This window comes from Lissotriton vulgaris, chromosome 5, assembly GCF_964263255.1.
Source record: "Lissotriton vulgaris chromosome 5, aLisVul1.2, whole genome shotgun sequence".
In the NCBI taxonomy this organism is placed as follows: Eukaryota; Metazoa; Chordata; class Amphibia; order Caudata; family Salamandridae; genus Lissotriton; species Lissotriton vulgaris.
The window spans coordinates 1,353,032,916-1,353,177,094 of NC_141693.1; the positions used below are offsets into that span (position 1 = coordinate 1,353,032,916).

At 46.6% G+C, this 144,179-nt stretch overlaps 1 pseudogene; it reads left to right on the forward strand.

Annotated features, from left to right (window-relative positions):
* Nucleotides 1–17,060: 17,060 nt before the first annotated feature.
* LOC147712588 (uncharacterized) lies at nucleotides 17,061–110,806 on the forward strand (annotated as a pseudogene).
* The last annotated feature ends 33,373 nt before the right edge of the window (nucleotides 110,807–144,179 follow it).

Below are 144,179 nucleotides of genomic sequence, written 5' to 3' on the forward strand. Positions count from 1 at the left end.
CAGAGTCATTTAGCTCCCGAATTCATCGATGATTGATCCCCAATGATTATACAACCCAGGACATAAGACTATGGAGTCAGAGTCCCGACCTCTCAGAGCCACGGACTCATGCTTGCAAATTCCAAACCCTTTTGCTCACTCACTCATGACCAAAAACCACAGAGTCTATGTAAGTTTTAAAGCTTTATTAATAGTAAAAACATTTATAAAATCAACTTCATCATACAACATAAACGGTGGATTGAAAATTGAAAAGTGCTTAGTGATTTCACACATTAATTGTGGGCGAGCCCTCACCTGGTTGGAACTTCAAGTCTTCTTTGCGGTCCTGAATCTTTGCTGACTCCGTCCAAGTGATGATGATCTGATCTTGCTCTTGTTCTTAGAAGGGAAGCTTCTGTCTGTTATGAGAAAAATGGTGCATGTTAAAAAGCAAGCATTCATTAGTTGTGCCAAAAAGTGTAGCAAGACATGTTACGGCTAAGCATAACTAAAAAACACCCTTCCCTGAAAAAAGGGCAATTTGTAGTTTAGACTAGAGAGTCACAAATTAGTAAATTTGTTTGTGTAGTCGTAGTAACATTTTTCATTCCTAGACAAAATACTAGGGAGTAGTGTATATGGAATCTAGAATCTGAAATGTATTTTCTAGGCGGAACATTGGCACAGCCATCCACCGGTGCCGGCGCGGAGGTGGGCACTCCTGGGGCGGGAACTGCTGTGAGGGATGCCACGGGAGTGGCGGGCAGTGGTAAGCTATTATATTCCCTACTTATTGAGATTGCAGACTGCAGAGTGTGCTCTCTGCACGGGTGTATATGTTGTACAGTACAAGTATACTTTACTGTTAAGAAGACTTACAAATTTAGAACTAAGTTTTTATCAACCAGGTAGTAGCCTCCTCTAAATTGACTTCAACTCAGCTGTGAAAGTTTTTTTGAGAAGCCAAGTCAGATCAGAGATGAACTTGATGGATGGGATGAACGAAAAGGGAAAGAAGGGTGTAAGTAAGTGTGGAAGGACAAGAGAGTTAAAAGTAATGATGACTGGCAATGAATGATACGTGTTTTTGAATGCTGCCCGAGGTGGCTGGGAATATGATGCATGGCTGGTTGAAGGATGAAGCATGGATGGGTGGAAGGAGAAAGGGAAGAGGACTGCCTGGGTGGGTGAAACAGAAACTGCATGTGTGCGCAATATATCCTTTGGTTCAAATTCAAATGCAAGTCAAGCACGGATGCATGGCTTGCGGTTTCCAAAATAAAATGAAAATGTTGTTTTTCCGTGAGAAATACTAAGGTTTGTCCAGTTGAGACATTAAGAAGAATGGTTGACATTTACTTTGAATGGATGGATGCCTGGATCATGGTACTATCTGACTCATAGATAGCATATGTGTATGTAGACAGAATAGACGGTCACTGGATGAAGTAAGTGTTACTTTGAAGAGCATGTAACACCGCACCCGCACGTCCGTTCCAGTGTAGCAAAGGCAAGGAAAAGAAGTTGTAATTTTTCCGAATACTACTATGAACAGTGGTGGTTGGTTGTTGAAAAAGTAACCCTAAGCAGGAGAGGGGGCAATTTAATGACCATACTGAACACACGCGAAGCCAAATGGATGTCACTTTTGGATACGATTAAAAATGGCCTTAATGAACTAGATAGTAGCCTGTCCCAACTGGCAGCACTTGGCTAATAATCATTCCTGTAGCATTTTCATTGGACCCTACAATGTATGAACTAAGATACTTTTCCTCGGCTTCACTCTCGTGTCAGAGAAGTGCCTGAGTCTATGTCTGACTTTTTCACCCAACAGGTCATCTACTGTCATCGAATAAGTATTTGATGTATACCCACCCTTTGTCTTTGTAAGATATCTTGTGCTTAAATAATCCATGTTTTGGAAATAATCCGTTTACAATCTCATGCTTTGAGAATTGCACGGTCATTCCAGCAAGTCTGTGTTTTTATTATTTCATTAGATGTGAACTGATATGAAACACATGGATGATTGCAACTGGTGATATTGGATATTGTCAACCATACACACTATGGAACTCTGACCAAAATTTGCACATCACCGTAACCGTCCACAACCCCATGACTGAGTGTTGCACGATTATGGCTTAAATTATGATTCCAAAATGTTTAATTAGGTCAGATACTGCCTTTTTTTCTAATATCATTAATTAAATTAACATATTCGACAACCCAGGGTAGTACTATTGATAATATTTGATGGCCGGGACAGGTTAAGTATTTCTTCACTTTTTACGAGATGTCGGACACATGATCCAACAATCTAAAACTACGCGTAGTGTCAAAGTAACTCCGCCCTCGTTCCCGCCACTCCGCTGGACGGCGTTTTCGAGTCGACTAACCGTGAGCTGCTCTCCCTTCCCCTCCTCTCTTGCTGATTAGTGAAGATGCATCTTGGTTGTTTGTAAGCCGATCCTGAATAACGGATCCGCTTTTTCGATTTTGTCTCCCCGCATAGCGATTGACGTTCGAGACATATCGAGCAGTTTTGCCCTATCTGGTCCTGTTTATAATTATAATTAGGATCAAGTAAGTGTTTTTTCCATTGCAATTGTGGTCTCTTGTTGAACCCCCGAATGAGTCAGCCCAATAAGTGACCTTCTTACCCTGTCTTTGCAGCACCTCACGCAACCCCTCCAAACCAGCACACCTATGGTGTCCATCCTTCCCGACTTAGATTAGTAAGTGCTGTTAACCTTCAGAATATAAGGTTGGTAGGTTACCCCAGTCCACTGACCATTGTTAATATTTTTTGCCCACAGCGGTATTGACAAACTCTGTTGACCGTGTTTGGGATACCCGTTTCTACAACCTGGCTCTGTAGTTATCCCAGGCCATTTGTGTTTTTAACTAAGGTGAGCATCATGGACATTTATGTGTTGGTCCGAATTGTCTAACCACCTTTACCCAGTCTGACCTCTCTACTCGGTAATTATTATGAATCAAATTTCAGAACTACCTTAAGTGTACCTTCTTAATTCCCTTCTCTAGAATGACCAAAGGTTCATAATTTTACCTATCTGATACCAGAGTTATTCATTGAGACGTATACTTTCAAAGTCCATTATTGATCCCTACCAAAGGCTCCCAAGCCTTTAATATTTCTACCTATCTGATACTAGTGGGAGCCCTCGAAGACCTAGCTTCATCGAGATGTTCTCCCTTGAAAGTCCATTAATGATCTTTCTCCTCTGATTTTAATTCCTCTATAGTTTGCGATTTGGGTTTCGCGGTGGATATTCCCCTACGACTGAGTGGTGTACCCGAGTTCCCACAGCAGAGCCCTCTGAGGCCTGTTGCCCATGGTAATTGTGTTAATAATAAACCACTTTGACGCCGTTGTTACGACGTCTTTAGCTTATCTGTAACAATAGTTGTACCCCTTTTTCTGAATGTCTAACTCCTCCCCCCTTCTCTAAATTCCAGATATTGGCGCCCCATCACCTCCTTTCCCGGTTTTGTCCTGATGAAGACCCCGTCTAAGGACCTAAATTGACCTACAATACAGGGGTCGAAACGTCGACGGCTTGTGTTTCCCTGACATCCGGTTCAAGTCCCTGACAATTCCATTGATGTGGTTTATACCGTAGAATGTCTTCTTTAAAATTGCATCAATTTTGGCCTTAAATTCTGGTTGTTGCACCTGAAATGCTCAATTGTTGTATGTCAGTATCTGATTTATCTGATTCAATATGACTAAATCTTCCTGTATTTCACTCCTATGAGCACCCCCTCTTTTCTTTTTCCTCCCTTCCCCCCCTTGGGGCTTCTTAAATTGCTTAATTTATATTCAGTAAATGTCATCATTTGAAGTGTCCAGTGTTGTTAATAAATTACAATACTGTGCAAAAGTTTCATGAATACGTGTAATTGATTTGATTCTTGAATTTTGCAAACCTTGTGTTCTTTTCTCTTGCGGGGACCCCCTGTTTCTTATGTACTGCATAGCGCCCAGGTCCCCGTGACTGCATGGGTAAAACCCCCTTTTTGTGTAATGGGTCATCCAGATAGGCCTGAACCATCGACTCAAGGTTCTCCACGGTTGCTCCACTTTGCGTGCCATCTGAGGCATTTGCAGCACTTGAACGAGCAAACCCTTGATGAGTTAGCCAATCCGCTTCCGACAATATTATGGCTGGGCCTGGTGCATGTGAGGATGATGATATGGTTGCTGCTGGTGTCGTTAACGGCTGTGAGGGAAAGTGACTCCCTTCGGCCACAGATTCAGAAGTGGAACTTGACACCGGATGGCCTGCTGATTCAGTTGGACTTCTGCCAGCTCCTTGAATTTTCGGCCGATCTTTTTCGAACCGAGTGGCTGACACAGCTAGCCCATGTTTGTACTTTGAAACATCTGCTTCATCAAAAGGAATGAATGCTTTGCTGGCCACTGCCTTTTTGTACCGTGGATCCAGAATAGTGGCACAAATGTAATGTTGTTCTGTATGTATGTTTTTAAGCCTTTCATTGTCAACTAGGCAGCTTACTAACCTCTCCGCCAACTGATATGCGTCTTGCTTTTCAGCATCATCTCTGAACGTTGAAGACACCGCCTTCAGTTGGTGCTCTAGCATGATCAACAATGGGATAGCTTTGCCCAAAGAACAGTCCTCCCTGCTGACTTCACGCGTGAAGACCTCAAAAGGATGAAGCATGTCTGTCGGGCTTGCAACTAGCTTCCATTCCTCCAACTCTAGCCTCACGTCTTTCATAGTAGAACCCCGTCGAAAGACATACTCATTGATTACCATGCACTGCTCAGACAGACGCTCAAGCATGTAAAAGGTTGAGTTCCAACGTGTTGCCACCTCCTGGATGAGTCCTTTGACTGGCAGTCTACGTTCATGTTGAATGCTCCTCAGCTGCTTCCGGACCTTAAAAGAATGGCTGAAATGTGTGCAGATTCTTCTGCAGGTGGTCAGTAACTTGCTGACTGTGTTTTCTTTCTTCAAGAAATCTTGCACCACGATGTTAATACTGTGCGCCAAACACGGCACTCTGAAATAGCCACCTTGCTGCATGGCCTTAACCATATTTCTGCCATTATCCGTGGAAACACAACCAACTATGCGATTTCTTGGATGCAGCCATTCAGAGACCTTCCTATCAAACTCCTCCAAAAGGTTAGGTGTAGTATGAGTTTTCTCCATGGCAAGCATGGCTAATGTTGCATGTTTCCGATTAGCTTGAAAAAGTGTGTCCGGGTCAACACCTGCATTTGTCTTGTCTCTAACCCCTGCAGAAGAGACCCAGTGTGCAGTGATGCACATGTAATCAAGGGCTTGGCAACTGGTCCACATGTCTGTTGTCAAGTGGATAGTGTGAACAGCACTCTTCTACAAAGCTGCCCCAATCACCTCCAGCACATCTTTATGTAGTGCTGGAACTGCAACTCTGGCAAAATAGGACCGGCTAGGAACCTTCCATTTAGGGCAGACTGTTGCCACAAATTCTAGAAAACCCACCCCTTCCACGAAAGAAAAAGGGAGAAGGTCCAGCGCTAGCATTTCAGCCATCTTTGCGTTATACAGACGTACCGTTGGGTGGTTGCGTTCAAATGGCGCCTCCGACCACAACATTCTGCTAATGGTGGGCTGGACCATTTTACGTGATGATGATGATGACTTCTTCAAACCAGTTAGGCCCAGTGATGTAGTTTTTCGCATTGGTGTCTCTCCCAGACTCTTAGTGTGCCTCATACATGTTGCAGGGGTAGAGGGTGTAGGCGATACCACTGCAGTGCTGCTGCCAGGGGTACTGGGTGTACCAGAAAAAATTTCAGATGCTTCTTCACTTCCCCCCTGGACGATCAGCGCCTCGTCATCATCAGTTGCAATATCAATGGATATATTTGGATTTGTTTTTCTTTTGGCTTCCTCGATCTTACTTAGGTGCGCCTCCCACTGGATAATGTGGCGTTTTTCGAGATGACCTCTCTGGCCTCCGGTACCATAGTTGGTACCAAGCTTACCCGGACTAACTAAGGTTTTACAAATCGAACAAACAACCATGTTTTCCGCACTTTGGCTAGTAGTAAAGAAGTCCCAAACTAGGGACTGGAAATGTGGAGGTGCTACTTTGACTTTCAATGCCAGATGAAGTGGAGGATGGGCGTGGCTGGATTCATTTCTGTTGTTCAATTACAGCACCATTACTTGAGGTCGAGCTGGTTGGAGGTCCCTGCCGGCCCTTCTGACTAAAAAATATGGAAGCTGTAGGTCGTGTTGGTGTTGTAGTTAACTGCGTTGGTGGTGGTACCAGTGCCACGCCGCCCACATCCCGCTCAGCAGCCATTCGGGATAGGGTGAAAATGTCTGTCTGCTGCATGCCTGCTGGGGCTGAAGTGACGACTGTGATGACTGGGTCATCGTAAGACTGTTCATCAGCATCAGGAGACACCACTTCTTGTTCGTCGTCATCACCCATAACTCGAAGCCTTGCAGGAACCTTCCTTTTAGGTCTAGCTACCTTTGTCGGCTCATGGCGTGACTCACTCTCAGACTGTATTGCTGGGTTCCAATCAAGATCAAGGTCAACAGAATGAAGGGGGCTTGAAGAAGAACTTGTAGTAGTAGCCCTCCTTGACCATTTTCTTGCTGGGGATCTGGAAGACAATGGATCATTATCAGGAGGAGTAGCTTCCTCGGGTGATACCCCCGCTTGAATATCAATTCCCTGATGTGCCCCTACTTCTGGAGGAACAAGTGTTGTAGGCAGTTGTTCCGCTCCATGAACCTCTAATTGCACCTCTCCATGCACCTGTCCATGCGCCTCTCCTTGCGGCTCTACTTGCGCCTCTCCTTGCGCCTCTAATTTGCGCCTCTCCTTGCGCCTTCCCTTGCCCATGTACTTGCGCTTGTACTAGTTGCACCTGTGATTGTTGGTGCGGCTATGGTTGTTGAACAATCGTCAGCTGAGTTACACCCGGCGTTGATTGGCTGGTACTTTCTTGTGATGAGCCAACATCACTGGTCGATGGTGATTGAGAAAGTAAAGTGGCTGCCTCAGCAGCACTCATGGTATTGGACCTAACTTGGCGTGGTGGCACTGAGCCCAATGAAGCGGAGGTGCTGCTTCCAGCTTGGTCCCCTGCGAACACCGCTGCTGCTGCAGGTGTAGGTTTTTTTCCCAAAAAGGTGTCGGTGGGCACACCAGTCTCCTTGGTAGGTGGTGCCACTTGCTTCTTCTGCTCCTTCTTGCTGGCAGTGGCACTGGCAACTTTTTTCGCTGAGGCGCTACGGCCACCTTTCTTTGGGCCCATCTTCAGATGTCAGAACAGCAGGCCGCAGTTGCACGAGTTGCAGAGTTGTCTTGTCTGTGGCCACAAGTGACGTAACGAGACGTTGTGCTGCACACACCGCTGCAGGACTTCTTCCTGGCACTGGAGGTTCTCTTGTGCACCTAAAAGCAATGGAAGCCAGAGGAACATCAGTTAAACACTCCAAAAAGTCGAAAAACACACAAAAATCACCACAATCCAATGCCATCCATGCCCTCAATGATGTTTACATTCCAGACACCCCACAGAAAGACTTGGTCCATGCACCACTGAGTACCCCTGGGCATAATGGATGAAAGCAAGGCAAACTGGGTGCAGGCCTGAGCACACTGCCTGGCTTCAAAATGGCCCCTTGACCCCCACCACATGGCCAAGCCCTGCCTGGTCCAGGCCTCAAAATGGCCCCCACCCACATGGCCAGGCCCCAACAACACTCCAAAAAGTCGAAAAACACATAAAAATCACCACAATCCAATGCCATCCATGACCTCAATGATGTTTAAATTCAAGACACCCCACAGAAAGACTTGGTCCATGCACCACTGAGTGCCCCTGGGCATAATGGATGAAAGCAAGGCAAAATGGGTGCAGGCCTGAGCACACTGCCTGGCTTCAAAATGGCCCCTTGTCTCCCACCACATAACCAGGCCCTGCCTGGACCAGCCCTCAAAATGGTCACCACCCACATGGCCAGTCCTCAACAGCACCCAAAAAGTCAAAAAACACACAAATATCACCTCAATCCAATGCCATCCATGCCCTCAATGATGTTTAAGTTCAAGACACCCCACAGAAAGACTTAGTCCATGCACCACTGAGTACCACTGGGCATAATGGTTGAAAGCAAGGCAAACTGGGTGCAGGCCTGAGCACACTGCCTGGCTTCAAAATGGCCCCTTGTCTCCCACACATGACCAGGCCCTGCCTGTACCAGGCCTCAAAATGGCCCCCACCCACATGGCCAGGCCCCAACAACACCCCAAAAAGTCGAAAAACACGCAAAAATCACCACAATCCAACGCCATCCATGCCCTCAATGATGTTTACATTCAACACACCCCACAGAACGACTTGGTCCATGCACCACTGAGTACCCCTGGGCATAATGGATGAAAACAAGGCAAACTGGGTGCAGGCCTTAGCACACTGCCTGCCTTCAAAATGGCCCCTTGACCCCCACCACATGGCCAGGCCCTGCCTGTACCAGGCCTCAAAATGGCCCCCACCGACATGGCCAGGCCCCAACAACACCCCAAAAAGTCAAAAAACACATACATATCACCACGATCCAATGCCATCCATGCCCTCAATGATGTTTAAATTCAAGACACCCCACGGAAAGACGTGGTCCATGCACCACTGAGTACCCCTGGGCATAATGGTTGAAAGCAAGGCAAACTGGGTGCAGGCCTGAGCACACTGCCTGGCTTCAAAATGGGCCCTTGACTCCCAGCCACATGGCCAGGCCTGCCTGGACCAGCCCTCAAAATGGCCCCCACCCACATGGCCAGGCTTCAACAGCACCCAAAAAGTAAAAAAATACACAAAAATCACCACAATCCAATGCCATGCATGCCCTCAATGATGTTTAAATTCAAGACACCCCACAGAAAGACTTGGTCTATGCACCACTCACTACCCCTGGGCCTACTGGCTAGTGAGGCTTTACAGGCACCCCAAAATTAAAAATAAAAAACAACATATAACAGTGAGCTAAAATTCCATTGCATAAATGAGAATTAAGTTTAAAAAAATCACAGAAACAGTTGTATCATGCACCCTTGACTAACCCTGGGCCTACTGGATACTGTGGCTACCCACAATATATATATTTTTTAAGTTGTGAAAAAAGTTTTAAAACTGTAGATGCAGCAACTGCAATGCCCCAAACAAACAACACCAACTTACTTGTAATATCTCAAGTCCAAAAGTGATCCAAACTCCAAAGTCCCAAAAGTCCTCAAATACAAATATCCAGCAGCAGCCACAAAAAAGTAATCCTTCCAGCTCCAGATCCAAATCAAAAGTGACCAGGACATGAACAAAGCACTGGGAAGAGCCTGCTGGACAGGAACAGGAAGTTGGAAACTCTGGGACACTTCCTTCCTCCCACCTCCCCCCCCCCCCCCAAAATGGACTCCTTGCACCAAAAAGTGCAGCCAAATGTCAATCGGAGGAGATATTCTGATCAAAGTCATCATTTTCAGAAAGTTTATGCTTCCTGCAGTGGCTTTCTTGTGCAGAATTGCAATTTTTGCAATTTCGGGAAAGCGAGCTGTTCAAATCTCCCGCCGGAAGTCAGCTGCGCGCCGCATCTACGTGTTCGGCATTGTTTACTCCCGCAATGAGTAATCGCAGGCCCTTATAACGTACTCGCGTTGTCAAACTCTCGCTGTGCAAAATGGGGAGCCGCGATGACGTAATTGCGTTCGAAAAACTCTCGCACGATGACGCAGCAAGATCGAAAATGGCGTATCAAATGCAAACCGGGAGAAAAACAACTCGCCGGACTCAGAATCACGGTAAGTCAACGCCGCGCGGGCGATATCGTATTTTTCAAGCGCGACCAAGCAAAATAATTCGCAGCTTGCGAATTTGCGGATTTTTGGGCAAATTCGCGCGATTCACGGACCGCGAATTTGCCAAAAATCCGCAAATTCCGCGAACTAAATGGATTTTACACCCACGCTTAGCGGTGACCCTCCCTGGGGCCCCGGGAGTGAAGGGGGCCGAGTGATTGTTGCGGCAGCCCCCGCGGTGAACATAATAGTGGGCCGAGGATGGTGCGCAGGTCTGAGGTAGCCCTGAGGCCTGTGCACAGGTGCAGAAAACACATTGTGGGCAGCCTCCTGATTGGAGGGTGTGCTCCGGGGGCCCCAGGACCATGTGGTGCCTCATATGCATGAGGCGCTGATCTGCAGCGGCCTGTAGAGATCCGGAGTGGCCACCATTTCACTATTGATTGCTGCAGGGGTGTTGCAGCCTGGGAAAAGACTATTGAAGCTACGGCGGCTCCCAGCAGTGAAAATAAGAGTGGACGAGGGATGGCTCGCGGGGGTGGGCTAGAAGCGGCCCCGAAATTGGATTACAGCCTCCAGAGGACACACTACTGGTGGCCTGATGTTCTGAAGAGACAATTTAATGGTCTCAGGACTTGCAGCGCTCCATGGGTACAACGCCCTGTCGGGGAACGAACTGCTGAGACCCGGAGTGGGCGCTTATGAAGGGCCGTTCATTGCTGGACACTTAGACCTGGTGAGAGCTGCTGAAGGGCCCCAGGTGGCCTAGAGCAGCATTGACCCCCGCAAGGTAGGACATTTTATTACCAGAGGGCTGCATACATAGTGGAGGTACTGGTTCATCGTTGCCACTGACACGCCTGGAGGGGGTACTATATCCCCTTGGAGTTGGACGTTGACTTATCGGTTGAGGAAATTCAAAAGGCAATTCAGGACATTCGCGCGGGTAAAGCGATGGGCCCTAATGGGCTCCCAATTGAGCTATTCAAACGTATGGCTTTCAAACTAGCACCCCATTTGCTCAATTTATATAATGTAAGCTATGAAAACGCCTTCCTCCCGGGTGATATTCGAGCGGCCACCATCATGGTCATCCATAAACCTGGTAAACCGGTAGATGGGTGCACCTCGTACAGACCTATTTCCCTGATTACGGTGGAGGCCAAAATTCTAGCCAAACTGTTGGCGACTCGTCTGCTCCCCTATCTCACTGACTTCATTCAACCAGATCAGTCGGGATTTATGCCGGGAGGGAACACAGCGCGCAATCTGCGTCAAGTGCATGGTGCATTGGGCTGTGTAGAGACACTAGAGGAAGAAGGGATATTACTTGTGCTTGACGCAAAAATGGCATTTGACACCATAGCATGGAAGGATTTGTTTGCAGTTGACCTCACTCCGAGAAGTAGCCATCCCGATGCGGCTTCGCCTGGTACAGCTAAAAATTCTCCACCTGGTATATTTTGATGCCACACTGCTACACCGTTGGGTAGGAGACCTGCTGCGTTCTGCCTCCGACACTGTAGTTAGACTGGTGCATTCCTGCATATCCTGTGGGACTGCCCTCACATACAACAGTACTGGACGACATCACCAGACAATTAACTAGGACTTGTGACAAACCTATACATCCAACTCCCGCATTATGTCTCCTCAATATCTGGGAGGCAACGGACCTCACACAAGCTGAACAATCATGGGCCAATATGGGGTGGGGTGTAGCTCAGCAGTGGGGCGTAGATACCATACCACAAGTGAGAGATTGAGCAAAAGATATGGAGCATGCCATGATTGCCAAAAAAACAGTATATAAAGGGAGGAGATGCAAATGGGATCACAAGTGGGGCAACTGAATAAATATAGGGGGTAGATATGTGTTTCTCTGACAGTGGAACTGAGGAGGGGTTAGAAGAGGAGGAAGATGAGATGATGGCGCATAATGAGGGCAATCAAGAATAGATATGGACTGGTGAAGTTTCCTGACCCGGGGACAAGGAAGTAACCCGCCTAAAGATGGTTACGATGTTTCTGGAATGTACTCCACTAGACTCCTGCTGGGTTGACGACTGGAACGGTAATGCTGTAATCTTATGAACATTTTTTCCTAAGATGTCAATGTAATGTCACTATTGCTGCATATTGTTTCTAACCAAAACTGTTAAAAAAAAAGAAAGCAGAGCAAACACACAAGATGCCAGGTGAGGACACCCATGAAAAGACTGCTGGACAGTCCCACCATGGACTGAAAATGTGCAAGCCGAAGGGGCACAGAGACAATGTATGACTGCAAGGATGAGACCTTGCCAGCCAGCCCCAGCACAGCATGGCCACTGTTGACCTGCCATTGAGAATGTAACACAGAGTGACCACCCTGCCAAGCATGCCTGAAATGAGGCAGGAACAAGCACTGCAATGGCGCAGGCTTGAGGTGCAAGCACTACATGCTCAAGCAAAGAAGAAGGAAGAAAGGTGACCGTCCATCCAGGGCGTGGAGCACTAAGATCTCTGGGGCAGAGATATGGCCTGCAAGAGGCTCATGAGGAGGAGAAGAGTCATGTCCTAACAACAAGACAGGAGTCAGGTCCTAGGGCGTTGGCTTGCGCTAGCAAGATGGCGGACACGACTTAATATCGCTCTGCCACACACCCAAATTATCAGCAAATTATCTCCCACACCAATTACCATCCAACTGCCTGCAATGCCTCTGATGTGCCTCGAGGCATGCCGATTGTGCTAGTGCTCCCTGAAAACCTAAATCTGTGGGATTTGATGGAGCGGCTTGTAATGTTCGAGAAACAGCCTGGGCACAGGCGAGTTGTCACGTACGCACTAGTGCGTCTACGCGGCCGTGATACGTCACGGCCGTGCATACTTTAAATGAAGAGAGGCGGGGCCACGGAGTTAGTCCGGACCACGTGGAGATCCAAAGCGTGTCCTGAGTCCTTGATTGCGCGCCAAGCCATGTGCGCTGCGATGCTAGCTTAGGACTTGACAATGGCGATGAAGGTCTGAAGAACTCACACGGTGCCGCGCGCCATACCTCGTCCTTGACGACAGCCCAGCATCCTGCACCCTTCCGGAGTGTGGATCATCGCTTTGCCTACTCCCACCATGACGTCCATTCCGCCCATCAAGCCCTTCTCGGTTGACAGTGCACCCGCGGCCCTCGCCCCGCGGTGGAAGGACTGGGTCGAAAGGCTACACTTCTACTTCGAAGGCGCCGGCACTGCCAGGGAGAGGCGCAGGGCGCTACTCTTGCCCCTCGGTGGGAAGGATATCCACCGTATCTACAAGACTCTGACGGAGGCCACCCCTCACACCTACGTCACCCTCCTCAACGCGCTCAATGCCCACTTTGAGCCGATGCAAAGCAAGGACTATGAGCGGTTCATCTTTGGGCAGGCACGACAGGAAGCGGAAGAATCACTCGATGCCTTCCATGGCCGCCTCAAAGAACTGGCGAGCACGTGCGGATTCAGAGATGAGCAAGAGGAGTTCCGGGGACAGATCATTCAGGGATGCTACTCGTCAGAGTTAAGGGTGAAAATCCTCCAAGAGGATGGCAAACCACTAGTGGATATCCTCAAGCTGGGACGCTCCAAGGAACTCTCACAAGCGAGAGCGTCCCACGTGGAGGCAGCTCTACACAGGCCCGCGAAAACGGAACAGGTGCACGTGGCTGAAAACGTCAACGCAGTGCGGCCCAAACATCGCCCCACAGGGAAAAGTAGGCCTCAAGACCGCCCGAAAGACTGTGGATACTGCGGTGGTGTACCCCATAGGGCACAAGACTGCCCGGCCCGTGGAAGAAAATGCGGATCATGCGGACGCATGAACCATTTTGCATCAGTGTGCAGGTCATCCAAACTCAAATCGGAGACGGCCCACACGGTGCAAGAAAGGCCAGAAGATGAAGACATGGACGAGGACAACTCGAGCTACCCAGTCCACTATGTGCTCGCGTTCAGCCATCCACACAAAAAGAACCGACGGCTACCGAAATGCAGAATAACCATTCTGAATCAAGAGGTGCGAGCGACCATCGATACTGGTGCATCGATCGAACTCATGGCTGCCAATGTCTACGCGCAACTGCGGGACAAACCTGGCCTACAACCCGCGAAAATCAGGGTTTTCGCCTATGGCCAAAAAGACCCCATCCCACTGGTAGGATGTTTCCAGTCAGACATTCATCATAAGGACAGGAAAGCATCGTCCACGATCTATGTCACCAAGGAAGGTAGCGGAATATTGCTGAGTGGCCAAACAGCAGAAGAACTCCGTCTTATTTCCTTCGCCATGGCGGTCCTAGAGGAAGAACTCGAAAACATAATTGAGGAGTTCGACGATGTCTTCAAAGGCATCGGATGCCTCAAGGGGAAGGAGGTGTTGCTACATATCGACAAATCCGTACAGCCAGTAGCACTTCGCCACCGGAGAATTGCTTTTCACCTCCGGAAGAAAGTTGAACAGGAGCTGGAGAGCCTCGAAAAGCAAGGAATCATCGAGAAGGTCAGTGGCCCCACCCCCTGGGTGTCACCGATCGTAATAGCGCGAAAACCCAAGCAACCAGGCCAAGTACGCATCTGCGTAGACATGCGTCTACCCAACGCTGCTGTAAAACGAGAAAGACATCTAACGCCCACAATTGACGATATATTAGGAGAACTGAATGGGGCGAAGTGGTTTTCTACGGTCGACTTGAGATCGGGCTATCATCAACTGCCCCTACACCCCGACTCCAGGTACAGCACGACATTATCCACTCATGTTGGGCTGAGACGATATCGGCGACTCAATTTTGGGATTTCGAGTGCGGCAGAAGTGTTTCAAAACACCATCCGAGAAGTGCTGAGCGGGATAACCGAGGTTCTCAACGTCAGCGATGACCTCCTGATCTACGCTGACACCATCGAGGAGCACCACCGAAGACTCAGGAGTGTTTTACAGAGAATCCGAGACTCAGGGCTCACCCTCCATCGCGAAAAGTGCCAGTTCCTGAGAAACACCATCAGTTTCTTTGGTTACACCTTCTCCGACAGAGGCGTGGCACCAGACCCCGAGAAAGTGAAGGATGTGCAGGCCGCACCGGCCCCCACCAACGTGTCAGAGGTACGAAGCTTCCTGGGGATGGTGAATTTCTGTGGGAGGTTCATCCCCGATCTCTCCAACATCACCAGACCGCTAAGAGAACTCACGAAGACCACCACTCCTTGGCACTGGGGAGAGGAACAAGAGCAGGCGTTTCAAAACACCAAAGTCACTCTGTCCGCGGACACCACTCTGTCCTACTTCGACCCAACGAAGTCAACGAACATTGCCGTAGACGCCAGCCCTCACAGGCTCGGAGCTGTACTGACCCAGAGTCGGAACGGGGAAGACTGGGTGCCGATAGCCTACGCGAGCCACTCCCTCACCGATACTGAACAGAGGTACTCGCAGATCGAGAGAGAGGCCATCGCGATTCATTGGGCGTGCCGACATTTTCATGTGTACGTGTACGGTCATCCCTTTACCGTATTCACGGACCATAAACCCCTACTTCCCCTGTTCAGAGGATCAGTGTCCAAACCTCCCCCGAGGATCGAAAAATGGATCCTGCAGCTCCAGGAATATGACTACAGGTTAGAATTCAAGCCCGGAGTGAACAACCCGGCGGACTACTTGTCCCGGCATCCTAGGGCAGCCACCACCCAAGAAAGAGAAGACGCCGAAGACACGGAAGAATACGTAAGGAACATTCAGGAACGGTCTAGGCCACTGCCCATTAGCCTCGATCAGATAGTGGCCGCGACCCGCAGCGACGAGCCCCTCCAACTGGCCATCGAAGCAACCAGAAGCAATGGCTGGAAGTCACGCGCCAGCTCTCTGAGTCGACGAACTCCGGAGGCACGGGAAACCCTCGAGGCAATCCTCCGAGTGAAGGATGAACTGTCTGTAGATTCCCAGGGGTGTCTCCTCAGGGGACCCAGGATCGTCATGCCAGCAAGCCTATCCCAACAGGCTGTAGAACTCGCCCATCGGGGCCACCAGGGCATCGTGAAAACGAAGAGCAGGCTCCGAGCGAAGGTATGGTTCCCCGGAATGGACGATAAAGTGGAGCAGTGGGTGAGAGCGTGCCACTGGTGCCAGGCAGCCGGTCCAGCGGATACTCCGGCACCAGTCATCACCGAAGACGAACCGACAGAACCCTGGGAGCGAGTGAGGGTTGACTTTGGCCACCTTCCCGACGGTCGCCACATGCTCGCCGTTATTGATGACCTCACGAGATACCCTGAGGTTGAAATCGTATCTTCGCTGACTGCCAAAGAAGTGGCCAAAATAAATAATCGCCACCCACGGAATCTTCAAACAAATAAAGACGGACAACGGGCCCCCTTTCCAGAGCCAGGAATTTGTGGACTACCTCCACGAGTGGGGAATCCACCACCGGAAAATCACCCCTAGATGGCCGCAGGCCAACAGTGAAGTGGAACGATTTATGAGGACCCTAAATAAAGTAATACGGATTGCCCTAGCAGAGGAAACATCAGTCGAGAGGGCCCTGTATACTTTTCTGCGAGAATACAGACTCACGCCTCACCGCACCACCACCGCAGCCCCAGGACCCTCCACAATGGGCCGGATAGTCCGAGATACCATTCCCCACCACCGCACATGGACTCCCACGAGAGCAGACCCACATCTAGCCCAGGCCAACCGGAAGCGCTCAAACGACCATGCCAGCGTCAAGCGCCGGGGCAGAGACTCCCCGATCGAGGAACGAGACCGGGTCTACGTGCGGGACCGATTCACAGAGAGCAAGTTCCGACTCCCCTTTGAGCCTCAACCGTGGACCGTCACTCGTCGGTCAGGCACGATGATTACTGCCCAGAGAGATGGCGAAAGCGTCACCCGGAACATTTCATTCTTCAAGCGAGCGGCCGCCCCCACCAGAGAGCGTCAGGAACCGGACTCCCCAAGGCCTAATCCTTCCAACCCCAGCTCCCCAGCGTCATCGGCGGTGCCAAGAGACTTGATGGAGCGAGCCGAGACAAGCCCTCCGAGTCCAGAGATCGAGAGGACCCCCAGCCATCCATCTCCCGGAGAGGCTTCACCATCAGTCTCGGCTCCCTCGAGTGTACCCCGCCGGGTCCTGTTCAGAGGAGAGGCTGCGGGCTATGGGCTGAGAAGAAACCCCGCGCCCTCCTCGCAACTGGCTGACTTTGCTGTGGGCTGAGATGGCGGTATCTGCAACGCGAACTGGTAACAGGCCTGCCGGCCGTTTTGACTTTTATTTATCCATGCCTGGGGTTATTAAGAACTATGTTTGAACTGCCAAGACTATTGCACTGAGCCGTTGCTCGTGGTGTTTGTTTTGATTGTTGAATTTCAATAAAGGTTGAAAGGGATGTAATGTTCGAGAAACAGCCTGGGCACAGGCGAGTTGTCACGTACGCACTAGTGCGTCTACGCGGCCGTGACATGTCACGGCCGCGCATACTTTAAATAAAGAGAGGCAGGGCCACGGAGTTAGTCCGGACCACGCGGAGATCCAAAGCGTGTCCTGAGTCCTTGATTGCGCGCCAAGCCATGTGCGCTGCGATGCTAGCTTAGGACTCGACACGGCTGGCCCTTTCTGATGATCAAGGCCGAGCCGTGGATAGCGTGAGCCTTAGAATTCGTACTGCTGTAATTGGCTGGGAACTGGCCAGGCTTGCGAAGCAGAGAGCCGAGCCTCCCCATCGGGACATCAGAGAGAAAGATTGCGGCTGCTGTATCTGTGAAATGCCTGTGTAAGCCATGGTGAGATCGGCAAGCAGCTGGCAAAGCAGCAGATTGCTGTGTGAAGGCCAAGGGATCTGAGTGCTGAGTGGGCCGGAGGGACGCCTGTGGCACTATATTAACCAGGGAAAATTCACCCCCGGGACAGAGGGGTGGCAAATGCGGGTGCTGAACAGACAGCGGGGGAGATATATCACTGCAGCGCCTGCATACTGGAGCAGGCTGCAATAACTGCATAGGCGGGAAGCGATGGTAGGGCGGCCCGGGACCTGAAGATGATGGCGGTAATAAATTAAAAAGATAACTATCGAGGAGATGAGCGCACTGGGATAACGACAGTGCTGAGGCAAACGGAGGGGAAGAGATGCGCTCAGTCAAGAGCTGTAGGTGTAAGCCACTTGGGAACAGTTCTGGCTACATGCTGTTGCACCCTATACCGGTATGCAGAGATACCCGTTTGGGCTTCCCCTTCTCCCCCCTCCTCTTTTCATTAGCTATTGAGCCACTAGCCTTGGCCATGCGGGCATCCGCAATTCAATGGGGCATCCATATGGGAGGAGTTACACATGCAATATCTCTATATGGGAAATGGTAGCCACTTCATTCTCTGGTTTGCGTATGCACTTCATCTCCACACGACAGTGGATCTGACCTCACTGCTCACGAAATGGGAATCGAATCTAGGTGTTCATGCACAGATATAGAGTGGATCGTGATACTAGCAAGCCCTAAACATGTTCCCTGTGTTGCTCGGTTCAAATTAATATAATTTTACAAAGTGCACCGTGCGTACGTTACCCCGGAGAAAATCAATCAACATTTTCACAGAAATTACTCACATTGTCCTCAATGAGCCCATTTAGACGCAGACATTTCACACATGTTAAGGACATGCCATAAACTTCCGCATCACTGGGAAGGGGTTACATTACACTTATCTGAATGCACAGGTAGACAACTCTCAAACACTTGGGAATCATGCATACTGGGGTTATTCCCTAGAAATAAAGAGCCACAAGTCGATTCCTGGATGTGGGCCTTGCAGTGGCTAAAATACTTATAACAAGGTATTGAAAATCCTAGGACCCTCCGGCAATATTGGCCTGGATCACTGAATGGAGATAGCTGATATAATGTGCCTTCCTGTTAATCTTGTGTAAAGATGTGTTGTATACATGTGCTAAGCACCTGGAGGAAATTCCTGTCTTAATATGTCTTACTACTAAAATGATAATAAACAGATCAAACAAAAAAACACAGGAGTGAGGTCCTACAGAGAGGACAGGACACCACCAGAGAGGTCACTGTGAAGAGACAGTCACACCGAGAGGCCTGGTCAGGAAACATAGGAGAAAAGATTCAGTCCTCGAAACAGGATGTGAGAAGGTAGGTGTGAGAAAGTGCCCTTTTTTCTGCATGGTTGCCCCCACTTTTTGCTGAATTGCTGATGTGCTTTGACTGAGTGTGCCTGTGCCCTGGGCTCCTGCTCACCTGGTACCAAGGGCCTATGTTCTTTCCCTAAAACTGCATTTAAGCCTAAACCCTATTGGCATCTCTGGCCACAGGTCATCCCCTGGTAAATTGTACCACATGTGCCCAGGGCACTGTGACCAGAGAAGGCTTCTCAATCGCTGCCATCTTACAGCAGAGAGTATACCCACCCCAGGGAAGGGACTCATTGGGTCCAACCTTTTACCTACTTGTAACGCTCCTAAATATAGTATTTAGGGGCACCCCTGAACCTTGCTTCCTCAGACATGAACCTGCAAGAAGAAAAGAAGAAGAAGTACCGAACAGCCGTGCCAAACCTAACAAGAGTAGGATGCCAACTGAGTTGGCCCCAGCCCTACCGGCCTGTCCCCATCTCGAACCTGCTCCAGCACAAATACGGTGTGTACTGCAGACAGCAACCTTGAGAAACCTGGCGGACCTGCCTGCCTTCAATCCCAAAGACTCTGTCTCCTGTGAACACCTGCATTGTTCAAACACCAGACTCCAGCTCCGCAAGGATCCATGAGTTTGCACCACTCTGCACTCAACGCCCACGAACCGAGTTGGAGTGGCCCATCACCAAGAGGAAGTCTCCCCGGTGAGGCTGACCTGAGATCCGGCGACCCCTGACCTGCTTCAAACCTCCAGCCGACACCTGTAGCCTCAAACCAGAAGGTTCCCCCAACTGCGACCTGGAGCTCTTAAGATCTGACCCTAAAAGGCACCCCTGCACCCGATGCCCCATGGCCTTGTGTAGACCAATCCACGGTACCTAACCAACCCCCAAGATCCCAACTTACCTCACCAAGTGGTGGTCGCACCCAGAAGACCTACGTCCCGAGCCTGCAGTGCTTTTGCAAACCGGAGACTCCCCATTTAAAGCTACAGGTCGTCCGATGCAAAACCAGCACTCTGCACCCAGCCGCCCCAGTGCCACGGAGGGTGAAACTTTTGTGCTGGCCTAAACCCCCATTTGCCATGAGCTTAAGTCCAGGAACTTTGCTCCCACAACCCAGTGGCCTGCTCGTCAGCAGCCACCAACCGGAGCCCCCATCCCCCTTTGGATAACATTGGGCCTCAGCACTCTGCACCCGGCTGCTCTAGTGCAGCAGAGGGTGTAACAAGAATGCATCCTTGACCCTGTGGGACCCCTGAGTCTAAGCCCAGAACACCAACTCCCACAACAAAGTAGTTACCTTTAAATCGATAACACTATTTTCCTCCATAGGATAACATTGACTGTTTTTCTATGAAAAGTTTCTCTGTGGAGTTGGAAAACCTAAATAAATTCTTTAAAATTGTGCTAACTAACAAAAACAATTTTCTTACCTGTTTACAGGAACTGTCCCAGTGCAGTATCCAGGTATACTGCACTGTGTAAGAAAAATAATTTCAAAAGTAACTTATCTGTAATTTTACTAAATATCCAATACAAAGTATATGAACTGTATTCTGAAAAGCATTCCATTATCAATAACACTACTGTAATTAAATCAAAGTACATTTACAATTTCAATTCAAACTGTGTTACAAACTGTATATTCACTGCAAAGTACTTATCACTTACCTGTGCCAGGCTTGCTTGGTTCTAGGAAATAAAAATAACAAAAAGAATATTTTTATACAAAAACAATTGGTCTGAAGTTTAGTCTTCGAGCGTGTGAATTAGTTTGATGACTGAGTGTGTACAACAAATGCTTAGCACTGTCCTCTGATAAAGTCTACTGCTCGACCACACTACCATAAATAGAGAGTGAGGTGCTATCTACTTTACCTCTGCCTACCTTTTGGGTTCCACTGGACTCTCTGCCCACTATATCTCACTTTGGTATAGTATATACTGAGCCAGCTTCCTACAGTAGGTCCATGTGAAGTGCATGTCACATCAAGAAGCCTGATAAAAAGGGAAAAGAGCGTGGCGTGATGCCAAGTATGGGAAGAACCCAGTAGAAGAGCGTGGCACGATGCCACATTGTGGAAGTTGAAGTGGAGAAGAGTGTGGCATGATACCACATTGTGGAAGAGTCAAGGTGAAGAGTGTGGCATGATGTTATATTGCCACATTGTGAAGAAGATGAAAAAGGAGAAGAGAGTGGCATGAGGCCACGTAACGGCTCTCAAAGAAGAATATGAAAGATGAAGAGGAGAGAAAGAGTGTGACAGCCCATCACACAGATGATCCCGCCAACCACAGGTGTGCAGGAGGAAGGAAGAAGAGGGACAAGTGTCATCACTCCAAGCAAGACGTCGCCACCTGCAACATGGGTTGTCCAGTCAAAACAAAGTCTTGTCATCACTGCCATGTGCATCACATGAGTCAGCTAAGGAGCACTTAGAGTGGAACTATACGCTTGCAAAACAACCAGAGTTTAGCATGGAGTACCTGGCGCCGTTGGAGGCTGGTCAACCAGAAACCTTCTGTGAGCCCAGTGAACCTGAGGCCTTCTGAAAAGAGCATACTGTACCATTGGACCATCCACCCTTGGGGTTGCACGAGGCTTGGACGTGGCACTGTTGGATATTATGCAGCGACCCCTTTTGTGCAGGCTACTAGAGGCCCGCACAGCCCACACAGTCCTGTGGCAATCTAGGGGCATGGGCCTCAAGGGAATTAGGGTGTAAGTGGAATCCTGACAAGGGAGATGCAGCAGCTCCATGACAGGCACCAGGAAGCAATGAGGTGACGGATGGTGAATAGTCACCCGAAGACTATTAGATGAAGGCCCTTTCACCTGAGGCCTGACAGCCTGACAGCCAGAGCCCATAGACCCTAAGACAAGCACCCTTTTTGGCTACAAGAACGACTTGGGTGTGATCCCTTGGCAAATCCTCAACAACCCCTTTGCACGACCTACAAGAGGCCTACACAGTCCAAACAGTGCCATGGAAGCCTGGCAAAAAGGGCCTCAAGGAGATTCCTGTGAGAGGCGATCCCTAAAACTAGAGAGAAGTCTAAAGCTGCTCCACCAGCAGGCACTGGGAAGCAATCGGTAGCATGTAGGCCTTCAAGGAAGACTCCTATTCATCAATGTCGTCCTTAATCTTTGCAGGTTCGCCATCCCTGGAACCTGAGCACCTTCAAAGAGACCTCTGCAGTGAACACTTCCACCGCTCTTGATTCACCTACATTGAAGTATGTAAATAGTCTCCAATACCGTGAGACCAGGCCAGTCCAGACAACATCTCCAAGGTGGACTAAAGCCTCATGGACTTGCAGTCAAAAGATCCAGTACTGCCCAGCAGATGTCCTGAAGAGACTCAGTGTTCTGTGTTTTGTTGTTTGTTCGTCCCCATACATTGGACCTTGTTTGGTTAATTTTTTAATAAAGATTGGGTGGAAGGTAGTGTTCTGCTGGACACATTCAACTGTTCCAGGAGTGTGCTGTAAATACACTTCACACCCACCATCACAGGCACCATCGGTCAGGTGACTCTGCTAATAACAACAGCCGGGTGCACATGCCCTGGGATAGTTACCAGTACTATACCACTGTGTGTGCGTGTCTTATTTCCAAGTATGTGGGTCTAGAGCCCACTAATTTACAGGTAGTGAGAGACGTGCTTCAGATGGAACAGAGACAGTAAGAGAGAATGGGGAAGTGGAAAGGCAAAGTAGCATACAATTGGTGAGTTAAAGGAAGACATTAGGAACAGAGAGATAGGATAGACACATGAAATAGTAAGAGTAGGTGGTTAAAAGATAAATGAAGTTAAATTGTAAAAAGTGGTGAGGTAGAAATCAGGCAGGGTTGAGGTTTGGAGAGAGAGAGATAAAGTTGAGGGTGAGATGAAGTAAAGAGAGGAGAGAAACCGGGAGGCAATATGGACACAGAATTTCATGGTGCAGGTAAAGTGAGTGAAATCAAGAGAAAGTTGTAGAGAGTTAGAGATGTATAGATAGGAATATAGTGTGGTACAGGCAGAGGGAAAGTCATGAGAGCGAGAGAGGTAGAAAGATGTGAAGGAGAGAGAGGTGGGTTGAGAGAAATGTGAGGTAGAGAAAGTTAAGATTAAAGGAACTGTGAGAGAGGTCAAGAGAGAGGAGTGCCGTAGAAAATATAAGATGAAGAGAGAGAAACAGAGAGAGAGAAAAATAAGACAAAGGCTCTTTTGAATGCCAACTTCTTCAGTTGGGCAAGCTGAGTATGAACACTGAGTTTCATGTCAATTGTGAAATTGAAAAATAATCGTTTTTTATATACTCCAATTTAGGGCAGTACATCTGACTGTACTGATCACTTTATGGGCAATAACCCTCATTGTCTATGCCTTAAATTGGCTCCGCCCCACCCCATCCAACTGTTGGAGAGGTAATGCCTGGAATTTCCTTTAAATGAGCAATGCTCCTGTGCACCAAACAAAGTAATCCTAGTGAGTTAATTTGTTGGGGAAGACCTGACCTTGCTATGAGCTGGTCCACAAGATGCCTCTAATGTCCCCATTTATGAACAGGAAAGTGGTCCCTAGACAGAGCAATATTGTCAAATAAATATAGGCTAAATAGACACTATATTCTTAGTCCAGCCGGGCAGATTTATTTTGTAATAAGCAATTTGTAGATTTTTTTTTTTTAAAGTGTTAACAGCAGGACACCAGCCGATGTCAACTGACACACTAACGAAAGAAACAAACAAAGCAACTCAACAGTCTGTGTAGTTAATTCACAGTCAGACGATAATACAAACACACTATTGCTGGAAACAATATGTACATTTCAACTGCATATAGTGTGGCACAGTCGACGACGTTTCGAACCTATGATTAATACAGGTTCATCCTCAGGACATTACATATATGCCTTTCACTTTTGTAAGAATTGTAACAAGGTTTAAATTAACTTGCTCAACCCCTAGTTGGAACAATAATTGCCAAAACATATATATCAACAAAACATGAGAATTAGATAGGAGAGAGAAAAGGGAAAACAAACAATATCATAGATTAGGGCATTTAAAAAGATTGCAGTTGCCACCGTTAGAAACCAAACAAGTGAGACCAATGATTCACAACCAATACTAATTCATGGCATGACTATCCCATGCAGATCTCTATCTGCGTAAGTATGAGGATACATAAGATTTAATCGCCCATAGCGTGATCCCAAGGTGCACACTCGTGAATATAAATCAGGCGACTAACGATTGTTGTGCACAATAACACACGATGTAAGGGGGTCATAAGGGAGTGGGGCTAAACAATGAGTATAACGAGTGAAGGAATTAGGGACCCGTCACCTCACCTCTTCGGAACCTAAACAGGATTGATTATACCTGTAGGGATGGCGCAGAAGTCACTATCCTGGGGGTATAGTAGGTACCTAAATGGAAGGGTAAGTGAGTTAAAATCATGAACATTACACGAAGACCATTCGTTAGCCGATATTGAGATAATTTAGAATCAGCTTACCAAATAGGGCAACAGTATACGCTCCGTTTTAAGGGGATTAGCTGCAAAGAAAGGACGCTATATTACTACCCCACATCATCTGCTTATTAGACGAGGGGAATTACGTCTAGGGAACTGTTCAAAAGCCCAAAATATGGGCTCTTACCTGGTTAAGGCAGTAACGGGCCGACAATGCGGTCCACGTCCGAGGATAGAATCACCCTACCGGCATAATTCCAAAGCAACCAGGAAGTAACAAACGCGCGATCACATGGTCCGGAATAGACCAACCATAGACCGTCACTGGGCAGCCATCTTAGAACGGTCAGGAAGTATGTACCTCAGTCATGTGGGGCTGTTTAACCAATCATGTGTAAACTTAACCGGGCCATGTTAATTAGATCGCAAGCAATTATCGTCTATATTTTGAAAAAAATTATATTGTTAGCGTGCCATTATTGCGAGGATCAAGCTAACTTATTGTCATTAACGATAACCAACCCACATTCAAGGGTCATTGGATGTAAAGTAACCATGACAACACCACGGAATTTGACCGGAGTGCTTGTCCTGTCACAAGATTATGTTCGCAGGAGAGTTTAGTCACAACATTGTCATTAATTAAGCCCAGATCATTGGTTCTTGTAAATTTGGGGGACAAAGGCAACATCAGGCTATACTTAGCTATTACAAGATAGTGAGAAAACCTAGTGCAATGAAGCAATCAACCAGTAATTCATACAACCAAAGCAAAAGTTATGCATATTGTATACTTGCAAACCACATCAGAATTTAGTTACAGAGTTCATAGCAATGGAGTCCAGTCCTCGGCTCGGTTGAGCTCATTCTGTATGCTCTTGGTTTTAAGTATCCAATGGAGCTCTTCTTTATTTAGAAGCTGTTGTAAATTGGCCCCTCTTGGAGGTATCTTGATTTGAGTAATCACAGTCCATTGGAAATCCAGTTCTGTATGGGCCAGTGTATCGAAGTGGTCAACTAACGGTGCGTTGGGTGTCCTACAGCGAATCCGACTTCTGTGTTGGCACATGTTATGTTATGTTATGTTATGTTATTTTATTTTATATAGCGCACAGATGCCGCAGCCAAGAGGCGTCCCGGCGCTTTTGGAGATGAAACACACAACACAACAGAGAGGACCAGGTAACACTGAAGCTAAGCAGAGGAGAATAAATGAGTTTTTAATAGTTTCCTGAACTGAAACAAATTAGGGATGGAACAAAGTGAGGCAGGCAAAGAGTTCCAAAGTGTAGCCGCCATCACCGAAAAGGAACGTCCACCCATTCTGGACTTTTTAAAGCGAGGAATAATGGCCAAATTAGACCCTGCAGACCGAAGGGCTCTTGAGGGGACATAGTGGAGAATAGTCTGGGTGAGAATAGGAGGGGAGGCCAAATTGAGAATTTTGAAAGTAAGGCACAAAGCCTTGAACTTAATTCTTTGGCCTACTGGGAGCCAGTGGAGGTCGTGGATAGTACTGCGAGCAGAAACAAATTTAGGGAGGCCGACCAGCATCCTGGCCGCCACGTTTTGTACCCGCTGAAGGCGGGCTAGCTCAGCTTGATTAACACCCAGAAACAGGGAGCTGGCATAGTCCAATCTGGTCAACACCAGAGCTTGGACTATGATCTGCCTGGTGTCCGCGTCAAAGAATTTAAAAATAGGCCGTAGGTACTGTAGAGCGCCAAAACAAGTTCCTTATTCCTTAGTCGTACTTTTTGGGTCGTCTGACCTACATAGATTTTCGAGCATGGACATAGAATAGCATAAATAACATTCACGCTGTTACAATTAGTGAGGTATCTACGTTTAAACTTTACATCCTCATAGCTAAATTCCTTGCCCTCAATAGTGGTATCGCACATAGAACAATTCCCACACATGACCAGTTGCCCGAGGGAGACCCCATAGGTCATCCAGGGTGTAAGTGTTTTTGGTGGAAGGTAAAGCAGCCCTCACTAAATGATCTTTAATATTTTTTTATTTTTTGAATGCAAACAAGGGTCTGTCTACAGTAAGTACTCCAGCATTTACAACAGGCCAGTGTTTTTTGACACTTTTAGTGATGAGATTCGATGCCGGGCAAAACGTGGTCACACATACAAGACGATTCTCAGTGGTCTTTGCTTTCGGCTCAAGTAAGATGTCCCTTGGACAATACCATGCTCTTTTCAATGAGCTCCGAATGAGTCTGTGTGAATAGCCCCTCATTTTTAGTTTAGAACTAAGATGTTTTGCCTCACAAAAGTAATCCTCTTTCATATAACAGTTCCTGCGTAACCGCAGGAACTGTGAATATGGAAGGGAGTCACGTAAGGCTCGGGGGTGGTGGCCCTGATAACTTAAACGAGTGTTACGCTCTGTGGGTTTGCGATACAATCCTGTAATAAGGCGACCTTCATGGTACCTAATGTTAAGGTCCAGGAAGGGAATAGATACGTGGCTGGTGGATAGCGTGTATATAAGTCCACTACAATTGCTGTTAAGCCAATGTAAAAATTGTTTAAGCAGAATTTCTGATTTCTGCCAGATTAAGAAAATGTCATCGATGTACCTCTTCCATAGGGCGATGCCACTATGGAAGGGGTTAGTCGAAGTCAAGATGCGGCCACATTCAAGATGGTCCATATACAGAATCGCCAAGTTTGGGACGAAAATTGCGCCCATCGATGTGCCCTTAATCTGGCCATAATATTGATCATCAAAGCAGAAAAAAAATTTTGTTAAACAAATTTCAAGTAACTGTAAAATAAAAAGGGTGGGAACTTGATGCGTCCTAGGTCATTGGTCAAGGACTTGTTGAATGACCAAAATAGAGTCAATCTGAGGAATGTTTGTGTACAATTATTCCACGTCCAGAGTACAAAGTACTCCAGACGCGGGATTATATGGAAGATCTTCAATCATATTTATCATATGCATACTGTCACGAATGTAACATTCAGTGACAGGCACAAAGTCCTTGATAAAAAAATTAACAAATAGACCAAGGGGCTCTAAAACCGAGCCACAACCAGATACGATTGGCCGTCCTGGGGGCCGTGTAGTGTCCTTATGGATTTTCGGTAAGGTGTAGATTACCGGTATTCTAGGATTCTTCTTATTCAGGAACTGATATTCATTGTGACTAAGGAAACCAAGTGCAAGGCCATCATTTGTAACCTCAGTTATGAGTTGTTGAATTTCCTTGGTAGGATTTTTTGGCAATCTGCAGTAGTGTTCCTGATTATTTAATTGGCGGAGAACTTCTCTTTTATATGAGTCAATGTTCTGCACAACAATCCCACCGCCTTTGTCGGCCGGTTTAATCACCAAATTAGAATTGGTTTTTAGACTGGCTATGGCATTCTTCTCATCCATTGTGATATTAAAAGGAACAAAGGGTCTGCGGTCTTCAATTGCCGAAATATCTTTCAACACCAACTTTTCAAAGGTTAAAATTTCTGAGGGAACTATACTAGCTGATGGGGAAAATGTTGATGGAGGTCTGAAGGGCGTATTGGAGGGGACAGAAGGTCTAGGATTCAGTGTTAAATAAGCATGTAATCTTAACTTGCGAAAAAACCTTAACAGTTCAGTTTGAATCTCCAAAAAATTGGGACGAACAGTTGGAACAAAGGAGAGTCCCTTGCTCAATATAGAGATTTCACTACTTGATAAGAGGTGGTCAGTAAGGTTAAAGATTGGTAATGTATTTTCAATCGTCAATGGGTCAGGTACATCAATTATGTTGTCAACCAGAGGGCTGCTTGGAGTTACCACTGATAGTGCTGGCGGCGGGTGTTGCGCTCGCCTGGTGGGTCCCCATGACACCCTGGGCATTATGGGTAAGCTGGTCCACAAGTTGTCTGTTTCGTCCCTATTCTGCCCTGTCCCACCACACCCCAAGTGGAGAAGTGTGGCTCAATGGTTGGAGCGGCAGACCCTGATGCAGAGGTCTAGCCCGGGACCAGGGTTCAATTCCCCGCCACGGCGGGTCTTGGGCTCAAAATTCCACGGACCTGATAATTCTCGCCTCGGTGCCTATTCCAATCATGGAGTCCCACTCTGCAACTCTGGGCAATAGCTTGCTTAATCTCCACAACGGCCCCCACAACGCTAAGGATGCCTGGCCTTCACCCTGGGGGTGCCCAGGAGTGGACGCCTCACAGGGAAAGCCAGGACGGGTTCCACAGCGGTATTCGTACAAGCGCCTTGAGACCCTTGCGGGTGAGTAGTGCGCTATACAAGTATCAATTTACATTACATTACATTACATTACATTTACATTACATTACATGACATTACCCCATTCCACCCTACCCATTTAGGTGGCGGTGAGGCCCTCCTACAGTCATTGAACCTTCCTTCACCAAAGGATTTCCCCTCTCCTGACACTGCCTATCTCCACTCGAATGCAGGATGCACCTGCTCTGGAGGGAGCAGTAGTGACACTCCCCTGAGCATCTACCCGGCCTGAAATCTGAGGTAATCATTAGGAATACCTTGCCTGGTGTCCATGGGCACCCTCATCCACCCAAAAAAAGGGAATCCCAGGGACTCCTTCTCAAGTACCACGCAGTACCAGAGAGGGAATCTCTAGGACCCTCTTTATATGTGGAGTGCTCCAGTCCCATTCTCCAGGCGAAGTAATCCTGGTAAAATTAAAATGAGATGCAGGAGTGCATCTTGAATTGATGCATGTCTGTCCCCGTTCTGTCTCTGGCTAGTGCTGGGCAGTGAAGCCATTTGCAGGAATATGCTCTGTACAAGACATGGACATGGCTGTATTTAAGCCGCTGCTAACATTGTCATTATCAAGATTACTTTGACTGGAGTATGGGGCACCCCTTCAAAAAGGGAACCTGGGTACTTCCCTCTTAAGTACTGCATCATATCACAGTCATATTTGGAGGTTGGTTATACTCAGTTGTATTTCCCACTTGATCATTTACAGAGATGGCCTTCAGAACAACCAAGCAAGACCTCTGACCTCCTGGTCAGGGAAACTGCTCTCCCCTCACGCAGCTCCAACATTGCATCCCTGTTGCCAGCACCTCTCTGGTTCCAGGTAGTTGTTCGAGGCCCTCCTCCAACCGACAGGCTCTTGCCTGCAGATCATCCCTGGTGGTACAGTGGGAGAGCCTTGCTCTTCTGCTGGTCAGCTCTGCTAGCCTTTCTGTAGTATTCTGCCTTGTTTGTGCAGTTTGTTCTTTTTTGTGCCTTTTTATCTCCTTGTGCTTTTTATGTGCCTATTTGTCTCTTTATGCCTTTTGTGTGCCTATTTGACTCTTTGTGCCTTTTTTGTGCATTTATTCTGTTTAACCCTGTTTGCAGTTTTTGCTCCCTTTCCTTTTTGGGGGGGACTATTTCATCACTTTTGGCTCCCCTTGTGGATCATATTGGGGCTTGGGCAGATACCAACCGGTTGGGTCTGACTGCAATCTATCTGCCAGGGAGGGAGAATAGGCAGGCAGATCTGCTGAGTCGCCTTCTCCCTGTCTCATTGTCTTTGTGCTTGTCTCCTTTGATCTTTCTGGAGGTTACTGTGAGGTTCAGGAGACCCTAGCTGGATCTCTTTGCTTCCCTGCAGGATGCTCTTCTGTTGAGGTTTTGCACCATTCTTCCTTGCAGGGAGTCGTGGAGGGTGGATGCTCTGAGTTTCCCATGGTCTCGGGGTCTTCTCTTTGCCTCCCCCCTTTCCCCTTCTTGGCAGGGTTTTGTCAAAATTAAAAGGGGAGAGAGAACGTGATGGGACTGTTGGCAGTCCTGTTTGGCCTTGCCAATCATGGTACCCCCTTCTGCTGAGTTTGGTTATTGTTCCTCATTGGAGGTTTCCGCTGTCCCCTTCTCCACTCTGGTTTTTTCAGTTATCTCACCAGGTGCCTTGGAAGCTGGCGATGGGGGTTTGAACCTTGAAAGGAGACGGCTAGTCACTTTGGGTCGCCCCGCGGATTTGGCTCTTTCCATTCACAATTCTAGGAAGAGCAGTACCCTTTGTATTTATGAAAGCCACTAGAAGAATTTCTCTGGTTGCTAATTTTTGAGAGGGTTTGTCCCTAAGCCTTGGGAGGGGGGTTCTGTTTTGTAGTTTCTCCGGGATGGCTCCTTGATGGGGCTGTCAGTCTCTACTCTCCGTTGCCAGTGGGCTGCCATCAAAGGTATCAGGGGTGCCTCTCTCCTCTATTATGAGTCCTTGGCTTCTCACCTTCTTTCAAGTTTCTACCTTAAGAGAATGGTACTTTCACTTCCTGTGTCACCATGGGATCTTCCTCTGGTCCTTAATGCCTTACAGACATCCCCGTTTGGGCCACTGAATTATGTTTCTCTGGAATTTCTGACCCTTAAAGTGTGTTTTCTGTTGGCTATCACCTCAGGGAAGTCGTTTGGGGGAGTTTGGCACGTTGCTTTGTCACCCTCTCTTCCTGCGTTTTTTTCCGTACACAGTAGTCCTTCACCCTGACAATGCCTTTGTTCCCAAGGTACCCTTTCCTTTCAGGATATAGTTATTCCTGCCTTTTCTACCTTTTATCCTACCCCCTCTATGGTGGGGGAAATTCTTCTTCATTTGTTTGATTTGACAAGGGTTCTTGTTATTTACCTTGAGTGCACCACCTTTTCTACCAGGTGGATTTCATTTTTGTCACTTTTGGGGTTGCCAGGAAGGGTCACTGCCCTATGACAGCAACTCTTTCTCGTTGGGTCAGGTCGGCCATTTACTTTGCCTTTCTTCATTCAGGGGTTTCTCTTTTTCCTGTGATTCAGGGGCGTTCCACCAGGGGTGTTGCTTCCTCCTGGGTATCTTTTAAGGGAACCTTATTGCAGGACGTTCGTGCAGCAGGAACTTGGACCTATCCTCATACCTTCATCTCCTATTATAAATTAAGGATGTGCAACATGTTTACTGGGGATTTTGGTTACGTTGTTCTAGCCTGGGTTCACTGATTATTGCTTATCTGCAAATAAAATGTTATTGGCATCTTTTTGGGTGTTGGTTTTCATTTTTGTTTCATTTGGCGCTTTGGTATACGCTCAAAGGTGACTGTGACGCGGAAGACCATCTTCATTACTCTGAGACAAAGTCTCCCTCATCACAGTCCTGTTCCCTTCCTCTCCCCCTTGGGATTTGGGGGATGAACAAAATCAAAAATGATCTGTTCTGGTTGCTGCGCTAGTGTTTCGGTCTTCTTGGCTTTTCTCTTTTGGTTGGTTTGTTCTTTTCTGTACTTTTGCTGTGTTGAATATTACAGGATGCAGTTTGGGTTTGCCCCACCCTACCCTTATAGGTCAGATGACAGTTACTTCCTGTCAGGTTGCCAAGTTGGCTGGTGATTATTTTCTATGGGCGATTGTTGTGGCCCGAACGCATAGTGATCAGAGTTGACTGACGCGAAAGACTATGACTCGGAGTAATAAAGATTACTGGTAAGTAACTGAGTCATTTCCAATGGCTGCGTTATTTGATGCCACTTTCACTGCTATAGGGGCAGTTTATATACGTGAACAGGGTATTCCCTTTCAGTGATTTAGTAAAATTGGCTTTATTGAACATGTTGATTTCTGTATTTAATATAAAAGAATGGTTTAATATATGTTTCTATTTGTAAACGTAATTAATTAGTATAATATATCTTTTACACATTTGTTTTCATGGTAAATTATATTTTTAGGTTAGTTCCTTTATAATTTGGGTCTTCTGTTTTTTTACTTCTCAATTTTTCGGATATTCTTTTTTTCATATTTGAAGGCCTGCAGGTATGCGACGAAAATATTTAAAATATACCTAGGTTTATGTTATGAATTAATATTTTAGAAGTTTGTGCGTTTTGAGTTAGAGTGTTAAAATTATTTAAATAATTTTACTTATTTTTTGAGTAGACTTCTGAATTGTTTTAGAAACATGCAGGCTTTTGTCTTTTTTTGTCAGGTGGAGGCACAGACAAAATTTGTCATTTATAAAGTACTGTTATTATAGCCTTTTATAGTGCATTGTAAAATTGATGCTTTGTTCTGATTTTTATCATATCTTCTTTTTAATATGATAGGTCATTTACATTTTTAGCCATTTTTATACTATAGAAAATGCTACTTAATGTACATGTATTTTTTAGGTACATTTAATTTTTTATGCTGCATATAGTTATACATGTATTTATTTTGATATCTTTGTTGATAATATATTTCTTGCTATTTTATTTTTTTGATATGTTGGTGTGCTTTCATTACTGAGATAGCATTTTTGATATTTTATATTTGTCTATCGATATTTTGTGAATGTCAACATTTATATAATCAATTTTATTGTAGTCTATATTTTTTTGTTTCCATACACTCAATTCAAAGTTAAAAGTGTAGTTCTCAGAACTTTCAAATCAATATTATTATACCACAGTATTTTGTGGTTGAGATTCAGCTGTGCGATGTACAATCAGAACTAAACTAAACTAAACTTTGGGCATAAACATAACAGCACAAAAGTCAAAAAGTGTAAATTAAAATTAAAATGTAGGTAAGACCCTTGTTTGATTGGCCCTTCCCTTGAAACTAGTTTCAAAATTCATCAAAGCACCCCAGTTGCTGCACTAAAGACTAGTCAAGGCTAAGATGCTAACATAAATCAAAATAAATGGCACTTATGACCTAGAGTTTATAGATAGTTATATAATTTTGGAGAGGCCTGTGTGGACCATCAGCAAAGACATGTAAGCAGGCTCCATGATTTGAACTGTGTGTTACATTGGTGCCTCCGGATGTCACAGTGGCATTCCAATAGAATGTGCAGGTAGATGGAATGCTGGAACAAGGCTGGGAGTTAGAGGACTGTTGCAGAGCTGTCTGACAGCTCCCTCTTGATTTTCTGTACTACTTCAATAAATACATTAAAAATGCCCTGTATAGTTTCCGTTTCACTGGAGACGAGTGCTGAACCCGTCAGGAGGAGAACACCTGCTTCAGGGCCAGCAGCTGTCCAGCAAAAGTAGTTTTCTGCCTGGGTATCATTTCCAGCTTGGAGTGTAAAGAGCAGCGATGTCAACTATGACAAGGACCAGTACACATCCACAGTGGTTGTCGCAGTCCAGCGGTGAGGCCATAATTGCACTCTACCGGCACCATTGTTTTTAGCGTGGAAGGATGCTGCTCGGCACTGGCGCTGAGGTCATCATCACGGCGGTAGCACCATCAGCGAAGGAGTCTGCATGCTAGTCTTTGCATCCTGTTACCTAGTAACTCTGGTTCATCTAGGTTGTGAAGCAGCCAGCATACAGTGCTTGTTTTTCATGCTTCATAACAGCTGTACTGGTAAAGCCAGTATGCTGTATAGCATGAAGTGGTGAGAGAAATTTCCAGAAGTATTCAGATGCGAGTTTTGCTCAAGGGCTTTTCTCACAAGATTGTATTAAAAGAAGGAGTTAATCCAAAATGGGAATAATGCCCGCACTGCGCCTTTGATAATGATGGAGCCTTTGAAGAAGGAAAAGTTGGGTGCTGTTGGAATTATCAAGGAAATGAAGGCCTTTGAGTGGTTGCTCCCTGTGGTTTAACAGAAAATCCAATTGGTAATTGAGGATGTGTGTCGACCTGCACTATTTGAATAAGGCCATCTGGGTAGACAGACATCCTTTGCCAAATATCGGGGAAATAATGAGGACAATGGAAGGTGTGAGAGTGTTCTCTACCCTGGACTCATCATCTGCCTATAACCAGATAGCATTAAATCATGATTCATGACATCTCTTGTCTTTGGTCACTCCTGAAGGGGTTTACAGGTTCAAGTGCCTGCCCCTTGGTCTGTAAGAAGACAGACTGATTTTTGCACAGAATGTGATAAAACATGTAGAAGTCTTGTCTCAGGTGCTGAATATCTTGCAACTAGAAGGATTGACCATAAAGCTGAAATGGGGGTCAGTGCCATTAACATTTTGGTCACTCGTTAGATGAAAAGGGGGTGTTCCTAAGTTGAATGGGAGTTTTGTGAAAGAGTTGTGTAACCCCCAAGTTAATTTTCAACCCACCTTTAATGGGCGGGGTTTAAGTTCTGTCATTGATTATACCCTGGTTACAACATGCCATTACCGTAGTGTCTTGGGGTTTAAAACAGAGGATGTCGTCCTCAGCGATCATTTCCCGATTAGCTCACTTTTTGAATAGGTCCAAGTGATAGACAAATGCCAGGTGTCGTAGAAACTTTATACCGCCATGGGATTTCTCTGACCAGAACAAATGGATACGCATTAAAATGGAACAGGGTTAATCCCATACATTTTTTGCAGAATCTAGTAGCAGGCCATCTTAAACAATTTATGACCTGTCTTGAAGAAAATCCCAATCCATCTGCGGCAATTGCAGCATTTGATAAGATCTCTGCACAAATTAGTGAAAAACCGACAAAGTCAATACGGGAAGGTGAGAGGCTCAAGGTTGAGGGCTGGTTTAACTCCGAGTGTAGTAAAGCGCATTCCCAATTAAAACAAACTTTAAAAATGTTACCCAAAAATAAATTGGACATAAGGTCTGCCAGAGCAGCTTACAAACTTACATTACAAAAGCGGAAAAAGGAGTTGAAGGAAGCCACCTGGGAAGCATTGTTAAAGGCTTGCTCCCTGAAATATAACACTTCTTTTTGTAGGGCGGTAAATGCCCCTTTTTTTGTGGAGAGGAAATCTGATCTGGTAGAGATTGCTATAGAGGAGAATGTTTGGGTAAATTATTTTACTGGGTTACACAAAAGAGACGACTTGGTCAGACTAGAGAGTTTTTCATCCGACCATCTGACAAACGCAGAGTCTGCCTCTTTAAATTTTGGAGGTAGTCTTCTCTATGGCAGAGGTAGAAATGGCAATAGTTGAGAGCTCAAACAGTAAAGCCCCAGGACCAGATTGAATCCCAATAGACATTTATAAGGACAATGTAGCCTTATGGGCACCGCTCCTGACCAACGTGCTTAATAGCTGCAACATCAGAGGTTTTTCTTCTACGTGGCAGGAAGCGATAGTAGTGCCTATATTTAAAAAGGGCGACCAAAATGATCCCAAATGCTATTGGCCCATCTCACTACTAGATTCTTTAATGAAAGTAGCAGGCAGAGTTGTGTTGAACAGACTGCAGACTTGGGCCAAGGAAGAAGGCATCCTCTTCAAATTTCAGTATGGTTTTAAATCAGGCCTCGGCACCGTCGAACAAGATCTCAATTTGGTCTTATTAACAGGTAAATATATGGTGGCAAAAAAGGGTAACATTTTTCTGCTGTTTGTAGACCTGACCTCAGCCTTTGACTGCTTGAGTCACGATGTACTGTGGGATACCCTGAAAGACATAGCTACAGATGTAAACATTCTTAACTTTCTCAAAGAGCTATACAGAGGGGCAGGGGCAATGGTGTGCTATGGAAAGAAAGGCGAATGCACATCCAAATTCCCTATAAAGAAAGGCGTACGTCAAGGTTGTATTTTGGCGCCGTTTCTTTTTAATCTATATATCAATAGGGTGGCAGACCATTTAATTAAAGTAGAAGTGGACTATCCGCAGATTGATGGTATTGCAGTGCCTATTTTACTTTACGCTGACGATGCGGTCATAATGGCGCGAACCCAAGTAGGCCTCCAGAAGGCACTAACTAGTTTTTCAGTGTTTATGAGATCAAGGGGCCTTAAGATTAACATTGGGAAAACTTTCACCATGTGCTGCTCGTCAAAGAATAAGATTTCCTGCAAAACATTTATAGAACAGTCAAAGATAGGACTAACTTGCACCTTCTCATACTTAGGGATTGTTTTTATTAAGAGAGGCTCTTGGACTACGGCTATTTCTACAAGGAACCTAGGGGCATATTACCAACAACTAGCGATAATTTTTGTCTCTAACTTGTTTAGAGACAAAAATTATCGCCGCACATCGGCGATTTTTATCGCAGATAAACCTTGCTATTAGCAAGTTTTATCGCAAATGCGATAAAAAACGGCCACAATGCATGAATATCGCTGAAAAGTCAGCGATATTCATGCATTACCGAGCAAATGCTCTTAGCCATGTTATCCACCTCCCATTGGATAACATGGCTAAGAACTGCTCAGGGCAGGTGTTAGCTTTTGGAGATATTCCCGCTTAGCGCGAATAGCTCCAAAAGTTGGTAGTAGGAGATAGCGATGTTAGAGACTGTTTTCAGTCTCTAACATCTTGGCACACCCACTTTGCATCTCATTAGTGATAAATATCACTGACATGCAAAGTGGGGCCCAAGATGGTCGCTATCTCCTACTAGCTGTCGTTAACTGGTGTTAGCGGCAGCTAGGTAATAGGGAGATAATTTTATCTCCGCTTTCTTGGCTTTTAAAGCCAAAAAAGCGGAGATAAACCCCCTTGATAATATGCCCCCTAGCATTTTCACGCACCATCGGCGCAGTGAAACAGTTCGCGAACAAACTGGGGGACAGGCCGTGCACATTTTGCTTGATATTTATAAAGCAAAATGCGTATCAACCGCTATTTATGGGGCAGGAATCTGAGGTGTTGCAGATTGCCAGGAAATTCAAGCAAAGGAAAATGCCTTCCTGCGTTATCTGTTAGCCGTCCTCAAATCTACCTCCACTTATGTTTGTCATAAGGAACTTGCTGTGGTTTATATAGTCGATTTAATCAAGATGAGCCCTATGCTGTTATGGCACAAGGTATGGACTTCAACTGCAACTGATTTCAATAGGGTGATCATTATGGACTGTATTAAACACGAGGGGTCTAGTAATATTCAATGGCTCTCCTATGTTAAAAAATTTCTAATTAATATAGGTCACTCAAAATTTTATGGTACGCCATCTTTACTATCCTTAATTTCTAGAAAGCCACTGAAAGAATGTTGTTTTGCCTTTCTCGAGGATCAACGTTGGTGTTTAGAGGGGAAGAAGTCGACTGTGATCCAACATCATTTACTGATTCAAGGACCGGGCTTACAGTCTTACTTGTCACCAGAACAGTCAAGTTATACTAGAATGCTATTAGCACGTCTGAGAACTGGTAGTTGTTTCAGGTTGTTAACTTTTCCAACTACTAATGACTGGTCAAAAAGTTTAACCAAATGCCCATGCGATGACTCTTCTACGCAATCCACCATACATTGTATCTTATTTTGTAAATTTTATGAATGGGGAAGAAAGAGATATTCAATACCTCTGTTAAAAATCTGGGGTTTGATGCAATGTAGACCAGCTCTATTCAAGTTGCTCTTGTTACAGGATGAAATGACTATATGTGCTGTTTCCAAGTTCCTAAAATTCGCCATTAGATGCAGATCTACGCTGGCTTAAGTTTCCCTTTCTTGAATTTTAATAATGATATCCCTAGTATGTGGTAGTCTATTCAAGTATATTGATGTACAGAAATTAATATAATTTTATTTATAGACTACATTCCAGCATGTATTAAGATATGTGGTATGTTCTCTGATCTGTTCTTAAATTTTATAGTATGATGTGTTTTTATGTGCTTTTATGGTTTTTTAATCGAATAAAGTTATCTTTGACTTTGACTTTGATATCTTTGTTGATAATATATTTCTTGCTATTTTATTTTTTTGATATGTTGGTGTGCTTTCATTACTGAGATAGCATTTTTGATATTTTATATTTGTCTATCGATATTTTGTGAATGTCAACATTTATATAATGAATTTTATTGCAGTCTTTATTTTTTTGTTTCCATGCACTCAATTCAAAGTTAAAATTGTAGTTCTCAGAACTTTCAAATAAATATTATTATACCACAGTATTTTGTGGTTGAGATTCAGCTGTACGATGCACAATCAGAACTAAACTAAACTAAACTATGGGCATAAACATAACAGCACAAAAGTCAAAAAGTATGAATTTAAATTTAAATGTAGGTAAGACCCTTGTTTGATTGGCCCTTCCCTTGAAACTAGTTTCGAAATTCATCGAAGCACCCCAGTCGCTGCACTAAAGCCTAGTCAAGGCTAAGATGCTAACATAAATCAAAATAAACGGCACTTATGACCTAGAGTTTATCGATAGTTATATCATTTTGGAGAGGCCTGTGTGGACCACCAGCAAAGACATGTAAGCAGGCTCCATGATTTGAACTGTGTGTTACATTGGTGTCTCCGGATGTCACAGTGGCATTCCAATAGAATGTGCAGGTAGATGGAATGCTGGAACAAGGTTGGGAGTTAGAGGACTGTTGCAGAGCTGTCTGACAGCTCTCTCTTGATGTTCTGTACTACTTCAATAAATACATTAAAAATGCCCTGTATGGTTTCCGTTTCACTGGAGACGAGGGCTGAACCCGTCAGGAGGAGAACACCTGCTTCAGGGCGAGCAGTAGTCCAGGAAAAGTAGTTTTCTGCCTGGGTCTCATTTCCAGCTTGGAGTGTAAAGAGCAGCGATGTCATCTATGACAAGGACCAGTACACATCCACGGTGGTTGTCGCAGTCCAGCGGTGAGGCCATGATTGCACTCTACCGGCACCATTATTTTTAGCGTGGAAGGATGCTGCTCGGCACTGGCGCTGAGGTCATCGTCATGGCAGTAGCATCATCAGTGAAGGAGTCTGCATGCTAGTGTCTGCATCCTGTTACCTAGCAACTCTGGTTCATCTAGGTTGTGAAGCAGCCAGCATACATTGCTTGTTTTTCATGCTTCATAACAGCTGTACTGATATAACTAGTATGCTGTATAGCATGAAGTGGCGAGATAAATTTCCAGAAGTATTCAGATGCGAGTTTTGCTCAAGGGCTTTTCTCACAAGATTGTATTAAAAGAAGGAGTTAATCCAAAATGGGAATAATGCCCGCACTGCACCTTTGATAATGATGGAGCCTTTGAAGAAGGAAAAGTTGAGTGATGTTGGAATTATCAAGGAAATTAATGCCTTTGAGTGGTTGCTCTCTGTGGTTTAACAGAAAATCCAATGGGGAATTGAGGATGTGTGTCGACCTGCACTCTTTGAATAAGGCCATCTGGGTAGACAGACATCCTTTGCCAAATATCGGGGAAATAATGAGGACAATACAAGGTGTGAGAGTGTTCTCTACGTGGGACTCATCATCTGCCTATAACCAGATAGCATTACATCATGATTCATGACATCTCTTGTCTTTGGTCACTCCTGAAGGGGTTTACAGGTTCAAGTGCCTGCCCCTTGGTCTGTCAGAAGACAGACTAATTTTTGCCGAGAATGTGATAAAACATGAAGAAGTCTTGTCTCAGGTGCTGAATATCTTGCAACTAGAAGGATTGACCATAAAGCTGAAATGGGGGTCAGTAGATTGGGGTCAGTGCCATTAAATATTTGGGTCACTCGTTAGATGAAAAGGGGGTGTTCCTAAGTTGAAGCTGGTGAAAACCATCGAGGAAGCCCTGTCACCCTTGGATAAGGACCAGTTGGGATCCTTTTTGGGGTTGGCCGAATACTAATCGCTGTTTAGACAAGACTGTGTGCATGCGTGGGTTGATGGTGAAGATGGAGATTGCATCTGCTCCTGCTCTCAACCCCTTTGACACTCATGACAGGAGTTCAGTGTGTACTGATGCTTGTGCTATAGGGTTGGGGGCTGTACATTTACAGCAGAGACAGGGAAGAGAAGTGACTATTGTATATGCATCAAGACTGTTAAGAGATGCCGAATGCATGTATTCCATGAGTGAGTGGGAAACACTGGCATGCTGGTGGGGCTGAAACATTTTAAGAAATTTGTGAGGGGTACAGAGTTCATGATTTACACCGATCACTGCCCTTTGGTTGATGTGTTTACCATTAAAGGAACCAGTCTGGCTTCATATAGAATTCTGAGTTGGGTTCTGAGGATGTTGGTATTCTTGTATACCATGAAGTATTGTGTAGTTCCCACTAATCTGTTGGTCCTGCAAGTTTGCTGGACAACATAAACTTTGGGTGAGGTGCCTAGACTGATTCAGAGCACCGCCGCAGGATATGTTGGCCTAGAGACCAGCTATCACACAATACCACCATAGGCCCCCTATCCTCCTTACCAGGGGAAAACAGTTTCTGGCAACCACTGAACATGACAACCATGACCACTCAGGGATTGTGGTAACAGATCAGAACCTTTCTCTCAGTCAGTCATGCTTACTTGTTCTCAGAGAAATATACATAATACACAGTGAGACATTTTGAATATTATTAATTGACCCATTGTTATTCTTGTATAGAATACTGCTGTGATAATAAGTAGATAGAAGCAGATGAAAGTGATTACAAGCACCAAAAGATTAAATTGTAGATATAGTTCTACCATAGTTCTAAACGGTGTATATATGCAGACATGTAGACAAGGCTATAATCAGATGTACTCCTACTATGTGAACCCTACTCTGCGTGTACCTAGAATGTGTGTAAGTGTGAAGCCAAGAATCCCCCCAAGAGACGATCCAAACCCATTACCTGGTGGAAGAGAATGTAGGACGCCATTTTGGACACAAACTGGACTCCCCTCACAGAGATGTCAGACCGCTGTGTGGTGAAGTCCCAGTATGCAGGGACCCTAGGTATCAGCCGAAGCGCCTATTCTGCTAATCTTTTGGGATGCTCATTATTTATAATAGATATCATCCTTGTGATGTGCTTATATATTAGCAATGCTATGGATATGTAGATAGCCCTGTCGCCCCGTGGATGAAGATAGAACGGCATTTGTAAACCTGGTCATGGTGTTTGAGGCATCGTGATAGTGTTATGCGAAGCTAGCTGTGTAAATAAAGTAGTTTCAGAGAATATGTGCAAAAGGTCACAGAAGAAATGTCATTGTGCAAAATTAGAACAATGAAAGTAATATGCCATTACATGGGCCTAACCCGGGCACATAAAAGGCGTACCTGCCTGGGAGGAAAAATTTAGTAGCCGACTGTTTGTCAAGATTGCCAGTGGAGTGTCCGAGTAATGAAGAGTCTGATGATGGTAGAGAGTTGGTGGCCAGTGTTGTTGCTGCCATGGAAGATTATATTGAGCATAAGGAATAGCTGCAGGCCGTAAAGGAGGATTTTTCAGTAAGTTTTGACACGCACGTCTGTTATGTGACCTGCTAAAGGGAAGGTTTCTGAGGAGGTGGGACCATTCTGGAATGTTAGCGCAGAGTTATCTTTGTAGTGTGGTATTTTGTTAAGAGGAGGATTTGTGGTGGTGCCATTGACACTGAGTTGAGCATTTTGAGTTTGGCCCATGTAGGTCATGGGGGCATGACTGCGTCTAAGCATAAGATCAGAGCAGAATATTGATGGCCAGGATTAGGCAAAGATGTGGAGCAGATGGTGAGAGTGTGTTTAGCCTGTGCATGGAGCGATAAGTCTCAGAGTTAGTCAGAGTAAGTTATCCTCCAGTGGAAGTGGAGAAGATGGATGCCCCTTTGAAAAACAATAGGTCTGAACATCTCTGGGCTGTATAATGTCCTGGGTTTTCATTCATTGTATGCCTAGGTCATTGTTGATTATTATTCAAAGTATTAGTGCACTTTGTGAATCAGGTAAGAACTCAGGATGTGATTACATTTTTGGAAAACTGTGAGAAAGATTAGGGGTTCCAGAAATCATCGTAACCAACAATGGTGTACAATTTAGGCCAAGAGAGAATTTATGTGGTTATATGGTATGGAGCACATCAGGTCATCAGTATATTATCCACAGAGCAATGGACTATAGGGAAGGTGGAATAGGACGTTGAAGGAGGGAATTCAGTTGTCAATAGGTCAGGTAGAACAGGGAAGAGTTGCCTGGCATTAGCTGGTATGGGCTTATTGGACAGCTCTCAACAACGTCATAGGTAAATACCGTTTTAGGTCCTGAGGGGACGGAAAGCTAGAGCGTTGCTGGTCAAAATTGTGCTGAGGGAAAGGAGATGTGATAAGCTACCGAAGGATTCCAGAGTGAGGTCAAGGGACTGCTGGTTGTTGGTGATTGGGTCTGAATAAGGAGCGGGTGAAAGGAATGAAAGAGCTTGTCTAAGTTTTCCAAACCCCTTCAGATCAAGAAAGGGAACCGTTACACTGTCCTGTTGAGTGATGGAATGTGTGGAACAGCAAGAAGGTGGTGAAGGTGCCTGATTATTTGATGTAGGGAGAGGAGTCTGAGAAGATTTTGGGGTTCGAGAGTGATGGTGACAGTATGGGAACCTGGGGTGCGCCTGAACAGGTAAAGGTGAGGCAGGAAAGAACGTGTTGCATGCCAAAGCCATTTGGGGATTTCATCATGGATCATTGAAGGGTTTGGCAACAAGCTTTCCCTCATAGAAATGCCTGTGCCAATGTTGTTCCCTATGCTGCACTAGGATTACTCTGTTTGTGTGTAACTCTATGATATGCTATTATTATTCTGTATGTATATTTGTTACATTTGTGTCTCCCGATGTAGCAGCATCATTCCAATAGAATGCGCAGAGAGATGGAATGGGGAAAGGAGGCTGGGAGTTGGAGGACAGTTGCGGAGCTGGCTGGCAGCTCCCTTTTGAGGTTCTGTGCTACTTTGATAAATACATCAAACATACCTCGTATGGTCTCAGTTTCACAGCGGTTTCTGGTGCATAAGAATATTACAACCCCAAGCCGCCTACAAGTTAATTGCATGCAGATCTGGTAAATGGTAGACAAATAAAATAGCTTAAATATAGGAAGAAATATTTATGGGTTCATATTCAAAGACAAATCTCTTAAGCAATGAAGGATTACTTGCAGAGGGTGCAAAAACATGTTGAAAGTGATTTAATAAGGTCGGTCTCTTGAATTTCTGGACCAAAATAATTTGATAAAAAAGTGTCCTTGCAAAATTATTTGAAAAATGTTAACACTCTAACTCAAAACACACAAACTTCTAAAATATTAATCCATAACATAAATCTAGATATATTTTCAATATTTTCGTTGCATACCTGCAGGCCTTCAATCATGAAAAAAATAATATCCCAAAAATCTGAAGTAAAAAAACAGAAGGCACAAATTATAAAGCAACCAACTTAAAAATATAATTTACCATGAAAACAAATGTGTAATATATATAATATACTAATTAATTACGTTTACAAATAGAAACATGTATTAAACCATTCGTTTACATTGAATACAGATATCAACGTGTCCAATAAAGCCACTTTTACAAAATCACTGAAGGGGAATACCCTGTTCACGTATCTAGACTGCACCTATAGCAATGAAAGGGGCATCAAATAATGCAGCCATTGGAAATGATTCAGTTACTTACCGGTAATCTTCATTACTCCGAGTCATAGTCTTTCTCGTCAGTAAACTCTGAGCACTATGTGTTCTGGCCACCACAATCGCCCATAGAAAATAATCACCAGCCAAAATGGCAACCTGATAGGAAGTACCTGTCACCTGACTTATAGAGGTATGGTGGGGCAAACCCAAACTGCATCCTGTAATAGTCAACAAAGCAAAAGTACAGCAAAGAACAAACCAACCAAAAAAGATAAGCTAAGAAGACCGAACCACTAGCGCAGCAACCAAATGTGAAATAAGTGCTAAGGCAGTATAGGCAATGGGGGACAATCATCAATTCATTTCACTGATATAGTCCCTTTTTGCCTAAATGCCTAATTATTGAGTCACCCAGATATTGCCACCAAACAGAGAATAAGAGAATAGAAATGAGGACTGAAATAACAGTATTCATTGTGACACCTGATGGAGAAAGAGTTAGGGCATTTGCCTGATACACAGGTGGAGGCACTGAACTAGGTTGTCTGTACCATTGAATCATCCAAACCTAGTCAGCATTCTGGTCTAGACTCTATTCACACCACTGCTAGTTGTAATGTTACCTATTTGAGCACTATTGGTATCACTTGTCTGTCTGATATGTTTCTAGTACATAATAGGGCAGTGGGATTAAAACTACCTTTAAGTCCATAGTATATGATAGGGCATGACAGTTTAAAGGACAGCAGCCCATTTTGCGCTTATATTTGTGCACTGCTAAGAGCCTGAGGTCCTTTTGAAAGCAGCCCTATGTTCCAGCACTGCTTTAAATGGTGTCTAAACTTGACGTTGTGGGTAATGGCACTTACAAATTGATAAACTACAATATTTTGACATATTGGGTGTCCCAGGGGTGTGGGGGGGAGGTCGTGTACTTATAAGGAGGACCCTTATACAAGAGGTTTTATATGCCCTGGGGATACTACTTTCCTCATTGTAGTGCTTCCCAAAATCAACGTTTGTGCTTGGAGCACTGTGGAGTGAGGATCCAGATTAGTTTTGCATATTCAGAACTCTAAAGCCTCCACCAGGTGTCCCAGGGGTAGGAGGGGGGGGTCACATAGCTATAAGCAGGATCCTTATAAAAGACGTTTTATATACCCTGGTGTTGGAGAAATTGGACATTTCATTTTCCCTATTTTGGATCCCCAACCACATAGGTTAACATTGCAATAGTTTCTGTACTCATACCTATCGCTGGGGATTACCGAAAAATATCATTCAAGGACTAAGAAGGATGGTATTGATCAATCCAACAATGTGCTATTGTTTAATTTCATTCTAAATTATGCAGAAAAGAAGAGTTTCTTGTCTGTAAGCCAAAATTCTGCCTCCCTGCCCTCTTCTTTGATTGGTCAGAGTTGCCAGGATTAGCGAGGCTGCTTTAAGTTTTGTTTTTGGGGGGTGGGGGGATTTTATATGGGGCAAACATGAACCAAAGGTATCAGGGAGCTTTACATTAGCACCAGTTGCGTTACAGATGGGCACAGCCATTTTGTGAGGCACAGGGAGATTAAGTGATTTGCCTAGAATTACAGGATGATGAGCCTCCCTGCCGAAAATCGAATCCGGTTCCCTAGCTTCGAGGTCAACCACTCTAGCCCTTAGGCCAAATTCTTCCCCAATGAAGTGATAAGTGGCACCCGGGATGGGGATGGGGGAGCTATCTGGTAGGAAAAATTTCTGCTACACAGGAATGCCAGAGCACGGGTGAGGGGAGGGGTTGTAAGTCATGGTGCTTCAAAGTTAGAATGGGACAGGCAGAAAAGGCCAGGTCCTTCTAACCCCATCCCAGATGGCAGGTTTACAGAAGGAATCTGCAGATGTCAGGGGAGGAGAGCTATGAAAATGAGTCATACTGAAGATTGGCTTAGCTAGTTCTTGTTCCTGAACTGAGACGTTCGCCATATTGAACTTTGGCGAAACAATGCTTTCTGGGTAAGCATAATGCCACACTTTGGAGGAAGTGGCCATGCTCTGGGGTGTCGCCCTACACCTCCTTGAACAGGAGTACTCTTCTACTTTACCCCAGAGAACACTGAATAAGTAACTGAGAGGAGCAAATACTCTCAGATCTACTGGTTGAAACAGAGAAGAAGAAGCGTCCATGCTGGAAGTTTGATACGCACCTCCAGGCCCTGCACTCTGACTGATTGCGTCTGCTGCACAATCTGGAACTATAGGCCTGTGGACCTAACTTGCTTTAAGAGGAAGAAGAAGTGGACTCCCTGCAAGCTACAAGTTAACAGAGCTCACCTGAAGCATCACAAACAAGAATCCCCACCCTGGAGTGTGTCCAGTGGATTTGTACCAGTTTTGTCCAAGTGGATAGTGGGAACCAAAGTCCCAAACTTTTCAGGACTATCTTGGGGATTCCAGACCTTTGAGTGTGTTTTGGACACTTTGGGACCCCAAGAGGAACTTCAGGAAGAAGTTCCAGAAGTTTGGAGAACTTTCGAGCTACTTTGGAAATACTCTCCAGAGGGGGACCGACTCAACTGCAAGAGCCAAACCGGCGACCTTCAACCATGAGCCAGCCTGCTCTACTGGCTCATCCATCTGAAAAGCTTCGGAGGTCTGACTTCCAGAGTTTGACTGAGAGTGCCCTGGAAAGAAAACTAGCAAACACTCACCAAACCTGGATTAGAGAAGAGCATCGAGGGACCCCAACAGAAAAAGCTCCAGAAAAGTATCGAAGTCTGAAGGTAAACCTTAGACCGAGGCCTACCACGAGAGTTCCACACATGGCTCCATTCTGGTTGGCCTGAAATGTTGACTTAGCCCTGGTCTAGCATGACCAGATGTCCCATTAGATTTATATGTGCTATGTAGTGCTAAATATTTTTTTAAAATCATGTTTCCGGTTCCCTACATTGAAATTTTATTGTTTTGGTGTCATTTTAAAGATGAAAATATTTCCTATTTTTATAAATTGGTGTTAGATTTTTATTGTGTATTGTGTCTTAGGTATTTACGGAATTGGTGTTTAAAAATGCGTTACATACCTGTCTCTGAATGTACATCTATGGTCCTGGACTATTAAATTGACAAGTAAACACAGTTTTTGTAGGATTTATCCCCCTGACGAAGGAGAGCCACCCGAAATGCATTGGGGCATCTTTGTAAAGTGTTGATTGATCTTACCATTGACATGTATATGAGAAGAATCAAATTAATTGAATTTTGATGAATACATGAAGAAAAATGAACAGTGGAAAACTTGAAATAAAGGAATGTAAGAATTGAAGAATATTTTATGTTCATTGATTGAAGTGGATAAAGATTTGAAAGCGACAAACACATCGCCAAGAGTGCTGACAGAGTCCGCTTTCTCTCTGCTGGAGGGCGTTAAGTTTGCATTTGTTTCCCACACCTCAAGGATCAAGTGGTGATACTCATGAGCACCTAAGAGGATTAAACCAATGTAATTTTTGCAAGAAAATTCCTTAGACACAGGGTGTGCTACCAAGGGTTGAGCATGGGAATAGTTTTTGAGACCTATTCTGATCCCTAGATTATGTTAGTGGCCTTATTGCCAGTAGTATATGCTTATTTACCACTAATAAGAATCCACTTTCCAAAATTTCGCAATTATCAGTCAATCCAAATGATATTGAACGAATGCCAGAATAATTACATAAGTCAGTGCAATGTGGCCCCAGTGTGACGCCCTTTCCAAAAATACTATACATCAAAATACAGCTAAAAACGGGATAGCTTATTGATAGCAAACGATCATTATTCTTTTACTTGTTTGTGTTGTGATGTGTTAACAATGTTTCTACCATGGTTAGGCTGCAAGAGTCTCATCGGGACAATTAAGGCATGGGGACATCTGTGTAAATAAATTGAGAGCAATTGGAATGGGCAGTGATCTGTACTGCACCATCAAGCAGCGTTAAATCCAGGTAAACTACCTGAAAAGTCCTAATGAATAGGAGAATACTTCCACATGAGAACAAAACCAACTCAGTGGGTAAGTGAGGTTATGATATAAGGTATTTAGGGGAGGGGCCCTGGATAGGCACAAATACATAAAATAATTAGACAGGTCTTTTAAAAATGTGTGAGGGTTGATGTCCATGGGAATAACACGGTATATGAGCATCAGTAATTGACTCACCCCTAGAAGTAATCATAGAATAGATAAGGTGTCATGGGGCCACAGGATCAGCATGATTCCAATATTAATACCATCAAGAGAGTTAATGCAAATGCCACTCAGCAGTGGCCTACACTGTCCTCTCATTTTCTGATCGACACCAGACCCCCAGCTCACATTTTTCATCTGTTTACAGCTTTTAATCCTCATGGAACATGAAATAATGTGTGGAAATCTGTCAGTAAAACCAGGTCCACACTTCATGGGGATTATAACCTCAAGAATAGCATGAAGTGCTTACGGCCAGTATTGATAATTCTAGCTAACAGCAATTTTCTCACAAAATTCCAAATTACTCATAATCCGGCCCTATAAAGGAGAAACATTTAGTTATGAAGTTCACCAGACATTGGAGAAATGTAAGGAGTCCAGACAGAGTGTGAAACCCTTAGGGCCTCCACCCGCTCCTTAGATTGAAGCTTCACATCTAAGAGTGTCAGGAGTTATACTTGTTAAGTGTCAGTCAAAGCACATAGACCATTCCTTGGCAGAAGTGTGACTAGACAAAACACTATGATGCAGGCTTTGGCCACAGTGGGGTTTGCAGAGTGAGTAAAGATGATATGAATATATGATGTCTGTGGAGAAGCTGCTTAATGGCATTACTTTTGAAACGGGTAGTGCTGACCTCCGACTGATGGGCTTTTCAGATGGCGAACAAGCACAATAGTCTTTGTAGGAAATGTGATTATTAGTTGTGTGGGCTGCACAAGTAATAGGTACATAATTCTCCTTACTAGTAACAAAGCATCTCATTTTAGCGCTTGACTGTCTCAGGGTGGCGAAGCAGAGCAGTCCAAGGCTTGCTCACGGGGTGGTGGAGTAGGCTTGTAATCACCATTCACTGGAAAGCAATAATAACACTGAATAAATCGATGTCTTGTCGGAGCATTTTCTTTATCAAAAATGAAAAGTCCATTCATTTCACACACTACTAAGTACTACATAGTGATTTACAAATATGTACATTGGTAGATGGAAAATACCATAGATGGCATGCACAATCATCTTTAACTCCCTAAGGGGGTCATACAAACATATCAGGTAAACTATACTGGTTTAGGTAAGGTTCAAGAGAAGCAAACCACATATTACCGACATCATTCGTTATGTTATGTTATGTTATGTTATTTATATTTTTATAGCGCGCAGCTGCCCCAGCAAAGGGGCATCCTGGCGCTTAGACAGGCACTATAACAAAACACACAATAAAAGAAAGGGACAACTATTCAGAAACGGGAAACAAGAAGGTTTTAATCGCCTGCCTAAAGGCGAGCAAGTCATCAAGAGCTCGGATGCGTACCGGGAGCGAGTTCCATAACCCTGCCGCTAGCACCCGAAAGGAACGGCCACCCATTCTGCTCAGTTTGAAACGGGGGCAAACTGCCAGGTGGAGCACCTCAGATCTCAAAGATCTCAGAGGGATATAAGGAGTGAGTAAGTTAGCAAGTGCCGGCGGCGAAGAAGATTTCAAGATTTTAAAGGCCAGACACAGCGCTTTAAACTTAATTTGCTGTCTGACCGGGAGCCAATGTAGAGCCACGATGGTACCAGACACCGAGCAATGTCTGGGGAGGCCCACAATGGCCCGTGCCGTACCTAAAAGCAATCATCAATAATAATGGTCAATGGGTAAATGAACTTATTATTGCGAATAAAGCATATTCACTATGATCAATTCCCACTATTTGTAATGAGCAAAACATGTGTCTGTGTATTTTTTATAAACTTTCCAGCCATGCAAATGCAATTATAAGTACAGCCCTTAGTGGGTAGCACATTCTGATAACATAATTTGCAACCATCGACTTAGCCCTTAAAGGGCGTTCTACACCATTTACCTTTTTCAAACATTGTCAGGCCCCAATAGATGCAAGCATAGAATAAGTCCCCTTGGTGAAATCCCTGGAGGGTCGAAAACCCATGACTCTAGCAGATACAGAGTCATTCTTTGTTAAAGTCTCTTAAAGGGGAGCTGCTTCGCTACTGCAGCCCCCACTTCTTCCCATATTTTGTTGGTGATGTCCCCTGTCCATTTTGGGGGCCACCACAAGCAGAAAAGAAAGCAAAGCTAGCAGAGAGCTGGGGTGCCAAGATAATGGCTTACGCCGACGACACCCAGCTTCTCTTCACCTGGAAAAAGGAGAACCTATGCACCTCTGGAGTTCGCCAATGCCTCTCCTCCGTATTCACCTGGCTAGCCAAATCATCCCTCAAATGCAACGAGGATAAAACAGAAATCCTGCTCTACGGCCAATTCCCCAGTGACTTTAAGGAGTCCATCTGGCCCGGTGAATCAACATGCCCCAAGGGAGAGAACGGGATTGCCAAGAATCTGGGAATTTGGTTCGGAGCCGACTTATGTTTCCGTGACCAGATTTCACGCTTGGCTGGAACATGCTTTGGAACTCTGACCACTCTTCGCAAGTTCTTTCCCCTCCTTCCTCAATCAGCGAAAGAAACGGTTGCCAGGGCTCTGGTACTCTCCCGGCTGGACTATTCAAACGCCCTCTATTTAGGGGCTCCTGACTATATGATCAAGAAGCTACAGGTTGTCCAGAATGCCACGGTGAGACTCATTTTTAACATCCCCAGGAGACTCAGCGTGCGCAAACAGCTGAAGGATCTTCACTGGCTCCCTGTGGCTCAACGAGTGTGCTTTAAAACTTTGGTCATCGTTTACAAAGCCCTCAATGGACCATGCCCCTCTTACCTAGCCAAAAGGTTCACACCCTACCTCCCATCCCGTCAGCTGCGCTCCACCTCCAAAAAGCAGGTGATCATCCCCAGATTTAGAAGAGTCCGCCTGGGCGGACAATCCCTCATGGTAAAGGGAGCTCAAATGTGGAACGCCCTGCCAGACGCTCTTAGACACGCTCCCAATCTGACCAATTTTAAAAAACTGCTCAAAACTCACCTCTTTCAAACTCATGATTAGCATACCTACTTCCCACTCTGTTTCAGTTTCACTCCCGCGCCAGGACAGTCTTGACTATCGGAGCGCGCTACAAAACCACATATAACATAACAAATACAAAAGTCCCACAGGCATTATGGGGCACTCCATCTGAAGGCATACATAATTTATGAGTGCACACAATGCACCCTCTCGTTCTTAAATTTTTTTTGTGGTGGGTCCCGGTCCCACCTGGTTACGCCATGCCTCCAGCTGATGGGGGCAGCTGAGGGAGCCCCCACCCTTGCTTTTCAGCCCGCTACCACACGGTCCATACCTCCGCATGCAGCTGCGGGGTCGGGCAGCTTATCTGTACCTGCCCTCTTGTACAAGCAGGGTGCAGCCTTCTACTGTGGCTGCCCCGCTCCCCCCAGATACTCCCAATCCTCCTTTGTTTCGGGGCCGGGGATGGGGGCCTGTCCCCCTTTCAGTATGAATAGTCCAGGAGATTGGGGTCCCCGGGCCAATAAAGAGTTCGGGGAGGAGGCCCCCCACAGGCCCCTTCCCTGAAGAAATAAACAAAAATATCATGTGCCGACCCCTGGGCCCTAGCCCACACCATGGGTACCTAAAACTTCTAGCAGTGAGCTCTAGCCGCCAGGGGCAGTTGCAGCACACCTCATCACCTCCAAAGCAGTGCAATCCACTGAGATCAGGTTCTCCTGGCTCCTTTTGTTAGCCTTCCTCCTGGTTTCTGTCTCTGGGAGCATAATTCCAGGACTTTCCCCCAATTGGTCATCATGGTGTGTAAGGGGGCCAACCTCAATGACCCTTGATGAGACCTATTGGTCCAGGCATCATTTGGGCTGAGTCCTTAGTCCTTTGTGGGCATCAGGGGCTTTTTCCTTCTAGTTGTCCATGGCATCCTCAGGGTGCAGCAGTGTAGCATAGAGAAATCAGTGAGAGTCTTTCCCTTGTGCCAGAGTTTTTAAAGGGGAGTGGAATGTTCCAGAAGCCAGACACCCCTGGCCAATCCTAAGACGCCACGTCACCTCTCCACCCCAGTCCCAACCTCCCTGCATAGCATGCTGGGTCAGTTCAAAATCGCGCCACCCTGGAGCCATCTCCTCTGGGAGCCTCAGCTCCGCCCCTTGCTGACATAATTGCAAAAGCCTTTCTTACTAAATCTTCAAGTCGGAGCAGCCTCCTGTATTGGCTCCAGCGGTCTGAGGTCTCTCCTTTGCTCAGTGGGCTTAGGCAGGCCAATCTGTGTGACAGTTTGATAGCTGATTGATTGACGCTTCCTTCTCAGGAGCGGAATAAAGCATTGTTAATCGCTCCCTTTGTGCAGGGAGGTCTTTGTTCCTGATGCTGGTAAAAAATGTAATTAACTGGCCCAGAAAGGTGCCAAAAAGGTGACAGAAAGGTGACAAAAGGCCTGGGCTCTGATCCTAAGCTGAGACAGAGAATTATGACAATGTGGATGACCCATAAAATGTAGAGATATCTTCTTGGTTACACCCCATTTTGATACGTCACTGGTCTCTTTAGGTCAAAGGGAGGCAAAACTACACTCCTAAGGCAGTTTTCTCCCTATATGTATAATAAAGTGTCACCACAGACAGAACAGTAAATCACACTGACATTCCCTATTAGTGTACACTAACATTATAATGCCTGCCCAAGGTCAATATCTCATCTTGCAGAGTGCCCCCTTCACCAGACTACCTATGCGCAGTTACTGAGATACGCACAACAGTAGTCCCCCACATGACTCCTGAGCACGTTTGGCCACAAGTATGTACACATGGTCACATGTTACCTGTAAAGTGTCATTTACCCTTGCTGCATCCTAGTGGCCTTATCTTAAAAGGCAGACACTGGCTGTAAACACCTGCAGTCCCTTTGCCATGTGATTTCCATTGGTAAGACACATGTTGTTAGACTCACCCACATTAAAATGTAAAAAACTGGGTGACCCGAAAAGCAAAAGATCTGGGTGTACTGAATGGATGGAACCCACTTGCAGCAGTCTTCTATTTTAGAGTTTCCTTTTCATTTGGTCGCCACTGCCAACCTCAAGAAACAAACTTTAAAGGATGTTTCACTGATGTTCCTAAAGTGAAGCCAGAGAGATTAATGAATTATAGAAATGTTACTCTAGATGCATCCTTATTCCAGAAAGGAAGACATAAAGGTATAAAAGCAATTAGACATCGGCAACAAATCATTAAAAACAACATGGGTAAAAAAACAAGGGAGCAGGATGGTTGTGAGTGCAGGTTTTGGCAGTGTTGAGGGAAAGCAATATGCATATTGCCATATTCCTATTTTTTGTCTGCAAAGTAAGTGCCTATCTATGATGGTGGAAGGCAGGCATTTTCAATTCAGTTATTGGATGGACAACTGGCTCTTGAAGGAAGTCTTCAAGTAAGGAATGTTACTTGTACTACAGCTATGTATGGCACTGCTGCAAAGGTCATTACCATTTTGAAATTAATGCTAACACCAAACAAACCAGGTGTAAACTAGCAGCAGTGGTGCCGGGGGTTTCAGAGTGTGGGGTGCTGCTATAAATGTTACCTCACTGAACTCATAAGAACTGTGAAACACTCAAGCATAACACAAAGAACAAGTTTAAAAAATGAGGTGAGTAGCCATAATATCGAATTTTAAATATCGTAATGACATAATATTGATGTTTTAAAGTCGATAGTAAAAAATATCGAAGTATGCAATATCGATGTAAAAAATATTGTTTAGATATGTGTGACAATTTATCGATTGTAAATATATCGAATGTGTAAATATCGTGTAAAAATATCGATAATTTGTAATATTGTTACATTTTTAGTATATTATGTTAAAAAAATTAAATATTTTTACTATGTTATAGAAAATATATTTCAAATTTGTATTGTATGTTGAAATTTTTTTTAAATATTTTTAAAAATTCATATATAGTTTTAGGAGCGGGATGTTGGGTTTATAGGGGATAAGGATGAGGAGTGTTTTAAAAATATATATTATTAAAAAAAATGTTTTTTAATATTTTTAAAAAATCATATATAGTTTTAGGAGCGAGATGTTGGGTTTATAGGGGATAAGGGTGGCGAGTGTTTTAAAAATGTATAAATAAAAAAAAAATAGATATAATTAACTACATTATCACATTTTAAGTTTTTATTAAATTTTGTAATATTAGTTTACATTTTATGATCTGTATTTTTTGAGAATTTCTGATGACTATTGTGAGTTTTTTATTGAATTATATATTAATATTTTTAAATTAAATATTAAATTTTTAAAACTAAATGTAACATTTTTAATTTAACAATTTTTTTGAATTTGAAATTTAATTTTTAATTTTTAAAACTTTAAAATAGATTTTTAAATTATAATTACAAACAAATATTATATTAAGTTGTTATATTAAAATAATCATTCAATTGTGTCAATAAATTTGGTATAAAAATTACAATTTAAGAATTTTGAAATTTTGAAATTTTTGGGGGGAAAATGTATACCTTGTTGGGAATATTTATTAAAAAAATGTAAATAATTTAAAAAATAATAAATTAAGGAAAATAAAATGTCTTTTTTAAAAAAAATCAAACAAAAAAAGAAAATTATAAACTAAAATATAGAAATTGATAAATTTAATGTATAGCATTAAATTCAATTTCATTTTGATTGGAGTGGGAATAGTAGATTATATTTTTTCAGTGTCCAGCACCTACCCTAATTTAATGTAGATTGGAGCGAGAATAGTAAATTATATTTAATTAGTGTCCAGCATCTACCCTAATTTAATTTAGATTGGAGTGGGAATATTAAATTATATTTAATTAGTGTCCAGCACCTACTTCAACTTAATGTAGACTCGAGTGGGAATAGTAAAATATATTTTATTAGTGTTCAGCACCTACCTCAATTTCATTTATATTGGAGTGGGAATAGTAAATTATATTTAATTAGTATCCAGCACCTACCCCAATTTAATGTAGATTGGAGTGGGAATAGTAAACTATATTTACTTAGTGTCCAGCACCTGCTCCAATTTAATGTAGATTGGAGTGGGAATAGTAAATTATATTTAATTAGTGTCCAGCACCTAACCCAATTTAATGTAGATTGGAGTGGGAATAGTAAATTATATGTAATTAGTGTCCAGCACCAACCCCAATTTAATGTAGACTGAAGTGGAAATAGTAAATTATATTTATTTAGTGTCCAGCACCTACTTGAATTTAATGTAGACTGGAGTGGGAATAGTAAATTATATGTAATTAGTGTCTAGCACTTACCCCAATTTCATTTAGATTGGAGTGGGAATAGTAAATTATATGTAATTAGTGTCCAGCACCTAACCCAATTTAATGTAGATTGGAGTGGGAATAGTAAATTATATGTCATTAGGGTCCAGCACCAACCCCAATTTAATGTAGACTGGAGTGGGAATAGTAAATTATATTTTATTAGTGTCCAGCATCTACCCCAATTAAATTTAGATTTGAGTGGGAATATTAAATTATATTTAATTAGTACCCAGCACCTACCCCAATTGAATGTAGACTGGAGTGGGAATAGTAAATTATATTTAGTTATTGTCCAGCATCTAGTCCCATTTTATGAAGACGGGAGCGGGACTAGTAAATTATATTTAATTAGTGTTCAACATCTATAAATAGGACTTAGGGGCTCATTAGGATGTCGGGCGGTGGCACCACCACGGTGGTGGCGGTGGAAAAACAGCTTTTTCTGCCCGCGAGCAGCGGAACTCACGTCCGCAATATTAGGATAGCAAAACATAGGTAATTTCCCATCCACCACGGAGCGCCGTGCACCACCATCAAAGTGTGCCCGCCACCACGGCGGTGGCAGCCAATCGAGACTCTCCGCCGTGCGGAATGACGTCCGCCCACTCAACAAATTAGGATGGCCCAAACAAGTCGACGCACCGCAGCGGAGACACCGCCGAGTTTAAGCAGGCGGAAACTCGACAGCGGAGTGAGATAGCCGAGACCCGGATCTGAACACCATGAACCCAGCCCTCCATATGTACCCGGTGATGTTCCTCCTACAACACTATCGTCAGATGAGCCGCCGCGGACGCCGCCGCAGGTACACAACTACAGAGATGCAACACACAACACACAGGCCGACACAGTGTCCAATCACCACACAGACACCCTGCTGGGGATCACAACACATCCACAAGGGCACCCACACATCACCCACCTGACAACATGGCACCATTCAGCATCCGGGACACACATTGTCCACCAACCAGCAGCAATGTCCCCCTCTCGGTCACGTCACCACTGCGGTCGACACATGCGCACAATGCAGAAGGCAGGGCCACTCCAAGGAATGGGCAGGGCACAAACACCACAGAGCCACACCACCACAAACCACACTGCAACACACCCCATCAAGTCACAGGCCAGGTGCCCATCCCGTGCACTCCCATGCACACCAACATGCACTGCAACATGCAAGCACAATACACACCCTGCACCACACAACACACAACCAGGGAGACAGCCACTCCAGCAGTGGCTGACAAGGAACACACAACACCAGTGCCACACACACTGAAGGCTCACAATCCTTGCCAGCACATACACACACAAACAAACACACACCCTGGGTGTAGTCACAAACACAACACACACACAGGGATGCCTCAACAAATGCCTGCACAAGAACAACACACAAACACTACAGGAACACATACTGAACTCCAACAGAAACAGACATACCGTGTACTCCCAACTGGGGAAAAGCAATGGGAGCACAGACACAACAGGAGTACACAGCATCATCACTCATGAACAAAACACACACACCATAACAAAAATCACACAAGAAGTGCATCTGGACAAACACACACTGCCACATCAAACCTACCACAGATGCACATCAAACACCAATCAACAAACACGACAAGGCATCAGGGGATGCACATCAGGCAATGCCCACGCCACATACACACAGCATTGCATGCTCAACAAGCAGTGTGTGCAGAATAAGCACAACAGCCACACACACACACATGATCAACACAACCACATCACACACACCACAATTCAGCATTGCACAAATACCACAGCACACCCAGGAACTGAACCAATACCACATCCAACACCAACACATCCAACACAACAACTACACATGCACCACTCCAGGACACAAGAGCCGATCCATCTCCACCAGAGCACTGGGCAGCACACACAGCTGAAGTGCACATGACCACCACAGAATAATTAATAGCACAAGGACAGCACACATACACCATTGTGGCAATGTCCAGAGTGGAACAACACTTATGGCCCAAGAACTGCACCACAAAGCACAAGCTCACAAATGAAGTGATGGGGAGGCACACACACATGGAAAGCAAGGGGATAGCTGACATCAAAGTGAAATACCCTGAATGTCAGTAGCAGACATGTAATGGATGTCCCTCACACAAATAGAGGGAGTGAAGACACACAATGGCAATGCACAAGTGGCATACATAGAGGATGGCGTAACACCACACACACCATGCCATACAGGAGGAGAAAAACCACCATATGCCTGCAATGCATCACAAACACAAACATAATTCCAGTGTGGAGCAGCAGGGCCACACAGTCTACACAAACACACCCAAGACACATTTAGAATCACTCAAACACAACACTGATGTTCAACTCCCACACTTTGCACACTTCAAACTAACAAAAACAACTAGGAGGAGTCACACACAACTACATGGACACACCAACACACACCACAGTGCACTACAAACAGCTCACACAAGTGCATACAATCTTCTACACAGGGCAAGACAAAACAAACAACAGGCATAAAACTCCTGGGTGACACATGTGTGTTTCTCACAATACAGGGGCACACATACATCCACTACAAACGTATACCCTTCACACTGCACACCTCTGCTACACCCAAGACCATGCATTTCATGTAGGCCATGGTACCAGGACTAAGGGCCAACACAAGATGACCATACACATACACGGCTGGGCACACATAAAGGAATCCACACACATACATCATGACATATCCCAAACTGCTCCAAAACCTTAGTACAGCATCACACCCTGTGCTGGCAGTGTCCCACAACCCGACATCTGAACAGTGTATCCAACAATAGCAAATCACTAAGAAGATAACTGCATGGCAGGTGAAATAGCCATTACAGATTACACCATAATCAGGGTCAGAATGGACTGAAGACCCTGTCACCCCTGTCTAAAGATCTGATGCCTGCAAAGAGCCTTGCAATGTGATACATAGAGCATGGGGCACAGCCAATCAAATGCAAACACAAAAAGAACTTTAATCAGCAAGGACACTGACAAAACACGCAACAGAAGTAACTGTATTTACTCACATATTGCACAGATGTAGCAGTAGAAAAATAGTAGACAACAGCAAGGCACAAAATGATGTACACAGTCAAGATAATATGCACAGGTGAAACACAAACAGGAAGGCCAGTGTCCATAGCACAGGTGAGAGGCCAACACAGCAGAGCAACAGGGCCAGTGTCCATGGCAGGTGAGCCAGCAAGTACATAAAAGGCTGCATAGGGGAGAGTACAGCACAGCAGAGCAACAGGGCCAGTATCCATGGCAGGTGAGAGGCCAACACAGCAGAGCAACAGGGTCAGGTCCATGGCAGGTGAGAGGCCAACACAGCAGAGCAACAGGGCCAGTGTCCATGGCAGGTGAGCCAGCAAGTACATGAGAACCTGCATAGGGGAGAGTACAGCACAGCAGAACAACAGGGTCAGTGTCCATGGCAGGTGAGAGGCCAACACAGCAGAGCAACAGGGCCAGTGTCCATGGCAGGTGAGAGGCCAACACAGCAGAGCAACAGGGCCAGTATCCATGGCAGGTGAGAGGCCAACACAGCAGAGCATCAGGACCAGTGTCCATGGCAGGTGAGCCAGCAAGTACATGAGAGGCTGCATAGGGGAGAGTACAGCACAGCAGAGCAACAGGGCCAGTGTCCATGGCATGTGAGAGGCCAACACAGCAGAGCAACAGGGCCAGCAACACACCCATATACAAAACAATGTTCAGGACTAGCACACCTGTATGAGGCACAGGTGTAACAGGGGGATGTCAACTCACTCCTGGCTGTCATGCTGACTTGTACCTGGCTGTGTGTTGGGGACAGCAGGCCCACTTGACTGTGTTGACAGAGCCCCAGGTGATGTGGTGCTAATAGTGGCTTTACAAGCTCGAGGGCTGTGTGGACCAGGTGGCCTATTGGCACATGGAGGTGGAGTCATGCAGACCTCTGACATAGTGTGAGTGGGAGAGGTGGGAGGGGTGCCCTTCCACTTTTTGGGAATATGAAATGGTTTGCCTATCTTGGGGTTGATCGGAAGTGGTGATGACACAACTGGCACACACCCCAACTGTCCCATATCAGGTGCAGATACTGGCACCAACTCTGGAGATGTGCTGGACGCTGCGGAACGCTTGGTCTGGCTACGCCTCTGGACCACCTTCACCTCTTTGCCACGTGTACCCCCTACAGTGCCCACCTTCAACTTCTTGCCAGGGGCCAGGGCTGGTCACTATAGTGCCCTTCTTTGCCTTCTTACTAGGTGTATCCCCTACAGTGCCCTCCTTTGCCTTCTTGCTAGGTGTATCCCCTACAGTGCCCTCCTTTGCCTTCTTGCCAGGTGTGCCCCCTACAGTGCCCTCCTTTGATTTCTTGCCAGGGGTGGTCTCCACAGTGCCCTCCTCCACCTGCTGCAATGGTCATGGAATTGGGGTAGATGTGGTGGGTGGATGTGTCCCTGTGCTCTTCCTAGGTGTACCCCTGATATGCAACACCTCCTCAGTGGGCACAAACACTGCATGGGTAGGTTTGTGTGAAGTTCTAGTGACAGGAGAGTCTATTGCTGGCGATGGCTCTGCAGCATATGAGCCTGATGAAATCTGCATTATGCCACTGCGATCATCGCTACCATTGGCTGTAGGCAATGCTCCATGGCGGAGACGCTCCGCGGGTGCCCAGGGTGCGCTACCGCGATGGTGCATCATTCAAATGTATCCAATGAATGCCTCCGTGGTGGCGGTGCACACCTTCCGTGATTTTCAAATCTGCATCATGCCACCGCGATCATCGCTGCCATTGGCTGTAGGCAATGCTCCATGGCGGAGACGCACCGCGGGTGACCGGGGTGCGCTACTGCGATGGTGCATCTTTCAAATGTATCCAATGACCGCCTCAGCGGTGGAGGTGCACACCTTCCGCGATTTTCAAATCTGCATCATGCCACCGCGATCATCGCTGCTATGGCTGTAGGCAACGCTCCATGGCAAAGATGCACCGCGGGTGCCCGGGGTGGGCAACCGCGATGGTGCATCATTCAAATGTATCCAATGACCGCCTCTGCGGTGGCGGAGCATGCCCACCGCCATCTACACATGTCTCCATGCCAATGGCTACCGCACTTGTGAAGGGGGTGGTGCTGGTGTCACACTGCCGGGGCCAGGCGGTAGCTACCGCCATTTTCGTTACTTTAAATGACTATGTCCATCGTGAACACTGTATCAGTACCCAGCAGCAACATGGTGAAGGGCACATCCTTGTACACACAATGCCATTCTTCCATGTCATCCACAGGTGGACGCACGTTCTGTGTGACACACTTTGGTCTGTGTTCCCTGCCATGTTAGTTATGCATTCGATGGTTGATGATGCTTGACACTCTTGAGCTGGTGTCAATGATGTTGAATAAATCAATGTGTTGTGGGTCAGTGCTGACCTTGACAATGCTTGTGTCACTGTATGGTTTCGTACCAGACTGGTGCTTTCACATCAGCTCATGCTTACAACTGTAAGTTTTCCTGCTACAGCGATGAATGTGTGGATGGATGTGTGCAGACTTTACATGAGGTTTTGAGGTGTGACAGGTACAGCATAGGGGTATGATACAGTCATGGTAGTTTCAGACACATTAACGATGTCACAGCACCTGGCGTGCACAATTGACATGTGTGGTTCAGTATGTGTGCAATCACATTCACCAATGTGTTTGTGGCACTTGTGTATTGTTAGTGGAGAGGTGTGCCCTCTGTGTGTATTAAAAGGCCACCCATGTAACCTGATGTGCTATGCATCTCTCAGGCAGTCTTTGTATTTCCATGACAACGTTGAACTGATCCTGTGTGATCTTTTGGAGCCCCACCTGCAGCCTCGCCGTCACTATCCAACTGCATTCACACCCACATACAAGGTGATGGCAGCCCTCCACTTTTTTGCAACTGGTTCCTTCCAGGAGACCGTGGCCAGTGCTGGAGGGATGTCTCAGCCCATGTTCAGCCAGGTGCTGAGGGATGTTCTTGCAGCCATGATGCTCCATAGGAATCGCTACATTCATTTTCCTAGGGGAGCTGAATTGGCCGGTGTGAAGGGTGACTTCTATCCCCTTGGGCGCATCCCACATGTTGTTGGTGCCATCGATTGCACCCATGTAGGTCTGGTGCCACCACAGGCAACAGAGCACATTTATAGAAATCGTAAACATTATCATTCTATCAATGTGCAGGTGGTGTGCCTTGCGGACATGACCATTTCCCATGTCTGTGCAAGATTTCCTGGCTCTGCACATGATTCATATGTCATGAGGAACAGCATGGTGCCCCGGATGATGGAAAATCTGCATCCCGAGCGTGCTTGAATTGTGGGTGAGTATGTCTACTGATGTTGCGTGCTGTGTGTTACTTGCTTCACTCTGGCTGTGCAACATTGCAATGGGTGTTTGTCATTCACAGGTGACTCTGCATATCCCAGTAGGCCATGGCTGTTGAGCCCACTGAGGAATCCCAGGACCCCGGCTGACATCCGGTACAATGAGGCCCATGGCAGGACCCGACGTGTAATTGAGCGGACTTTTGGCGTGCTGAAGATTCCGCTGCCTTGACAGGACAGGAGGTGCACTGGCATACTTGCCTGGGAAGGTATGCAAGATCGTTGTGGCATGCTGTTTGCTGCACAACCTGGTCATCCAGAAGGGGATCCCCCTGCTCCTGGACGATGATGAGGAACCAAGGCCACCACCTGCTCAAGGACCTGAGTCCAGTGATGAGGACAGTGGAGAGGAGGAAGGAGTTGACCTGCGCCAACAGCTCATCGACCGCTACTTCCCTTGAAGGTGGGTGACGACGTACAACGTGTACATTGTCTGGTGTCATTGCTGTTGTTGTGAATGGCTATGCGCAGATGTAACAGACAGACACACGTGCATTCACCTGTGTGTGGTTAATGTGATATTGACGTTCCATATAGGGACGTATGCTGGCCTCTATTTGTTCACACCTGCAGCCCATTGTCTTGTATGACAGTAGTGTCTTGTGTATGTTTTGTGTGGTGTTCTGTCTGTGATGCCACAATGACACCAGTGACTGTGGTTCTGTTGTGTCTCCCTGCTTCAGGATAATCCTGCCCCACATACAGAACATCATTTGGACACATCATGGACATTGTCAGCACTGAAAATGTTGTACTAAAAAAGATACTGCACAAAATCTGGTGTGTCAGGTATTTTATTGGTAAAGTGGACATGTGATTTGTCCGTGAATATTTACATGAAGGTGGGAATGAGCAGTGAGTTGACAGTCATGGTCGATGAGATGCAAGAGTAGACCCCACATGGATGCCATTGCCAAGGAAATATGAGGAAAGACAGTCCAAACAGTCAATGCAGTGGGGAAGAGGGTTGCCGGGGGTGGAGACTGGCTCTGCTGGTCGATGTTCTGGTCCTCAGCAGTGAGTTCTTCATCACCTGTGGATTAGATGGAGAATGGTCAGTGTTGTGCACTGTGCAAGTATTGTATCATCACTGTTTCACTGACTGTCTGTACACTACACAATTATTGATGGCAACACTGTGTGTAATTTCATAGTGTAGAGGAACATCATTTACTCATACATGTCAGGTGTCGATGCATTGCATGAAATTGTTGCTTTGTGTAGGGTTGCAGGTCTCACACACACACATCAGTTAAGATGGGGGAGGCCTCCATGCTGCTGGAGTGTGGGACAGGGGGCAAGCTGGGAGTAGTGATACAGGTCTCCCACCCCCAAACAGCGCGCCAATACAAGATGGCTACCTACCTGTAAGTCTGTTTGTTGAACAGTGCAATGGCTGACACATGCTTTTGGGTGGTGTTGGGGGGGTTATACATCTTGGTAGGCTGTGGTAGAGGGGGTATGGTGTGAGTTGTTGTACAGACGTCCCTTCCCCATACAGGCCCCCTATGCAAGATGGCTAGCTACCTGTTGTTTGTGGGTGGATAGTGTAATGGGGTTTGGGTTGTACAAGGGAGTAGTTCTAAGTGTGTTGGTTGCCATTTGTTTGTACTTACCAGCCTCTGTTCCCCCGGCTACTCCTGTGAGACTATCAGGATGCAGTATGGCAAGCACCTTCTCCTCCCATGGTGTGAATGTTTTCGGTGGGATGTGAGGGCCACTGCCAGTAACGTTTGCCAGATGCCAGTTTTTGCTCCTCTTCTCTTTGACCACCCTCTTGAGATCATGCCACCGCTTCATGATCTCCTTCTTAGATCTTGGGTTGGTCCCTTCAGCAGTGACCCTTTGGACTATCCATTCCCACATTTGTGTCCTAGTGGCTAATAGTGTCTGTTCGACCAGGCTACCAAACAGTTGTGGCTCTACTCTCACTAACTCATTGACCATGACTGTCAACTCACTCTCTGTGAATTTGGGCATTTTCTGTGATGTCATGGTGTGTGGTGGTTGAAGTGTTTCTGGGTGCAGGTGTGTTGTTGGGGGTTGTGGTGTTGGTGTGTGAGGTGTGTTGTGTGCTGGGGGATTGTTGGTGCTGGTGTGATGGTGGTAGTGATAGTGGTGGTGGATGTGTGTGTGTGCTGTGCTCTTTTGCCTCTCCTGTCAGATGTGGTGAATGGCCTTCTCTTCTGGAATGTTGTAAAGGATTGTGGTCAGTGAAGGTGGTGGTTTTATACTCAGCTGTGTGGGTGTGTCCAAGTAGAATTTGGCTGTCAGGTGAGTTGTGGGACTAGTTCTGTGCTTTTATATTTTAATTTGCAATATTTATTTTTATTTGTATGTGTTTTTTTTGGGGGGGCATGGCTACTTTGATTTGTGCAATGGTTGGCATCACTGTGGTGTTTTGGAATCGTCCGCCATGTTTTTCATGTTCAGTCTGCTGCGGTGGCTATGCTGTGTGCGACCACGGCGGTCGGGAACAGCGGTTCCGACCGCGGGACCCTCGGGGATATCCTAATTTCCCATGCTGTGTCTCCGCTTTCCTTGCGGCGGGTTGTTGCTTTTCCGCTGCTTTTCCGACCGCCGCGGTCGGTATTTTAGACCTCACCGCCCGCGTCGGGCGGTTTTGGTAGGGCCGCTACCGCCGCGGTCGGTCTTTTGTGGCAGTTCATCCTAATTTGGCCGCCGATTTATCTGCGGTTTTGGCGCGAGGTTGTTTTCCGCCTCCATGGCGGTCGGGGTATTTTTCCACCCGCTATCCTAATGAGGCCCTTAGTGTTTTCACAGGAATTTTTTTATAATGTATGTAATAATAAGAATTATATTAGGTATGTATATAGTATTTTATGTAAAGAAGAAAAATAAAAATTGTATACAAATTTTCAATATAGTATTTATTTGTTTTAATTGTTTAAATGAACAAGAAAACATGTTTAACATAATTTTATTTTAAACAAATATAAATGCTTTTTTTAAACATTCTTTTTGTATATTTTTGAACATTGTTTACATTTTTGTATATATTGTAAATTAACAAAAAAAATTGTACAACACATTAATAAACATATGTAATACTGTATTAGGTATTCTATACAGTTTTGAAGACAAAGTATATTTTTATCAAATTAAAAAAACATTTTTACAGTTTGTATACATTTTTATGTATATAGCATTTTTTTATATTAATATTTTAAATATTGATATTAATTTTGTAACAATGTTTACATCTGAAAATACAATTTTAGTACATTTTTATTATATATTTTCTAAACAAAATTTCTGTAATTTGTACATTTTTATATTTTTTTAATTTTAAAAATAAATATTATTTTCATAATATTTATTTTTAAAATTTTTCAAAATAAGTATATAATTTAAAAAAATGTAATAGTAGTACAAAAATTTGAACTTTTTTATTGACATTTTAATAAAAAAAATTCATATACATTCATATTTAGAATAAAAAAAATAATATATTTTATTTGTTAATCTTGTTATTAGTTTTGGGTCTTTTATTTTGTAACCTCTTTAGGTTGTTTTGGGTTATCTGGGTTGAAGACAAGCTTGGGGTTGGGAGACGCTTCACGTCGCTAAAGGTAAGGTTTGTTTTATATGTTTTAATTGTGTTTTATGTTAATTTTGATGTTAGTTTGATACTCTTTAGTGTTGTTATAAGTTAGTTGTCCGATTTTGGGTTTGGCATGTGTTGGAATTACGTGTTGTGTTTTTACGTATCAATAGCGTTCTATGGAATTGATTTTACAGGTACTAATTTAGTGTTTAAAGTGTGAAGTTAGTAACATTGTTAGTAAGTGTTTATGTGTTGTATTTTGTGGGTGGGAATGTATATTATTTTGTTTTTATTTTCAGGAGTTCCTGTTCTTGGAAAGAGTCGTTTTTTTTAGGGAAGAAGTGTGTGTTAGTTTTATTAACTAATATATTTTTAACACTTCTTCCTATTATTCGGTTTTCCTGTAGCGTTTTTTTATATTTTTATTCATTTTCGGCTTTTTTAAGGATTTCCAAGGATTTCTGTTATGTGGATTATTCGTTTTGGATACAGTTGTATTTTTACATTTTTTTTGCATCATTTTTGAACATCAATGGATTATGCTGGCTGATCATGGATTTTGCTGGATGTGGAAAAGATTTGGTAAGTTATTTATGTTATTTTATTGTGGGTGGGTAATGTTTTTATTATTATTAATTATTATTTTATTACAAATATTATTAATGTGTTTCTATATATTTGGAAATTATGAAAAATATTTTGCACACATTAATTATTTTGGTGATAAAATAAATTACTTATTTTTGTATTTCATTGTTGGATGTATTTGGATTGGCTTTTTTGTGATAGTTATTTAAAGGAGAGTTTTGGTTATTAGGTTTAAGTATTCAATGCCTTTTGTACTGGGGTTCAATTTTACCTGTTGTTCTAAATATTTATTCATTTGTTTTGTTTGTTTGGATGTTTTGGGAGTTAATTGAGTTATGGATTGTTCCAGTCTAAGCTCTTGGTAGCTTTGTTCTTTTTGTAGGCATTCTATAAATTTATCAAAACTTGGTTTTGTTCTGCCTGTTGATTGTAGGAAGGCATTATGCCAACCTTCGACTGCATTGTTTGTTTTGGATTCTCCATTTAATGTACTCGCATATACATTCCACCAGGGTATTAAAATTTAGGATTTCTTCTGTGTCCAGATCTGTGGAGTCTCCCCACCCATGTATCCTTAAAGTAGTCCAATAGTGGACTTAGTTTAGCTTTGTTTTGTTTATAAAAGTGACTGTCAATTAGGATGTTGTAGTTTTCTGCAACATCTGTTTCTGGGACATAAGCAAGTGCAGTTAATTTTTTTATTTGATAAGCAAAAGATGCATTTGTTGCATATTCTATGCTTAGGGGCCCATTAGGATAGTGGGCGGAAAACCACCCCGAACGCCATGGAGGCGGAAACCAACCGCTCGCCAGGACTGCCGAAATACCGTCCGCAACATTAGGAACAACCGCCAAAAAGACCGACCACGACAATAGTGGGCCAAGCAAAGCCGTCCGACGCGGGTAGAGACCGGAAAAAAATGACCGCCGCGGTCGGAAAAGCAGCGGAAAAGGCTCAACCCACTGCATGGAAAGCGGACACACCGCACGGTAAATTACGATATCCCCGAGGGTGTCACGGTCCAACCGCCGACACCGACCGCCGGGGTCGCACCCAGGAGTTAATGGGAGAAATGGAGGTCAAGCAGCAGCAAAGCCACCGCAGCAGACAAACATGAAAAATATGGCGGTCGATGTGAAAACACCGCAGTGATGCTGAAATTGCATGGACAAAGTAGCACTGTCCCCAAAATATACAACACACATACACAGAAACATAAATAACTAAAATAAAATACAAAACATCAGAACTACTCCCACAACACACCTGACAACCAAAATCCAATTGGACACACCCACACAGCTGAGTACATAGCCACCCCCTTCACTGACCACAATCCTTTGCATCACTCCAGAAGAGAAGGCCATACACCACACCTGACAGGAGAGACAAAAGAGCACAGCACACACACCCACCCACCACCACCATCAACACCACCATCACACCTTCACAAACAAACCACCATCACACAGCACACCTCACACATCACCACCACACCCCTGCACCCACACACCCCTGCACCCACAAACACCTCAACCCCCACACACCATGACAGCACCAGAAATGCCCAAATTCACCAAGAGTGAGTTGACAGTCATGGTCAATGAGATTGTGAGAGTAGAGCCACAACTATTTGGTAGCCTGGTCCAACAGACACCATTGGCCACCAGGACACACATGTGTGAAAGGATAGTCCAAAGCGTGAATGCAGTAGGGGCCACCCCAAGATCCAAGAAGGAGATCCAGAAGTGATGGAATGATCTCAAGAGGGTTGTCAAGGAGAGGAGGAGCAAGAACTGGACGCTGGCAAACGTGAATGGCAGTGGCCCTCCCATCCCACTGAAGACATTCACACCATGGGAGGAGAAGGTGCTTGCCATACTGCTTCCTGAGAGACTCACAGGGGTAGTCGGGGGAGCGGAGGCTGGTAAGTACAGACAAATGACACCCACCACAATGCCAATCACTACCTTGCAATACCCAAACAACATTACACTGTCCATCCCCACCCAACATGTAGCCAGCCATCCTGCTGAGGAGGCCTGTATGGGGGAGGTAGGTCTGTAAAACAACTCACACCATAGCCCCTGTCGCACAGCTGAGCAGCATGGAGGCCTCCCCCACCCTGGAGCAACTGTCAGCCATTGCACTGTTTAACAAACAGACTTACTGGTTGGTAGCCATCTTCACTGGGAGGGTGTATGTGGGAGGGAGGGAGGGCTGCACCACTACTACCACCATTCCCCCTGGCCCACACCCCAGCAGCATGGAGGCTTCCCCCACCCAGGAGCAACTGTCAGCCATTGCACTGTTTAACAAACAGACTTAAGGGTTGGTAGCCATCTTCACTGGGAGGGTGTGTGTGGGAGGGAGGGAGGGCTGCACCACTACTACCACCATTCCCCCTGGCCCACACCCCAGCAGCATGGAGGCCCGCCCCACCCAGGAGCATGTGTCAGCCATTGCACTGTGTAACAAACAGACTTACAGCTTGGTAGCCATCTTGTATTGGAGCTCTGTTTTGGGTTGGGAGGCCAGTCTCACTGCTCCCACCATAGCCCCTGTCCCACACCCCAGCAGCATGGAGGCCTCCCCCACCCAGGAGCATGTGTCAGCCATTGCACTGTTTAACAAACAGACTTACAGGTTGGTAGCCATCTTCACTGGGAGGGTGTGTGTGGGAGGGAGGGAGGGCTGCACCACTACTACCACCATTCCCTCTGGCCCACATCCCAGCAGCATGGAGGCCTCCCCCACCCAGGAGCAACTGTCAGCCATTGCACTGTTTAACAAACAGACGTACAGGTTGGTAGCCATCTTCACTGGGAGGGTGTGTGTGGGAGGGAGGGAGGCCTGCACCACTACTACCACCATTCCCCCTGGCCCACACCCAAGCAGCATGGAGTCCTCCCCCACCCAGGAGCATGTCTCAGCCATTGCACTGTTTAACAAACAGACTTACAGGTTGGTAGCCATCTTCACTGGAAGGGTGTGTGTGGGAGGGAGGCAGGGAGAGCTGCACCACTACTGCCACCATTCCCCCCGGCCCACACCCCAGCAGCATGGAGGCCTCCCTAAGTATGGGCGAATTTTGCGAATCTGGCGTTCGCAAATTTAGCGGATTTGCGAACTCGCAATCCGCAAAATCAGCGAATTCCCGCGAATTTGCGAATTTTTTTTTGTGTTCGCAAGTGTTTCTGCCAGTTCGCGAGGATTTGGTACTAGTTCGCAATTGCGAACTTACTTGTCGGCTCGCAACGGTCGCGACTATGTTGTTTCTACGTCTGGTTCATCATCTCAGCCTCCCAGCACCCTCTGTTTCACCACTGCCACCCTCTCTTTGACCCATGCCACCCTCTGTTACATCAATGCCACCCTCTGGTTCATCATCACTGTAGAAGATGCGGAGGAAAACCAAGCCCACCTGCCCTGCTTGAACTGACATGAATTAATTTGGGGTTAGTTTATTAACAACACCTGCCCTGCCCCAACTGACAATAATGAATTAGGGGCTAATTAATGTGTCACGAAATTTGAAGTTCCAGCCTGGCACCTGCTTGTCTGCTCCCTTAGCTGTAAATCAGGACCTTTGTGGCATACAGTTAAGGTCAGAGCAGGGTCACACAATAGTTGCAAGCAGGCAACCGAATTCTGGAGGGCCCCCTCAGGAAGCACTACAGGGAATCGTTACAAATCATGAGGTTGACCTTTTGCACCTGCTCATTGCTTTTGCAATAATCGTTTTTCGTTTTTTTTGCGCTATTCGCGAGGCGCGGCGTCGTGCGAAACCGACCGCGGAAGCCGCCAATTCGTGCGAATGAGCTTTATATTTTTTTTGCGGCTTGTTGTTTCGCGAGTTTTTTTGCAGTATTCGCGAGCCGCTTGCAGCGCAACACGCGAATTTAACCCAAGGTCGGGTACGGGCGCAGCCATTTTGTTTGCGTGACGTATTTCCGTTTCCGCCCGCTATGTATAATCTCGCGAAGTAAGCGCATTGCGAGTACAAGTTCGCACGAGATCACGAGGAAAATCTCGTTGGAACTTACTTTCGCGCTCGTGAACGGGCGGCCATCTTGTTTTTCATTCATTTCCTGTGTCTGGGCATGGTGTTTAATCCTCTTGCTATCTTTGCCATCCTTTGCTTGTTGTCAGTTTTTTTTGAACGATTTTGCTTCTTATCTATCCCTCTCTTTTTCTAGCTGTATATTTTTGTCTTTTCTGCTATTTTTCTTTAATTTTAAACTACTTTTTTAAACTCTTTTCTTTTCTACTTCCCTATCCTATTCCTTCTTAATTTTCTACTTCCTACCTTACCTGCCCAGATCATGGTGAAGCCAGGCACCGTGAAGCTGCCCAGGCACTTGAGGGCCGCAGCGGCGGCGGGGAGGAGGAGTCCTGGACCCCGTGCCAGGACAGCATGCGGTCGATTGAGGGGGGAGCAGGAGACGCGACAGGAGATCTTCAGCCCGGAGGAAGTGGGCGCGCTGGTCTACTTCGTCCAGCGCCGCCTGCCCAGGACCATCGCGGGAGGCGGCAGGATTGCGGCCGGCGGCTACAACATCCGGGAGCACCGGAAGCGGTGGGAGAAGGTGTGCTGGGCCATGTCCCACCTCTATGGGGTCCAGCGCACCTACAGCCAAGCCACCCACCGCTGGACGGACCTCCTGGACCGGGAGCGCAACCTGCTGGACCAGCTCGGCTTGGAGATCCCCGGGCTTGGTGAGTAGTAGTAGCTATTTCATCACTCACTACTATGTTATCTCCTGCTCTGTGTTGTTGTATTGCAAATATTTGTTTTTTACATGGAGCAAGCCAATAATGCCGCTGATGACGATTACATTGTAGTTAAATTATATTTCAAAATCTTCTGTGCATTTCAGGTGCACTGCTCTCCTTCTCAGTGGCGTTGCTACTATGCTTATTTATTTTCTATTTTGTGGTCTCATTGGCCTGAGTAACTATTATGTATGAGTGTACTTTACAGAACTGCGTAATGCTAGACACTAGGGGGCAGATTACATTTACAAGCCCCTTGCGCCACGTTTACGTTGCCTTGCGTGACGCAACAGCGGCGTAAACGTGGCGCATCCCTGCAAGTCATTTACAGCGTGACGCATCTAGGGAGATGCATCACGTTATAAAGCCATGGGCCTGCACCACAATGGGTGCGTTCCTAGTACGCAGGGTGGGCGGTCCGGCGGCTGTGCGCCTCGCAAAAGTGCCTGCGTGAAATCTACAAGATTTAACGCAGGCACTTCTGCGACGCTGCTACGTCAATTCAATTCCTTATGCCTGCTTGAAGCAGGCGTAAGGACTGACACAGCATGTATTGGGTGGCCCTGAGCATTACTGGAGTTGCATTGCGTTGGCGACGTGACTCCAGCGATGCGCCGCTCTTACGTGACGAGATGCGTCACGCAAGTGCCTACCCTTGCGCCAGGGCGCGCCGCATTGTAAATGAGGCGCATCTGCCGTGTCGCAAGGGTAGTTTTGCGTGACGCATTTGATCTGGCGCATCTCTGGAGATGTGCCAGAACGCGTAAGTAAGTATGCCCCTAAGGGGCAGAATTGCAATTACCGTCGCATCCCCGCAAAGTAGCAGGGATGCGCCATTAATTGTGCGGCCCGCTACCACCACCAAACATGGTGCGCCGTATTTGCAATGCGGCGCACCATGGGCCCAAAACGTCACCAAAGCTTTACTGCTGGAGTTGCGTCGCAATGATGGTGCAGCTCCAGCAATGCTCTGGGGTACCCTATCTCCCCAATGCTGGGTCAAGCCGTACGTCTGCTTCAAGCAGGTGCAGGGTTTGTGTGACGCATCATTGTCCTAAAGGTGACTGATTGAAATTTTGTAGACTTCCCTCAGCCACTTATAGGATGTGTTCCAGCGCAGGAATGCCCTCCCTTACGCCGGAACGCCCCCTGATGGCGCAGGGCTTTATAACGGGATGCATCTCCCAAATGCGTCACGTTGTTATAATATTATACGCCGCACCATGGCGCCTCTTTTGTTTAGCTGCTGCGTCACAAAAGTCACGCAAGAACGGAGCAAAAGAGCCGCAAGGGGCTTAAATCTGCCCCTTCCTTTGTACCCCTGACAATAAGAAAAATAGTGGCGGTGGATTGATAGTTTGACTATTTAAATGACTGGTTATGTAGCAGGCAACTGTTAGTGTTGTCACTGATCTGACTGAAATCACAATGGAGTTTGTCTGTCACTTTGCGTCTTGCCTGCGGACTGCTGCCTGCCAGTCCTAGGTGAACCTTTCCGTACTTTGTTTAGTGAGTTACGTGACTTTCGAAGTCGCAGGTCCGCAAATCAATGAAAACTAACCCTAATCAATATAATTTCGTGGAAATATTTTGTTATTGTTGTTTTGAAATGTTTGATTTGGTTGACATTGACAAGCAACAATCATCCATGTCTTCTGTTCTTTCTTTCATGTTGTACGTCAGCTCCCCCCAGGGGCGAGGGGAGGACACAGGAGCAGCAGGCGGCGGATGCTGTTGAACAGGGCCAGGATCGGGCAGGCGAGGGCTCCTTTGCTGGCCCCAGTAAGTATTCATTTTAGACTAGTACCTATTTTTCCTAGCGTTCCTCATTTGATTTTTTCAAAATCGTCTTTGATCTTCTTGTAGACTGTATCTAAATTCTTATCCTGCCTCTACTATGACTCCCTGTGGTATTACTAGATTATTCTTATTAGTCTGTCTGTGTAGCTAACTAAGATTGCACGGTTGGCGAAACTCCCATTCTAGTCAGCAATAGCTCTATCAACTTAGTGCAGTGCAGTCCTCTGGGATTGTCCATAATGTCTTTTGAAGTGTTCTATCTGCTTTGAAAATTCCCAACTATAAAATGTGAATGACCACCAAGAAAGAATAAGATACTACCTTTTGGTTTGGATAGGAGGACAATCCATACCACTACTGTTGAGGGGACAATTCTTCTGCAGAAACAACTATGGACAATAAATAGTGCATTGCTTATCAATTATAATAGGCGCTGTTAGAGTTTCCACATACCTCTGTGATAACAGACTTTGAACCCCCAATGTCCTTACTGAGTGACTACATAGTGTGGCACAGTCATTTACCTCCCGAATTCATCCATGATTGATCCCCAATGATGATTATCCAACGTAGCTCAAGAGTACGGAGTCAGAGTCAAGAAGTGTCAGAGGCACGGACTCATGCTTGCAAAAATTGCAAAACCTTTCGCTCAGTCACTCTAGTCTGGACCAAAAAACACAGAGTCTATTTAAGTTTAAAAGCTTTATTAAAAGTAAGCACATTTATTAAAATGAAGTCATAATAAAAAAACTAAACTTTTAACTGAGACTGGAAAAGTGGTTAGTGCTGACGATTAATTGAAGACATTTCTTGTGGTCGAGCCGAGCTCTCACCTTGTTTCAACTTGATCTTGTTGTTAGAAGTCCATCTTCTGTCTGTGTGGAAAAAAATGGTGCGTGTTAAAAAGCCAGCCTTCATCAGTTGTGCCAAAAAGTGCAGCAAGACAACACCCTTCCCTGGAAAAAGGGACATTTTTTTTTACTTTAGAGTACACAGTCACAAATTACATTGTTTTCACATGTCTTCATTCCTAGACCAAATACTAGTGAGTGGTTTATTCTAACATTCTTAAATGTACTTTGTAGGTGGAACATCTGGTGGCGGGGCCAACGCGGAGGTGGTGGTGCTCGACACGGAGGCGGAGGGCAATTCGTCAGGGGAGGATGCGGCGGTTCCAGTGCCGGCTGTGAGAGTTCAGACGGTGGTGGTGGCGGGCAGAGGTAAGCTCTTATATATTCCTTACTTATTGAGATTGAAGACGTGGCTGGGAAGGAAAGAATATGAGATGCATGGCTGGGTGAATGATGAAGCAATGATTGGTGGAAGGACAACAGCCTGGGTGGGTGACACAGAAACTGTATGTGTCCATAATATACCTGGATCATGCTACTATCTGACTCTTAGATAGCATATGTGTATCTAGAGCAGGGGTACTCATAGTATGGCCCGCGGGCCGGTGGCGGCCCGGCAAGCCTTCCTTGGCGGTGCGCAGACCTTGCAGACAATCACTGCTCCCCCGGCCCCCACAGAGCAGAGGCTTTGTTGTATTTCACCTGTTAGCACCCCTGCATCTCCACTCTGACAATCACTGCTCCCCCGGCTCCCACAGAGCAGAGTGGAGATGCAGGGCCACAAAGAGGTGAAATAGAACAAAGCCTCTGCTCTGTGGGGCCGGGCAAGCAGTGATTGTCAGGGTGGAGATGCAGGGGCGCTACAACAAACAAAGCCTCAATAATATGTTAATGGTCTTTTAAAGACCTGTTAAGTACTTTGGTGTGGCTGTCTGTGTGTGCGCGTTGAGGAAGCTGTCCCAGCCCGGGCTGAAGGCTGACACAGACAGACACACACACAGTGAGATGACAGAGGGGGAGGGAGAGGGAGGGCAGGAGGGAGAGAGAGATGGAGAGGGAGGGCAGGAGGGAGTGCAGGAGGGAGAGAGATGTATGTAAATGCTGGGTCTGGTGGCTCAGTGGATGAAGGCATCTGCTGCAGGGACCTGTGTGCAACCTCATGGTCACAAGTTTTTGTTTTGCTTCAGCCCCGCCCCCTCTGACTCCGCCCCCACCAGTGCGTCCCTCGGCCACAAACTACACTGTAAATTTAGCCCCTGAGAGAAAGTTTGTGAGTACCCATGATCTAGAGAGAGTAGATGGTCAGTGGATGAACTAAGTGTAACTTTGAAGAGCATGTAACACTGCACCCGCACGTCCGTTCCAGTGTAGGAAAGGCAAGGAAAAGAAGTTGTAATTGTGTCCAAATACTACCATCAATAGTAGCAGTAGTTTGTATTGCAAGCACAGCATAGATCCGGTTATTACGGTGGCCACTCCCTACCTCTCTTAATAAGTTTAGTAGTACTCAGTCATTCATGTGTGGATGTATCACTGGTCACTCAATAAAAAGCAAAGCACCTAAAGTCATCCCATATATAAGCAAAAACATCCCATGTGAAGTGATAGATAATCAGATTATTTATCTTCTTCAATTTTACATTTCTAGTACTCATTTGCACTGTAGGGTGAAAGTTAAATTAATTAAGCAGTAGCCCTTGTAACAGAGTATTCTCAGTGCCACCCGTAATAGAAAAGTAAGAGCTTCACCACCTGCATGTACTGGACCGGTACAGTAACGCAACGCAAGTCTAGGTCACTCATCATGGCGTGCGTCTCTTTTTCTTGGGTGCAAGTTCACTGCGCTGGCATTATGCCGGCTTGCAGAAGATAACGTACCAATTTTCCTAAACAAGAGACAAGAAGAAGAATAAGACTGGTGTACTTTCATAGTCGACTCCAATGGAAGTCCATAGTGCTCGTAGAATTTGTTCCTTAAACTTCCACTAATGTTAGAGCAAGGATGAAGAAGTGTGAGGTTAGATAGATACTGGCCTCAATAGTTATGTAATGCGCTTGCAAGTTGCTAGTTGTACTGCAACACAAATTTCTGCTGAGTGATTGAGTTAATCTTAAAGAGCATTGGTTACAGACTATGTCTTTCTTTCTTCATATAGATGCTCCTTCCAAACAAACAAGGAGGAACGAGCTGGCTAGAGCGGCCCGGCAACTGAGAATCGATGCCACTGTTGCAGAATATCGGCGGCTGGTGGCCCTGGAGGACGACGAAAGTGTGCAGTCGACCACAACAACAACGTCGTCTGCATCGGCCTCCGTGCCCCCACGGGCTGCCACCCAGCACAGTGCTCCACCCAGACTGAGCCGGGCTGCCAAAGCCAAACGCCACCGCCGAGCAGCAAGGACAACAGTTGCCTCTCACAGCCATTGCACCTGCAAGGCAGTGAAGGCACGCCTGCGCCGCAGTACCCTAAGGGTGTCCCGCCTTCAGCAGGAGCTCCACCACTTTACAAACGTGTTGGAGGGGCTCCGCGTAGAGCACGCCTTGCTCCGCCAGGAGTATGATGCCCTAGCCCAAAAAGTAAACAGCATCCACCCATAGTGTCCCTTGCCCCTTTTTTAGAGACTTTTGGGGGGTGGGAATTGGGAGTTGGGTTTTTGGGGACTTTTGAAGGACAATCGTTGGGGTTAGGGAGGGTCTTGCGGGAGATTATTTTGTTAGGGATATAAATATACTTTTTCAAACTTTATCTGAGCATACCTGTTTTTTACTGCTTGCCTGGTGGGTGGGGGTTTAACAGTGACTTTGTTTTCCTGAAAGTTTAGTTCCATTTTCTTCCTTTAAGTGTAAATGCCCAAATGTTTTCAACACTAAGTGCCTCTCACAGAGTAAGTGAAGTGAATTCAAGAGTCCTAGGACTTTAGTAGTACTACCGTCAGTCTCTCGTCTCTCCTAATACTCCATTATACTCCCAAACCACCAAACGCTTATCTTACCTGTAATTTGTGTTTGAAAGTAGGGCTAGACCCAGGGCTGGCTCCACGGGAAACAGCGAATAAGGTTGGCAATCCTGGGTGGATAAAATTTCCTCATAGCGGTGGTACTAGTGGTGTGACACAGTGGCAGTTGCATGCCTATGAAAAAAAAGAAAATGAAATCTGGTTTGTCCTCCTGAGCAATACAACGGTACAATAGAGAATATAGCAGGTGACAGAAGTACACTAGAACAGTGCCACATTGTAGCCTAACAAATGGTAAAGTATAACTACTAATTCGGTTGAAGTTCTTTGACATTAGCCATGGGTCTTTGTCAATCAGAGTAAGAATATATCCTCGGATTTCTTCACCAGCCTGTTGCTATCACCTTATACTCCCCAGCAAGTGTGTGGATTTATTGCTGTAATTTAGTCACACATCAATCAAAACGACACAGCCCGGGGGAAGAGGGTTTGGGTTTGAAAAATGGATGGGTACGGGGGTTTTTGGGAAAGGTTTTGGGAGACAAGAAAAAATAGCACAGCATGGACAAACAATTGTGAACATAAACAAATCTTTGGGTACAAACCTATCCATCAATCTTTGAAAGTGCATGCACTACTGCATGCATGTCAGTGAAAAGTAAGTAGTACTTTCGACAACTGTGGAAGAAAGAATGCGACAGTACAGGTCGTGTGTGGAAATATTGATAACTATATTCAACATAAGGTCTCTGTTGCCAGATACCTGAGAGCCTTGCTGGTCACTATAAATCCATTCACAACACTCAATGGGGTTGGTATGGAAGGTGTAGTAGATAGAAAAGGAGAAATTGCTCTTTTTTTACATGTCCCCACACTCACCAGGGTTGCCCCTTGCTGACATTCTTCATCATTGGGGCCATCCCAGTCCTCTATGGGCTGGGGCATGCTGCGACTTGCGAATTACGTAGGAGCACTTACAAATGACTATGTGTGGTGCAGATGTGATAGTGGAGTGGACTAAGTGATGTGTTAAAGGATCAATTTAGAAGCAGAGAGAGATCCAAGAAATGCAGTCACAGTCCTAGAAAAACACAATGGATACTGTATCTGTATGTTGTTGTAGTTGTCCTGTTGAATTTGGTAAGTAAGTTGCATGCAGAAAAAAAATCCTCTTATTAGCGGCACTCCTCCATTGCAGCTGACGCGTCGTCCATCGATGTTGGTCACCACCAGAAGACACCCTGTAAAAAAAGCACAGCATGGACAAATAATTGAACATAAACAAATCTTTGGGTACAAACCTATCCATCAATCTTTGAAAGTGCATGCACTACTGCACGCATGTTAGTGAAAAGTAAGTAGTTCTTTTCGACAACTGTGGGAGAAAGAATGCGACTGTACAGGGCGTGTGTGGAAATATTGATAACTATATTCAACATAAGGTCTCTGTTGCCAGATACCTGAGAGCCTTGCTGGTCACTATAAATCCATTCACAACACTCAATGGGGTTGGTATGGAAGGTGTAGTAGATAGAAAAGGAGAAATTGCTCTTTTTCTACGTGTCCCCACACTCACCAGGGTTGCCCCTTGGTGACATGCTTCATCATTGGGGCCATCCCAGTCCTCTACGGGCTGGGGCGTGCTGCGACTTGCGAATTACGTAGGAGCACTTACAAATGACTATGTGTGGTGCAGATGTGATAGTGGAGTGGACTAAGTGATGTGTTAAAGGATCAATTTAGAAGCAGAGAGAGATCCAAGAAATGCAGTCACAGTCCTAGAAAAATATAATGGATAACTGTATCTGTATGTTGTTGTAGTTGTCCTGTTGAATTTGGTAAGTAAGTTGCATGCAGAAAAAAATCCTCTTATTAGCGGCACTCCTCCATTCCATCTGATGCTTCGTCCATCAATGTTGGTGACCAGAAGACACCCTGTCCACTCCCTGCCTGGCGGATGCTGAATTGCGGCTCGCTAATGTGAAGCCTGACTCCATCCTTTTTTCCCCATTGCACAGACTGAAACCCGGCCTGTTATTATTCAACGAAAAACAGGAAGTGATATAATATTACAACACCATTGATAAATAAATATAAGGTATGTAGGCTGTGGAGTGCAAAAACTCACACTTTGATTTTCCTAGTAGACAGTACAATATTTTTGACAGTGCGTACTCTGTCTGAGTCACCTTTTGAAGGATAAATAAGTATGGGCAAATTAATGTAGCGGATCTTTCCCCTCAAGCTAGGTGTACTGTAAACTTTGTTTTAGAACAAAATTAGATCTTCCCAGCATTGCTCCCACCCAGACCCTTACTAAAGTCAGTCGCAAAAATGTAGAAGACCCCCAATCAAATCACAAAAAACGAGGCCTAGCAGAAACTGGTGACAAAACGTACTTTGAAAGTAAAAGTAGGCCCAAATACCCCCTTACCCACCGTGGATTGCATTCAAACCACTTGCAAGCAACCAAGCAAAAGTATCCATAGCCAGCATCGCTCCAAGACTCGAAAACTCCCCCACCCAAACACATGCAATCGAAATACTGCTAACCCTAACGAACCCTAAGTTAAGAATAGTGGCAAAGGCTTTCTTTAAATATGCCAAATCCCCCCTTTCCCACCATGGATTTTCTTCAAATGACTTGCAACCAAAATTACACATTCTCACAAGTGCTCTAAGACCCCAGAACTCAGTTGCAAAAATGTAGAACACCCCGAAACACATGCAATCCTGCTGCTAGGGCTAACGAACCCTAAGTTACAAAAAGTGCCAAAAGGCTTTTCGGCGTGGATTTTGTCGCAACCACTTCCACCCGGTATTAGACCTTCCCAGGAATGGCCCAAGACCCGCCAACCCACCCGCCAAAAAGCAAAACACCCCCAAACAGGCCAAAAGCAACATCTCCTACTTACAATATTTCTCGGCCTTCGGTCCAAACGCGCTGGGTAGCTAGGCCATAAGTCCGGTTTGCCACCATGGATTTCCTGAAAAGCAAATGCAATCAAGATTAGAGTGTCCCAGCAGTGCTCACGGACCCCGAAACTCACCCACAAACAGACGGAACCCCCCTAAGAGCACCTCAAAGGCAAGCAAGTCATCAAAAACACAAAGAAAATTCCGCCTGGGATTTGGTCCAAACCACTTTTATCCGGTATTAGAGCGTCCCAGCAATGGCCCCAGAGCCGTCAACCCAGAAGAAAATGAGTAGAAGACCCCCAAACAGCCAAAGTACAAAAATGGGGACTTAGTCATTTTTTTCCAAATTTCCCAAATCACTCCGCGCGCGCTCTGCAGCTAGGCCCTAACTCCCCTCTGCCACCATGGATTTGCTTCAAACCTCTTGCAAAGTAAAGTATCCATAGCCAGCAGTGCTCCCAGACCCCGAAACCCACCCACAAACACCAGGAAGCCCTCCAAACAGGCCCCCGAAAACGCTACATTGAGCAAAATGTCAGAAATAGCACAAAAAAAATCGGCGTGGATTTTGTCCCAACCACTTCTACCCGGTATTAGACCTTCCCAGGAATGGCCCAAGACCAGCCAACCCACCCACCAAAAAGCATAACACCCCCAAACAGGCCAAAAGCAACATCTACTTACAATATTTCTCGGCCTTCGGTCCAAACGCGCTGCGTAGCTAGGCCATAAGTCCGGTTTGCCACCACGGATTTCCTGAAAAGCAAATGCAATCAAGATTAGAGTATCCCAACAGTGCTCACGGACCCCGAAACTCACCCACAAACAGACAGAACCCCGCCTAAGAGAACCTCAAAGGCAAGCAAGTCATCAAAAACACAAAAAAATTCCGCCTGGGATTTGGTCCAAACCACTTTTATCCGGTATTAGAGCTTCCCAGCAATGGCCCCAGAGCCGTCAACCCAGGAGAAAACGAGTAGAAGACCCCCAAACAGCCAAAGAGCAAAAGTACAAAAATGGGGACTTAGTCATTTTTTCCCAAATTTCCCAAATCACTCCGCGCGCGCTCTGCAGCTAGGCCCTAACTCCCCTCTGCCACCATGGATTTGCTTCAAACCTCTTGCAAAGTAAAGTATCCATAGCCAGCAGTGCTCCCAGACCCCAAAACCCACCCACAAACACCAGGAAGCCCCCCAAACAGGCCCCCGAAAACGCTACATTGAGCAAAATGTCAGAAATAGCAACAAAAAAATCGGCGTGGATTTTGTCCCAACCACTTCTACCCGGTATTAGACCTTCCCAGGAATGGCCCAAGACCCGCCAACCCACCCGCCAAAAAGCATAAAACCCCCAAACAGGCCAAAAGCAACATCTCCTACTTACAATATTTCTCGGCCTTCGGTCCAAACGCGCTGCATAGCTAGGCCATAAGTCCGGTTTGCCACCACGGATTTCCTGAAAAGCAAATGCAATCAAGATTAGAGTGTCCCAGCAGTTCTCACGGACCCCGAAACTCACCCACAAACAGACGGAACCCCCCCTAAGAGCACCTCAAAGGCAAGCAAGTCATCAAAAACACAAAAAAAATTCCGCCTGGGATTTGGTCCAAACCACTTTTATCCGGTATTAGAGCTTCCCAGCAATGGCCCCAGAGCCGTCAACCCAGGAGAAAACGAGTAGAAGACCCCCAAACAGCCAAAGAGCAAAAGTACAAAAATGGGGACTTAGTCATTTTTTTCCAAATTTCCCAAATCACTCCGCGCGCGCTCTGCAGCTAGGCCCTAACTCCCCTCTGCCACCATGGATTTGCTTCAAACCTCTTGCAAAGTAAAGTATCCATAGCCAGCAGTGCTCCCAGACCCCGAAACCCACCCACAAACACCAGGAAGCCCCCCAAACAGCCCCCCGAAAATGCTACATTGAGCAAAATGTCAGAAATAGCAACAAAAAAATCGGCGTGGATTTTGTCCCAACCACTTCTACCCGGTATTAGACCTTCCCAGGAATGGCCCAAGACCCGCCAACCCACCCGCCAAAAAACATAACACACCCAAACAGGCCAAAAGCAACATCTCCTACTTACAATATTTCTCGGCCTTCGGTACAAACGCGCTGCATAGCTAGGCCATAAGTCCGGTTTGCCACCACGGATTTCCTGAAAAGCAAAGGCAATCAAGATTAGAGTGTCCCAGCAGTACTCACGGACCCCGAAACTCACCCACAAACAGACGGAACCCCCCCTAAGAGCACCTCAAAGGCAAGCAAGTCATCAAAAACACAAAAAAAATTCCGCCTGCGATTTGGTCCAAACCACTTTTATCCGGTATTAGAGCTTCCCAGCAATGGCCCCAGAGCCGTCAACCCAGGAGAAAACGAGTAGAAGACCCCCAAACAGCCAAAGAGCAAAAGTACAAAAATGGGGACTTAGTCATTTTTTTCCAAATTTCCCAAATCACTCCGCGCGCGCTCTGCAGCTAGGCCCTAACTCCCCTCTGCCACCATGGATTTGCTTCAAACCTCTTGCAAAGTAAAGTATCCATAGCCAGCAGTGCTCCCAGACCCCGAAACCCACCCACAAACACCAGGAAGCCCTCCAAACAGGCCCCCGAAAATGCTACATTGAGCAAAATGTCAGAAATAGCACAAAAAAAATCGGCGTGGATTTTGTCCCAACCACTTCTACCCGGTATTAGACCTTCCCAGGAATGGCCCAAGACCCGCCAACCCACCCACCAAAAAGCATAACACCCCCAAACAGGCCAAAAGCAACATCTACTTACAATATTTCTCGGCCTTCGGTCCAAACGCGCTGCGTAGCTAGGCCATAAGTCCGGTTTGCCACCACGGATTTCCTGAAAAGCAAATGCAATCAAGATTAGAGTATCCCAACAGTGCTCACGGACCCCGAAACTCACCCAAAAACAGACAGAACCCCGCCTAAGAGAACCTCAAAGGCAAGCAAGTCATCAAAAACACAAAAAAATTCCGCCTGGGATTTGGTCCAAACCACTTTTATCCGGTATTAGAGCTTCCCAGCAATGGCCCCAGAGCCGTCAACCCAGGAGAAAACGAGTAGAAGACCCCCAAACAGCCAAAGAGCAAAAGTACAAAAATGGGGACTTAGTCATTTTTTTCCAAATTTCCCAAATCACTCCGCGCGCGCTCTGCAGCTAGGCCCTAACTCCCCTCTGCCACCATGGATTTGCTTCAAACCTCTTGCAAAGTAAAGTATCCATAGCCAGCAGTGCTCCCAGACCCCAAAACCCACCCACAAACACCAGGAAGCCCCCCAAACAGGCCCCCGAAAACGCTACATTGAGCAAAATGTCAGAAATAGCAACAACAACAAAATCGGCGTGGATTTTGTCCCAACCACTTCTACCCGGTATTAGACCTTCCCAGGAATGGCCCAAGACCCGCCAACCCACCCGCCAAAAAGCATAACACACCCAAACAGGCCAAAAGCAACATCTCCTACTTACAATATTTCTCGGCCTTCGGTACAAATGCGCTGCATAGCTAGGCCATAAGTCCGGTTTGCCACCACGGATTTCCTGAAAAGCAAATGCAATCAAGATTAGAGTGTCCCAGCAGTACTCACGGACCCCGAAACTCACCCACAAACAGACAAAACCCCCCCTAAGAGCACCTCAAAGGCAAGCAAGTCATCAAAAACACAAAAAAAATTCCGCCTGCGATTTGGTCCAAACCACTTTTATCCGGTATTAGAGCTTCCCAGCAATGGCCCCAGAGCCGTCAACCCAGGAGAAAACGAGTAGAAGACCCCCAAACAGCCAAAGAGCAAAAGTACAAAAATGGGGACCTAGTCATTTTTTTCCAAATTTCCCAAATCACTCCGCGCGCGCTCTGCAGCTAGGCCCTAACTCCCCTCTGCCACCATGGATTTGCTTCAAACCTCTTGCAAAGTAAAGTATCCATAGCCAGCAGTGCTCCCATACCCCGAAACCCACCCACAAACACCAGGAAGCCCTCCAAACAGGCCCCCGAAAACGCTACATTGAGCAAAATGTCAGAAATAGCACAAAAAAAATCGGCGTGGATTTTGTCCCAACCACTTCTACCCGGTATTAGACCTTCCCAGGAATGGCCCAAGACCCGCCAACCCACCCACCAAAAAGCATAACACCCCCAAACAGGCCAAAAGCAACATCTACTTACAATATTTCTCGGCCTTCGGTCCAAACGCGCTGCGTAGCTAGGCCATAAGTCCGGTTTGCCACCACGGATTTCCTGAAAAGCAAATGCAATCAAGATTAGAGTATCCCAACAGTGCTCACGGACCCCGAAACTCACCCACAAACAGACAGAACCCCGCCTAAGAGAACCTCAAAGGCAAGCAAGTCATCAAAAACACAAAAAAATTCCGCCTGGGATTTGGTCCAAACCACTTTTATCCGGTATTAGAGCTTCCCAGCAATGGCCCCAGAGCCGTCAACCCAGGAGAAAACGAGTAGAAGACCCCCAAACAGCCAAAGAGCAAAAGTACAAAAATAGGACTTAGTCATTTTTTTCCAAATTTCCCAAATCACTCCGCGCGCGCTCTGCAGCTAGGCCCTAACTCCCCTCTGCCACCATGGATTTGCTTCAAACCTCTTGCAAAGTAAAGTATCCATAGCCAGCAGTGCTCCCAGACCCCAAAACCCACCCACAAACACCAGGAAGCCCCCCAAACAGGCCCCCGAAAACGCTACATTGAGCAAAATGTCAGAAATAGCAACAAAAAAATCGGCGTGGATTTTGTCCCAACCACTTCTACCCGGTATTAGACCTTCCCAGGAATGGCCCAAGACCCGCCAACCCACCCGCCAAAAAGCATAACACCCCCAAACAGGCCAAAAGCAACATCTCCTACTTACAATATTTCTCGGCCTTCGGTCCAAACGCACTGCATAGCTAGGCCATAAGTCCGGTTTGCCACCACGGATTTCCTGAAAAGCAAATGCAATCAAGATTAGAGTGTCCCAGCAGTTCTCACGGACCCCGAAACTCACCCACAAACAGATGGAACCCCCCCTAAGAGCACCTCAAAGGCAAGCAAGTCATCAAAAACACACAAAAAATTCAGCCTGGGATTTGGTCCAAACCACTTTTATCCGGTATTAGAGCTTCCCAGCAATGGCCCCAGAGCCGTCAACCCAGGAGAAAACGAGTAGAAGACCCCCAAACAGCCAAAGAGCAAAAGTACAAAAATGGGGACTTAGTCATTTTTTTCCAAATTTCCCAAATCACTCCGCGCGCGCTCTGCAGCTAGGCCCTAACTCCCCTCTGCCACCATGGATTTGCTTCAAACCTCTTGCAAAGTAAAGTATCCATAGCCAGCAGTGCTCCCAGACCCCGAAACCCACCCACAAACACCAGGAAGCCCCCCAAACAGCCCCCCGAAAATGCTACATTGAGCAAAATGTCAGAAATAGCAACAAAAAAATCGGCGTGGATTTTGTCCCAACCACTTCTACCCGGTATTAGACCTTCCCAGGAATGGCCCAAGACCCGCCAACCCACCCGCCAAAAAGCATAACACCCCCAAACAGGCCAAAAGCAACATCTACTTACAATATTTCTCGGCCTTCGGTCCAAACGCGCTGTGTAGCTAGGCCATAAGTCCGGTTTGCCACCACGGATTTCCTGAAAAGCAAATGCAATCAAGATTAGAGTGTCCCAGCAGTGCTCACGGACCCCGAAACTCACCCACAAACAGCCGGAACCCCCCTAAGAGCACCTCAAAGGCAAGCAAGTCATCAAAAACACAAAAAAAATTCCGCCTGGGATTTGGTCCAAACCACATTTATCCGGTATTAGAGCTTCCCAGCAATGGCCCCAGAGCCGTCAACCCAGGAGAAAACGAGTAGAAGACCCCCAAACAGCCAAAGAGCAAAAGTACAAAAATGGGGACTTAGTCATTTTTTTCCAAATTTCCCAAATCACTCCGCGCGCGCTCTGCAGCTAGGCCCTAACTCCCCTCTGCCACCATGGATTTGCTTCAAACCTCTTGCAAAGTAAAGTATCCATAGCCAGCAGTGCTCCCAGACCCCAAAACCCACCCACAAACACCAGGAAGCCCCCCAAACAGGCCCCCGAAAACGCTACATTGAGCAAAATGTCAGAAATAGCAACAACAACAAAATCGGCGTGGATTTTGTCCCAACCACTTCTACCCGGTATTAGACCTTCCCAGGAATGGCCCAAGACCCGCCAACCCACCCGCCAAAAAGCATAACACACCCAAACAGGCCAAAAGCAACATCTCCTACTTACAATATTTCTCGGCCTTCGGTACAAACGCGCTGCATAGCTAGGCCATAAGTCCGGTTTGCCACCACGGATTTCCTGAAAAGCAAATGCAATCAAGATTAGAGTGTCCCAGCAGTACTCACGGACCCCGAAACTCACCCACAAACAGACGGAACCCCCCCTAAGAGCACCTCAAAGGCAAGCAAGTCATCAAAAACACAAAAAAATTCCGCCTGCGATTTGGTCCAAACCACTTTTATCCGGTATTAGAGCTTCCCAGCAATGGCCCCAGAGCCGTCAACCCAGGAGAAAACGAGTAGAAGACCCCCAAACAGCCAAAGAGCAAAAGTACAAAAATGGGGACTTAGTCATTTTTTTCCAAATTTCCCAAATCACTCCGCGCGCGCTCTGCAGCTAGGCCCTAACTCCCCTCTGCCACCATGGATTTGCTTCAAACCTCTTGCAAAGTAAAGTATCCATAGCCAGCAGTGCTCCCAGACCCCGAAACCCACCCACAAACACCAGGAAGCCCTCCAAACAGGCCCCCGAAAATGCTACATTGAGCAAAATGTCAGAAATAGTACAAAAAAAATCGGCGTGGATTTTGTCCCAACCACTTCTACCCGGTATTAGACCTTCCCAGGAATGGCCCAAGACCCGCCAACCCACCCACCAAAAAGCATAACACCCCCAAACAGGCCAAAAGCAACATCTACTTACAATATTTCTCGGCCTTCGGTCCAAACGCGCTGCGTAGCTAGGCCATAAGTCCGGTTTGCCACCACGGATTTCCTGAAAAGCAAATGCAATCAAGATTAGAGTATCCCAACAGTGCTCACGGACCCCGAAACTCACCCAAAAACAGACAGAACCCCGCCTAAGAGAACCTCAAAGGCAAGCAAGTCATCAAAAACACAAAAAAATTCCGCCTGGGATTTGGTCCAAACCACTTTTATCCGGTATTAGAGCTTCCCAGCAATGGCCCCAGAGCCGTCAACCCAGGAGAAAACGAGTAGAAGACCCCCAAACAGCCAAAGAGCAAAAGTACAAAAATGGGGACTTAGTCATTTTTTTCCAAATTTCCCAAATCACTCCGCGCGCGCTCTGCAGCTAGGCCCTAACTCCCCTCTGCCACCATGGATTTGCTTCAAACCTCTTGCAAAGTAAAGTATCCATAGCCAGCAGTGCTCCCAGACCCCAAAACCCACCCACAAACACCAGGAAGCCCCCCAAACAGGCCCCCGAAAACGCTACATTGAGCAAAATGTCAGAAATAGCAACAACAACAAAATCGGCGTGGATTTTGTCCCAACCACTTCTACCCGGTATTAGACCTTCCCAGGAATGGCCCAAGACCCGCCAACCCACCCGCCAAAAAGCATAACACACCCAAACAGGCCAAAAGCAACATCTCCTACTTACAATATTTCTCGGCCTTCGGTACAAATGCGCTGCATAGCTAGGCCATAAGTCCGGTTTGCCACCACGGATTTCCTGAAAAGCAAATGCAATCAAGATTAGAGTGTCCCAGCAGTACTCACGGACCCCGAAACTCACCCACAAACAGACGAAACCCCCCCTAAGAGCACCTCAAAGGCAAGCAAGTCATCAAAAACACAAAAAAAATTCTGCCTGCGATTTGGTCCAAACCACTTTTATCCGGTATTAGAGCTTCCCAGCAATGGCCCCAGAGCCGTCAACCCAGGAGAAAACGAGTAGAAGACCCCCAAACAGCCAAAGAGCAAAAGTACAAAAATGGGGACTTAGTCATTTTTTTCCAAATTTCCCAAATCACTCCGCGCGCGCTCTGCAGCTAGGCCCTAACTCCCCTCTGCCACCATGGATTTGCTTCAAACCTCTTGCAAAGTAAAGTATCCATAGCCAGCAGTGCTCCCATACCCCGAAACCCACCCACAAACACCAGGAAGCCCTCCAAACAGGCCCCCGAAAACGCTACATTGAGCAAAATGTCAGAAATAGCACACAAAAAAATCGGCGTGGATTTTGTCCCAACCACTTCTACCCGGTATTAGACCTTCCCAGGAATGGCCCAAGACCCGCCAACCCACCCACCAAAAAGCATAACACCCCCAAACAGGCCAAAAGCAACATCTACTTACAATATTTCTCGGCCTTCGGTCCAAACGCGCTGCGTAGCTAGGCCATAAGTCCGGTTTGCCACCACGGATTTCCTGAAAAGCAAATGCAATCAAGATTAGAGTATCCCAACAGTGCTCACGGACCCCGAAACTCACCCACAAACAGACAGAACCCCGCCTAAGAGAACCTCAAAGGCAAGCAAGTCATCAAAAACACAAAAAAATTCCGCCTGGGATTTGGTCCAAACCACTTTTATCCGGTATTAGAGCTTCCCAGCAATGGCCCCAGAGCCGTCAACCCAGGAGAAAACGAGTAGAAGACCCCCAAACAGCCAAAGAGCAAAAGTACAAAAATGAGGACTTAGTCATTTTTTTCCAAATTTCCCAAATCACTCCGCGCGCGCTCTGCAGCTAGGCCCTAACTCCCCTCTGCCACCATGGATTTGCTTCAAACCTCTTGCAAAGTAAAGTATCCATAGCCAGCAGTGCTCCCAGACCCCAAAACCCACCCACAAACACCAGGAAGCCCCCCAAACAGGCCCCCGAAAACGCTACATTGAGCAAAATGTCAGAAATAGCAACAAAAAAATCGGCGTGGATTTTGTCCCAACCACTTCTACCCGGTATTAGACCTTCCCAGGAATGGCCCAAGACCCGCCAACCCACCCGCCAAAAAGCATAACACCCCCAAACAGGCCAAAAGCAACATCTCCTACTTACAATATTTCTCGGCCTTCGGTCCAAACGCACTGCATAGCTAGGCCATAAGTCCGGTTTGCCAACACGGATTTCCTGAAAAGCAAATGCAATCAAGATTAGAGTGTCCCAGCAGTTCTCACGGACCCCGAAACTCACCCACAAACAGATGGAACCCCCCCTAAGAGCACCTCAAAGGCAAGCAAGTCATCAAAAACACAAGAAAAATTCCGCCTGGGATTTGGTCCAAACCACTTTTATCCGGTATTAGAGCTTCCCAGCAATGGCCCCAGAGCCGTCAACCCAGGAGAAAACGAGTAGAAGACCCCCAAACAGCCAAAGAGCAAAAGTACAAAAATGGGGACTTAGTCATTTTTTTCCAAATTTCCCAAATCACTCCGCGCGCGCTCTGCAGCTAGGCCCTAACTCCCCTCTGCCACCATGGATTTGCTTCAAACCTCTTGCAAAGTAAAGTATCCATAGCCAGCAGTGCTCCCAGACCCCGAAACCCACCCACAAACACCAGGAAGCCCCCCAAACAGCCCCCCGAAAATGCTACATTGAGCAAAATGTCAGAAATAGCAACAAAAAAATCGGCGTGGATTTTGTCCCAACCACTTCTACCCGGTATTAGACCTTCCCAGGAATGGCCCAAGACCCGCCAACCCACCCGCCAAAAAGCATAACACCCCCAAACAGGCCAAAAGCAACATCTACTTATAATATTTCTCGGCCTTCGGTCCAAACGCGCTGTGTAGCTAGGCCATAAGTCCGGTTTGCCACCACGGATTTCCTGAAAAGCAAATGCAATCAAGATTAGAGTGTCCCAGCAGTGCTCACGGACCCCGAAACTCACCCACAAACAGCCGGAACCCCCCTAAGAGCACCTCAAAGGCAAGCAAGTCATCAAAAACACAAAAAAAATTCCACCTGGGATTTGGTCCAAACCACTTTTATCCGGTATTAGAGCTTCCCAGCAATGGCCCCAGAGCCGTCAACCCAGGAGAAAACGAGTAGAAGACCCCCAAACAGCCAAAGAGCAAAAGTACAAAAATGGGGACTTAGTCATTTTTTTCCAAATTTCCCAAATCACTCCGCGCGCGCTCTGCAGCTAGGCCCTAACTCCCCTCTGCCACCATGGATTTGCTTCAAACCTCTTGCAAAGTAAAGTATCCATAGCCAGCAGTGCTCCCAGACCCCAAAACCCACCCACAAACACCAGGAAGCCCCCCAAACAGGCCCCCGAAAACGCTACATTGAGCAAAATGTCAGAAATAGCAACAACAACAAAATCGGCGTGGATTTTGTCCCAACCACTTCTACCCGGTATTAGACCTTCCCAGGAATGGCCCAAGACCCGCCAACCCACCCGCCAAAAAGCATAACACCCCCAAACAGGCCAAAAGCAACATCTACTTACAATATTTCTCGGCCTTCGGTCCAAACGCGCTGTGTAGCTAGGCCATAAGTCCGGTTTGCCACCACGGATTTCCTGAAAAGCAAATGCAATCAAGATTAGAGTGTTCCAGCAGTGCTCACGGACCCCGAAACTCACCCACAAACAGACGGAACCCCCCCTAAGAGCACCTCAAAGGCAAGCAAGTCATCAAAAACACAAAAAAAATTCCGCCTGGGATTTGGTCCAAACCACTTTTATCCGGTATTAGAGCTTCCCAGCAATGGCCCCAGAGCCGTCAACCCAGGAGAAAACGAGCAGAAGACCCCCAAACAGCCAAAGAGCTAAAGTACAAAAATGGGGACTTAGTCATTTTTTTCAAAATTTCCCAAATCACTCCGCGCGCGCTCTGCAGCTAGGCCCTAACTCCCCTCTGCCACCATGGATTTGCTTCAAACCTCTTGCAAAGTAAAGTATCCATAGCCAGCAGTGCTCCCAGACCCCGAAACCCACCCACAAACACCAGGAAGCCCCCCAAACAGGCCCCCGAAAACGCTACATTGAGCAAAATGTCAGAAATAGCAACAACAACAAAATCGGCGTGGATTTTGTCCCAACCACTTCTACCCGGTATTAGACCTTCCCAGGAATGGCCCAAGACCCGCCAACCCACCCGCCAAAAAGCATAACACCCCCAAACAGGCCAAAAGCAACATCTCCTACTTACAATATTTCTCGGCCTTCGGTCCAAACGCACTGCATAGCTAGGCCATAAGTCCGGTTTGCCAACACGGATTTCCTGAAAAGCAAATGCAATCAAGATTAGAGTGTCCCAGCAGTTCTCACGGACCCCGAAACTCACCCACAAACAGATGGAACCCCCCCTAAGAGCACCTCAAAGGCAAGCAAGTCATCAAAAACACAAAAAAAATTCCGGCTGGGATTTGGTCCAAACCACTTTTATCCGGTATTAGAGCTTCCCAGCAATGGCCCCAGAGCCGTCAACCCAGGAGAAAACGAGTAGAAGACCCCCAAACAGCCAAAGAGCAAAAGTACAAAAATGGGGACTTAGTCATTTTTTTCCAAATTTCCCAAATCACTCCGCGCGCGCTCTGCAGCTAGGCCCTAACTCCCCTCTGCCACCATGGATTTGCTTCAAACCTCTTGCAAAGTAAAGTATCCATAGCCAGCAGTGCTCCCAGACCCCGAAACCCACCCACAAACACCAGGAAGCCCCCCAAACAGCCCCCCGAAAATGCTACATTGAGCAAAATGTCAGAAATAGCAACAAAAAAATCGGCGTGGATTTTGTCCCAACCACTTCTACCCGGTATTAGACCTTCCCAGGAATGGCCCAAGACCCGCCAACCCACCCGCCAAAAAGCATAACACCCCCAAACAGGCCAAAAGCAACATCTACTTATAATATTTCTCGGCCTTCGGTCCAAACGCGCTGTGTAGCTAGGCCATAAGTCCGGTTTGCCACCACGGATTTCCTGAAAAGCAAATGCAATCAAGATTAGAGTGTCCCAGCAGTGCTCACGGACCCCGAAACTCACCCACAAACAGCCGGAACCCCCCTAAGAGCACCTCAAAGGCAAGCAAGTCATCAAAAACACAAAAAAAATTCCACCTGGGATTTGGTCCAAACCACTTTTATCCGGTATTAGAGCTTCCCAGCAATGGCCCCAGAGCCGTCAACCCAGGAGAAAACGAGTAGAAGACCCCCAAACAGCCAAAGAGCAAAAGTACAAAAATGGGGACTTAGTCATTTTTTTCCAAATTTCCCAAATCACTCCGCGCGCGCTCTGCAGCTAGGCCCTAACTCCCCTCTGCCACCATGGATTTGCTTCAAACCTCTTGCAAAGTAAAGTATCCATAGCCAGCAGTGCTCCCAGACCCCAAAACCCACCCACAAACACCAGGAAGCCCCCCAAACAGGCCCCCGAAAACGCTACATTGAGCAAAATGTCAGAAATAGCAACAACAACAAAATCGGCGTGGATTTTGTCCCAACCACTTCTACCCGGTATTAGACCTTCCCAGGAATGGCCCAAGACCCGCCAACCCACCCGCCAAAAAGCATAACACCCCCAAACAGGCCAAAAGCAACATCTACTTACAATATTTCTCGGCCTTCGGTCCAAACGCGCTGTGTAGCTAGGCCATAAGTCCGGTTTGCCACCACGGATTTCCTGAAAAGCAAATGCAATCAAGATTAGAGTGTTCCAGCAGTGCTCACGGACCCCGAAACTCACCCACAAACAGACGGAACCCCCCCTAAGAGCACCTCAAAGGCAAGCAAGTCATCAAAAACACAAAAAAAATTCCGCCTGGGATTTGGTCCAAACCACTTTTATCCGGTATTAGAGCTTCCCAGCAATGGCCCCAGAGCCGTCAACCCAGGAGAAAACGAGCAGAAGACCCCCAAACAGCCAAAGAGCTAAAGTACAAAAATGGGGACTTAGTCATTTTTTTCAAAATTTCCCAAATCACTCCGCGCGCGCTCTGCAGCTAGGCCCTAACTCCCCTCTGCCACCATGGATTTGCTTCAAACCTCTTGCAAAGTAAAGTATCCATAGCCAGCAGTGCTCCCAGACCCCGAAACCCACCCACAAACACCAGGAAGCCCCCCAAACAGGCCCCCGAAAACGCTACATTGAGCAAAATGTCAGAAATAGCAACAACAACAAAATCGGCGTGGATTTTGTCCCAACCACTTCTACCCGGTATTAGACCTTCCCAGGAATGGCCCAAGACCCGCCAACCCACCCGCCAAAAAGCATAACACCCCCAAACAGGCCAAAAGCAACATCTCCTACTTACAATATTTCTCGGCCTTCGGTCCAAACGCGCTGCGTAGCTAGGCCATAAGTCCGGTTTGCCACCACGGATTTCCTGAAAAGCAAATGCAATCAAGATTAGAGTGTCCCAGCAGTGCTCACGGACCCTGAAACTCACCCACAAACAGACGGAACCCCCCCTAAGAGCACCTCAAAGGCAAGCAAGTCATTAAAAACACAAAAAAAATTCCGCCTGGGATTTGGTCCAAACCACTTTTATCCGGTATTAGAGCTTCCCAGCAATGGCCCCAGAGCCGTCAACCCAGGAGAAAACGGGTAGAAGACCCCCAAACAGCCAAAGAGCAAAAGTACAAAAATGGGGACTTAGTCATTTTTTTCCTTTCCCAAATCACTCCGCGCGCGCTCTGCAGCTAGGCCCTAACTTCCCTCTGCCACCATGGATTTGCTTCAAACCTCTTGCAAAGTAAAGTATCCATAGCCAGCAGTGCTCCCAGACCCCGAAACCCACCCACAAACACCAGGAAGCCCCCCAAACAGGCCCCCGAAAACGCTACATTGAGCAAAATGTCAGAAATAGCAAAAAAAGAATCGGCGTGGATTTTGTCCCAACCACTTCTACCCGGTATTAGACCTTCCCAGGAATGGCCCAAGACCCGCCAACCCACCCGCCAAAAAGCATAACACCCCTAAACAGGCCAAAAGCAACATCTCCTACTTACAATATTTCTCGGCCTTCGGTCCAAACGCGCTGTGTAGCTAGGCCATAAGTCCGGTTTGCCACCACAGATTTCCTGAAAAGCAAATGCCATCAAGATTAGAGTTTCCCAGCAGTGCTCACGGACCCCGAAACTCACCCACAAACAGACGGAACCCCCCCTAAGAGCACCTCAAAGACAAGCAAGTCATCAAAAACACAAAAAAAATTCCACCTGGGATTTGGTCCAAACCACTTTTATCCGGTATTAGAGCTTCCCAGCAATGGCCCCAGAGCTGTCAACCCAGAAGAAAACGAGTAGAAGACCCCCAAACAGCCAAAGAGCAAAAGTACAAAAATGGGGACTTAGTCATTTTTTTCCAAATTTCCCAAATCACTCCGCGCGCGCTCTGCGGCTAGGCCCTAACTCCCCTCTGCCACCATGGATTTGCTTCAAACCTCTTGCAAAGTAAAGTATCCATAGCCAGCAGTGCTCCCAGACCCCGAAACCCACCCACAAACACCAGGAAGCCCTCCAAACAGGCCCCCGAAAACGCTACATTGAGCAAAATGTCAGAAATAGCAACAAAAAAAATCGGCGTGGATTTTGTCCCAACCACTTCTACCCGGTATTAGACCTTCCCCGGAATGGCCCAAGACCCGCCAACCCACCCACCAAAAAGCATAACACCCCCAAACAGGCCAAAAGCAACATCTCCTACTTACAATATTTCTCGGCCTTCGGTCCAAACGCGCTGCGTAGGTAGGCCATAAGTCCGGTTTGCCACCATGGATTTCCTGAAAAGCAAATGCAATCAAGATTAGAGTGTTCCAGCAGTGCTCACGGACCCCGAAACTCACCCACAAACAGACGGAACCCCCCCTAAGAGCACCTCAAAGGCAAGCAAGTCATCAAAAACACAAAAAAAATTCCGCCTGGGATTTGGTCCAAACCACTTTTATCCGGTATTAGAGCTTCCCAGCAATGGCCCCAGAGCCGTCAACCCAGGAGAAAACGAGTAGAAGACCCCCAAACAGCCAAAGAGCTAAAGTACAAAAATGGGGACTTAGTCATTTTTTTCCTTTCCCAAATCACTCCGCGCGCGCTCTGCAGCTAGGCCCTAACTTCCCTCTGCCACCATGGATTTGCTTCAAACCTCTTGCAAAGTAAAGTATCCATAGCCAGCAGTGCTCCCAGACCCCGAAACCCACCCACAAACACCAGGAAGCCCCCCAAACAGGCCCCCGAAAACGCTACATTGAGCAAAATGTCAGAAATAGCAAAAAAAATCGGCGTGGATTTTGTCCCAACCACTTCTACCCGGTATTAGACCTTCCCAGGAATGGCCCAAGACCCGCCAACCCACCCACCAAAAAGCATAACACCCCCAAACAGGCCAAAAGCAACATCTCCTACTTACAATATTTCTCGGCCTTCGGTCCAAACGCGCTGCATAGCTAGGCCATAAGTCCGGTTTGCCACCACGGATTTCCTGAAAAGCAAATGCAATCAAGATTAGAGTGTCCCAGCAGTGCTCACGGACCCCGAAACTCACCCACAAACAGACGGAACCCCCCCTAAGAGCACCTCAAAGGCAAGCAAGTCATCAAAAACACAAAAAGAATTCCGCCTGGGATTTGGTCCAAACCACTTTTATCGGGTATTAGAGCTTCCCAGCAATGGCCCCAGAGCCGTCAACCCAGGAGAAAACGAGTAGAAGACCCCCAAACATCCAAAGAGCAAAAGTACAAAAATGGGGACTTAGTCATTTTTTTCCAAATTTCCCAAATCACTCCGCGCGCGCTCTGCAGCTAGGCCCTAACTTCCCTCTGCCACCATGGATTTGCTTCAAACCCCTTGCAAAGTAAAGTATCCATAGCCAGCAGTGCTCCCAGACCCCGAAACCCACCCACAAACACCAGGAAGCCCCCCAAACAGGCCCCCAAAAACGCCACATTGAGCAAAATGTCAGAAATAGCAAAAAAAAAATCGGCGTGGATTTTGTCCCAACCACTTCTACCCGGTATTAGACCTTCCCAGGAATGGCCCAAGACCCGCCAACCCACCCGCCAAAAAGCATAACACCCCCAAACAGGCCAAAAGCAACATCTCCTACTTACAATATTTCTCGGCCTTCGGTCCAAACGCGCTGCATAGCTAGGCCATAAGTCCGGTTTGCCACCACGGATTTCCTGAAAAGCAAATGCAATCAAGATTAGAGTGTCCCAGCAGTGCTCACGGACCCCGAAACTCACCCACAAACAGACGGAACCCCCCTAAGAGCACCTCAAAGGCAAGCAAGTCATCAAAAACACAAAAAGAATTCCGCCTGGGATTTGGTCCAAACCACTTTTATCGGGTATTAGAGCTTCCCAGCAATGGCCCCAGAGCCGTCAACCCAGGAGAAAACGAGTAGAAGACCCCCAAACATCCAAAGAGCAAAAGTACAAAAATGGGGACTTAGTCATTTTTTTCCAAATTTCCCAAATCACTCCGCGCGCGCTCTGCAGCTAGGCCCTAACTTCCCTCTGCCACCATGGATTTGCTTCAAACCCCTTGCAAAGTAAAGTATCCATAGCCAGCAGTGCTCCCAGACCCCGAAACCCACCCACAAACACCAGGAAGCCCCCCAAACAGGCCCCCGAATACGCCACATTGAGCAAAATGTCAGAAATAGCAAAAAAAAAATCGGCGTGGATTTTGTCCCAACCACTTCTACCCGGTATTAGACCTTCCCAGGAATGGCCCAAGACCCGCCAACCCACCCGCCAAAAAGCATAACACCCCCAAACAGGCCAAAAGCAACATCTCCTACTTACAATATTTCTCAGCCTTCGGTCCAAACGCGCTGTGTAGCTAGGCCATAAGTCCGGTTTGCCACCACAGATTTCCTGAAAAGCAAATGCCATCAAGATTAGAGTTTCCCAGCAGTGCTCACGGACCCCGAAACTCACCCACAAACAGACGGAACCCCCCCTAAGAGCACCTCAAAGACAAGCAAGTCATCAAAAACACAAAACAAATTCCGCCTGGGATTTGGTCCAAACCACTTTTATCTGGTATTAGAGCTTCCCAGCAATGGCCCCAGAGCCGTCAACCCAGGAGAAAATGAGTAGAAGACCCCCAAACAGCCAAAGAGCAAAAGTACAAAAATGGGGACTTAGTCATTTATTTCCAAATTTCCCAAATCACTCCGCGCGCGCTCTGCAGCTAGGCCCTAACTCCCCTCTGCCACCATGGATTTGCTTCAAACCTCTTGCAAAGTAAAGTATCCATAGCCAGCAGTGCTCCCAGACCCCAAAACCCACCCACAAACACCAGGAAGCCCCCCAAACAGGCCCCCGAAAATGCTACATTGAGCAAAATGTCAGAAATAGCAACAAAAAAATCGGCGTGGATTTTGTCCCAACCATTTCTACCCGGTATTAGACCTTCCCAGGAATGGCCCAAGACCCGCCAACCCACCCGCCAAAAAGCATAACACCCCCAAACAGGCCAAAAGCAACATCTCCTACTTACAATATTTCTCGGCCTTCGGTCCAAACGCGCTGCATAGCTAGGCCATAAGTCCGGTTTGCCACCACGGATTTCCTGAAATGCAAATGCAATCAAGATTAGAGTGTCCCAGCAGTTCTCACGGACCCCGAAACTCACCCACAAACAGACGGAACCCCCCCTAAGAGCACCTCAAAGGCAAGCAAGTCATCAAAAACACAAAAAAATTTCCGCCTGGGATTTGGTCCAAACCACTTTTAGCCGGTATTAGAGCTTCCCAGCAATGGCCCCAGAGCCGTCAACCCAGGAGAAAACGAGCAGAAGACCCCCAAACAGCCAAAGAGCAAAAGTACAAAAATGGGGACTTAGTCATTTTTTTCCAAATTTCCCAAATCACTCCGCGCGCGCTCTGCAGCTAGGCCCTAACTCCCCTCTGCCACCATGGATTTGCTTCAAACCTCTTGCAAAGTAAAGTATCCATAGCCAGCAGTGCTCCCAGACCCCGAAACCAACCCACAAACACCAGGAAGCCCCCCAAACAGGCCCCCGAAAATGCTAAATTGAGCAAAATGTCAGAAATAGCAACAACAAAAAAATCGGCGTGGATTTTGTCCCAACCACTTCTACCCGGTGTTAGACCTTCCCAGGAATGGCCCAAGACCCGCCAACCCACCCGCCAAAAAGCATAACACCCCCAAACAGGCCAAAAGCAACATCTCCTACTTACAATATTTCTCGGCCTTCGGTCCAAACGCGCTGCGTAGCTAGGCCATAAGTCCGGTTTGCCACCATGGATTTCCTGAAAAGCAAATGCAATCAAGATTAGAGTGTCCCAGCAGTGCTCACGGACCCTAAAACTCACCCACAAACAGACGGAACACCCCCTAAGAGCACCTCAAAGGCAAGCAAGTCATCAAAAACACAAAAAAAATTCCGCCTGGGATTTGGTCCAAACCACTTTTATCCGGTATTAGAGCTTCCCAGCAATGGCCCCAGAGCCGTCAAACAAGGAGAAAACGAGTAGAAGACCCCCAAACAGCCAAAGAGCAAAAGTACAAAAATGGGGACGTAGTCATTTTTTTCCTTTCCCAAATCACTCCACGCGCGCTCTGCAGCTAGGCCCTAACTCCCCTCTGCCACCATGGATTTGCTTCAAACCTCTTGCAAAGTAAAGTATCCATAGCCAGCAGTGCTTCCAGACCCCGAAACCCACCCACAAACACCACCCGAAACCCACCCACAAACACCAGGAAGCCCCCCAAACAGGCCCCCGAAAATGCTACATTGAGCAAAATGTCTGTAATAGCAACAAAAAAAATCGGCGTGGATTTTGTCCCAACCACTTCTACCCAGTATTAGACCTTCCCCGGAATGGCCCAAGACCCGCCAACCCACCCGCCAAAAAGCATAACACCCCAAACAGGCCAAAAGAAACATCTCCTACTTACAATATTTCTCGGCCTTCGGTCCAAACGCTCTGCGTAGCTAGGCCATAAGTCCAGTTTGCCACCACGGATTTCCTGAAAAGCAAATGCAATCAAGAATAGAGTGTCCCAGCAGTGCTCACGGACCTCGAAACTCACCCACAAACAGACGGAACCCCCCCTAAGAGCACCTCAAAGGCAAGCAAGTCATCAAAAACACAAAATAAATTCCGCCTGGGATTTGGTCCAAACCACTTTTATCCGGTATTAGAGCTTCCCAGCAATGGCCCCAGAGCCGTCAACCCAGGAGAAAACGAGTAGAAGACCCCCAAACAGCCAAAGAGCAAAAGTACAAAAATGGGGACTTAGTCATTTTTTTCCAAATTTCCCAAATCACTCCGCGCGCGCTCTGCAGCTAGGCCCTAACTTCCCTCTGCCACCATGGATTTGTTTCAAACCTCTTGCAAAGTAAAGTATCCATAGCCAGCAGTGCTCCCAGACCCCAAAACCCACCCACAAACACCAGGAAGCCCCCCAAACAGGCCCCCGAAAATGCTACATTGAGCAAAATTTCAGAAATAGCAAAAAAAAATCGGCGTGGATTTTGTCCCAACCACTTCTACCCGGTATTAGACCTTCCCAGGAATGGCCCAAGACCCGCCAACCCACCCGCCAAAAAGCATAACACCCCCAAACAGGCCAAAAGAAACATCTCCTACTTACAATATTTCTCGGCCTTCGGTCCAAACGCGCTGCATAGCTAGGCCATAAGTCCAGTTTGCCACCATGGATTTCCTGAAAAGCAAATGCAATCAAGGATAGAGTGTCCCAGCAGTGCTCACGGACCCCGAAACTCACCCACAAACAGACGGAACCCCCCCTAAGAGCACCTCAAAGGCAAGCAAGTCATCAAAAACACAAAAAAATTCCGCCTGGGATTTGGTCCAAACCCCTTTTATCTGGTATTAGAGCTTCCCAGCAATGGCCCCAGAGCCGTCAACCCAGGAGAAAACGAGCAGAAGACCCCCAAACAGCCAAAGAGCAAAAGTACAAAAATGGGGACTTAGTCATTTTTTTCCAAATTTCCCAAATCACTCCGCGCGCGCTCTGCAGCTAGGCCCTAACTCCCCTCTGCCACCATGGATTTGCTTCAAACCTCTTGCAAAGTAAAGTATCCATAGCCAGCAGTGCTCCCAGACCCCGAAACCCACCCACAATCACCAGGAAGCCCCCCAAACAGGCCCCCGAAAACGCTACATTGAGCAAAATGTCAGAAATAGCAACAACAAAAAAATCGGCGTGGATTTTGTCCCAACCACTTCTACCCGGTATTAGACCTTCCCAGGAATGGCCCAAGACCCGCCAACCCACCCGCCAAAAAGCATAACACCCCCAAACAGGCCAAAAGAAACATCTCCTACTTACAATATTTCTCGGCCTTCGGTCCAAACGCGCTGCGTAGCTAGGCCATAAGTCCGGTTTGCCACCACGGATTTCCTGAAAAGCAAATGCAATCAAGAATAGAGTGTCCCAGCAGTGCTCACGGACCCTGAAACTCACCCACAAACAGACGGAACCCCCCCTAAGAGCACCTCAAAGGCAAGCAAGTCATCAAAAACACAAAAAAAATTCCGCCTGGGATTTGGTCCAAACCACTTTTATCCGGTATTAGAGCTTCCCAGCAATGGCCCCAGAGCCGTCAACTCACCTGCAAAGAGGTAGAACAACACCCCCACAAGTGCTGAGTCTTTCTTCATTGGGCGTAAACCAGCCCTCTGCTTTGATGGAAATAGGAGTCTAGAGGAGGAAGATAGAGGAGCATGTTCTTCTGAACTTGTGAACCTGAGGAATGCAGATTGCGGCACCTTCAAATCAATTAGCAAACAAGTGAAGACAGTTCTGCTGATGGGCTTTTTTTTGTGATTATCTGATTAAAGTTTGAATTATATTAACTGTGCACAACAAAGAAAGACAGACACACAGGAATACAAGTGAATAAGGACGAAAAAGAAAGTTAGTGATTCGTTGTCTCATTTTCAGGGCTCGGTATCACGGTCCGTGAATAAGAATAAGGCTTCGTCATCATACTCTGCGAATTCAGGCAGGGTGAGGTCAGTGTCACCTGACAGAGTAGAAATTCCCTCATCTATGTTGCTGTCCACCTCGTCTTCATCCGGCGCGCTTTCTCGTACTCTGAAATCTGGTGGTATGAGGTGCTGATTCATCTTGATCATTGTTAACCTCTCCACATTTTTGGGCGAGAGGCGGCTCCGTTTGGAAGTTACAATGCCACCAGCAGCACTGAAAACACGTTCAGAAGACACGCTTGCGAGTGGGCAAGACAAGTAGTTTAAAGCCAGGTTGGTGAGCTGTGGCCACAATTCTTTTTTCCCATGCCAATACGCCAATGGGTCAGCATTAACATAGACCTCTGTTGAGTCATTCAGATAGTCCTTGATCATCGAATCAAGGTTCTCCTCCAAGGCTCCTCCACTTTGCTGAGCTGTTGCTGTGACCTTTTGAGAACCAAACCCAAGCCGAGCTAGCCAATCCTCTTCAGCCTCCAATGTTACTGTTGTGTCTGGTGGTGCAGATGATCCGGTTGCCGGTCTCTTTAACGGCTGAGAGGTCACTTGTGCCGCAGCCACAGGTGCAGAAGAGGATTGTTGTGACTGGGGATGGCCTGCTGATGCTGATGTACTGCCTTCTCCTTCAATTTGCTGCCGTTCTCTTTCAAACCTCTTGGCTGAGGAGGCTATCCACTGTTTGTACTTTGTAACATCTTCATCAGCAAAAGGAAAGAATGCTTGGCCTGCCAGCGCCTTTTTGTAGCGTGGATCCAGAATAGTAGCACAAATGTAATGCTGGTTTGAGTGGATCCTTTCAAGACGTTTATCACCTTGTAGGTGCTCTAATAATTTCTCAGCCAGAACAAAAGAGTCTTGGTTTTTTTCATCTTTTTCAAACACAGAACACACCTCCTTCAGTTGGTGCTCCAGTATGTACAACAATGGGATAGCTTTTCCCAAATTACAGTCCTCCTTGCTGACTGCACGCGTGAAGAACTCAAAAGGACGAAGCATGCGTGTCAGGCTTTTAACTATGTTCCATTGCGTCGCACCCATCCTCAGGTCCTCCTTCTGAGCTGTACCCTGTGTTAAGAAATAGTGATCGAGTACCGTATACTGCTCATACAGATGCTCAAGCATGTAGAAGGTTGAGTTCCAACGTGTTACCACCTCCTGGATGAGTGCTTTCACTGGCATTTGACGTTCATATAGCAGGCTCCTCAGCTGCTTCCGGGCCTTAAAAGAATGGCTGAAATGGTTGCACATTTTTCGGCAGGTGTCCACTACTCTGTACGCTGCACTGTCTTTATTACCCAAGAATTTTTGGACAACCAGGTTTATACAGTGCGCCAAACACGGCACTCTGAAATAGTCACCCAGCTTCATGGCCTTAACTATATTGGCGCCATTGTCCGTGGAAACATAACCAACCTGGAGTTTTTTTGGGGACAGCCAGTTAAGGACCTTTGTGTTAAAGACATCCAAAATGTTTTCTGCTGTGTGACGTTTCTCCAAACCAAACATGGCTAGTGTTGCATGTTTCCGAGCAGCTTTAAAAACAATGTCCGGGTCAACACCTGTGTTTAGCTTTGCTTTAGCCCCTTAAAAAGAGACCCAGTGTGCAGTGATGCACATGTAATCAGCGCCTGCGCCACTGGTCCACATGTCTGTTGTCACATGTATAGTGTGAACAGCACTCTTCTGCAAAGCTGCCACAATCACCTTCAGAACATCTTCATGTAGTGCTGGAACCGCAACTCGGGCAAAATAGAACTGGCTAGGAACCTTCCATTTAGGGCAGAGCGCTGCCACTAATTCTAGAAAACCAACCCCTTCTACAAAAGAAAAAGGGAGAAGGTCCAGAGCTAGCATTTTAGCCAGCTTAGTGTTATACAGACGCGTCAGTGGGTGGTTGCGTTCATATTGCGCTTCTGTAAACAACATCTTTTTAATGTTGCCCTGGACCAAGGATTTACGGGATGATCATGATGATATCTTCGACCCAGTTACGCTCGCTGATGAACTTTTTCGCATTGGTGTCTCACTCTCTCCCACACTCTTAGTGTGGCTCACATGGGGTGTGCTGCTGACAGGGGTACTGGGTGTAAGTGAAGTGTTTGAATCGTCTTCTTCCTCCTCGTCATCATCAGATGAAAAATCAACGTTTTCATTACGTGCAATTCGGGCTTCCTTGATCACCTCTAGGTGCGCAAACCATTGGACAGCATGCGTTCTCCTAAGATGACCTCTCTGGCCTCCGGTACCATAGTTGGTACCAAACTTACCACGACTAACTCGAAGCTTACAAAGGCTACAAATGGCTACGTTTTCCTTTTTTGGGCAAACACTAAAGAAGTCCCAAACTGTAGACTTGAAATGTCTTTGGGGGCCGGAGGAGGCGGCGATACTGGTGGTGGTGGTCCTGCTGCTAATGCCAGATGAAGTGGAGGATGTGGATTGCCGAACTTCAGTACGTTTTGCACTTTCACCACCACTAATTGAGGTCGAGGTGGATGGAGATCCCTTCTTGCGAGGAAGAAATATGGAAGCGGTAGGTGTTGGTGTACTAGTTAACTCCAAATCCAATGATTGTTGTCTTTCCATTGCCTCCTCGTCGACATCATCATCACGCTCAGCAGCTTCTCGGGATAGGGTCAAAATGTCTCTTTGCTGCATGCCCGCTGGGGCTGCAGTGACCTTTATGATGACTGCCTCGTCATCGTGAGAGGCTTCATCAGCAGGAGTATCCGTCACTTCTTGTTGAGCCTCATCACACTCCATAGCTATGAGTTTTTCGACGACCTTCCTTTTACGCTTAGGTATCTTTGTCAGATCATGGTGTGCCTCACTCTCAGACTGCCGTGGTGGTTCCCAATCGTCATCCAGATCATCAGTAGGAGGTGGGCTTGAAGAAGATGTAGAGACCCCCCTTGATCTTTTCCTTGCTAGGGATGTGGAAGACAATGAATGATCATCAGGAGGAGTGGCTTCCTCAAATGATACCTCGGTTTGATTGTCAATTTCCTGATGTGCCCCTACTTCGGGAGGAACAACTATTGTGGACACTTGTGACCCTCCATGCACCTCTGCTTGCGCATCTCCTTGCGCTGCCTCTCCTTCCACATGTACTTGGGATTGTACTACTTGCACATGTTGTTGTTGCAGCTGTGGTTGTTCAACACTTGTCAGATGAGTTACAACACCCTGTGTTGATTCAGGGACATTGCTGCTACTTTCTTCCGATGAGCCAACATCACTGGTCGATGGTGATTGAAGAAGTACACTGACTGCCTCTGAAGCACTCAAGGGCTTTGACTTAAGTTGGCGTGGTGGTGGAGGCACTGAGCCCAATGGAGCGGGGGTGCTGCTCCCAGCTTGGTTCCCAGCAGATCCCGCTGCTGCTGCAGGCGTACTTTTTTTTTTACTCCCAAATAACGCGGCGGCCGGCACACCAGCCTCCTTGGTAACTTGCATCTTCTGCTCCTTACTAGCAACTTTATTGCTAGAGGAGCTATGGGGAACTTTTTTTGGGGCCATCTTCTTCAGAGCAGGTCAGAACAGCAGGCCGCAGTAACACGAGTTGCAGAGTTGTCTGAGGCCAGACGTGACGTCGTGTGACGTTATGCTGCACACACACCTCTGCAGGACTTCTTCCTGGCACTGGTGGTTCTATTGAGTCTTGTGCACCTAAAAGCAATGGAAGACAGAGGAACATCAGTTCAGTTATACACCCCCAAAAAAATTGAAAGAAAACAGAAAAATCAGCACAATCCCATGCCCTCCATGATGTTTAAGTTCAAGACACCCCACAGAAAGACTAGGCTCATGCAAGACTCAATACCCCTGGTGAAAAGGCCACAAGTACAGGCCCAAAAAACGAAAATCACAGAAAAATCAGCACAATCCCATTCCATCCATGCCCTCCATGATGTTTCAATTCAAGACACCCCACAGAAAGACTAGGCCCATGCAAGACTCACTACCCCTGGGCATAAAGGTTGAAAAGTAGGCAAAATGGTTGCAGGCCTAACAACACTGCCTGCATTCAAAATGGCCACTTGCCTCCCAGCACATGGCCAGGGCCTGTAGCAGCACTCAAAATGGCCCCCACCCACACGGCCTGTCCCCATGAACACCCCCAAAAATCGAAAAACACAGAAAAATCAGCACAATCCCATTCCATCCATGCCCTCCATGATGTTTAAGTTCAAGACACCCCACAGAAAGACTAGGCCCATGCAAGACTCAATACCCCTGGTGAAAAGGCCACAAGTACAGCCCCAAAAAACGAAAATCACTGAAAAATCAGCACAATCCCATTCCATCCATGCCCTCCATGATGTTTAAGTTCAAGACACCCCACAGAAAGACTAGGCCCATGCAAGACTCAATACCCCTGGTGAAAAGGCCACAAGTACAGCCCCAAAAAACGAAAATCACTGAAAAATCAGCACAATCCCATTCCATCCATGCCCTCCATGATGTTTAAGTTCAAGACACCCCACAGAAAGACTAGGCCCATGCAAGACTCACTACCCCTGGGCATAAAGGTTGAAAAGTAGGCAAAATGGTTGCAGGCCTAACAACACTGCCTGCATTCAAAATGGCCACTTGCCTCCCAGCACATGGCCAGGGCCTGTAGCAGCACTCAAAATGGCCCCCACTCACATGGCCTGTCCCCATGCACACCCCCAAAAATCGAAAAACACAGAAAAATCAGCACAATCCCATTCCATCCATGCCCTCCATGATGCTTAAGTTCAAGACACCCCACAGAAAGACTAGGCCCATGGAAGACTCAATACCCCTAGTGAAAAGGCCACAAGCACAGGCCCAAAAAACGAAAATCACTGAAAAATCAGCACAATCCCATTCTATCCATGCCCTCCATGATGTTTAAGTTCAAGACACCCCACAGAAAGACTAGGCCCATGCAAGACTCAATACCCCTGGTGAAAAGGGCACAAGTACAGCCCCAAAAAACGAAAATCACTGAAAAATCAGCACAATCCCATTCCATCCATGCCCTCCATGATGTTTATGTTCAAGACACCCCACAGAAAGAGTAGGCCCATGCAAGACTCAATACCCCTGGTGAAAAGGCCACAGGTACAGGCCCAAAAAACGAAAATCACTGAAAAATCAGCACAATCCCATTCCATCTATGCCCTCCATGATGTTTCAATTCAGGACACCCCACAGAAAGACTAGGCCCATCCAAGACTCACTACCCCTGGGCATAAAGGTTGAAAAGTAGGCAAAATGGTTGCAGGCCTAACCACACTGCCTGCATTCAAAATGGCCACTTGCCTCCCAGCACATGGCCAGGGCCTGTAGCAGCACTCAAAATGGCCCCCACCCACATGGCCTGTCCCCATGAACACCCCCAAAAATCGAAAAACACTGAAAAATCAGCACAATCCCATTCCATCCATGCCCTCCATGATGTTTAAGTTGAAGACACCCCACAGAAAGACTAGGCCCATGCAAGACTCAATACCCCTGGTGAAAAGGCCACAAGTACAGGCCCAAAAAACGAAAATCACTGAAAAATCAGCACAATCCCATTCCATCCATGCCCTCCATGATGTTTCAATTCAAGACACCCCACAGAAAGACTAGGCCCATGCAAGACTCACTACCCCTGGGCATAAAGGTTGAAAAGTAGGCAAAATGGTTGCAGGCCTAACAACACTGCCTGCATTCAAAATGGCCACTTGCCTCCCAGCACATGGCCAGGGCCTGTAGCAGCACTCAAAATGGCCCCCACCCACACGGCCTGTCCCCATGAACACCCCCAAAAATCGAAAAACACAGAAAAATCAGCACAATCCCATTCCATCCATGCCCTCCATGATGTTTAAGTTCAAGACACCCCACAGAAAGACTAGGCCCATGCAAGACTCAATACCCCTGGTGAAAAGGCCACAAGTACACCCCCAAAAATCGAAAAACACAGAAGAATCAGCACAATCCCATTCCATCCATGCCCTCCATGATGTTTAAGTTCAAGACACCCCACAGAAAGACTAGGCCCATGCAAGACTCACTACCCCTGGGCATAAAGGTTGAAAAGTAGGCAAGATGGTTGCAGGCCTAACAACACTGCCTGCATTCAAAATGGCCACTTGCCTCCCAGCACATGGCCAGGGCCTGTAGCAGCACTCAAAATGGCCCCCACCGACATGGCCTGTCCCCATGAACACCCCCAAAAATCGAAAAACACAGAAAAATCAGCACAATCCCATTCCATCCATGCCCTCCATGATGTTTAAGTTCAAGACACCCCACAGAAAGACTAGGCCCATGCAAGACTCAATACCCCTGGTGAAAAGGCCACAAGTACAGCCCCAAAAAACGAAAATCACTGAAAAATCAGCACAATCCCATTCCATCCATGCCCTCCATGATGTTTAAGTTCAAGACACCCCACAGAAAGACTAGGCCCATGCAAGACTCAATACCCCTGGTGAAAAGGCCACAAGTACAGCCCCAAAAAATGAAAATCACTGAAAAATCAGCACAATCCCATTCCATCCATGCCCTCCATGATGTTTATGTTCAAGACACCCCACAGAAAGAGTAGGCCCATGCAAGACTCAATACCCCTGGTGAAAAGGCCACAAGTACAGGCCCAAAAAACGAAAATCACTGAAAAATCAGCACAATCCCATTCCATCCATGCCCTCTATGATGTTTCAATTCAAGACACCCCACAGAAAGACTAGGCCCATCCAAGACTCACTACCCCTGGGCATAAAGGTTGAAAAGTAGGCAAAATGGTTGCAGGCCTAACAACACTGCCTGCATTCAAAATGGCCACTTGCCTCCCAGCACATGGCCAGGGCCTGTAGCAGCACTCAAAATGGCCCCCACCCACATGGCCTGTCCCCATGAACACCCCCAAAAATCGAAAATCACTGAAAAATCAGCACAATCCCATTCCATCCATGGCCTCCATGATGTTTCAATTCAAGACACCCCACAGAAAGACTAGGCCCATGCAAGACTCACTACCCCTGGGCATAAAGGTTGAAAAGTAGGCAAAATGGTTGCAGGCCTAACAACACTGCCTTCATTCAAAATGGCCACTTGCCTCCCAGCACATGGCCAGGGCCTGTAGCAGCACTCAAAATGGCCCCCACCCACACGGCCTGTCCCCATGAACACCCCCAAAAATCGAAAAACACAGAAAAATCAGCACGATCCCATTCCATCCATGCCCTCCATGATGTTTAAGTTCAAGACACCCCACAGAAAGACTAGGCCCATGCAAGACTCAATACCCCTGGTGAAAAGGCCACAAGTACAGCCCCAAAAAATGAAAATCACTGAAAAATCAGCACAATCCCATTCCATCTATGCCCTCCATGATGTTTAAGTTCAAGACACCCCACAGAAAGACTAGGCCCATGCAAGACTCAATACCCCTGGTGAAAAGGCCACAAGTACAGCCCCAAAAAACGAAAATCACTGAATAATCAGCACAATCCCATTCCATCCATGCCCTCCATGATGTTTAAGTTCAAGACACCCCACAGAAAGACTAGGCCCATGCAAGACTCAATACCCCTGGTGAAAAGGCCACAAGTACAGCCCCAAAAAACGAAAATCACTGAAAAATCAGCACAATCCCATTCCATCCATGCCCTCCATGATGTTTCAATTCAAGACACCCCACAGAAAGACTAGGCCCATGCAAGACTCACTACCCCTGGGCATTAAGGTTGAAAAGTAGACAAAATGGTTGCAGGCCTAACAACACTGCCTGCATTCAAAATGGCCGCTTGCCTCCCAGCACATGGCCAGGGCCTGTAGCAGCACTCCAAAATGGCCCCCACCCACATGGCCTGTCCCCATGAACACCCCCAAAAATCGAAAAACACAGAAAAATCAGCACAATCCCATTCCATCCATGCCCTCCATGATGTTTAAGTTCAAGACACCCCACAGAAAGACTAGGCCCATGCAAGACTCAATACCCCTGGTGAAAAGGCCACAAGTACAGCCCCAAAAAACGAAAATCACTGAAAAATCAGCACAATCCCATTCCATCCATGCCCGCCATGATGTTTAAGTTCAAGACACCCCACAGAAAGACTAGACCCGTGCAAGACTCAATACCCCTGGTGAAAAGGCCACAAGTACAGCCCCAAAAAACGAAAATCACTGAAAAATCAGCACAATCCCATTCCATCCATGCCCTCCATGATGTTTCAATTTAAGACACCCCACAGAAAGACTCAGTCCACCCACCACTGAGTACCCCTGGGCAAAAGGCCCCAAAACAGCCCAAAAATCGAAAATTCCAAAATTGTAGTTGCAGCAACTGTAATGCCCCAAACAAACTTACTTGTGAAATTTCTAATCCAAAAGTGATCCAAAGAAAGTCAAAAAGGCCTCAAATCCAAATATCCAGCAGCATCCACAAAAAGTAATCCTTCCAGCTCCAGATCCAAATGAAAAGTGACCAGGAGATGGACAAAGCACTGGGAGGAGCCTGCTGGACAGGAACAGGAAGTTGGAGACTGTGGGGCACTTCCTTCCTCCCACCCCCCCCCTCCCCAAAATGGACTCCCCGCAAAACAAGTGCAGGCAAATGTCAACCTGAGGAGTTATTCAGAGAAAAATCATCATTTCCAGAAGGTTTATGCTGCTTGCTGGTGGATTTCTTGTGCAGAATTGCAAATTTTATATTTCCGCGAGTGCAAGATTATTCCTGCGCGCCGCATTTACAAAGTCGCAATTGCGAATTCCCGCTATACGTGAACACGGCGTACTCGCGTTGACAAACTCTCGCTGCGCAAGGTGGCAATCCGCGATGACGTAATCGCGCTCGCCAAATTCTCGCGGGATCCCGCAGCAAGATCCAAAATGGCGCAGCACTCGCAAAATATCGAGAAAAACAACTCGGCAAACGCTGAATGACGGTAAGTGAACGCCGCGCGCCGCAAAAATTGTATCACCCAGAAAAAAAATCCGCTGCGTGTGAATTTAGCGGATTTTGCGGGAAATCCGCGAATCTCGCGGATTGCGAATTTCCCGAAAATCCGCAAAATCCGCGAGCGGAGCGGATTTTACGCCCATACTTAGGCCTCCCCCACCCAGGAGCATGTCAGCCATTGCACTGTGTAACAAACAGACTTACAGGTTGGTAGCCATCTTGTATTGGAGCTCTGTTTTGGGTTGGGAGGCCAGTCTCACTGCTCCCACCAGCATGGAGTCCTCCCCCACCCAGGAGCATGTCTCAGCCATTGCACTGTTTAACAAACAGACTTACAGGTTGGTAGCCATCTTCACTGGAAGGGTGTGTGTGGGAGGGAGAGAGGGAGGGAGGGAGGGAGGGAGGGAGGGAGAGCTGCACCACTACTACCACCATTCCCTCTGGCCCACACCCCAGCAGCATGGAGGCCTCCCCAACCAGGAGCATGTCTCAGCCTGTGCACTGTTTAACAAACAGACTTACAGGTTGGTAGACATCTTCACTGGAAGGGTGTGTGTGGGAGGGAGGGAGGGAGAGCTGCACCACTACTACTACCATTCCCCCTGGCCCACACCCGAGCAGCATGGAGGACTACCCCACCCAGGAGCATGTGTTAGCCATTGCACTGTGTAACAAACAGACTTACAGGTTGGTAGCCATCTTGTATTGGAGCTCTATTTTGGGTTGAAAGGCCAGTCCCACTGCTCCCACCATAGCCCCTGGCCCACACCCCAGCAGCATGGAGGCCTCCCCCACCCAGGAGCAACTGTTAGCCATTGCACCCTGCACACTCACCTAACAGGTACGTACCTACCATAATTCTTCCTGAGGTGTGTGTGTGTGACCTGCATCCAGAAAACCGACAACAATAGCACGCAATGCATTGACAATCAACATGTATGACTCCATGATGTCCCTCTGCACTATGAAATGTTACACGGTGTTGCCATGATTTGTACTACTGATGACTGCATATCTGACTAGTGTACAGACAGATGATGATACGCAGATGACACAAACACTGAACACTCCCCATCTACTCCACAGGTGACGAAGAACTCACTGCTGAGGACCACACCAACGACCAGCAGAGCCAGTCTCCACCCCCGGCACATGGACTCTCAGATGTGGACTCCAAGGACAGATTGGATCATGAGCTCCAGCCCGGCCCATCTGGTGTGCCACAGACCCAGAGGTCCCAGGCCCCCATCCTCCCCACCACCACTTCTGCTGCCACTACAACGCATCAGACCCCTGCAGTCACGGCCTCTACCACCACAGCCACCACCGCCACCACCACCAACACCACCAGTACCCCCAGTACCACCTGCTGCACCCTCCCTGTCCCTAGGGATGACCATCCCACAGCAACACCTGTTGAGGGCAGGGATAGAGTGCGTGACCCCCCAGTGGCGAGGGAAGAGGTCCGTGGCAGCAGAGCAGGTGGGAGGGCCAGGGTCACCACCAGACCTCGGGAGGAGTGGACACCATCCCTGGACCACTTCACCAGAGTTGTGGAGGCCTACCAAGAGGTCCAGGGACAAAGTGGCCGGTCTGATGAACTATTGAGGGAGCTCATCCTGCTGATGAGGTCCATCGATAACCGCCTGGGACAGATGGTGGACCTCATGGGCCAGCAAGTGGCGTTGCAGAGGGACAGGCCTGTGTCCTAACCACCACCTCCGTCCCCTTCTGTTGTTCCGCAGGATGACAGTGCTCCATCCTCCCCTGCGCCAACAGAGAGGGGCGAGTACTCTGACGCCGCTGGCCATTCAGCAGGCCCCCCACCGCCCAAAAGATCTAGGGGGCGTCCAAAGAAGAGCCTGGGAGTCTCTGGAGGCAAAGCACCTACCACACACCAGTCACAGAGCCAGCCGTGAAGACAACCCTCTTCCCAACTGCATTCACTGTTTGGACTATCTTTCCCCACATTGCCCTGGCAGTGGCACCTCTCTGTTGGACTGGGTCACCACATCCATGTGGTGTATACTCTTGCATCTCATTGAACAGGACTGTCAACTCACTGCTCATTCCACACCTTCATGTAAATATCACCGCACCAACCACATGTCCACTCACAAAATAAAATACCTGACGCACAATAATTTGTGTAGTGAATTCTTTAGTGCGTTATTTACATTGTTGATAATGTCCATGATGTGTACAAATGATATACAGTATGCAGGGCAGGAACCCTCTGTAGCACCTAGGGAGACACAACAGAACAACAGTCACTGGTCTCATTGTGGCAACACACAGATCACTGCACAAAAAATATCTAAGAAATCACAGGCATACTACACAATGTCTAGCAGATGTGCACAAATACAGTCCAACATACATCTCAGTACGGAACGTCAATTTCACAAATACCACACATGGGTGACAGAACAAGTGCCTCTCGGTTACATCCGCGTATAGCCATTCATAACAAGAGCAACCACACCAGACAATGTACATGTTGTACCTCGTCAGCCACCTTCAAGTGAAGTAGTGTTCAATTAGCTGCTGGCGCAGGTCAACTCCTTCCTCCTCTCCACTATCCTCATCACTGGATTCAGGCCCCTGAGCAGGTGGAGGCCTTGGTTCATCACCATCGTCCAGGAGCAGGGGGACACCCCTGTGGATGGCCAGGTTGTGCACCATACAGCATGCCACAAAGATCTTGCACACCTTCCCAGGCGAGTATGACAGTGCACCTCCGATCCTGTCAAGGCACCGGAACCTTGACTTCAGCAGGCCAAAAGTCTGCTTGATTACCCGGCGGGTCCTGCCATGGGCCTCATTGTAGCGGATGTCTTTTGGTGTCCGGGGATTCCGGAGTGGGCTCAACAGCCATGGGCAACTGGGATATGCTGAGTCACCTGTGAATGACAAACACACATTGCAATGTTGTACAGCCAGAGTGCAGCAAGTGACACACAGCACGCCATAGCAGTAGTGATACTGACCCACAATCCAGGCACGTTCAGGATGCAGATTCGCCATCATCCGTGGCACCATGCTGTTCCTCATGATGTACAAATTTTGTGCCGATACTTTGCACACACATGTGATATGGTCATGTCCGCAAGGCACACCACCTGCATATTCATGGAGTGGTAGTGTTTGCGGTTCCGATAAATGTGCTCCGTCGGCTGCGGTGGCAACAGACCTACATGGGTGCAATCGATGGCACCGACTACATGTGGGATGTGCCCAAGGGGATAGAAGTCACCCTTCACGGCTGCCAATTCACGTCCCCTGGGGAAATGTATGTAGCGATTGCGATATAGCATCATGGCCGCAAGAACATCCCACAGCACCATGCTGAACATGGGCTGCGACACCCCCCCCAGCATTAGCCTCTGTCTCCTGGAAGGAACCAGTCACAAAAAAGTGGAGTGCTGCCATCACCTTGTAGGTGCGTGTCAATTCAGTAGGATAGTGACGGCGAGGCAGCAGGTGGGGCTCCAATAGATCACACACGATCTTCAATGTTGGTCTGTCCAGCCTGAATTTCCTGATGATTGCCTCATTCTCCATGTCCTCCAGCACTGTCAGGTGACGTAGGAGATTCTGCCTCCTCCTAGTTGAAAATGTCAGTGTCAAGCATTATGAGATGGGCATAGCACAAGACATCAATGATGTCATGGGAAAACAACGAGTGCCAGAGAGATGCATGGCACATCAGGTTACATGGCTGGCCAATAGCTACACACAGAGGGCACGCCTCTCCAGTGACAATACACAAGTGTCACAAACACATCTGGGACTGTGAATGCGGATATAATGGATGAACAATTCACATGTGCAGACAAGGTGCAGCAAGACCCGCCAATGTATTGTGACTTACAATGTCTATCATACCCATCTGCTGTACCTGCCACACCTCAAGGCATCATGTAAAGCCAGAACACATTATTCAACACAATGATCACAGTAGCAGGAACACTTCTGGTTGTGTGCATGAGCAGTCGTGAAAGCTCAAGTCTGGTCCGATAAAATGCGGTGACACCAGCCAGGTCAAGGTCTGCATTGACCCACAACACATTAAACGTCATGACATCATTTACAACAGCTGAAGTCTGTCAATCATCATCAGCCATCAAGTGTGTCACTAAAATGGCTGAACCACAGGCCAAAGTGACTCACACTGAACGTGCGACCACCTGTGGATGACATGGCTGTGTGGCATCGTGTGTACAATGATGTCCCGTTCACCATGTTGCTGCAGGGTGCTGATACAGTGTCCTTGATTGACATACACACCAATGGGTACGCAAATGGCAGTACCTACCGCCGGGCCGGGGCGGTGTGACCCCAGCACCACAATCTCTCCAGACAAGGTAGCCATTGGCATATGGACATGTGTATATGGCGGTGGGTATGCTCCGCCGCATGAGTCGCAGTACCTACCGCCGGGCCCCGGCGGTGTGACTGCAGCACCACCATCTCCCCAGACAAGGTAGCCATTGGCATATGGACATGTGTATATGGCGGTGGGTATGCTCTGCCGCATGAGTCGCGGTACCTACCGCCGGGCCCCGGCGGTGCATCACCGCCATGGGGCATTGCATGCAGCCAATGGCAGCGATGATGGTGGTGGCATGATGCAGATTTGAAAATAGTGGAAGGTGTGCTACGCTACCGCGGAGGCGGTCATTGGATGCTTTTGAATAATGTAGAGCCGGGCAACCAATTGTAGCAGCTTTTAAGCTTCCAAACGACCCCAGGGGGCTATAAATCTGTGGGAGTGAGCCTCACATTTCCACTGCTCACAGAGCCTGCTGACTGGGACCCTGTCCTGCTGCTGCCCCAAGAGCCTGCTGACTGGGACCCTGTCCTGCTGCTGCCCCAAGAGCCTGCTGACTGGGACCCTGTCCTGCTGCTGCCCCAAGAGCCTGCTGTCTCGGAACCCTCACAACTCACTTCTGCCACAGGTCTGCCATATCCACAAGGATGTCAAGAACAGATAAGATCTGTGCCAGTCCATTCACGAGTGAGGAGCTGGATGTCCTTGTGGACAAGGTGCTGGCACAGTACCCACGGCTGTTCGGTGGTCCCAATGTTGTGGTAAGTCACCATGAAGGGAGCGGTAGGGCAGGGTGGTGTCAGACGTGTAGTGGTGATGCTGCATTATATGATTGGGGATGTGGGGTGATGACAAACACTGACAGACAAGCTGTCTCCAGCTCGAGGGAGTGTGTGTGTTGCAATTTAACTCTTTCTTAGCCCTGTACTCGTATGTGTGAGTGGGGTGTGTTACATTATCGGCCATACAGAACCAACGGTTGTTATCCTTTTAGATGGCAGGACAGTGAATGCCTGTGAGGACATTTGTGGGTACCCCTGTAGTTAGAGTCAGTGTGACCCACAGAGCAGGTTCAGTGGCTGCACAGCCAAACGTAGAACATCAGCCGACTTACCTGCTACAGTTGCTTCACACTGAATATTAGATATGCCCTATCAGTGCCCTCTACAATTACTGAATTACACACTGCTGTCAGTGCATTTGTGTTGAGGCATCATGCATTTGTGTGCATATCATGGAGACTAGGAACCACAATGTGTGCATGCATTCACTAATGTTCATGCCATGCAGACTGCCCTCGTGAGTGTACCCCCAGTTCGGGAGGGACGGAGGTTACTGTGAGTCCTGAGTCAGTGTCTGGCTGCTGTACTGATAGATGCTGACATCTCACATTTTATAAATGTTCTTTTGCCCTTCTTTACTCTCATACCTGCAGCTCAAGGCACACCAACGTAAGGCCGTGTGGAGGGCCATAGCAGCACAGGTGCGAGCCCTGGGGGTATCAAACAGATGACACACACACTGTCACATGAGGTGGGACGACATCAGCCGGCTGGCTAAGCAAGTGGCAGAGATGGCCTTGCGGGTGCCACCACGCACAGGGCGTTTGGCACGGCACACCATGACTCCGCAGATGGGACGCATACTGGTAGTGACCAATCCAGTTCTGGTTGCACGTCTGAAGGGGCATCAGCTTCAAGACAGAGATGGTGAGTATCTGGGGAGGGATAGTGTGTCTGGGAGTGGATGCATGTGTACAGGGCCTGTGGCAGCGGTGACACATGTGATGTGCGTGTGTTGCCATGCTGTGATGTGTGATGTGAGTGGCGACTGTGATGTGTGCCTGTATGAGGCATTGGCCCACCAGGGCCTTACTGTGCTGCTCCTGCCTGCAGTCCTCAATCCTGCACAGATTTATTGTGGCCACATGGTCACTCTTCATTGGGATGGTGTGGGGAGTCCATATTGTGCCGAACTGCAGTGTCCACTTCATGAGTGTGACACGATGTCTGTCTACTTTGCATGCACCATGATGTTTGAGGACCACGCATCCGATGACAATGTGAACCCAGATTGGCACATGGTGCTTGCTAAGGCCTGGTTGGCATTGTGGCATGTGTAGTCAGAACAGGTGTGTGTGGTCCCCTCTGGTTTCCTGTAGGGCTGTCAGTGGTGAGGAGTGTTGTGGCCACATCATGTCCATGGGGCAGGTCAATGTGGGGTAGGGGCACTCCATCCACGGGCAGGGTGTTGTGCTGTGTGGCATTGACATGCCTCACTCCAGGCCGTTTGTCTGCATGACAGGCACTGTTGTGGACTATATAGTGTGTAGCTGCACAGTGATTGCAGGGTGTGATGGTTACCATGTAGCTCTAGGCCTGTACTGTGCTGCATTGATCTGTAATCGTGTGACCAGATGATGACACTTACACAACCCTGTTTCTCTCACTAATGCAGAATCATCAGAACATGATCCAAAGACAAGTGGTGGCGAGACCAGCAAGACAGCGGCAGAGGAGCCAAGTGAGACTGAGCCAAGTGACAGTGAGCACACCAGCGCATCTGAGGGTGACAGGAGTATGCAGGAGGAATCCGTGGCTGAGAGGCAGAATACCACTTCATCTGATGCCAGCGGTGATGCATCCATGTTAGCAGGCACAGGGGATGGGGAGTCTGCTGCTGCATCTGACACCCAGCGGCCAGTGCCCAACCTCCCATCCACTTCCTCTGGTGCTGGCCGTATCCGTGTTACTAAGAGGGGAAGAGTGAAATTCACCCATGGCACCGCTGCCCCTGCACCTGTCCCCCTGCTGCCCTCAGTGCAGAGTGCGTAAAGCTCCTGCGCTAACTTTGTGTGGGCCAGACCGCCCTGCTCAATGCCTTCAGTGCCCACGAGAACACATTAGGCCAGGTGATTGCATTCATGGAGGGCATACTCTGACGTGGGTGGGCTACACCGTACAGTCCAGGCATTGTCAGCCACAGTCACGTCAGCCCTCCAACAGGCACATGCTCCCATTGCAGCTCATGTGGCTGTGACGACCAGCCATTCAGTGGCCACATCAGATCACAGTGACAACTTGGCACCTACATCACCTAACAGATACAACACTAGGAGCACACGTCAGACCCAAACAAAACAATCCCGTCCACAGACTCCAACCCCAAAGAAGAGCAGGGCCCCCCCAATATGCACAGACAAGGGTAAGTCACAGAAGAGCAATGCCAGAGGATCATTGTGGCAGACATCAGGCACATTTGCTGCAGAGGCTTCTCCAGACATTGACTCTCCAGAGGATGTGTGGCATGTCATGGGTACACCTGGGGGGAGCACAGGGACACAACCACCCACCACATCAACCCCAAAACAAAGTACATCGAGGAAGGTGGAGGAGAGCCCTGTTGTGACCAGCCCAGTCATTGAGGCAGAGGGGAGCCCAGTCGTGACCAGCCCAGTCATTGAGGCAGAGGAGAGCCCTGTTGTGACCAGCCCAGTGATTAAGGCAAAGGAGGGCAGTGTTGTGTCCAGGCCAGTGATTAAGGGAAAGGAGGCCAGTGTTATGTCCAGGCCAGTGATCAAGGGAAAGGAGGCCAGTCTTGTGTCCAGGCCAGTGATCAAGGGAAAGGAGGCCAGTGTTGTGTCCAGGCCAGTGATTAAGGGAAAGGAGGGCAGTGTTGTGTCCAGCCCAGTGATCAAGGGAAAGGAGGGCAGTGTTGTGACCAGCCCTGGCAAGAAGGTACAGGAGGGCACTGTATACACCACACCTGGGGGAAGTGGGAAGGTGGGCACTGTAGGGGGTACACCTTCCAGAGAGGGTAAGGTGGTCTGGAGGCGTAGCCAGCCCAAGCGTTCTGCAGGATCAAGCACATCACCAGAGGGAGTGCCAGTGTCTGCCCCTGATGTGGGACAGTTGGTGTGTGTGCCTATTGTGTCATCACCACTTCCCATCAACCTCAAGACAGGGAAGCCAGTTCATGTACCCACAAAGTAGAAGGGCACCCCTCCAACATCTCCCACCCACACTGTGTCAGGGGTGTGCATGACTCCACCTCCACGTGCCACTGTGCCACCTGGTCCACACAGCCCTCCACCTTGCAGGATCTCTGTTATTACCACATCACATGGGCCTCTTTCACCCCAGTCAAGTGGGCCTGCTGTCCGCAAAAGACAGCCAGGTCCCAGTCCGCATGACAGCCAGGAGTGAGTTGTCAACACACTCATGCGCCTGTGCCCCACACAAGTGTGGTAGTGAAGACCATTGTTTGCGACCTGTGTGTGTTGCTGGCCCTGTTGCTCTGCTGTGCTGTACTCTCCCCTGCCATGGACTCTGGGTCTCTTGCTCTGCTGTGCTGTACTCTCCCCTGTGCAGCCTCTCATGTACTTGCTGGACTCTGGGCCTGTTGCTCTGATGTCCTGTACTCTCCCCTGTGCAGCCTCTCATGTACTTGCTGGACTCTGGGCCTGTTGCTCTGCTGTGCTGTACTCTCCCCTGTGCAGCTTCTCATGTACTTGCTGGACTCTGGGCCTGTTGCTCTGATGTGCTGTACTCTCCCCTGTGCAGCCTCTCATGTACTTGCTGGACTCTGGGCCTGTTGCTCTGATGTGCTGTACTCTCCCCTGTGCAGCCTCTCATGTACCTGCTGTGTCCCCTGCCATGGACTCTGGGCCTGTTGCTCTGCTGTGCTGTACTCTCTCCTGTGCAGCCTCTCATGTACTTGCTGTCTCCCCTGCCATAGACTCTGGGCCTGTTGCTCTGCTGTGCTGTACTCTCCCCTGTGCAGCCTCTCATGTACTTGCTGTCTCCCCTGCCATGGACTCTGGGCCTGTTGCTCTGATGTGCTGTACTCTCCCCTGTGCAGCCTCTCATGTACTTGCTGTCTCCCCTGCCATGGACTCTGGGCCTGTTGCTCTGATGTGCTGTACTCTCCCCTGTGCAGCCTCTCATGTACTTGCTGGACTCTGGGCCTGTTGCTCTGATGTGCTGTACTCTCCCCTGCCATGGACTCTGGGCCTATTGCTCTGATGTGCTGTATTCTCCCCTGCCAGGACTCTGGGCCTGTTGCTCTGCTGTGCTGTACTCTCCCCTGTGCCATGGACTCTGGCCTTCTTGTTTGTGTTTCACCTGTGCATAGTCTCTACCATTGGTACATGATTTGGTGGCTGGCTGTTGTCTACTAATGTTGTATTGCTACATCTGTGCACTATGTGAATAAATACAGTTACTTCTAGTGTGTGTTTTATCAGTCTCCTTGCTGATTATAGTCCTTTTCTTGTTTGCATTTGCTTGACTGTGTACCATGCTATATTATTAAGTTCAACATTGCAAGGCTCTTTGTAGCCATCTGATTTGTAGACAGGGGTGACAGGGTCTTCAGTCCATTCTGGCCCTACTGATGTTGTACTCTGTGATGGCTATTTTACAGGACATTCAGTTCTCTTGTTGGTGATTAGCTATTGTTGCATACACTGTTCACAGGTCATGTTGGGGGACACTGGCAGCACAGGGTGTGCTGCGGTTCAGTGGGTTTGTTGCTGGCTGTGATGTCATGAGGTATGTGTGTGTTTTCCTTTCTGTATGCCCAGGCGTGTATGTGTATGATCATCTTGTGTTGGACCTTAGTCCTGGTGTCATGGCTTACATGTCATGTGTGGTGTTGGGTGTAGCAGAGGTGTGCAGTGTGAAGGGTGTAAGTTTGTAGTGTATGTATGTGTGCCCCAGTATAGTGTGAGACACACATGTGTCAGCCAGGAGTTGTATTCCTGTTGTTTGTTTTGTCTTGCCCTGTGTGGTTGATTGTATGCAATTGTGTGGGCTGCGGGGAGTGCACTGGTGTTGTGTGTTCCTTGTCAGCCAATCCTGCAGTGCCTGTGTCCCTGGTTGTGTGTTGCTGTGTGTGTATTGTTCTTGTTGTTACAGTGCTTGTTGGTGTGCATGCGGGTGCTCCGGATGAGCACCTGGCCTGTGAGTAGCTCGGGTGGGGTGCAGTGTGGTTGTGGGTGGTGTGTCCCTGTGATGTTTGTGCCCTGCCCATGCCTTGGTGTGGCCCTGCCTTCTGCATGGTGCGCATGTGTTGACCGTGGCGGTTACGTGACCGTGACGTTGCTGCTGGTTGGCGGATGTTGTGTGTTCCGGATGCTGTGGGGTGCCTTGTTGTGAGGTGGGTGATGTGTGGGTGCCCATGCGGATGTGTTGTGCCCCCCAGCAGGATGCCTGTGAGGTGCTTGGGCCCTGTGTCGGCTTGTGTGTTGTGTGGTGCATATGTGTAGTGGCATACCTGCGGCGGCGTCAGCGGTGGCCCATCTGGCGATAGTGTTGCAGCAGGTACATGACCGGATCCATGTGGAGGGCTGGGTCCATGAGGTTCATGTCGGGTCTCGGCGTTCGTGCTCCGCTGTCGACTTTCCGCCTGCTTCAGCTGTGCGGTGTCTCCACTGCGGTGTGTCTGCTTGTTTGGGCCATCCTAATTTGTCGGGCGGGGCGGACATCATCGGGCACAGCGGAGGGTCTTGATTGGCTCCCGCCGCTGCGGTGGCGGGCGCACTTTGATGGCGGTGCGCGGCGCTCCGCGGCGGACGGGAAATGACCTGTGTTTACCTATCCTAATGTTGCGGACGTGAGTTCCGCTGCTCGCGGGCGGTAAATGCTGTTTTCCCGCCCCGCCACCACTGCGGTGGTGCCACCGCCCGTCATCCTAATGGACCCCTTAGTGTTGTTTTTTGCAAGTTTCTCCATAGGCACTGGTTGAAGTGATAATAACAGCCCTGGATGCATGTATGGGGATGTATTTTTAGGATTGTGTTTAGCATTGAATGTTCAAACTGTAGTATTATTTTTTCTGGTGAATAGTCATTTGTTTTTTGTTTTATTGTGTTTAATAATTCCTTGTATGTGGAATTATTTTTATTTGGCCCTAGTGCATAAAGCAATGGTATATTGCAATTTTGGTATAGGCTGTGAACAGTATAAAATGTAAATGTAAATGTCATGGTACTTATAGAGCGCACTGTCACCAGACGGTCACCTTGCGGTGTCGCCTATTCGGCTTCCTGGCACTGATACTCATACCACTGTGGAACCCCTCCTGGCTTTCCCTGTGAAGTGTCCACTCTTGGGCACCCCCAGGGTGAAGCCAGGCATCCTTAGCGCTGTTGGGGCCGTTGTGGAGGCTAAGCAAGCTATTGCCCAGAGTTGCAGCGTGGGGCCCGTCATTAGAATCGGCACTGAGGCGAGAATTAACAGGTCCGAGGAAATTGAGCCCGAGACCCCGCCGAGGCGGGAATCGAACCCTGGTCCCTGGCCAGAACTCTGCATCAGGGTCTGCACCTATATAATTGGTAGAAAGGTTTGGGAAAAATATTAAAAGTGCCATCCATCATCCAATGTTGGCTTTGCTGTAGTTTTATAAAATGATTGGAAGTGCCAAATATTATTAGTCTTTATTTTCATTATCAGAAATGACAAATGGTTGTTTATTTAAACTTATACTTAGTTGAGGACTTAGTATTATTTCACTATATGTCCTGGGAATTGGAGTGGTAGTGGTAGTAGTTTTTTTGGTGCGTGCAATAGTTCTTTTAAGTGAATCTATATTTGGCATTTGCGTGGTGGCTGTTTTTGGTATTTGTGGAATCTGTTCTTTTAAAATGACACTTGTTGGCTTTTGGGAATCTGTGCTAGCTTCTTTTATATTTTCTAATGTACATCTTACTTTAATTTCTGTCACGTTTGGTGGGTGATTGTGCTCCCTAGTATAAAGTACAGTTGTTTCCCTAGTTGTCGCTCTCCCGTAACATTTGTTTGAATAATATTTACAACATTTCCAGTTTACTTTTAGGCCAAATTTGTTTTTCTTGTGTATAAGTGTACCCCATATAACACAGTAATATTTTTCCTTTCTGGCTTGTTATGCATTGAGCTTCTTGAGTCATTTTGCTCTCTGTTAATCTATAAAATAAATGTATTATAGTTATTTAAAATATAGTGCTATGAATTGTAAAATAAATATAAAAACCTGCATATATCATATACTTGCATTGTTGGGAGTTCTCTTTTTCTATTTGCTGCTTTTTCTTCTTCAGTTGTTCTCTTGTTGTTTTGTATATTCTTTCTCTGAAAAATAAAAGTATATTTGTTTGCATTAATAGTTCTTATGTATGATATTTTTGACAGCTTTTTGGTGATTACTTTTAAAGTTTCATCACTTTTTATATTAATTTATAATACTTTGCTAAATACTTACTTTGTTGTTTGTATCCTTTTTTGCGATTTCTTGTTGTTGGTTGTTGGTTGTAGATTTTGCAGTAGTGGGAAGAGAAAATAAAAAGGAATTTGTCTTAGTATTTAATTAAATATTGTGCTTTTTGAACCGTTAGTATTATTTACTTGAATTTAATTACTTACTTTTAATGCTGTAATTTTGCTGGTATATGTTCCTTTTCTTCTATGTGTACTTGAAGTCTTTCAAAGTTCTCTCATCTGTAGTTTTCTTTTTGCGGTTGTGGATTGTTTTTCATCTTTAACTGTTTATATAGTGTTTTTGAATTAGCAAGTAGTGTGTTATTGGTGAATTTGAATTTGCAGTATTTTCATTGGTTAGTTTGTATTTTTTTTGGGGGGGGGTTCCAAATAAGGAAAACGCTAATTAGTAGTGTGTTATGTATCTTTTAAATTAATTATAATCTATGTATTTTGTCATATATTATATAAGTTTAAAAATTTTTATTGTGATATAAATGTTAATAATATTTATTGTCATCGAGTTTTTATTGATTTTTTTTAATATTAATGTTATTTAATTTTTTGACCACTGAAATTATGTTTATAAATTTAAAATGGATTCGTGTAATTTATAATATTTAGATAGTTTGTTTCTACATTTACATTTGTATTTTTCTATATTATATGTTGTCAATATTATTTAATTTTCGATAATATTGTTGACGATAATGTTGTTTCTGATATTTTTAACATAGTGTATGTTTTTTAATTCTTGTCGATATTTTAATATTTTGATATTAATGTTAGCGATATTTGTGATTTCTATATTTTTGTATGTTGATAATGTGTACCCGATATTTTTGTTAAATGTTAGTTAAGTATATGTTTTCCATAATATTGATATCAATAATTTTGTATCGATATTTTTGTAGATCGATAATGTGTCTTACGATATCATGTCAGTGATTCAAAAAATGAGCGATGCCCATGTGCCAGGAGATTGGTACAGATGTACTATGTAGCTGGTAGTGCATTTAAGTGCACACTGCCACAAACATATTTCCAAACCCTAATGTGGAAGATTACTCTCATTAACAGACAACACATTCTACCTTGAAATGTCCACTTATTTTGCAGACATACAGTTTTACTGATATGACTATGTAGCGCACAAATAATAAAATAGGAAATCATTGAATAATTGGCATTTGTGCATTACCAAGGAAAGCGTCTTGGTTTATTTTGAGTCTAGCAAAATCTTTTTTTTATCACACTTCAGGATGACTAATAAGTGCTTCATTTGTGCTTTCCTACCCGCTGATATATTTTTAAAGATTTGTGCACTTCACTTATAGGTATTTATTTGTTGTGTGTTACAGTCTGTCCTACCTTACCAGCGAGATTGTTACATAGTTTAACTTTACAAAATCCTCTTCCATTGCAGTCATAGAAAGCATAGTTAACTCCAAACTCCATGTTAAAAAAGCCGCGATTTTTCAGAAGACATAGCCTGACATTTGACCTCGGTCTTTGAATGCACAGTAAATGTGACAAAATAAAAACAAATTTCAAAGGCATCTTTATTGCTCATTCACCTCCAGAATTCACATTGCTATTTTGCAGGTGTTGCAGCACCCCCAGTCTGCTCAGGGTAAGGGGGTACACCCCCAAAATAACCCCTGCTCACCCCCTTGGTAGCTTGGCATGAGAAGACAAGCTTATCTCAGAGGCAGTGTGTAAGCATTTGTGAGCACATACAGTAAACCAATGACAACACAACAGATGGACACCAGACGATTTGTAGTATAAAAATAAGTATTTTTATATAGACTTAACACAAGACCACAAATGACAAAAATCCACAATACTGTACTTTAAAAATTGTAGAAATAGCTTAGTTCTCTTTATATGTAAAATGCGACACTTTGAGTTCAATGTACCTTTGGATGCGTAAAGCTATAGAACGAAAGTGTTGCAGGGAAGGTGATGCATCGATTCCTTACACGCAAGAACGGTGATGTGTTGGGTCCCTACTGCTGCGTAGGGATGCATCAGTTCTTCTCCGTGTGGGGAGGTGATGCATCGGTTTCTTACTGCGCTTCTATGGCGATGCGACCAGCAGTGCCGTGATGCGATGAAGATCCGGTGCAATGAAACCAAATGGCATCTTCTTCTTGTGACAACGATGCGTGCATGCCCGACGGCCGTGCAGTGACTTATCGATTCTTCTGAGCCGCGACAGGCCCTGCAACATGCTTCTCCGATGATGCGATGGCATCTGCTGCGATGGCGACACTCTTCTCCGGTGATGCGAGGCACTTCGGGTGATGCGATAGTGGCAATGGCGACACTCTTCTCCGGTGATGCGACGACAATGGCTGCGGCGGTGACACGCTTCTTCGTAATGAGTCATGCTTCCAGCTACCAGCGACACGCAGTCTCTCAGAAGGCCCAGCTCAACAGCAGGTACTTCAATCCCCAGCAAGGGAAGGCAGAGGAGCCAGTTGGTAAAGTCTGTTGTGCCTAAGACTTCAGCAGGAGACAAGCTCTATCTCAAGCCCTTGGAGATCCTTTACAAGTTGATATGAAAGTAGCGCAAAGTCCTTTCTCCTTTCTTTGGCAGACAGGCAGCCACTGCAGGCCAATCCCCCAAACAGCACTCAGCTTAGGGATAGTCTCCTCCTCAGATTCTCTGGTTCCTCTCCTCAGCAAAGGTTCTTCTTGTTTCCCAAAAGTGATCTAAAATTCTGGGGTCTAGGTCCCCATGTTTATACTAGCAAATCCTTTGTCCTCTGAAGGCAGAGGGTCCTGTACCCAGTCCAAACCAGTTCTGTTTAGTCCTGGAGCACTTTGCTGACAAGACTCCTTCTTTCCTTTGACAGTGTGGGCCAGGGACATCAGACCCACCACAGGAGTGGAGCCAGCATTGTGGAAGGCAGGCGCAGCCCTATTCAGGTCCCAGGTGCACTCCTCAACCCATGTACATTCAGATAGCTCTGTTCAGCCCTGTGCTGACTACCCTGTCTCCTGGAATCCCCCAGCCCCTGTCACTCAAACTCCAGACAAGGAAGTGGGGCACTCATGGACAAACTTCAGAATGCCACAGACAGAGTTGCACCAATCTGTAGGGTGAACCGTACGGATAGGAAACGAGGGGCCCCGTGGTATACCGATTTACTCAGAGCTCAGAAACGTGGGCTACGCAAACTGGAAAGAACCTGGCGGAAAAACTACAGTCCTGACTCTCGTAGTAACTATCTACGGGCTCTCGCTGGTTATAAGCAAGCGATTATAGCCAGGAAGTCCGAGTTCTACCAGGAGAGGATTTCTACGGCCACGAACCCTCAGAAAGAAGTCTTCCGAGTCCTTACGGAGCTCAGGAAGAACAAGGAACAGCCCCCGGACTTTAGTCAGGAGGACTGCCAGAAGTTCCAGGATTTCTTCACCAACAAAGTCATTGATTTGGTCACTGAAATTACTGCAACTTCGCAAATTGACTGTCCACCGGTGGATATCCCAGCCATAATGCCAATTACAATCCCGCTCTCTAATCTACCCTTGATTACAAAGGAGAGTTTAGTCTCCCTCACGGGACGGGTCAAGTCCGGCTCTAGGGCGGATCCATGCCCACCTGAAGTCTTTAAACTCGCACTTCCGGGCATTGAGGATGACGTGCTGAGTCTCCTGAACCTCTCTCTACAAACTGGTCAAGTACCATCTGCCTTCAAGGAAGCCCGTCTGATTCCCTTGCTAAAAAAACCGGGGGCAGACGCAAAATGTCTGAAGAACTTCAGACCAATTTCCCAGTTACCATTCTTGGCGAAGGTCCTGGAGCAGCATGTCCTCATCACCCTTTCAGAACATCTGGAAAGCAACACGCTGCTAGAGCCGAATCAAGCAGGCTTCCGTGCGAATCACAGCACGGAGCTGGTTATGTTGTCAATTGTAGACGAACTTAGGAACAGAGCAGACAAGAAAATCCCGGGGGCCCTGGTGCTATTGGACCTCTCCGCGGCATTTGATACCGTGTGTCATGAACAACTACTGTCGCGGATGAGGGACTTCGGCATTCAGGGCATAGCACTGGCATGGTTCACATCCTTCCTTCAAGGGAGGACGCAGAAAGTGCAATTAGGTGACATGCTTTCTACCGCAACCTCGATCACTTGCGGAGTCCTACAAGGGTCTGCTCTGTCACCCCTATTGTTCAACATATACCTACAGCCTTTGATTCGAATGCTTAATCAAATGGACTGTCAGGTATATAACTACGCAGACGACACCCAGATCATCATCCAGCTGGAGGATAGCCAGAATGCCTTTACCAGACTGCAAAACATTCTGAGAAGTACAGCTAACTGGATGTCCGGCAACTCCCTAAAAATCAACCCGGACAAAACCGAGGTGTTGCCGATTACCATCGCTGGCAACCCTTGGTGTGACCGTTTCTGGCCTGGGGAGTTGGGCACGCCTCCAGAACCGGCTGAGGTGGTTAAGAGTCTGGGCATCCAGGTGGACAGCAAGCTGTCCATGAAAAAGCAAGTCACAGCTGTGGTGGGCTGCTGCGTCGGTCTCCTTCGCCAACTCAGGAAAGTTTCCCCGCTGCTCTCTTTTTCCACCCTAAGGAGCGCGGTTTCTGCAATGATTTTGGCCAGGCTGGACTATGGCAATTCATTGTATATAGGACTCCCACAGGGCCTCTTAAACAGAATGCAGACGGTCATGAACGATGCTGCCAGGCTCATTTTTAAGAAACCAAGGAGTACCCAGGCATCCCCCCTCCTGCGGGAACTCCATTGGTTGCCAGTTAGGCAGAGGCTAATGTTCAAGGGGCTCTGCATTGTACACAAAGCGCTTCATGGCAGAGCACCCACCTATCTGAAATCTCGCCTGTCGCTTTACAAACCAGGGAGGGTGCTTAGATCTGCTGACTCCATATATCTGGTTCAGCCACGCTGTAGACTGACCACTGTGGGTGGGCGTGCTTTCTCACATACTTTGCCAGCTATGTGGAATAAACTACCGCTGAAACTCCGCAATGAAAAGAAACTAATGCCCTTCCGCAAGCAATTAAAAACTGTGCTTTTCCAGCAAGCGTGGGGTGGCCGCTAAATTTTATCTGATGCATCTTTTATTGTATAGCTGATCCTAACAAAGCGCTTAGAGACCCCTGGGTTATAGTGCGCTATACAAGTCACAAGAAATAAATACACAACCTAGCAGAGGCAGGCTTGGACAGTTAGGCTAGAAAATGCTTACTTTTTAAAAGTGGTATTTTCAAACACAGAATGTGAAAACCACCTTCACTAAAAGTTGTATCTTATCATTCTGAGTTCAGGCATACTAAACTCAAGTTTCTACCTAGTTCCCTGGGTCAGTTAGGATTATAAGATGTAATAATCAAACTGCCCAATCTGGCGTATGAGGAACAGGTAGCCTTGCAATAGTGAAAAACGAAATTGGCTGTAATTCACTATCAGGACATGCCACACACATCAGGGCATGTCCTACCTTTTACCTACAATGAACCCTACCCTTAAGCCTACCATAGGGGTTTCTAATATGCAGAAAAGGGAAGGTTTGGGGATTGGCAAGTGGGTGCACTTGCCCAGTCAACATGGGAGTACCGGACTGTATACAGGCTCTGCAGTGGAAGACCTGAGACACATTTTACAGGCTGCTTCTGTGGGTGGCACAACCAGTGCTGCAAGCCCACCAGGAGCATTTGATTTACAATCCCTGGGCATACTCAGTGCCCTGTACTAGGGTCTGACAAGTAAACCAAACCCGCCAATTATAGAGTCACTAATCGATATATAAATTTACAATAGGGAGAGCATATGCACTTTAGCACAGGTCAGAAGAAAAACAGGAGGAAGGCAAAAAGTTCAGGGATAACCATTCAAGAAATTCCAAGTCCAACATTACCCACACAAGATATGGCAATGAAGGCAGTTCAATTTCTGACTGAAGGACTGTGAAGAATTTCTGAATTGTGCTAGTCAATTGTGCTAGTCACACTGCGTTTGGCCCCTGTTGGTGAAGCAGAATGTTTACTTATATCTGGTGTGGTGGATGCAGTGTGAAAACCAAATGAATGGTCAGGAAATCACCCTTTCCAGGTGTCAGTTTCAAGTAGCAATAAATACCCCTATGTGAATGGACTTGGTGTTTGGCATCCCTTCCAGAGATTTCTTCATATCAGTTTGTTGGGTCCAGAGATATCAGGCTAGTTGTGAAGGCCTCTCTGATGAAAGGAAAGCATTTTCTGGTGTTGATAGAAAATACCACTGCCATGCACTCTGTCCAGAAAAGTAGGGGCTGGGTTGCATCAATGTGTGTAAAAAGCAACAATACTACAGCATTTGGTAATCACCTGTGGCTTCCACGCCAAATCTGGTCATTTGCCAGAAAAAAAACAATGTTCAGATGGATCTCCTCAGCAGGCATCACACATCATCACAGAATTAAATTTTTCATACTGAAAAACATCAACATGTGAGGATATCAACAGCTTAATAACTTTCAGCACTTATTCTCCCTTGCAGTTCGACTTGCAGTAGTGCCCAAGCAGTTGGTTTGTGAGAGATGAGATGCTGATAAGCTGGAAAGTCAGCCTGGTGTATGCATGCCAACATTTTCTAATCGTTTGCCACTGCACACTAATGATGTCAAGTAAGACAATTATTCAGATTGCCTTGGATTGGCTCAGGAGAATATGCAGATCTCACTCAGGGAGGCATCTGTGTATAAGTACATCATTGAGGGTCTATAGAAAGATAGATAGATGTTTTTCAGTATGCTATGAACGTTTGCAGGTCCCAACTGTAAAATGCAGGAATGAGGAGCCAGCCGCCATGCTGTCAGGAGCACTCACGTGGAGCTTTTTGATCCATGGGAGTCTCCAAACCTCTACTGAGGTCTGGGGACCCACTTTACGGAATGAGGGTGTTGCCTCCTGACTTGTGGAGTAGGTGAGGCCAGAGCTATGGAACACATAACACCCAATCTGAGGCGGCTGGCGAGGTTTCAAATGGGCCTCATACTGCACTGGGGAGAGATCATGGCTCCCCATCTCCTTGATTCGGACGCATTTGCCTTGCTGACTCATCGGAGCCCAGGGCTGGGCCCGAGAGCTGCAAAGAAGACCTCTTGATTTTGATGAAGGAGCTGGCTAGGGGCTGGAAGGCCTCTCCCCCTCAGATAGCCTACCATCCTCTGTCCAGTAGTTGAAGATCTGCATTGTTGAGAGGATGTGAGGCCCACCTTCCCGGGGGCACACACCAGCCTGAGGGGCAAGCACATTGACCAATGTTTGCTTCCCTCTTTCATGAACTTTCCACAGGATGGGATTTGGCCTCCCGCCATGCCCTGCAAAGTAAGGAGAGTGCATTGAGGTACAGTGACAGAACTTGGGAGCGGCGATGGGTGCTTGCCCCTTTCCTTTTAACATTGCATTCTCTCCTGAGCCCCTCAACCCTCCTGCATCACCGCTTCTCCAGGGGGACATGAGACCTCCTGTTTACATCTGCAGGATTTGCATCTGCAGGGACACTACCTCCTAGCCCACACACCTGCCGGGCACAACTATACAATGCCTGGGCACATGGACCGCCACAGCAGGCCTATGACCTATCAGGTGACCATCCCTCACTAGTAACTCCCACATCACCTGCATTGAGCAATGGGACACACAAACCATAAACAGGAGGACTCCCCCACCATCTGCACCTGAACCTGGGGTATTCCCTGCCTCTCAGACTTTCTCTACAACCACAAAAGTTAGTACTAATACACAGGATAAGCTAGATGTCCTCCAGTCCATCATAAACTGCTCCAGGGAAGGCCGAAAAAATGAAATTGTTTCTTTGATGGTAGACCTGAGCCTCCTCAGAGATGACCACACAACAATTGCTTGCTGGATACACATGGTTGAAACCACTGTGTATGATTTGGCCCCAGTTGCAAAAGAGCACACCTCCAAATTTGCTGTCATGGCTGACCAGATTAAAACCCTGGAAGTCAGAATCAAGGACTAGGAAGGCAGGCTTAGACGCAACAATGTAAGGGTTGTGGGCCTTCCAGAGTACATTACTTTAGGACTCCTAAACTGAGAAAAATCCTAACTTTAAGACTTTCGGTATTCACAGAAGGTATTTAGGAGTCCTAAAGTTAGGAGTCCTAACTTCTGTGAATACTGAAATGAGTAAGTGCCTTCTGTGAATACCAAAATGAGTAAGTGCCTTCTGTGAATACCAAAATGGTAGTAAGTATAAGATTTTGTCTTAAGTTAGTTCTGTGAATGAGGCCCAACCTATCCGTCTGATTAGACACTTTACTGTGCACCACAACACTTCATGATCTGGTGCTCCAAGCTGAAGACCTTGCAAAAACCTAATCTGACCATTAACCTCTCTTGTTGACCTGCCCTTTGACAGCTACCCCTCAAGAGCCTATACATCCCATCATGGAAACTGCTGCCCTGGATATCCCGGTCTTTCTATTGGTTCTTGGAGATGGAATTTCCAATTATTTAACCAAGAATGAGGAAACAGCATCCTCTCCACTGATGGAATAGGAGGTGTTCAAGTCGGTCTTCTGAGGTCACTGTATCAGTAAGTTGGCTGAGGTCAGGGCTCAGCTGCATGATGAGACAGAGAAACCTCTTGATGGAATTGGAGCTGCCATGCACTGGTGCTCCAGCCCCTCAGATCAAGTGCGACAGGAGAGGGTAAACCTTCTTATTCCGAGAGAGCAACTCAAAATCTATGATTACCGTGCTTATGTTATTAAGGTTCATAATGAGCGCAACAAGACTGGGCATAGTCGACATGGCTGGCCAATATGTACTGACAGAGCTCTTAGATCATACAGATGCGTGAGGCCAGTGGCCATACAGATGCGTGAGGTCAGTGTACTCCCAAACCGAGATCAATGAACTTTTCCTTGCCTACTATACTCAACTTTATGCGCATCAAGGTGAGCATAGTGCTTTACCTGTCCACGACTGATTTGGATGCAGGAACCAAAAGATAGCCAGCCATGGTGGGGGCATCCTTGGGAGGGGATATAACAGTCCAGGAAGTGAGAGGCCATTAAGGCATTTGCCCAGGGCAAACCTCATGGCAGAAATGGCTTGTCAAAAGAATGCTATTTAATGTAAGATCAGAATCTCACCCCAATACTAACCAAGTGGTTTAGCAAAACCAAGTCTGCTGGCTGTCTACTACCAACATTATGAAAAGCCTCGTCCATGAGGCTCAATCTGGCTTAATTCCTACCCGTACCACTGTACTGAACATCTGACAACTGGTCGACGTACTCGTACTATAAGCCTCGATGACTGATCACCCAAAGGCCCTAATAATTGTAGTGAATATCAAGAAAGCCTTCAATTCTTTATGCTCGGATTACCACTATATCACAATGACAAGTAAGGGGTTAGGCAGCTGGTTCCTTGCCTGGACACACCTGTTGTATACAACCCTGATGACCCATGTAAAGGTTGTTACTGCTGTTTCAGGGATGTGCCAAATAGGGAGAGGTACTCGACAGGGTTGCCCCCCTTTCACTAATACTATTTGGCTTGGCAAGGAAACCATTGTCCCTCATGATCCATATGGGGCTTCATTTTCTAGGGATTGACAGCTCAACCCTGCATACCTCATTGTATGCTGATGATCTCTTCCTTTATATGGGGGGCTGAGTGCTCCGATGTGGAGGGCACTGTTGGGCAGTAGAGGTTTTTGGTTCTTGCTGAGGCCAACGTGTTAATTGGAAAAAACGAACACATTTTCACTGTATATCCTGACCCCTTGGGCTCCCTGGAATAGGTAAGGTTCTCCTTTGGGAGCCGATCACATTCCAGTACCTCGGAGTCAATGTGTACCACACCAAAACTGTATAAAGTGTGGACAACATCAGGGTGGAACTGACTTCCCCACACCAATCCCTATGCTTCTGGCTATCCCTTTCACTGTAGTAGGGTCACTTTGTCAAAAATCATATTTCTCTCTCATTGCCTCTATTACTTTGCTGTCCTCCCAATTTGTCTCCCTAAGTCTCTCTTCCATGAGGTGATTGGCCTGCTGACTCTACTCATTTGGGGGGCCGAATGTTGCTGAATCGCCTTGAATAATTTGTATATCCACAGCCAAGAGGGGCTTGGCGTTCCCAGACATGGAGCCCTATATCTTGCTGCACAGTTTAAATGGGCGGCCTACTGGAGAGATAGGTGTGGGAGTAGAACAGCTATGGGGTTGAAATGTATTTCCACCCTCGGCACCCGACTGGCGCTTCTGCTCACTCCCTGTCTTCAGCATCGTGTTGATGGTCCTCTGCTCTTCACATGGATCCATGCACTCCATTGCATGTGGATTAAACTTCCATATACAAAGCACTTGCTCTTGACAACCCTGCTGCACTTGCTACACAAAGGTAACTGGCCTGGCCCTCGTGACTGGGAAAGGAGTGGCATGACCTCCCTGGGATATTGTTATGGGAATGGGCAGCTGCAGAGTTTCCATGGTCTGATGGATGACTATGGCCTACCTCAGTGACACTTTCTCCTCGATGGTGTGGTAGTGGCCACCCTTTGCCGAACAAGTGGCAAGAAGGAACTGGTTCCCCCTGAACATAATTATCTGAAAGACATCTGTATAATGACAGGATGGGTATGAGGATCAACCTCCATTACAGCTCTCTTCTTTCCCGAGCCAAATGCGAGCTCTCTCTGCTACGTGAGCGATGGGCTACCAACATGGGCTTGGAACTTACAGATGCTGACTGGTATAATGTCCTGAGCAACACCTGTCCCACCTCTCACAATGTCCGCTTTAGGTTAATTCTATATTATTACCTACACAGGGTGTTCCTGAACCCTAAGCACATTAACAAAATGTTCCCGGGAGCACATGATTCCTGCGCGAGATGACAGCTAGATGGAGTGGACTTTTATCATATGGTATGGGCTTGCCCGGCCCTCACCAAATAGTGGGATGCGGTTGCATACTTCATTAATGTTGCCACTGGCTGGAACCTGCATAGGCCCTGGCTATGTGTCTGCTCTAAACCCAACTCCAAATCATCAACCACTAATTTCTCCGACTTTGCTCTCGTCCTAGTCCGCCGGCATTCGTCCATGTTTTGCACATCTCCCAAATGTCTCACCATACAGGGATGGAGACGTGAGTTGGCCAAATGGTCTTAATTTGAAGGCCCCCACAGAAGCCAGCGGTGCAGAGTATCTGTAGCCCGGAATATACACAGGCCTGGGATCAGATTTTACAGGACTGCTTGCTCATCACTGACAACAGTCAGTAGTTCTCCCTCTTTTGTGGAGAGTCATCGGACAAGGGATGTGGCCAGTAGATTCAGAAGATGGAGCCCTGCCTAGGGTGACCAACAGTCCGTACATTTCATGGACCGTCCGCAATTTGGAACTCATATCCTTTGTCCACGAGGATCTCTTTTACGGACGCCTTTTGTCCATAATTATGGACCTTGCAGAGGGCAGAGCTGTTTCCCTGCGAGAGGCCTCAGATTCTTGCTTCTCATCCTCCGAGCACAAGAGCAGCCCCACCCCGCCCATTATCATTCTGTATGCTGGCTGATTGTCACATACAGAATGACAATGGGCCAGTTTGAGCTGTTACAACATGTTGTAGCCTCCTCCTGCAATGGTAAAGGGCAGGGAATTCTGTTAGGGTTAGATGGAAGAAATGTACAAAACAAATGTAAAAAAACGCCCAAGCTGCTATGTGCCAGTTCATGAAAAGAAGCTGGCGCAAGACATTAAAAAGAAGTGGTTATAGTTCTTACACAGTCTCGTCATTTCAGAGCTGAAGCATTTTAATATTATATACAACAAAGCCATAGTTTCTGCTCATTATTTATTTTATGCAACTAACATCCATTGACAAAGCCAATACTCATGGCTTGTTGTAGGTCTAATGTTACTGGATGCAATGATAGAAACAGCAAAATACCAGTCAGGCGGCACATTATGCTCAGCTCATATTTTTAGCTTAGGTGTTTTAAGCCACACCCTTAATTACATCAGACATGCCCCTTGGAGAGACCCCCAGTTTTATCATCCCACTTAAAGCCCTGGAAACACACCATGTCACAGTCACCTCACGTCCTGGCACTGTGTATTATGCATAGCACATAACTTCAAAGTTTTCAGATTGCCTCTGTGCATGGGCATAGTGAACCATCCACCACGCCACCCTTGCTTTAAGAACTACAGTGAGGGTGAAGTTCTTTAATCCCCTCTTCCGTCTGCAACTCAGTCGACAAAAGCTCAGCTCATAATTAATGTGAAAAGCTGGGTTAGTGAATAAGTGAAGGAATGGGTAAATGGCTGGATGGATTAGTGAAAGGATGAATGGATGAGTAAAAGGTTGAATGGATGGATAGTGAGAGAAAGGATGGATGGAGGTGTGAGTGGAAGGATGGATGAGGGTAAAAAGATGGATGCATGGGTAGAAGGGTAGATGGACGGATAAAAGGGTGGATGGATGAGTAAAAGGATGGATGGATGAGTAAAAGTGTGGAAGATGGGCAAGTGAATGGGTGTACGGATGGGAGAAATGATGGATGGATTGATGAATTGATATGTGAAAGGGAGACTGGATGGACGAGTGAGTGAAAGGAACTGTAGATGGACAAAAGGATGGATAGATGAGTGAAAGGGTGGGTGGATGAGCGAAAGGATGGATGGATAAGTGAAGGGATGGATGAGTGAAAGGATCAATGGATGGATTAATGAGTGGGTGAGTGGGTGGATGGGGCAAGGGTGGATAGAAAGATGGGTGGCTAAGTGAAAGGGGAATGGAGAGAGATAGGGAGGATGGATGGATGGATGAGTGAAAGCATGGATGAATGATTGGCAGAATGGATGGGCAAATGGGTGCATGGATGTGTGAAAAGAAGGATGTAAAGATTGTTGAGTGAAAGAATTCATACATGAGTGAAAGGTAGGGTGGAAAGCTGGAAGAAAGGATGGATGGACAGATGAGTCAAAGGTTAAATGGGTGGCCAAATGAGTGACTGGGTGGATGGATGGATGAGTAAGTAAAAGGATAGCCGGATGGGTGAAAGGATAAATAGTTGGATGGATGAGTGAATGGATGGACAGGTGGAAGAGTGGATGGATGAGTGTGTGAAATGGAGGGTAGATGGACAGAAGGATGGATAGATGAATGAAAGGGTGGTTGGATGTGAGAAAGGATGGATGGATGAGTGAAAGGATGGATGAGTGATAGGGTAATGGATGGATTCATGAGTGGATGAGTAGATGGATGAGTGGGTGGATGGGTGAAGGATGAAGGGTGGATGGGAGGATGGTTGGCTAACTGAAAGGGGAATTTAGAGAGAAAGGGAGGATGAATGGATGATGGATGCCTGAAAGCATGGATAAATGATTGGCAGAATAGTCGGGCGAATGGGTGTCTGGATGAGTGAAAAGAAGAATGTAAAGATGGATGAGTGAAATAATGCATACATGATTGAAAAGGAGGGTGGAGAAATGGAAGAAAGGATGGATGGAGGAGTAAAAAGTAGAATGGGTGGACGGAAGAGTGACTGGGTGGATGGATGAGTAAGTGAAATGATGGCTAGATGGATGAAAGGGTAAATGGTTGGATGGATGAGTGAATGGATGGATGGGTGGAAGAGTGGATGAATGAGTGAAAGGATGGATTGAGTGAAAGGGTGGATGGATGATGGATGGATGAGTGAAAGGGTAGCTGGAGGGATGGTTGATTTAGAGGTTGGATTGAAGGATAGATGATGGATAGGTTTTCAAATGGTTGAAAAGGTTTGACTATGGGTCGGCACACAGATGGAAGGACAGAATGAATGGTGAAAGACTGAATGAGGGATGAAAGAATTAATAGATGACAGAATGTAAATTTGAAATCGTGAATATCAGGTGTTGATGGAAGGAGAAATAGCCAAATCCTTGGACAAGAGAGCTCTTCTGGGGAGGGTAGTGATGACTTACTTTGCTTTCTTTGTGCCATAAGAACTTTAGTTCAAAGTGGGAGGTATTTAAATGTTCTGGCTACTCCCTTGCCTATTTTTTCAATGCTCATGGGGGCACACCAAAATAGAAGTCCAAGAAGAAATAAGTAGAAAAATGTTCTTTATTTATCTTTGTCCATTTAAAATACACGTCATCAGTAAAATATGCAACAAGTTCAGCCAACGCGTTTCACTCCCTACCAAGGAGTTTCTTCAGGGCTGAAAATACAATAAAAAACAAATACTCCCATCAATTTCCTGCATCTCAAGGTATTTACACATTTTTCCCGTTTGACACTACATCATATGGAGGTTCTTTGTAGAACACTTATTTCCCAAGAGAAGGAAAAAACACAATGACCAGATATTGGGAAAGACTGATCAACGAATATTGTTGTTATCTTAAAAAGCACCTTTCTAAACGGTTATCACCACGGAAGGGGGAGGTTTACATGGAAGGCCGTGAAGAAGAGTGCAAGCATCATAGTTGAATTACATATTGAAGTCCCACAAGAGTTTTAAACCTCACCGCAAAAAGATCCGCGGAGAGAAGTGGATGTCCCACAGTTGGTAGATAATAACACATGTCTCAATTTGCAATAACATAAGCATATATATATATAGTACCACTATTTCACATTTGTGGGTAAGAGAAAGTTCACAACCAAGAACTGCAGACTAATATACTACTCCCTTGCCTATGTATTACTATTCTGTATTTGCTGTGTGCTTCTGTGTGGGATCTATACATCATGCATATGGCATTTTGAGTGACACCGAACTGCTACTTGAATGTTGCACTAATAATTGTAAATGCTTGCATGTTTTGTTTTAGGTGTAAGGTTTTAGGGAGAGCCTCATAGTGCCATGAGCTGTGCTTGAGATGTATAGTGTGTTTGTAGCAATAGGCAAGCGTCACAAATAAACGAAGTAATAGAGAATCGACTGTGCCTTCTTTAAGAAAGCTGCAGGAAAAAGCACCTTTGTGACTTCTGTCAGCTAGTGCAACTCTCTGCGAAGCCCCCATACGCAAAGTCAGATTCCATATATCAAGGTCCACTTACTGAAACACCCATAATGCCTTCCCTATAGTGGGTTCATCACAGCAATCCTCCCTTTGGTTCACCTATGCATGCCTACTTTACATCTCACAATGGTACTCAGATATGAGATGCTAGTAACAAAGTCTATGCGAGCAGATCTTCCTGACCACTTCTCTCACCAAACATGCTTGCTCAGGACCATGAGTGGTAAACAAAATATCAGACTGGACAACGCAGTGCAGTAGCCATATAAATGTATTATTATAATATGAAATACCACAAAAAGACCTGCACGGTTGCTCAATGCTGCGCACATACCAAAAAAACGTTAAGTGCACAATTGTCTCAACCTAATATGAACCTATTTTGACTTGTACTTAAGTGGTTGTCTATTTACTTACTTTTATATGAACTCAATGTGAGGACAGGCTGTCAATTCATGAAAGCCGCGTCAGTCAGCTTGATCGTCACTGTATCCGATCAAGCTGACTGGTGCAGCTTTTTCTGAATCTACACGCGGAGAGATGTCCCGCTTTTCTAGTCTTCTACTGAGAGAAACCCCCAGTGCATTGCCACTGTTAATCCACAAAGGGATTCTACAACGCTATGGCTGTGGCATAAAATTAATTGAGCCCCTCTAGCCTACCTACATACCCCATTGAATTGACAGTCGGTCCTCACATTGAGTACCCGGATGGGTCCTCATGTGAGTAAACCCTTTTACTCTATTCTTCACGTGTGGCACATCATTTTCACAAGGCTGCGCAATCATAAATTCAGATGCCCCTTCATCAATAGTCTTGAAGAGTCCCCACATTGTTTTGAGGGTCAAAATGAGGTCGACAAACAGAAGAAGTGAACCATTTTCCCAGCACATATCATTGTATATAGCTGCTGTTCACATGGAATTATTTTGATAATGGTCGACTTGTGCAAACTGTGGAAACCTTGAATATAATAGTCACATTGTCACTTAGGTTTAGGTTCTCTTTGTCACTTGGAACACTATGCACAAATGTTGTTTTGATGTATAATGTTTATTCCTAACTTTATTGTTTAAAAAATCCATAAAATACACTACACTGGAATCAATGTGTTAGGAGTTCCTTCGCATTCTGCCATTATCTAACCCTCTATATTACAGGAACCACTGTTTTTCCTATATAACTATTACTCTGGTTCCTAAGTGAGTAGGGTTCCCCTGTTTTTCTTGAGCTCAAGTAAAGGATGGCAAGCTTTGGAGTGGTAGAAATGTGTTGTGTAGATTTTGTTCAAATGTTGGTCATTTTGTAACAGTTTATCAGAGCAATCGTCATCACACATCGAATGTCTCTAATATTGAAGACAACAAGGTTCAGAAATCCTCTTTTAGACTGGTTTTTCAGGATTTTGAAGAAATGGCTATAGTTGTCTGCGAGGAGAGCGTAGTCAAAGAAGATCCTTTAGATCATGTTAACCTTTATGTGTACATTGATGATCAAGACAAATTTTTATGAATATTAGTTGATTCTGGGGCAAGAATTAAATTGATTACCTGGGATCTCGTGTATGAAAAGGGGGGTGACAGCAATCTTTTTTCTCCTGACAGATCTCCAGTTGTCTATGAAGGAAGAAGGATAGTTTTTTGAGAGGTATCTAGAAGACATTCTCGAATTTAAGGGTCACAGAATTCAGAGAAAAACATGTGTTGCTTGAAGAGGTCTTAACATTCTATGGTGGTTTCATCAAGGATTTTGTGGCATCGTGCTCAGACCAGGAGCTAAGGAAAACGTTTTAGTTGTCAAAGGAAAGACAGATGTAAATACCCCTTCACTTTTTAGGTTGTGCCGTTTGGGGAAATGGGATTATGCCTAAACCTGGTCTGGTTAAGGCTGTAATAGATTACCCTGCACTAAAGAATAAGGATAATTTCTATTCATTTATGGGGCTTTGCAAATTGTATTTTATGTTTATTCCTGACTATGCCACAAAACTGAAGGGACTTTTTAACTTGGTTAAAAAATCTGTCACATTTGTGTGGGACACAAATTGTCAATCCACCTTTGACTGTGTGAAGAAAGAAATGATAAATGCAATAGCACTTAAGTCTTATGATCCAGCTTCTCCGTGTATTACTACATTGGATACCAGCAAGTAAAGATTAGATGCAGTGCTTGAAGGAAAAGAGTTTATGATTTGATATAGAAATGTGGCCTCTCCCTGGAAAAAAGGTCAAACAGGGTGTGAGCCCAATATGTGAGCTGCAAAGGGAAACTAGAACTTTGTAAAAAAACAAGTTGTGCTTGCTATTTAGAGACTTTCATCACTCTCCAAATTCCAACCATTGACCACTCTGAGCCATCACAGCATAACCACACGCTTTCTCAACTTCATTGTCAAAGTTACTGATGTGGGCCAATATTCTGTACGTCGTTACTCCTGTTATATGAATGCATAGTGTGCCGAAACCCTTAATAAAATGTTTCACAATTTTTTTTTTAATTTTATACAGTAACACCTTCCTTCTTTTAGAGGAAACCTGATGATCCCTGGCTTTTTAATTTAAGTGGTATCTCAAGTTTAGAAGAATGAACATGTTCCCCTTCTGCCCTAGATTACTGCTGAGGACGATCTAAACCTGGGGTGGCTCAATTTCCTGCTGTGTTTAAGGACATACTACTTTCATGCATGACTAGTGATCATGCTCAAGTTTTGGACTGATGCTGATGGTTTTTCAACTCTTAAGGTGCGCTGTATCCTGTTAAAAGGACCTCAGTGACAATGCTCTGACCATTTATATTTTCTGCCCATGAGTTAGCCTTCAGCCCTCTTGGTGGGGAGAGGGGGTGTGAACGACTCTCAGGAAAGTACACAAAGAGACTGCTGTTTGAGGAAATGTGGCCTCTCCCTGGCAGAAAGGCCAAACAGGGTGAGGGCCCAAAAGGTGAGCTGTAAAGAGAAAGCTGTCTTTGAAGGGCAAATGGTGAACACATGTGAGAGTGGCTGCTCTTTTGTTCCTGCAGACAGTTTAGCAATGGGGACAAAACTGGTGTTTCCATGGGTGTGTAGCCCCCAGATAGCCAGACCGCTGGGATGGGCTTGGAAGCTCCAATTAATCAATCATCTCAGATTTGTAGAGAGCAGCTAATCACCCGTGAGGGTATCCAGGCACTCGGTTCCTGCTGGGATCAGTCGAAAAGCCAGGCCTTGAGTCTTTCTAAATTACAAGAGTGAGGATGATGTTCAGAAGTGGAGGACATGGCGGTGAGGTAGGAGATGTAGCATCCTCTACTGTGGCTTCAACAGATGTAGGGAGAGTGTGACAGGGTAAGGGAGGCAGAGTGCAGGTGTCTGGAGAGTTTGTGAAACTTCAGGCGGTGGTTGATTTATGCTGGTCCCTGGTTGTGGAGGGCCTTGTAGGCATGTCAGCAGCTTGAATTGGCATATTTTCCGGATGGGGAGCAGGTGGAGGGTCATGTGACTTCATCTGGGGAGGTTGAGGATGAGTCTGTCAATTGAGTTCTGTATCATATGGAGTCTCTTCAGGAATTTGTTGGTGATCCCTGTGTAGAGAGTGTTGACGTAGTCCCACAAGCTGGTGACTAGGGCTTGAGTGACAATTCTCCTGGAATTTGGCAGAGAGCCATCTGAAGACCTTTGGGAGCATGCAAGGGTGTGGAAGCAGGAAGAGGAGACTGCATTGATCTGACACTTCATGGTAAGGTTGCTGTCTCGGATGATGCCAAGGTTGATGGTGGGATCTGTCAGTGTGGATGTAGGTCCAGGTTTGGAGGGCCACCAGATGTTGCTGCATAGGAAGGTGTTGTTCCCAAAAATCATCACTTCTGCCGTGTCCCTGTTGAGCTTCAGGCAGGTGGTATTCATCCAGTCAGCAACAGGTGTCTTGCAGTTATAGTAGACGGTCCTTGCGGTGAAGGGGTCTTTTGAGAGCGAGAGTATGAGTTGGGTGTTGTCTGTGTAGGATATCATGTTGAGGCCATGGGTTTGGATGATGTTGGCCAGGGGCATCATGTAAGTGTTGAACAGGGTTGAGATGAGGGGTGAGGCTTGAGGGATGCCGCAGATAATGCTCTAGGTTCCAAGGTCCTACGAGGAAATATGCGATCTATTTGAAGGTGTCTCCTTGGATCCCAATGTGGTGGAGTGTCTTGATGAATGTGTGGTGGGATACAGTAACGAAAGCTACTGATAGGTCGAGGAGGATCAGCCCCACTGTTTCTCCCCGGTCGAGGAGGGTTCTGATGTCAATGGTAGCAGTGATCAGGGCGGACTCGTGCGGTGGTTGGTGCAGTAACCGGATTGGGACGTGTCCAGCAGGTTGTTTTTTCCCAGGTGGATGGAGAGTTGGCAGATGATGGCCTTCTCAAGGACAGTGGCATGAGAGGGGAGTAGAGAGATGAGATGGTAGTTTTTGGATTTGCTGAGGTCGGCGGAGTATGTCTTGAGGAGGGTCTTTCTAACCATCTGGGAATGCGGTCGTGGTGATGAATGAGTTGAGAATGGAGATGAGTGTGCACTGATGTCCTTGCTCCGGGGGTTGAAGACCTGGTGGAGGCAAGCGTCCATAAATGCTCCAGAGTGGATGAAGTTCATGATGACAGCAGTGCTCTGAATGGTGACCTGGACCCATGTGGTGAGCAGGTGGCTGTGGGTGGTATCCGTAGGTGTGAGGTGATTGTAGAGCTTGGTGAGTTGGGGTTCAAAGTTACTGTAGATGGTGGATATCTATTGTGCAATAGTCCACCAGGGTGTCGCAAAATTCCTGGGAAGTGGAGATCGTGTTCTTTTGGTGGCTGACAGGCAGGAGAACTCCCTGATGATACTGAAGAGTTCCTTGCTGTGGTTGGAGCTTGTTTCAATGTGGCCAGTCAGGGTGCCTTTTATTGTCTTTCAGGCTATGGTGGTATTCATTAAGGGCTGTCTTGAAGATGGCTAAGTCTATGAGTTATTTGCTGGTGCGCTATCTACTTTCTAGCAATTTGGAGTTGTGTTTCATTGTCCTGAGTTCTGGTGTATACCACCTGGCCTGTTTGGTGGATCTATTGGTCTTGGCAGGCTTGATGGTGGTGGCTCTGTCGGCTCTGTTGGTGATTCAGGCAGAGAAATTCTGGACGGGCTGTTCCAGGTTGTTTGCGGCCTTGGGATGGGTGGTGTTGAAGGCGTCCTTTCATTGGGTCTCCGTCACTTTGTTCCAACTGCAGTGGGAGAAGCTAGGAGGCTTGGTGGTGGTGCATGGGGATCCTGCGATGGTGAAGTGGACAATGATGTGATCGGTCCAAGTGAATTTGGTGACATGATTGTACTTGACTCTGTTGGCAGTGAAGATTGGTTCAAGCGTGTGTCCTACGCTGTGTGTGAGGATGGTAATCAGTTGGGTGAGGTCGATGTTTTTCATGCTTTCTTGGAGGTTGGTGGAGTTTGGGTCTTTGGGGTCGTCAAGGTGGAAGTTGAGGTCAGCAAGAAAAATATAGTGCTTGGAGTCCATGCAAGTGGTTCGATGAATTCGGGAATGGCCCTGGACGTCTACAGGCGAGAATGTCTCTGATGGTCATTGTGTCGGTTTGAATTTGAAAGTTGAGGTTGAGAGAATGGTTCTGTCATGTTGGGAGTGGGCAGTATAGCTCATTTTGGGATAACTAGATGTCACACTTTACCGGAAGCCATCACTAGGCGGGCGGGGACATGATAGCCTATCTGCTAGTAGCTGCCACAACCCCTTAGGGCACAAACTGGGCATAGACGTGTCATTCCTGTCATCCAGAGCTCAGATCATGTGTGTACTGAAAATAGGACTAAAGAAGGACTGCCCTACTGTTTCCTGGACCCAGGAAAGAAGGGCTGCGCCAAAGGCTGGACTGCACCTGCTGCTCCTTGGGCTAGTAAAGAGAGGCCTGTGCCTGTGGTGGTCTTCTCGAGGAAAGGTTTTCCTGAGCCTCTGACAGAAGAAGTGCTTCCAAGAGTCAGTTGGCTGACTTCCTGTTACAGCTAAAGGTCCACAAAAGCTGAAGTAGCCTGCCCTGATGAGCTGGTAGCCAAGAACACTTGACCATCGCTGACCGCTGAGGTGCAGCCTGATAGACTGAGTCCCAACATTCAAAAGCAACACCTCAGTCTGCTATAATTAGGAGAGTTGTATGATTGCAGTTTGGTCACCCAGCAAGGACGTTATCACCAGTTAAAGGAAAAAGCTGGTGTCAGTGTAACCAGAGACCAGCAGACCCATGGCAACTGGCTTTTGGCTGGACTTCACCCAAACTTCAAGGACATCGACTCCTGTGGCCAACGTCACCCCACCATGTTTGTGGACCAAGTGGTGACCAGACAGGAAGACCCCCATCACAGGATCAGCATCCTTAGCATGCTTGAGCATCTTCAGAATTCTGTATCTCATGCATCAGTTCCACTCCACTTAGGTCTATGGCAGTGTACCCAGAGAGCTAGAACTGGACTGGAGACTGCTTTGACTCTTAGGTAACTGTCAAACTGGACCTCCTTGTTTCCTGTGAGTTGCTACCTGCAGGAGGTGATGGCCCAAAGCAGGCAAAAGTAATAGTTTGTAACTTTATAAATGGTTTACAAAGTTTTCTGATAGCACTGTCCATTACAATAATTGAAAAAGCACTGATTTATTGTTCCTTTGAACATTCATATCTCCGGAACTCTGTGGTGGTTTTTTTTTCATTGAGGTGTCTATTTAAAGATAAAAATACAACCTAATTTTATAAATTGGTGTCAGATTCTTATTGAGTCTTGTTTCTTAATTATTCATCTGTTTTGATACTTTACACTTTACGCTTGTTCCTTTGATAATACCTGACTGTTCAGATCCACAGGCTACCCAGGGTTGAGCTAAGGTTTTTCAAATTAATCTGACGGTACCCAGTACAGGTAGTGAGTGTATTACACAGTGAGGTCACACAACCACAACATATAATAAACCACTTTCCTCACAATGTGCCTTGTGAACCCTTGCTTACAATCTCATGATAGGTCTTTGTTTAGTTACAATCTCATGTATTTTACCAATAAAATTATTTTTGTGGTGACAACCCGGAGTGTGAGTAAATTTTATGTTTTTTTGTAGATTTGATATTGTGTCTTGCGGCATTGATATTTAACCAATTTCTTTCTCTCCTGCTACATCCGAGACCTTTAAACTGTGGAGCGTGCCCCCGTGTTGGGCAGGGGTTGCATATAAAGGGGGAGCAAATGCTTCTTCAACTATTTGTAAAGGAAGCTGGCCTAGAAGTGCAATTTTGTTTAACTTATGCACTTACAGGCTGTTGTCATTTACATAAGTGCTACAAGGTCCCAGAAGATAACAGAAAGCACTGTGAATATTTCAGTAAAAATGTATATCTTTATATATATGTATATATTAGTAATAAGTAATCAGACTATACCTCAGCACATTGTTATAATTGTCCATTAAAAGGACACACTGCAGAACTCGCCTGGTAATACCGTCATATTACCTCTCACCTTGTGCAATGTAATTCGAAGAGAATTCTTGCTACTCATGGCCATATTTATCATTAATGTAACAGGCGCCGTTGCATTGAGACCGAAGAGTGTGATGGGCTCACAACTCCCCAATTATGGAGAGCAAAGGTTTTTTGGTTTAATGTATGTTTTTGTTTTATGTGTTTGCTCTTTTATTAGTCTCACA